The sequence below is a fragment of the Beta vulgaris genome, chromosome 7 (assembly GCF_026745355.1).
Source record: "Beta vulgaris subsp. vulgaris cultivar EL10 chromosome 7, EL10.2, whole genome shotgun sequence".
NCBI classification, from domain to species: domain Eukaryota; kingdom Viridiplantae; phylum Streptophyta; class Magnoliopsida; order Caryophyllales; family Amaranthaceae; genus Beta; species Beta vulgaris.
Window position 1 is genome coordinate 38279073 of NC_079208.1, and position 144179 is coordinate 38423251.

At 35.9% G+C, this 144179-nt stretch overlaps 7 protein-coding genes, 1 long non-coding RNA gene and 1 pseudogene across 11 annotated transcripts; 4 read left to right on the plus strand and 5 right to left on the minus strand.

The window, feature by feature from the left end:
• The first annotated feature begins 6465 nt into the window (after positions 1 to 6465).
• On the plus strand, positions 6466 to 10886 carry LOC104899319 (ammonium transporter 1 member 4). The gene is made up of 2 exons (XM_010686488.4): positions 6466 to 7782; positions 10238 to 10886. The coding sequence occupies exons 1-2, from the start codon at positions 6857 to 6859 to the stop codon at positions 10800 to 10802; spliced, it is 1491 nt and encodes a 496-aa protein (XP_010684790.2). The 5' UTR covers positions 6466 to 6856; the 3' UTR covers positions 10803 to 10886.
• A 2810-nt stretch (positions 10887 to 13696) lies between these two features.
• LOC130589536 (uncharacterized) lies at positions 13697 to 15043 on the minus strand (annotated as a pseudogene).
• Positions 15044 to 23521: 8478 nt separating this feature from the next.
• Positions 23522 to 27989, minus strand: LOC104899320 (cystinosin homolog). Of its 3 annotated transcripts, none has more exons than XM_010686493.4 (10): positions 27646 to 27989; positions 27408 to 27540; positions 25811 to 25900; positions 25561 to 25685; positions 25431 to 25473; positions 24980 to 25097; positions 24822 to 24871; positions 24535 to 24626; positions 24011 to 24102; positions 23522 to 23848 (listed from the first exon to the last, which is right to left on the minus strand). In XM_010686493.4, exons 1-9 carry the CDS (start codon positions 27762 to 27764, stop codon positions 24054 to 24056), a joined length of 819 nt encoding a protein of 272 aa, XP_010684795.2. In that variant the 5' UTR covers positions 27765 to 27989; the 3' UTR covers positions 23522 to 23848; positions 24011 to 24053. The 3 variants fall into 3 exon arrangements, with proteins under 3 accessions (XP_010684795.2, XP_010684791.2, XP_048504443.1); XM_010686489.4 differs by having other exon boundaries at positions 23522 to 23891; XM_048648486.2 differs by having other exon boundaries at positions 23522 to 23891; positions 24007 to 24102.
• Positions 27990 to 28997: 1008 nt separating this feature from the next.
• LOC125499568 (uncharacterized) lies at positions 28998 to 29831 on the plus strand. Its single transcript, XR_007276502.2, has 2 exons — positions 28998 to 29197; positions 29626 to 29831. It is a non-coding gene; the product is annotated as an uncharacterized LOC125499568 (long non-coding RNA).
• A 4475-nt stretch (positions 29832 to 34306) lies between these two features.
• On the minus strand, positions 34307 to 46002 carry LOC104899321 (alcohol dehydrogenase class-3). Its single transcript, XM_010686494.3, has 9 exons — positions 45841 to 46002; positions 45581 to 45717; positions 40578 to 40624; positions 40165 to 40490; positions 36099 to 36181; positions 35936 to 36011; positions 34962 to 35119; positions 34701 to 34862; positions 34307 to 34584 (listed from the first exon to the last, which is right to left on the minus strand). Exons 1-9 carry the CDS (start codon positions 45995 to 45997, stop codon positions 34471 to 34473), a joined length of 1260 nt encoding a protein of 419 aa, XP_010684796.2. The 5' UTR covers positions 45998 to 46002; the 3' UTR covers positions 34307 to 34470.
• A 1749-nt stretch (positions 46003 to 47751) lies between these two features.
• Positions 47752 to 55157, minus strand: LOC104899322 (uncharacterized). Of its 2 annotated transcripts, XR_008970231.1 has the most exons (7): positions 54939 to 55157; positions 54722 to 54817; positions 51273 to 51522; positions 51070 to 51166; positions 48528 to 48593; positions 48067 to 48406; positions 47752 to 48033 (listed from the first exon to the last, which is right to left on the minus strand). XR_008970231.1 is itself a non-coding variant. In XM_010686495.4 (6 exons), the coding sequence occupies exons 1-6, from the start codon at positions 55081 to 55083 to the stop codon at positions 48209 to 48211; spliced, it is 852 nt and encodes a 283-aa protein (XP_010684797.2). In that variant the 5' UTR covers positions 55084 to 55157; the 3' UTR covers positions 47752 to 48208. The 2 variants fall into 2 exon arrangements, 1 of the variants encoding a protein (XP_010684797.2); XM_010686495.4 differs by having other exon boundaries at positions 47752 to 48406.
• Positions 55158 to 72825: 17668 nt separating this feature from the next.
• Positions 72826 to 73520, plus strand: LOC104899323 (DNA-directed RNA polymerase II subunit 4). Its single transcript, XM_010686496.4, has one exon. It carries the CDS (start codon positions 72918 to 72920, stop codon positions 73332 to 73334), a length of 417 nt encoding a protein of 138 aa, XP_010684798.1. The 5' UTR covers positions 72826 to 72917; the 3' UTR covers positions 73335 to 73520.
• A 1738-nt stretch (positions 73521 to 75258) lies between these two features.
• On the minus strand, positions 75259 to 85928 carry LOC104899324 (histone acetyltransferase type B catalytic subunit). Its single transcript, XM_010686497.4, has 10 exons — positions 85763 to 85928; positions 85635 to 85676; positions 78775 to 78884; positions 77694 to 77762; positions 77542 to 77580; positions 77389 to 77465; positions 77176 to 77260; positions 76642 to 76723; positions 76381 to 76541; positions 75259 to 76288 (listed from the first exon to the last, which is right to left on the minus strand). The coding sequence occupies exons 1-10, from the start codon at positions 85839 to 85841 to the stop codon at positions 75647 to 75649; spliced, it is 1386 nt and encodes a 461-aa protein (XP_010684799.2). The 5' UTR covers positions 85842 to 85928; the 3' UTR covers positions 75259 to 75646.
• Positions 85929 to 138955: 53027 nt separating this feature from the next.
• Positions 138956 to 142104, plus strand: LOC104899325 (hypothetical protein). The gene is made up of 2 exons (XM_010686498.4): positions 138956 to 139253; positions 141742 to 142104. Exons 1-2 carry the CDS (start codon positions 139141 to 139143, stop codon positions 141971 to 141973), a joined length of 345 nt encoding a protein of 114 aa, XP_010684800.1. The 5' UTR covers positions 138956 to 139140; the 3' UTR covers positions 141974 to 142104.
• Positions 142105 to 144179: the final 2075 nt, after the last annotated feature.

The following is a 144179-nucleotide window of genomic DNA, read 5'->3' on the forward strand; positions in this document are numbered from 1 at the left end:
GTGCGTCGTATCTAACTAACGTGTGACGCAAAATAACTATGTGCGTCGCATGAAGCCCATGGTGCGACGCACATAACAGAAGCTATGCGCGTCGCATGAAGCCCATGGTGCGACGCACATAACAGAAGCTATGCTCGTCGCATGAAGCCCATTGTGTGACGCACATTAAAAGCCCAATCCAACTTTTAATGTACGCGTGTTATACTTGCTCTATCTCAACCCTAATTTTCTTACTGTCTCATTCTCTCATCAGCAGCCTCTCTCTCCAACTCCTCTCTCTCTCTTTACTCGCCGTCACTACTCCTCTCTCTCTCTCTCTCTCAGATCTCCTCCTCTGTCTTTCAGAATATACGAAATCTCTCTCAGATCCAACTCTTCTTAGATTTCCTCTCTCTCTTACAATTTCAGTTTTACAAACGCTAAAAAATTCATATCTCTTTCGAATAATCTTATCAACGAAGTGCGTGGTCGTGTTTGGTGGTTTCCGGCGAAGAGAGGAGAAAGAAAGAAGGTAAAACGGCGGTGGTCTGTGTCGGTTTCCGGCGATTTTGAGTTCTCCTCCCTCCTATCTCTCCCTCCCTCGCTCTAAACCTAAGAAACAAATGAGTTTTTCGACGACAACATACAGCCGTTTTCCAACGATTGCCTTTTCGCAGGTAAAATTATCGTTTTTTCGTTTTTTCATATTTTTCATGTTTTCAGATCTACAATTTTTTCCTTCGTTTTTTCATTTTTACATTGTTTAGATCTAATTTTTTCATTTTTTCATTGTCTTTCGAGTTTTATCTCTCTGAAATTATTTTCTTCTGTTTTTTTACTTTTTAGATCTGATTTTTTATTGACTTTTTTTTTCTTACTTTCATTTGCAGATCTGTTTTTTGGTTTCTCTGGAAGTTTTCTTCGTCAGAAATGGAAGGAAATTGATAGAATTTTGCGTCTCTCTACTCTAGATCTCTGATTTTTTATATTATTTTGTGTTCAAGTTCTAAATTATAGAATTTTGGTGGTTTAATGTTTTGTGTTGGAGTTGTAAATTATAAAATTATTGAATTTTGTTGGTATATAATTTGTTGTGTTCAATCCTACTTTGATTTCAGTTGGTAATTTGTCTCTCAATCTTCTACTCTTCTACTGTTCGAGAATCATCTTTGCAGTATATTCTAGATCTAAAAAAAAATTTTTTTTTATTAAAATAGTAATTTGCGTCGCATATAGCCCGAGGTGCGACGCAAATCACTAATGTGCGTCGCACCCTAGGCAATGTGCGACGCACATTACCCTCTGCATTACTCTGAATTGGGCTGGGATAGCCATCTGCGTCGCACCGTATACGAGTGCGACGCAAATAGCTGAACCATCTGCGTCGTTTCCGCATACGACGCATATCGTTTCTGAGTCATTTGCGTTGAGGGCTTTGGCGTCGCACCAGAGTCCGACGCAAATAGGCGCCTCACATCCGACGCAAATTGCCTTTTCTGTACTAGTGTGCACATGTAACTGCAAAATAAATTAGTTCTCCGCATGAAAAATGTGTTCATGAGTAACACAACTGGTTTTAAAGTTGGTAAAAGTGTGCACATATGGGACATAAGTATTTCTCAAATGGAAGTTAAGTCAAAAACTTTTGAAATGGTGTGAGTAGTTTTCGTGCCAAATTTCGGGACGAAACTTCTTTTAAGAGGGATATATTGTAATTCCCCGTAATTTTATGAATTTTATAAATATGTTTTAATGTGTTTTCGTGCCAAATTTCGGGACGAAACTTCTTTTAAGAGGGATATATTGTAATTCCCCGTAATTTTATGAATTTTATAAATATGTTTTAATGTATATTTATATATATACTAGCATATTTTAGTATTTAAATGGTTTATTTCCTGAAGGGTTGATTATTTGAAAATCAAATGAATTATTAAATGATTTAAAGAAGTCAAACATTTTATTTAGTCATACTTAGGGATGGCAGTGGGGCGGGTCAAGTAGGAGACCCGCCCCATCCCCGCCCAAATGGGGCAGAGATGGCTCTAGGTTTGGCGGGGATGGGATTAAAATCCTACCCGTAATGGGTGGTGGAGCGGGTATGGATTTTATTCTATCCCCGCCCGCCCCGCCCGCCCTACGTATATATGATCAAAATTCTCTTTATATACTTATATTATTAATAATTTTATCTTACAAATTATAAATATGTGGGTATGACGCATGTACGAAGCGGGTGCAAATACCTATGCGGGTGGTGGGGGTTGGGATGAAGTGGGTATGATGCGGGTATGAAGCGGGTGCGGGTACCCATGCGGGTGGTAGGGCGGGGATGGGTATAAATACGTACTTGGTGGGGTGGGGATGGGTCTGGAATTTTTCTCCGCAATGGGTGGTGGGGCAGAGATGGGGATTGGAATTTTATGCGGGTGCGGGTGTGGAGGTACCATCCTCTGCACCCGCCCCGCCCAATTAGTCATGCTTTGAAAATGATTTAAATAGCTTAAAATACATTTAGGTTTAGCAAAAAGGATTTTTGATCGGGTTAGAGGAGCCCAACTACTCAAATCACAAACCATTAAGTATTATTTTAGCCCAAATACCTTTTCCTAAGCCCAAAAGGGGGAAACTATATAAACCCCCAAAATCTTAAAATTTTCCCCATACACTTATTTTCTCCCTTTTCCTCTTCCCCTATTTTTTTCCTTTTCTCCTTTCTTTTTCCTCTCTTTTCTTTTTCTCTCTTTCTTCTCCTCCCCTCTTCTCCTCCTCCTCTTCGATTTTCTTCATGCACCGTCGACAGCAGCAACTGCTGCGAGCACCCGTGTCGCCCTTTGTGCCCCGAGCCTCCTCCTCTCCTTTGCTTTGATTATTTCTTCCTCCTCAATTACATTTAATATAAAGTTTATGTTTTTGAGAATTGTTTTAATATGTTTATGTATAAAGTTATAATTTGATGATTTAAATATAAATCTAAGATTATGTATTTTATATAATGTAGTAATTAAATTTCAGATTTATTTATTATGTTTGAATTGAGATTGTATCAAAGCATGAATTTTTAGGGTTTTATGAGTTGAAAAATTATAGTAGTATATTATAGTTTATGAAATTTAGTATTTTTATGATTTTAATTATGTTTAAGTATATTTAAAAAGGATTTTATTATATTATAAGTTCCTGAAAATTTTGTAAGGATGCTTATGATTGAGTTTTTATGATCAAATTATTAGTTTTTAAGGGTTTTTAACAACTAGTGTAGTAGAACTATGTTAGGAGGCCTTAATAATTAAGTTTTAATGTTGGAAAAGGTTTTCAAACACTTTTAAGGAGGGTTTAAAGTATTTTAATATTGCTGGAAATTTATAGAGTATTAATTTATGGTTATATTGGTTATTTTTGGCGGAGAATTCTCTTTAGGCGGCTTTTAAGCTTGTGAAAGTGGTCTCTCGATTTGTCTACACAAGGTACGTACATACCTATGTGTTGGTTGGATTAGTATCATGTCCTAAGGAAAAGATTATATAGTATCATGTATATGAAACTATTTTTAGTTCATATGTGACTTATATTCAATTTGATTTGCATGTTTTATGCCATTGTGTGAAGTATATGTTGATTATGATGATTATATTATGTTGGGAAATTCTATATGGTAGCCCCCAAATTTTAGGTTTTGTACATGGTAGCAATTCTTAATTTTTTTTTAATAATTGGTAGCCCCGAACTTTTATGTTTTTCTACATGGTAGCACTTATATATTAAGTGAATTTCGTTAATTTGTCGTTAGTTTTTACACTTATTAGTTTGCCACACAAATCAAGACTTTTTCGACACCCAAAACGAGTATTTCTAATTATCATCTAACAATTCCGACCTTTAATAGAGTCTTTTAGGACAAAACTTCCCCTTTTATTGTCAAAAAATGATCAAAAATATTCGTTTTGAGTGTCGAAAAAGTTCTGATTTGCATGCCAGATTAATAAATGTCAAATCTAATGACAACTTAGCGGCATTCACTTAACAAGTGCTACCATGTAGAAAACCTAAAAGTTTGGGGCTATCAAGTATATAAAAAAATTCAAAAAGTGCTACCATTTAGAAAACCTAAAAGTTGGGGCTATCATGTAGAATTTTTCTATTATGTTTGTATGGAATATTGATGCAAGCATATGGGATTTGGAAACCTTATTATATTGATTCACATGAGGGGTTAATATTTATGTTGGTATTAGATCATGATTGAATCATATTGTTCCCTTTGAATTATTTTTAATAATGAAATTAATCTTTACTTGTTAAGTTGTTGATCACTTTATCTAATGCTAAAATAAAAATGGAAGTTTATGATTCTTTGATAATTATATTATTTGTCCTACTTGTGAGTCATAACAAGTGAATAATCATGTAAAGTAAAACGTGAATAGCAATAGCTTTAGACTTATGCACATCTGAAATGTTGGACAAGTATGAGTTCCACATGATGGTATCCCATGGCTTTTCTTGGGACCAGATTGATCATTGTATCCTATTTTTATTTTAAAGGTTCTTCGATATGGTAGGTCAAGGGAGTACTGAGTTGCGCACGTACTTCGTCTTTTAGATAGAAGACTGGTTTTGGTTTACACATCTCGTTCCATATTCCGTCTAAATTAATTAACTTATAAGTTGTGGAGTTTAGTTCGGTAAAAGTAGTCTGCGATATTATTATTTATCCCTGCTTAATATTTATTAGTATCATGCTAGGTTTATGTATTTATTTACTATGTAGTACTCAACTTTGCTAATTACGCGTTTTGTGTGTATGTGTTATGCCTTATTGATCCTTGATGACCCATTTGGCGAACAATCTCTCCGGATCAATAGAGCATCGTCGTTTACATGTTTGAAAATGATGCATCATCGGTCCGGTAATTAGAGAGCTTGTGTTGATTTTACATATTACAATTGACTTTATATTTTTTATAGTTGACTTTGACTAATGTGGTTGACTTTTATCTTTAAGGTTAACTTTTGACTTTATGTTGGTTTTGCTTTTAGAATTGACTTAATTTTATTTGGGAAATTCTACATGGTGGCCTCCTACTTTGGGTTTTTCTACTTGGTGGCAGGCAAAAAAAAAATTTTATACCAAGTGACCTCCTACTTTGGTTAATTATACTTAGTGGCCTTAATTCACTTAAAACCTAATTAATCCATCACTTAAAGTAAATTTACTAACCTAACCCCTTAGTTAATTACCCTAATTAATTCAAGACTCCCCATTGCTCTTCTCTTAAAAAAAAAAATGAATCAAATCAAATCATCACTAATAACAAAGAGAACTTGGACCGATTATCTTAGTGTTGCAAAACAAAATGAATCACCATCCTCGTAAAGTTATGGATGAATTCCAATCAAATTGAAATATTCCAGATCATGTCTATATAATGTTGTGTACATATGCATGTAGGAATCACTCTCAAACTCTTAAAGCGATTTGCGTTCTAGCTCTCGAACCCATTTACGCTCTTATGTACGTAATTTCTACGATAACTATCTTATGGCACTGCACAGTGTTGTTCTTCCATGTCGGATCTCTAAGCTTTCTTTGTCTTGGAAGCACCAGTTGGAGGCCATATGAGACAATTCTCCTCTTTGTATTCTCCTGTTATTAATGTTTGGTGTGGCGTTCTTAATTATGTGTTTGAGTAGATCCGTGGAAGTTGGATTACTTTTTCTTCTAAGGAGAATTTACTACTGAAACTTTTTGATGTGAATCAAAATTTATCTGCATTATTTTGGTATATATGGAGTAGAGGTACATGTCATTGATTAGTGTAATGTTTGTGCGATTTTTGCAAAATCTAACATATATAATTACAATATTATTGAGCTTGAGCTATTAAAGTTGCCAATATTTTCATTGATAGAAACTAAGTTGCAGAACTTTTCTTCATCTGTTATCCAAAATAGAGGTTTAAATGACTTTGAATGCCCAAGAATATATGCTGAACTCAAATCTGTAGGAAACTTTACATTTCACTTTTAGAGATGTGTTTTTTACTAAGATTGTTCAATTGAACTGCCAAAATTCTTAAACTGTCTGGATTGTGGTCAATGCCGATATGTTCGTCGGAGAGCCGAAAACTTGATTACAGTGCTTGTGTCAAGATGCTACTCTCTTCTTTGGCGGGTTGTTCCTGCGTTTTACTTGTGTTAACATGGAACCCTAGGAGTGAGAGGGAGAAGAGGAGAAGAACAGAGAAGGAAAAGGGAAGCAGGTGTTTAATCGAGAATGGGAGGGTATTTATTAAAATTATAATTAACTAGAGGGATAGATTAGTAAATTCACTTAAATGATGGTTTAGTTAGGTTTTAAGTGAATTAAAGCCATGAAGTATAATTAGCCAAAGTAGGAGGTCATTTGATATAAAACATTTTTTGGCCTGTCACCAAGTAGAAAAACCGAAAGTACGAGGCCACCATGTAGAATTTCCCATTTTATTTTCATAGTTTATTTGTTATTATTTCTGCTGCGAAATTCTGAATAAACCGATGTGTTATAAATTTTTTATTAAAAAAGCATTTTTGAAAAATAGAGAATTATCATGATGTTACATAAGTCGGGTTGGACCCATATTAATCACCTCTTATAATCGTGATAGAATTTCTAATGCTCTTTTTAGAAAAATTGCATAACCCCGGGTAAAAAAAAAAAAAAAAGTTATCAGATCCAGTAGGAAAAGTAAAGTCTAAAGATAGTCTAAAGATAGTCAAAAGATGAATCCGATAGTAGAATAAGAATCACACCACCCCTCTATAAAAGCTCAACCTACACAAATCCCCCAAACCCTCCAAACAAAAAACACAACCATCTCAATTGTTCTCCACAATAATGGCGTCATCTCTAGGCTGCTCATCCACCCACTTAACCCCACTCCTGAACTCCTCATCCGCCGCAGAATACATCTGCCAACAAATCACAACCAACTCCGCTTTAACAACCGATGCAACCACTGCAATCAACGCCGTCTACCTTCTCTTCTCCGCCTACCTCGTATTCTCCATGCAACTCGGCTTCGCCATGCTTTGCGCTGGCTCCGTACGCGCTAAAAACACCATGAATATCCTCCTCACCAACGTCCTCGACGCCGCAACAGGTGCTATTTTCTTCTATCTATTCGGTTTCGATTTCGCATTCGGCAGTCCTTCAAACCCCTTCATTGGTCGTCGTTTCTTTGCTCTCTCATCAATGCCTAACTTTTCACTCTCCTATGATTACAATTACTTTCTTTTCCAATACTGCTTTGCTATCGCTGCAGCCGGGATCACATCCGGCTCGATAGCAGAGCGTACGCAGTTCGGATCATATTTAGCGTACTCAAGCTTTTTAACTGGGTTTGTATACCCCGTTGTTGCTCATTGGTTTTGGTCTAATGATGGTTGGGGGAGTCCGTTTGCGACTACGAAGCTATTATTTGCTTCGGGTGTTATTGACTTTGCCGGGTCTGGAGTTGTACACTTGGTTGGAGCCGTGGCTGGGTTTTGGGGGGCGTCTATTGAAGGTCCTAGAATTGGTAGGTTTGACCATGAGGGTAGAGGGGTTGGTCTTAAAGGACATAGTGCTACATTGGTTGTTTTAGGGACTTTCTTGTTGTGGTTCGGATGGTATGGGTTTAACCCGGGTTCGTTTCTGATCATTGCTAAGGCGTACGGTGAAAGCGGGTCCATGTATGGGCAGTGGAGTGCTGTAGGTAGGACTGCTGTTACCACTACCCTTGCGGGTGCAACGGCGGCGCTTACTACTCTCTTTGGTAAAAGGTAATGTATATCTTTTTCTCCCATTAATATCTTTATTTGAGTATTTATTTCAAATCTTTGATAATTTTTAGTATACACGAGTTTTATGATAGAACTAGTATTTGGGATCGGACATTAACTCGGGTTGGTATTATTCTCCAAACTTATCATGATTAAAAGTTGAGATAGTAATTGTGTCATCTATAATAGCAAGAGTTCATAGCATAGGACACTCGTTTTAATATATTAGTATAAACTTTGTTGTTGAATATATATGGGTTGTAATGATATTGTTCGAGTAAACTAAGGGAATATAAGGATTTTGTTACTTTTGTGTATAATTGATGATATTTTTGTAACCGTAAAAAATAATTGTGGGAGGGAGTATTGTTAGTAAGTAGATAGAATTATGATCAAGCACGATTTTTATATATAGAAAAAATATTTATTTCGGGATGGATGAGTTTTCTTTGGACTGAAATTCCGTGGAGGAAAAGTTTTACATGTCAAGTCATAGTGCATATAACAAAAGGGTATGAACTATGGAGTGTTCAACTACTTTTGAGGCAAAAGATAATGCGTATCATACAGTCCAATATCTATAACCTAAACTTTGAGGTGTGAAAAATGCCTTAGCTGTAAATTTTACTTATAGCAACCACACAACATGATATGGTTGGGATGTTCAATGAATCAATATTCAAGAACATAGTATTTTGTAACTGTGCTGTAGTTGCATTTTTGGAACTATATCACACTTGATCTTTTCCAAATTGAGGTCTTTCTTTCACATGGTAATTTTAATACTCTTTGGTATCTTGTGGTCAAACTCTGAATCTAGCTAAACTAACTAAAGGGTTATTATGATGTGAAATATTGTTACACTGCTTTTGGTAATATATATAATTTTATTTGTCAAAAAATTATTGTTACATCTGAATTGCTTATTACTTGGTAAATATAAAATTTTCTGATTTTCTCTAATGTGTAATGATTTAAAGTATTGATTGTCAAAACTGTGCATTAAGAGAGTAGGATTCATGTAGCACTAAAACTAAAAATTATACCATATTCGGTATCGTTTGGTTCACCTCAAATTTCACTGTAATTTGGATTCCCTAGAAAGTACAAAATAGCGTAGTTGTTTGATATGTGGAATATCGAAAATTCATGGGAAATAGAATTTCCTAGGAAACATAAATTCTTATGCTAGGTAGGACACCAACTCTTACCTTGGTGATTAGAAATTCTCATGTCAATTACAAATTCCTTTGTTCAACCAAACAACCAAAACCATTTTCTATGAAATGGACAAGGAAATTTACTTCCCCTAAAATAGACTTTTGTTGAATTCCATTAACTACATGTGAGTATCCCACGTTGAAGAATGAAGAGAGAGTAAACCACTTTATAAGCTTTGGAGTTACTCTTCTTATCACCAATTGGTTTTAGGATGGAACCCCTTAGTCTTGTAAGTGGGCTAAACTCTCCTCCTCCTTATTGGGTTACCCAGGTCCATTTTCATATAATTTGAAAATTAACATGGTATCATAGTACAAGTTGTGGGTCTTTTCTAAACTTGGCCTTTAATCAAGCAATTGGATAAGGGGTTACCTCGACAGGATGTCCAACCCCTAAGAGGATTATTTTCGATTGCCTTTCCAGTTAGCCTAAATTCTAAAGACACACACATGTGAAGGAGTGTTGAATTCCATTGATGATCAAATCTGAGTATTCCACAGTGGAGAAAAAAAGAGACCAACCCACTTTATAAAAGTTGGAGTTACTGTTCCTATTACCAATTGATTTTAGGATGAAACCTGCTTAAACTTAAGTGGGTTAAACTCTCCTTCTCTTTATTGAATTACCCAGCCCCTTTCCATATAATCTAAAATTAACAACTTCACATGAAAATTCAATTCCACCGTAATTTAGTGGTCTAACCTACAACTATTGAAGGAAGGACATAACTCAATTGTGATTTGACCTCACTTTTGTTATTAAGATTAGAGGCTATTCAATTTTGCTTTGGTTGAACGTGATCTTTTAAACAACCTTAAAAGCTGACCTTTTAAGTTACTTTTATTAAATATATTCTACCTTTATCGCCACATAGTTATAGTAGTCACATTACTAGTAACTTCACATGAATTAATTTAAATGCACTTCCTTTATCTTTTATAACTTTATATAATGGTTATATAGAACTTAGAAGTCAAAGATTTCAACTTGAATCATATATATTTTCATAATATATGAGATCTTTTTACCTTTCTATCAATATATATATATTCAACTTTCATAATTTTTATTAATATATGATTGCAAATTTTAATCCTCAAATATTTGAGGATGAACTAATGTGAGTTGTTAGCCTTCCCATCTCAAAATAAAATTGGTTATCCCCCTCTATCTCGTGATCTCTTAAGTGTTCACACAGCCTTGTTAACTTCATCCTCTACTACGCACATTACAGGTTACTATCAGGGCATTGGAACGTGACCGATGTATGCAACGGCCTACTCGGAGGATTCGCCGCCATAACAGGTGGTTGTGCAGTGGTAGACCCATGGGCTGCCTGCATATGCGGGGTTGTAGCAGCCATTGTCCTAATAACATGCAACATCCTAGCAGAAAAATTCAAGTATGACGATCCCTTAGAAGCTTTTCAGCTGCATGGAGGGTGTGGTGCATGGGGAATGATCTTCACAGCCTTGTTCGCCAAGAAAGAATATCTCCAAGAAGTGTATCCAGGGCGTCCGGCCTCCTCGTACGGCCTTCTGATGGGTGGCGGGTGGCGTCTCTTAGCGGCCCACGTTGTACAAATCTTGGCCATATGTGCTTGGGTGAGTGTGACAATGGGGAGCTTGTTTTATGTATTGCATAAGTTGAACTTGTTGAGGATTACAGCAGAGGAGGAAATGGAAGGAATGGATCGTACTTGTCATGGTGGACCTGCTTATATTGGAGATGGGGATGAGAAGCCTAAAACTTGGTCTAGTTTTATGGGTGATAAGCCTCCTGGGGAACTTCAAGCTTGATTTTGCAACTATTTTGTCCATTAGTTGTAGTTTAATTACTTGGATTGGATAGATGCATATATGTATTGGTTTTGTAGTTTTGTACTCTATAAGCAAAGAGAAGCAAACCCTTCTTCTTGGCTGTAATTCTCGTTCCTCCTCTTCATCTCCAAAAAAATGGTTTTTTTACTGTTCATCGAAACCGTCCAATTATTTTGTGAGAATTTGTGGTTCCCTAAGAATGTTCTTCCTCAAATGTTGATGCTTGGCTTCCATAGTATGACCTCTTTGTCCTGCTATTTTGTAATAACTGGAAGTAGTCTAGTGAAAGGCTGTCGTACAGTAGATCAGTAAGTATGGTCAAATCCACAGAGAGATGGTCGTTTTAAATCTAGCTTCTAATGTTGGGAAAAACTAAACAAAACCAGAGATATTTGAGTTAAAGTTCTAAACTAATAAAACTACAATAATCAAACTAATTAAAAAGATCTACGATTATGCATGGTTCACCATTTTTATAATTATAATCTATCAAAATATCATCAATAGATCAATGAATCGAATATCTAGAGCACAGTTAATCCTATGGTCGGGTCTTAACTCTCTCAAATCAACATATACAGTACGGTCACTAACATAATAGATTTGCTAGCTGTAGGTAAGCCTCTGAAAAGTAATATCTCTCGATTTATGACTCTTTATTAACAAGTTTAATTAGACAATTAATTGGGTTGCAAAATTAACAATAAAAACACTAATCAATTAGAAATACCAACGACTAATGAAACAATCAATAAACATCAATCAAGATTCATAGTATATAAACATGGATTCCTAAATCCTAGAAATAAAACAATTCACTCATTAATTAAATAACAAAATCGAAATCTACAAAGAAAAAACATAATAACATAAATCAATGAAAGAAAAGAGATGAAATTAATAATCTTATGAATTCGTGAACTAAAAGGAAAACTAGGGTTTGTAACTAAAAGGTAGAGAGAAAAAAGAAGAAGAGAAAACTAAAACTAATCCTAGAATAAAATAACGTGAGATTCCAAGAGAGAAAAAGAGAAGAGATAAAGTGATTCATCATCTATCTAATACTAAGTAACCTAATAAGACTAGGAAAGTAAAGTGACAAAGATGAGGAAAGTCTCGAATAAATCACTGAATGGGTGGAATTGGTGATCCGAGCGTACGTTAGTAGTTTCCAACGAAAACAAGTTGAACTTCCGAAAGGCATAACTCCTTGAATAGGAGTCTCCTTGGGGCGTGCCAACTATGGTCAGAAAGCTATTCAAGTGTAGTTTCCATATTTACTGGAATTATTTAATTCTCATAAGCATATCAAAAGTTACGGTCAGAAGAGTAGACATGACTCCTTTTCCATATTTCTTTTAATGATTTTCCGCTCAAACTCGTACTATGAAATATCCCAACGATCCAGCATTGCACCTTCCTTCCAAGTGCTCCTAATCCTCAAGCTTTGCTAATCATACTTCAAATACGTTCTCATTACCTGAAATTCATCAAAAATAAAAATAAAACATATCGAATAGGAGTAAAATAGCACAACTTAAGAATATAATCCAATAGCAAACCTAAATCTGAATCTAAATGCTCTAAAATGCAACCTAAACACACCTAAAAACTATATATAAATATGACACATCATCTAAGGGTCTTGGAAACATATATCGACTAAGACATTCGCGAGTGGTGGTTCCACCATTTTTCCGTGCTAATAAGGAGAAGTCCGGTGATGGGTCCTGAATAAAAGACAAAAATTATGGGGAGGGTGGGAAGGAGAGAAGGGATGACGCGTGAGATGAGAAGAAACCGAGGATGAGGGTGTATTGTCGGGTGCGCAACGTCACCGAGAGTTAGCGGTGGCAGTATTGCTAGCGTTGTTGGGCCTCTGGATGAGTGACCTTATGCAAGGGCAACCCAGGGAAAGTCTTCTTACCACGAGGTTTCCAAAAGGGACCCCAAAAAAATACAAATATATATAATAAATTAATTTTAATATATGTATAATTTTGGAAGTTATCATAACTGATATAAACTGCCAAAGATGCATATATAAAAATGAGGAAGATTTATCCACAAGTATATTAATATAAATAAGTTATTGATTATGTGGAGGAATTTGTGGTTGTCATTTCTTTATTATGTTAGTCATCTTTTAAGAAAGCTGCTATTGTAAAATTTTCAACAACTTTTTTACCTTTTTGTGGAGTACTTGTACTTCTTTTGTTTATCAACTAGTTTTAGAACCCGTGCATGATGCACGGGAGTATTAATTGCTTGATAGCATAAATAATGAGCAATAAAAAGAATCAAAACAACGAAACATATTTAAATAATCATATATGAACGCATCAAATCGTTATTTACACAAATGATTTTTTAACGCAATTTATATGTCTGAAAACACTTCCTTGTAAACTACGTTTGTTGTACTTGTACCCACTCCGTGTTCTTTGTCAAAAGAAGTATCTTCAGACTTTTTTGCTCGTAACTCTGGAAACAGCAACATAAAATTGGCGTGGCTAAAAACAGGTCTCGGGAGATACAGGCCTACATGAGACAAAGATTGTCCTTGACTTTTATTTATAGTCATAGCAAAACAAACCATTAAAGGAAATTGACGTCTCTGAAATCTGATAGGAAACTTGGTGGAGTCCGACGGCGTCAATGTCATTCTTGGGATAAAAACTTTTGCACCCACATTACTTCCGGAAATAACAGTAGCTTCAATAACACGATTACCTAAATGATTGACGACTAACCTCGTGCCATTACATAATCCAGATGTTTGATCAATATTACGTAGAAGCATAACGGGCGCACCAACCTTTAATCGTATGCTATGATTTGGGAGACCAGAGCATTTTATTGTATTGAGGAATTCAGTGGAGTATATTTCGTGGACTCCAAAGTTTCCTTCCTCTTTGCTTATAGCATCCGAACTCAAATAGACTCTCTCTTCTCCTGGAATAGTAGATAGAACATTATCATTTACATCTCCACTATCTCATTTGTTGGGGCCAAAATAGCTCTTTCTTGGAAATATTTAGCTTCCCAAATATGCTCCCGTAGGCCTGGATACGTGCTTTCAACAATTGCTGAAATCGGATCGGCCCCGGGATCTATAAGGATATCTTTTGCAATCTCGATGACGGCTTCACCATCATTAGGACCGCCAGCATTTCCATCTCCAACGCTTAGTATCCACTCTGAGAATTCTCGCAATTCATCAACAGAAGATTTTGAGGAACTGATTGTAATCTCATATTGCGAGTAAGTCTTTAGGACCTTACACGAATCCCATAAGTAAGACGAATTAACGGTGGCGAACACGATATCCTGCCTAGTTCCCTTTGGTACAACTGGTAATATCTGCCTGAGATCACCACCGAATACTATCACTTTACCTCCAAATGGTCGATGCAAGTTATCCCTATCAACAGACCTCATTATGTCCCTCAAACTTCTATCAAGTGCTTCAAAACAATACTTATGCATCATGGAGCTTCATCCCAAATGATAAGTTTTGTCTTAATGAGAAGATCAGCTAACTCCGACCCAGGGCGAATTCCGGCGCAAGTAGAATTTTCATTTACATTCAAAGGGATACCAAATCTAGAATGAGTTGTTCTTCCACGTGGAAGGAGGAGAGAAGCAATTCCACTCGAAGCTACTGGCAATACAATTTCGCCCTTCTTTCTTATTGCAGCACATAATGTTTTCCAAACATATGTTTTACCCGTCCCTCCATAGCCGTAAACGAAAAATAACCTCCTTCTTCACTCGAGACGCATCCAATACTTCTCGATAAATCATCGACTGCTCATCAGTTAAACCTTTATACAATTTGTCGTGTTCCAGGTCATTTCCTCAATGTCATATGAAAGCTCATCTGCTATAAGCTTGTTTTGTCCTTCAAACATGATTAGTTCATCGGAAACGGCATTTCACTGAATCTACGCAAGCTGCTACCATTACTTTGGAGCATGGTTTCAATCTCAGCCAATGCAAAAGATTCGATTTGATCATCGGTTAAATGCAGGTCTGTGAAACATATAAACAAAAACAGAACCTATATTAAGAATGCAAATTGCTAAAAAGTATGGTTTTTGACTAAAAAATTTTCGTAGTTATTTACCTTTATTTTTTTGAAGACAACGCTGCTTGTAAAGTATGTCATCAGATAATAACTGCCATGTCTTATGCCAAACTTCCTCCGGCTTCGACATGCTACCAGATAATAGTAACATAGAGAACAAATGTCTTAGATAATACCCTGATTCTCTAAAACTTGCTTCTGTTATTGCATCGACATATTCCTTGTCATCATCAAGTAAACCCCTTCGTAGCAAGCTTCCTTGAATGTAGGATACACTAAACCATCAACCGTTCTAATGTCTTCGTAGCATGTCGCGCCTTTTACAAAATTCAATAAAGTTCTAAGATAGAACTTCTCTCCAGATCCTGGTGAGACATGGTAGATTCGTCCTATTGTGAAACCTTTACCTTTTGGTGTCCACTCTCTCTGTGCCTGTTTCCAAACAAATTTTGCTTATATGTATAATTTTGGAAGTTATCATAACTGATATAAACTGCCAAAGATGCATATATAAAAATGAGGAAGATTTATCCATAAGTATATTAATATAAATAAGTTATTGATTATGTGGAGGAATTTGTGATTGTCATTTCTTTATTATGTTAGTCATCTTTTAAGAAAGCTATTGTAAAATTTTCAACAACTTTTTTACCATTTTGTGGAGTACTTGTACTTCTTTTGTTTATCAATAGATACACTATATTTGTCAATTCACGTTTTTGTGGAGGAATCATTAAGAATGAATTAGTGACTGTCAATTCTTGTATACTTCTATAATTTATATTAGTTACTTCTATAGCTACTAATTGTACGTTATGGCTAGCAATAGTAACAGTACACCTTGATCATAAATTAAAGGATGGACTATTATGTGATTAACAAGTATGGTGTAGCTGATGTCGGGGCTAGAACATGAAGTATGTATCTAGGGGACGGACTCAAAAAATAAAAATAAAAATCTACGGGATATAATTAAGAGGGACGAGGAAACAAGTTTGCAATTTTTTGTTGGAAAGTATATAGCAGGTGTTTTAATTATTTGGTGAGTTATCTACTAATATGATGAGTTAAATACAGGGCTGAATTGATTTTGTGAATTGGTGACTTATATTGAGTAAATGGTTCCTTACATCTTGGCATAATACATCATGCTCCTTATATATTAGTAACTAGTATTTGGGCCCGGGTGTTGCTTCGGGTTGGTACTGTTTTACAAACTTGATATGCATTTTTTCTCATTCCCATTAAAATATATGAAGGAAAACTCAATATTTAAAAGGTACAAATATAATAATCACTAGGGGAAAAAAAAGGAAGGGCTGCGCAGGAAGGGCTGCGCTTTTCCTAAAAGCGCAGCCCTACATAACAAAAGGGCTGCGCTTTTAGGAAAAGCGCAGCCCTTCTCACACTCAGAAGGGTTGCGCTTTTCTACAAGCGCAGCCCTACTAAGTGAAGGGTTGCGCTTTTCTTCAAAGGCGCGACCCTTCTGTTATGTAGCGCTGCGTTTTTGAAGAAAAGCGCAGCCCTTCTTAAAAAAATTTGAAATAAAAAATTCGCGGGCTTCAAATATTAAGCGGGTTTCGTCAAATATATTATCCCTCCTTCTCTCTCTCCTCTCTCACGTCCCTCCTCCCTTTTCCTCCTTCTCTCTCCTCTCTCACGTCCCTCCTCCCTTTCCTCCTTCTCTATCATCCTCTCTTCTCTATCAAAAACTCACGGAAAAGCGACAAAAAGCTTGAAATGATCGATTTGCAATAATCATGCCGTTGGAGTCCGATTGCCTATTGTGATACCTTTTCGGAAGCGGAACGGGCCAACGAGTCAAACTCATCGCTATGCTATGATGTATAGGCTTTTTAAGCCATCCGAGTTCGTTTAAGGCTCGAAATAGGCATTTTAAGTATTTCCGAATTTTATTATTTCCTTAATTATGTATTAGGGTTTTGTTTTACGTATTTAAATATTATTAGGTCAATGTTTGGAGGCAGTTTTTGATTAATGTTCTTGTATTTTCAGATCTATAATTTCTTAATCTTTGTTTTGATTAATGTTCTTGTATTTTCAGATCTATAATTTCTTCTCTTCTGTATATTAGTTTTTGTTCCTTTTCGTTTCGTTCTTTTTTTTTTTGTTTTGGGTTTAGTTGCATTGTAGATCTATAATTTTTTCTCTTCTGTATATTTGGGTTTAGTTGCATTGTAGATCTATAATTTCTTCTCTTCTGGATTTGGATGGTTTACTTTAAAGTTTAATGCAAATGTTAAAATTCAAAAAATGTGAGATTAATATATGAGTAAAAAAATGTCAAAAAAAAAAATTTTTAGGTAAAAGCGCAGCCTTTCTAAGCTTGAAGGGCTGCGCTTTTACCTAAAAAGCACAGCCCTTCCTTGTGAAGGGTTGCGCTTGTGTAGCGCAGCCCTACTTAAAAAGTGAAGGGCTGTTATTGAAAGGGCTGTTGTCAAAAAGCGCAGCCCTACAGGCCTTTTTCAGCGCAGCCCTTCTTCATTTTTCCACTAGTGAATGTGGACACTTAAAACATGACTTGTCACTTGTGTACACATTGAATAATTCTAGTGGAGTAACAGATGTGCCACGTGGCGTGTATACATTGCATGGAGGTACCATGTGACGTGTATACATTGTCACGCACGCCTTTTAATATATTTATATAGATATGTTGGTTGATTTTTCTAGATTTTTTTAGATTACATGATATTTTTACAAATTTAAAACTCAAGATTTTTCTATATTAACTATTTCTAATATTTTCTCCCTTCGATGGAGATTAGAACTTTACTAAATCATGAAAGAGTCGAAAGTTTTCTACTAACATCACTCTCCTCGGAAATTGCAACTACCAATGCACATTTATATCAACTAAACAATCATTAGTATATGTAGAATGGTACATGGCTCTCCAACTAGCTCTCCACTCTCTCTCATCTATTATCTCTTTTCAAGATACTCTCAAGAATTATATTTAAAAACACCCAATAATAATTATGCAATAAAACTCTGTATGGAGCGAGGGAGAGGTTGTAGCTCAGTGGTGTACCACCCTGTATTTTAGGACATTGCCTAGGGTTCAAATCCTCATCCCAACATATAATTCTAGGTTGTTTAGCCTTGTACCCATCCTCTGAGCTGGTGTACCCTGCAGGTTAGTAGCCTAGCAGGGGTTGGTCTTCGGACCAATTATCTTTCCTAATAGACATAAAAACTCTTTATAGAGCTCCCCATTCTACTTTTCGTTGTTTTGTGATCCCCATATCAATAAATGAACTTCATTTCATGTTATGATCAAAGTTATATAAATAACGGTATTCATGTAAATTAAAGATAATTATAAAAAAAATAGATTTTTCATAATTTATTATTGTTGATTTTTCTTAAGAAAAATATTAATTTTTAATGCTAATATTGAATTTCATAAATTAAAAAAAGATAGTAGATTTTGTGTATGAAATATATCTAATATTAGGCTCATTTTATTGATAAAGAAAAATTATAATTTTTGGGATATTAATTATTACCATCTTTTTTTAATATATAGAAAAAATCAATAAATGATTGCAAGGAGAAAAGAAAATTTAAGTAATTGCAATAGTATGTGGACTCCACATATTGAAGAGTCATCTCTCCTTCAACCCAAATGGTATCTCTCCCAAGAGTCACTTTGCAAAGTGTCTTCATGGAGAGACACCCAAGACACACTTAAGAGCCCCATTGTTGGGTAAGAGGTGGCTCTCCATTTTCTCTCTCTTTGGAGAGCTATTTGGAGAACTAGTTGGAGAGCCCCATTGTCCATGCTGAGATTTAGTTTGAAGCAATATTTTCTTTTTCTTTTTTTTTAAGATGGGAGGTCTTGTTAGATCAAAAACTCTCGCATATTAACCCCGTCTAGGTTTGTGGACAAACACTTTGTGAGTAGAAAGATGGTAAAGGAAACCCTCTCCAAAGTGTCCCTGATGGCGATCGAATCTACAACATTGAGGTTGGAAGGGTTTTTTCTCATCAATAAACTAAACTTATGTGGCTCCTGTGAAGCAATATGACTCGTGGGGTAATTAAGACAATCTTTATTGTACTTTATACACATTAAATAAAACTTAAGAAAAATTGATAAAAACAGTCCCAACTATTGGACATATTCTATAATCAGTCCCAACTATTAATTAATCAATATTAGTCCTAACTTTGACACATGTTTGAAACTAACAGACCCTTGGAAGGGTCAACCTGCTGTAGCAGGTACAAAAAACCACGTGACTCTCACGTGATTTTTAATGAACCCCCCCTCCCTTTCTTCCTTCTTCCTTCTTTTTTCTTTTGCGAAATTTCCCGCCTAACCTTTCAATTCCTCCATAAGTCCTCCTACCTACCCGTCAGACACCATAACTTGGCCTGTGCAATTCATCTTCTCCAGAGGAAAGGAGCGAATTTTTCGGGCGACATTGAAGGTATGAATACTGAATATTTTATTTCTTTAATTTTTTTAATTGTATTGTTGTTTGTGTGTTTGGGAAAATAAGTGGAAATTTCTGGTTTGCAATTTGTTGTTGTGGTTCATAATTTTGTTTGTTGTTTAGTAATGAGTTGGTTCTTGTAATGTAATTCAAAATTTGAAGGTTTATTTCTTCAATTTTTTATCATGCTTGCACTGTGTATAAATGGAAGGGATTAGTTGATTGAAATTTGTTCTTGTTGGATTGTATGTATGAATACAGGTGTGAATTTTGTGATTGGTCTATGGATTATGGATACTACTGTAACCCTTGGGTTTTGGCATGGTGGAAGTTTTAAACACAGTGAGAAGGGAGTGTAGTATGGGGAGGGGGAGGGAGGACCTATCCTGTTGACAGTGATGAACTATGTTGGTGGTTTCTTGAGGAACTTGCCAGAAAATGTGATTCATACACAAATATAGATGAGATTTACTACTTAATCCCTGGTATGAGTTTCAAAGATGGGTTGAGGAGAGTTTATGCTGACAAAGAGGTTTTAGCCATGACCCCTATAGTTTTACAACATAAATTCATCGACCTCTATGTAGCACATGGTGTTGATGAACCTCAGTTAGTACCACTTGAGCTTGGGTACAGTGAGGAGGAACCAAAACAACAACCAAATGCATTTAGTACCCCAACCATAACTGAAACACAACCCCAAAAAGTGGTCCCGCATAAACTACCTTTTAGGAGGGCTCCACCTAAAACTACCCCAAAGTCCTTGGAAGGGTCAATTCTCAGAAAAAGTCCTAGAAAAGCATCTTCCCAGGAGGACCCAAAATCTATCCCCAACTTTTCCCAGCCATTAAAATCAAAAGTTTATCCTGCTCCAAACCCTAACATTAAAAAAAACATCTGACCCTCCCATTTTATCTCCTCAGCAGCCCTCACAAACAAACAACCCTCCCATTACATCTCCTCAACATCCCTCACTCACAAAAGACCCTCCCATTTCATCTCCTCAGCATCCGTCACAAACAAACAACCCTCCCAAATCAGCTACACAACCCTCACACATAGCAGAACAGCCCTCCTGTTCATTTGATCCTCCAAGCCCTTCTCAGATCCCTGATGAAAACTGGGACTGGTATGACAATAGACCTGAAAGTCCAATACCATGGCATGAACTTGTTGGCTACATGGGTGACTCTGAAAATGAAAAGGATCCACAATATGAGCCTGAGTTAGTGGATGGGGATAGTGAAGAGTGTGAAGAAACAGATCTTGAATTAGAGGATGAGTTCAATTTAGATGAACTTTAAAGAGAAGCATCTGAAGACATCCCGTTGTATGATCATGATCTGGATGGTAGTGATGATGAGTTTAGAGATGCAAGAGAAAATGAGAGGGTTTGCGCACAGAAGTTATTGGCAATAGCTAAACAGTTGCAAAGAGAAGCTGTTGCTGCAAAGACTGGAGGTGAAGCAGTTTATGAGGGAGGGAATGTTGAAAGAGAAGTCCATGAGGGGTATTTCAGTGAGTATAAGAATAGTGATGATGAGATTTTGACGCTTAATGAGAGTGATGATGATGTGTTAGGTAGTAAACAAAGAAGAGCCAGGAGAGTCATTGTGAGTGAGACCACTGATTTCACATCATTTGAATGGAAAGTTGGTTACAAATTTGCCAATAGATATTCATTTAAGAAGGCAGTAGCAAAGTTTGCAATCATTCAGGGTAGGAGCTTGAGTTTTGTCACAAGCATTAAGAATAGGCAACAAAGATTGGAGGTTAGGTGCTAAGTTGGGTGCAAGTTCGGATTGTATGCTTCTCGGGACAATAACAAAGAGAGTTTCATAGATTCAGGCCACATTTGCAACAGGAATATGGAGAAGAACAAGCAGCTTAAGTTCACATGGCTTGATGCACAGTTCATTGAAAATTTCACGGCCAGGCCTCATTGGTCTGCAAAAGAAATAATGGACACTGTGAAAAGGGCATATAAGGTCTTAATCAAAAAGGATGTGGCATATAAGGTTAAGTATTATGCCCATAGGATGTTACATGGCAGTATGCAAGAACATTACAATAAAGTTGCAAGATATGTTCAGGTTTTGAGAGAGTGCAACGAGGGGAACCACATTGCACTAGTGGCTGATGACAGTAAGAAACCCCCTGTGTTTAAGAGGTTGTTCGTGTGCTTTGAGGGTTTGAACAAGGGGTGGATAGAGGGTTGTAGAAAAGTCTTATGTATTGATGCTTGTTTTTTAAAGACTTTTCTTGGAGGTCAACTAATGGCTGCAGTGGGAAGGGATGGGAATGATCAGATGTTCCCTGTGGCTTGGGCAGTGGTTGAGGGGGAGAATAATGATTCTTGGGATTGGTTCATGCTTCAACTACAAAACTGCTTGGAGTTGGGCAATGGTACAAGACTTACAATCATCTCACATGAGCACATAGTAAGTAAACTAACACTTGTAGTTTTGTAGTTGTACTTAATTTAATAACACTTGTACTAACACTAACACTCAATACATTTTCTTGTGTACTCTATCTTGAGCTCAGTGAAGAAAGGTGCTACCAAATGTTGAACATCGCCATTGTTCAAGGCACATTCTCACACTGGCATAGATCATTTGGAGGGGATGAGATGAAAGTGTTGTTTTAGAGGGCAGTGAAGGCCTACAACATGGCTGATTACCATGATGCATTGGATGATATGGAGAAGGCAAATCCTGATGCAGTCATTGGATTTAAGAGTTATGATCCTAAAGTTTTTTGTAGACCTTTCATGAAAATACAAACTAAGGTTGATGTCACATTGAATAATTTAGTTGAAATAAACATTCAATTGTTACATTATAAATGTCAGAACAAAACACATAATTTACATGTTAGAAGAAATTAAGACATCCCTTATGCAAAGGCTTGCTGTGAAGAAGCTAGAAATGGAGAAAGTGACTAAGAAGTTGTGTCCTAGGATACAGACCAAGCTAGAAAAAAACAAAGAACTAGCAGGCAAATGCATTGCGGTCCCTTCCACAGTTACTGTTTTTCAAGTTAGCTACTACATGGATGTGTTGGAGGTTGATTTAGGTGCTAGAACTTGCACATGTAGGTATTGGGACTTGACTGGGATCCCCTGTGCCCATGCTATTTCTTGTATTTTTTTTCTTCATAAAGATGCTGAGGACTTTGTGTCTGAATGGTATCACAAGGATACATATTTGAAATCTTATGCTGGTAGCATCCCCCCTTATGTTGGTGAGAGGCATTGGCCTAGGGTCCACCTACTATTAACTCCACCTCCCATAAAGATAGGTCCAGGCAGGCCCAGGAGAAACAGAAGAAAGGACCCCTTTGAGAACCCTAAAAAACCAGGGAGACTAACAAAGCATGGGGTCCAAATGAGCTATAGTATATGCAAGGAAACAACCCATAACAAGAGGAGATGTCCCAATAAGGACAGGGTTGTGGAACCAACTAATAAAAGGCAGAGAGTTAACCCTGAACAGCCCCAAACTTCCTCTCATTTGATGCTACTGCTGAACCAACAAAGACTGAAAGAAATGGAAGGGTCATATTAGAGGAGGAAGGGGAAGCAGGGGTGGTGGAGAAAGGAGAAGCAGGGGTGGTGGAGGAAGGGGTAGCAGGGTTGGCAGGACTGGAACCAGGGGAGGTAGAGGAAGAGGAAGGAGTGCCTCTCAACAAGTATGACTCAATCATCCTCTTCATTTAGTTCACTTTGCTTGGATTTAGGAAATTCACCACTTGCTTGTTTTCTTGTCAACAGATACCATCTGGGGTTGGAGTGTTTATTGCACATGATGACAGTTCCTTCTTGAATGTAAGATCACAATTCATCTTCTTGTTTTTTTTTTTTTTGTTAAGTACCCCCTGTGCTTTACTAATTATTCTGTTTTGTAGGCCCCCACTCAACAAAAAGGTCCAATTGAGATCACACAAAGCTCAACCACAGTGGCGGATGGATGTCCAATTGGAAGTCAAGCATCAACAGCTTCCTAAGACCATGTATTTTGAGATAGCTAAACAATTTATAAGAATCTTTTGTTGAGAGAACTAAACAATACCCTTGTTAGATATGTTTAACAACTTGTATTGTAATTGAGGAACAACTTTTTTTTGGGAACACTTGAATGTATTGACTGATTACTAATGTTTCATTGCAAGCAAGTAAAAGCTAATCAAGGATTACATTTCATTTCTTCATTGCAATGGTTACAACATGTTCCAAATTAGTGCATAACTACAACTTCTAAAATATCAACAAGAAAACAATGATGAAAACTACCCATGACAACACTAATGCAGTAGTTGCAAATTTTTCCCCTCTCCCATTTTTTGACTTCTCAGCGTTCAGTAGTAAAATTACATTCTTCAGTTCTTCATTTGCATCTTCAGCTTCATTTTCTTCAATTTTGTCTTCTCCAACCTCATCTTCACATCTTCTAATTTTGTTTCAAGAACTACACATTCGGTGCATATGTTATCTTCACCATCAACATCATCCTTCCATCGAAAAAAAATGATATTATTCATTGTTCTACAATTATAGAAAATTCCAGTTTCCCCTAAAAACTCTAATAATTGTGCCAAATCAAAATATTACATAAATTAGGTTTACTTACTGGTCACAACGAGCACCGATAAAATTGTTTCCCATGATTCTTCTCACTCCTTGCAGTCCTCAATTTTGCAGCCAAATTGTGGTGGCACTTCACTGTAGAATTTCTTCTTCCATTAGAGAGCTTCCTTGAAGTGGTGAATGAAGCACCCAACATTTTTGCAAAAACAAACCGGAAGGGGGGAAATTTCGCAAAAGAAAGAAGAAGGAAGAAAGGGAGGGGCTTCATTAAAAATCACGTGAGGGTCACGTGGGTTTAAATTACCTGCTACAGCAGGTTAACCCTTCCAAGGGTCTGTTAGTTTCAAATATATGTTAAAGTTAGGACTAATATTAATTAATTAATAGTTGGGACTGATTATAAAAAATGTCCAATAATTGGGACTGTTTTTATCAATTTTTTCCTAAAACTTATATACATCAAAAAACTTCAAATTTTTTTAAACATCTTACAATCAATTAAAGGTAACATTGGGTAGACCCCACCTTTCTTTTGAAATTAGCTGGCAAACTTGGCTTCTCTCTTACCTTGAGGATTGAATGGGGAGGTTCTGCTTCTTTTTGGCTGGATAGAGCACATAATGTTGAATGATGAATATAATGTCGAAGAAGATTGATACCTGTGTAGTCATAGAATGATCTGTTATGAAATTTGAAGCCAAACTACACTACAAAATTACGTAGGATGACGTGAAAGCCAAAATGCTGCAACTAAAAAGAAAATTAACTATAAAGTATTGCAAAATGATGAATCAAACTCTTGGCATGCGAATGAGGAATTAATAATATATGACAATGAATATAAAAGATCATACCAAAGATAGTAACGTTTTCCCTATATTTCCATAAAAATTGACCCATGATTCTGCAAGAAAATGGTCAGGTTGAAAATTAATGCAAATTTTTACGAAGAGCAACCGAGACTAAATTACCGTATACTTTGTAGCAAAACAAAAGCAGTCAATGGGCTTACTTTGATCTATTGACTGCATAGCCATTTGCCCATAATTTGTTACACCTCCCAACAAATCAAGCAGAATATTCCCAATGCTGAACCCATCTGTGCTTTTTAGTCGAAAGTTCATATAAACCTGCATTATTTCATAGTAAAACAAAAAAATTGCAAGTTAAAAAGTAAGTTATCATCAAGGGCATCACAACAATCCCTCTATTTCTTTTTATAACGCACCTAATGTTCGAGAGTGAACTTTGATTGTTGATTAGTCTCAGTATATATATATAGATAAAATTTACAAGAAACTGATATTATGAACATAAACTGTCAAAGTGTAACCTCGAATATTGCGACACCTTACAGATAGGAGCGCAGGAACCCAGGAGGTAACTATTGGGTTGTTTAGTTTACATGAAGATATGGTTAATTACTTAACTCTGAAATAAGTTTTTCGAGTTTAAATACTGACCTGAGGCACATATTTGGTAACTGTCATAGTAACCTGAATAGTGCTGCAAGATTAAAGTGAATGTGTTCTTGTCAATAACTGAAAAACAAACAGAATAATTGTTTACACTAAAGGTAGTTTGTGATCTTACTTGAAGACAGAGATCAACCATAACCATGAATGTCTGTGAATGGCTACGAAAACACAAACTGCAGCAGACAACCATACAACACAGACAATCGCAATAGTGACTTTCGAAAATCTTTGAGTTCTCCTCTGTAAAACCAGATCACTGTCAATTATATGCTACTTTACATTTTATCAGAACACAACACATTGATAATAAGAAAAGGGTATTAAATATAGGCATGCAAAATGATGCCTTAATTTTTCAAATTTACCTCATAGATGAATATCTGGAAGAGGGTAAATGCAGTCAAAAGGACAGCATGTGTTGAGAAAGCAACATCATTTGCAGCAACTGGTATCATCTGTCAAATTCATCATTTTTTGCGAAAGGTTAGAAAATTTTTAGATAAAGTGGTTGTATACAATAAAAACATGGCCAAAGTATCCAATTCCAATCTCATGCGTGCAAAATTGTTCACTAATGACTAAACATCATTGTGCCCCATCTTACTTACACATGACGCAGTTAGTTTATACTTTTATTTCTTATTAGTTTTAACAATTGTAATTTAGCAAAATTGGCCTCAACACCACAAACTAGGACGCAGGTGCATCCAACAAAATGAACTTTGACTAGTAGCCAAAACACTACCAATTATGGGCCGGGATGCAATGCGTATCATAAATGACGCCGGAGCTCTATTTTCTTGCAGGATATGGTGAATCCTCATTAATTTATTATTATTATTATTTTCCTAATTTCCCCCTTCTCTTGGTTGAACACCCCAAACTATGCAAGTAACACCACAAACTCTGGTTAGTAACCAAGATGTCACGAACTATTAGACTTGGTGCACTATCACAAATTTTATTTCAAATATCAACTTCCATAATTTATATATATGGTCATAGTTAGTACATTGGAAAATTGTGAGAACAACAAATGCTACAACTAATAAATAATGAATGAAGTATTTAGTATTTACTCCACATTTTGGATGAAAGTCATGAAAACAGAGTAGAAACTTGAAATGCGGAAATTAAACTAGTGAGTAGTCTAAAGTCACTTGAAGTCTTGGACACACAAAAAAACTGTTGGTAAACAAACGTGAAATAGGGAAAGTGCTGAATGTGTCCACGGATTAACACGAGACTATCGTTGTTCAGTGTTCAATTCTGTTTTTTTCTACCTTCCTTCAAGGATGGTTCTTGGCCCATACGATCACGGCGACACAATAGTACCCTTAAAATATAACAACTCCAAAATATATTTATTTTTAATTGTTTGAAGATTAGATAAAAGAAAACATTTGGATCAATAGTAAAAGTATAAGGGAGTGAATAACGAGAACATGAAATTCATCAAAGTTTTGTTATTTTAACTTTTGAAGATAGTCGTCTACAGAGCCCCATTATTTTTGACTATATTTGCCCCGCCCTGCCTTCATTACTCTAAAATGGACAACTCGAGCTGTTAAATGGCATTAGGATCCTATTCAATTTCTCATATTCCCGTAATTCTCCAAATTGAACACCCCCTATAGTTCCCTATTATATTTTTTTAGTTGCAACGATTAGACATAAAGTGTGAGTAGAAAATGTCTAATCGTTGCAACTAAAAAAACGGAGGTAGTATATTCGAGTGTTCCGTAGAACATCTGAACCACTTCAAATGGGCAATGAGCCAAAAATTAGTCTTAGGCATACTGTTCACACAAGTGTACAATGTAGGTTTTGAATTAATTAGAGAACATCTCATATGTGTTCAAACTTCAATCTGAATTTTGTTTTGTGCAAAAGTACATGTTATGTAATATTAGAAAACTATTTAAAGAAAAGAAAAAAGAAGAGGTTAGGAGGAGGAAAAACCTGGTTAGAGCCAAACTTATGGCGATATTGAGCCTGAACAGAGGAGCTAAAGTAAAGAACCACATTGTATATCATATAAGAGGAGTGTTTTGTGAGATTCAAGATCACAAAGTCGAAATTTAGTCCCACCACACTGCCAAATTAAACATTCATACAAAAATGCAATTAATATCAATATCAATTATATCATATAGCATATAGTACAACCTTAAAACTCAAATATATCAGTAAATAAAACCTTTTACGTCGAAAATTCATGATAACTTGAGGGTAGAAGCTGATAGACCATGCTACAAAAGCAACCCATCCTAAGACTTCATACAACACTTTGAGTTGTATAGAATGCCACTCTGCCATTTTTTTTTGTTATTTTTGAAAGATTGATGAAGAAATAATGATAATAATGAAGGGTTGAACGAAATTTAATTTATACTATGGAAAAAAGATAGGATGACATTAAATGTAACCTCCGAGTGGCGAGAGTGTCACATAAATCAAGAGAGATAGGAGGGGAGGAAGGTTGGAAAAAGTTTCAACGATTATAATGATTTGTTGTTTTGTTTTATGATGATGATGATCCGTGACAATGGGCGTATGGTATTTCGTAATGAGTTGAACCAAAAAGAAAAATGAGATGCATTCAGACGCTAATGTGGGAATATGCAATCGTCAACTTGTATTGAAACTCTCCCTTTTTGCTGTTTTGCTTTATGGACTAAAGAGATAATAAGGGTAATTATATAGTTGTGTGTTAGAGGATATTGGACCGTAGGTCTATATCTACGGCCAATGCTCATTAGGTTAAATGTATTAGGTTAAGTTTATATTATGTTCTATATATAAGTAATGTAATTGTAATTATAGTAATACAACATATCTTCTCTCTATATTTAATATTGTGCATTTTTCTATAAGCGACTGAAATAGACTCTAAACATACCTGAATCAAATGAAATAATTCACTTCCAAAATATGACCAAACCGGCTACACATCAAACGTATAATTTACATCCCTAATAGGACCAATTCAAATTGATGTGAATTAAAATTGAGATGAGCTCGTTGGTGTGGTGAAACAAAATTGATTACTAGTTAACTTTGCGTGGAGTATATCTCTAGTGGTCAACAAACTTTAAAATAAATTTAATAAAAGAAAATTGGAGTTAAGTTTTAATGTTTAATTTCTGTCATTTTAGTATGAATTTCAAAGTTTTATAGTAATAATACACTCGGGAACGATTCATTTGAATTACACACTCATTTTCATAGTTGTTAACGCAAGAATAGAAGGTTTGCTAACAGAATATAAGATGCTTGACACTTGTGATATTGATATACGCTTTGCAGTAAAACTATTCCACATTGACATAACATCATATGATTCTCATTTCAAGTATCTATTAATTTGTTACACTTATCAAGCCATTTAGATATTTATCACGTTTCGACATCATTGATTTATGCATACTATTCTTCCCTATACGTCATGTGGTAGGAGGTATGATAAATCTATATCAGATATAGGTTTCATAACCTATATCATGGGCAATTTTGTCATTTCAAATAACTTAGTAAAACGAAATGCAAAAGCAAGGGAATGGGGTATTCCCCCTCATTCCATAAGTTAGTTCAATCTCTCTCCTCAACCTAACTCCTCAACCTCACTCCTCAACCTCAGTCATCATCCCACCCACCGGAGACCCACCCACCAGAACCAGAAGGTTTGAAGCCGGAATTCGCCGGAAAATTCGCCGGAAAGAGGCGTAACTGTGTTTTTTCGTGAATTGAAGGTATGTTTAATTACTTGAAAATTGTGTGGTGTACATCAAGAAATTTCTTGGGTTTTTTAAATTTCGTGGGTTTAATTCATGAAAATTGCATGTTAAAGTTCTAAACATGTCTTAATTTCGTGTATTATAAGTAGCAAATTTCATGTTTTTTCCATTCGTGGGTTTGTTTATGGTGGTGTTAGAGCAAATTGAGTGGGTTTTATGCTGTGGAATTTGATACGAGTTATTTGATGGTGATTTTTGTTCTGAAATTTGACTTTTTACTTCTTGAAATTGCTTATTTTCTGGTAATTTATATTACTTTGTATTATAGAACTTTTAGCAGTTCACCTAAAAACATTACAAAACGTTATAGAACATTATTGGGTCTTTACTTTTAAGTTTATGAGTTACATTTTAATTCTAACAATTTTTGTTCTTAATTGTAGCCGATAGTTTAATGCAAGTCAGGGGTGGTGGAGGAAGATTTCACAGCGAAATGGATAGATAACAATGACATGTTCGTTGTATTTTGCGCGTCGGATTGCTTTCTTTTGTAACGATCTAATGCAAGTGTAATTTTAAGTACCTCACTTAGCATTCTAATGGTTGTATGGATGATGTTAAGTACTTTGTATGATTATTGTTTTATGAATATGTGAACTTATCATTTTGTATTTTAAATGAAGCATCATATTGTGTTTATCATTTCTGCTATATTGTCAACAACATATCTAATGGTGTCAAAATTACAACATATTTTGTTTCTCCATTGTTATGTATTGTCGAAATTGATTTAATAATAGAGAGAAATAGTGTTATAATTGCAATGTATTGTGTTTCTGCGTTGCCATATATTGTCAAATATGATAGATATGGTGTTAAAATTGCAACATATTTTGTTTCTCCATTGTTATGTATTGTCGAAATTGATATAATAATAGAGAGAAATAGTGTTATAATTGCAATGTATTGTGTTTCCGCGTTGCCATATATTGTCAAATATGCAGATATGGTGTTAAAATTGCAACATATTTTGTTTCTCCATTGTTAAGTACTGTCGAAATTGATATAATAATATAGAGAAATGGTGTTATAATTGCAACGTATTGTGTTTCTGCGCTGCCATATATTGTCAAATATGATAGATATGGTGTTCATGTGAACATTTTCCACGCATGCCTTTTTTTTTCTTAATAAACCACATCGTAAATTACTTACATATGTGACATTAAAATAGTGTTATTAGTAGTCAATCCCTCAGATTGAAAAATGAAATGCGTAAACTTTTTTGTCATTAACGTTCAATATAATATTGGTTTTGGGTAATTTATTGTTAAAAGGTTTATTAGTATATATATGATAAGTCACAAAAATTAAGATTATACACTAATAGATAGAAATGGTGTTATAATTGCAACGTATTGTGTTTCTGCGTTGCCATATATTGTCAAATATGATAGATATGGTGTTCTTGTTGTGAACATTTTTCCACGCATGTCTTTTTTTTCTTAATAAACCACATCGTAAATTACTTATGTTTGTGACATTAAACTAGTGTTATTAGTAGTCAATCCCTCATATTGAAAAATGAAATGCGTAAACTTTTTTTCCATTAACGTTCAATATAATATTGGTTTTGGGTAATTTATTGTTAAAAGGTTTATTAGTATATATATATGATAAGTCACAAAAATTAAGATTATACACTAATGATAGAAATGGTGTTATAATTGCAACGTATTGTGTTTCTGCGTTGCCATATATTGTCAAATATGATAGATATGGTGTTCTTTTGAACATTTTTCCACGCATGTCTTTTTTTTTCTAATAAACCACATCGTAAATTACTTATGATTTGTGACATTAAACTAGTGTTTAGTAGTCAATCCCTCATATTGAAAAATGAAATGCGTAAACTTTTTTTCCATTAACGTTCAATATAATATTGGTTTTGGGTAATTTATTGTTAAAAGGTTTATTAGTATATATATATGATAAGTCACAAAAATTAAGATTATCACTAATAGATAGAAATGGTGTTATAATTGCAACGTATTGTGTTTTTGCGTTGCCATATATTGTCAAATATGATAGATATGGTGTTCTTGTGAACATTTTTCCACGCATGTCTTTTTTTTCTTAATAAACCACATCGTAAATTACTTATGTTTGTGACATTAAACTAGTGTTATTAGTAGTCAATCCCTCATATTGAAAAATGAAATGCGTAAACTTTTTTTCCATTAACGTTCAATATAATATTGGTTTTGGGTAATTTATTGTTAAAAGGTTTATTAGTATATATATATATGATAAGTCACAAAAATTAAGATTATACACTAATGATAGAAATGGTGTTATAATTGCAACGTATTGTGTTTCTGCGCTGCCATATATTGTCAAATATGATAGATATGGTGTTCTTGTGAACATTTTTCCACGCATGCTTTTTTTTCTAATAAACCACATCGTAAATTACTTATGATTGTGACATTAAACTAGTGTTATTAGTAGTCAATCCCTCATATTGAAAAATGAAATGCGTAAACTTTTTTTCCATTAACGTTCAATATAATATTGGTTTTGGGTAATTTATTGTTAAAAGGTTTATTAGTATATATATATGATAAGTCACAAAAATTAAGATTATACACTAATAGATAGAAATGGTGTTATAATTGCAACGTATTGTGTTTCTGCGTTGCCATATATTGTCAAATATGATAGATATGGTGTTCTTGTGAACATTTTTCCACGCATGCCTTTTTTTCTTAATAAACCACATCGTAAATTACTTATGTTTGTGACATTAAACTAGTGTTATTAGTAGTCAATCCCTCATATTGAAAAATGAAATGCGTAAACTTTTTTTCATTAACGTTCAATATAATATTGGTTTTGGGTAATTTATTGTTAAAAGGTTTATTAGTATATTATATATGATAAGTCAAAAAAATTAAGATTATACACTAATACATAGAAATGGTGTTATAATTGCAACGTATTGTGTTTCTGCGTTGCCATATATTGTCAAATATGATAGATATGGTGTTCGTGTGAACATTTTCCACGCATGCCTTTTTTCTTAATAAATCCCATCGTAAATTATTAACGTCACATTAAAATTGTGTTATTAGTAGTCAATCATTCAGATGTGAAAAACGAACTAATATGCAACAACTTTTTTTCCATTAACATTCAATGTAATATTCGTTTTGGTTAATTTATACATGTTATAAGGTTTATTTGTATATAAATGATTTTATTGGATGATAACTCACACAAATTAAGATTATACACTAGTATTGTTTTCTTGAAAATATGATGGTTTTGTTGTATAAAAAAATAAAAACAATTTTTTTATAATATAAATTTTTGTAGCTTAATGTTATTATTATCAATTTATTAACTAATGAAAATAAAGACATGGTATTGTGTTTATCAGTTAGGCTATATTCTGAACAACATATGTGATGGTCATGTCTTTTTTGTACAATGCAGATACATATTGTGTTTCTACGCATGCTTTGTTCATCTTTGAATTATCTAATTTTTGTATTGAATTGTTCATCTCTGAATTATCTGATTTTTGATTCTTCTCCCAGCTCTCGACCTCCATGAAAGCCCAATTTTATTCTCCAAATTTCCACAATATCTTCAAAACAAAGCAATTGACGAGGCCTTTTTTCCACAATTCAACAACATTTAATTTCCCACTTAATTTAGTTTTTATTTCTCTCCATAATAAAAATAAAGTTAGCTGTAAGAATTTTGGAGTTTTGGAGAATGGCTTTCTGTTTGGTCAGATCAATTGTAGGAGAGGAGAGAGAGAGGATGTTACTTTTTTCCCATTCCCTTCCATTCCCCCTTCTATTCCCTTTCAAATATGTTTTCTGAATTTAATACATTATTTTTGTACTTCAACCTTTTCACAACATTACTTTTTCAATTTTATATTGGTGATATAGGTTATGCTGCCTATATCTGATATAGATTTATCATACCTCCATGTGGTAGCCCATAATCTTGAAAAGGTTGGTCACTAGGAGGAAATTCAGTGGAGAAAAAGCTCAAATTTCTAACTTAATTTGGCAGATGAAGTTGACCATTGGTACTTGATGTGACAATTTTGTTTGATCATTATTAGATTCAATATGCGACGGAGCTGTTTGATTAGTCAGGTCAACCTCAAGTCAGTTTATCTATTTTCAGATTGGGCTTATTTAATTTTTAAATCATAAAAGTTATGTTCAAAACTCGTTTTTTAAAATAAACTATTGTGAATTTGTTCATATGAAAATAAAAATTTACAAATTTCAAGAAACGAACCCTTTTCCAAATTAGATTAATGAGTTTGTCTTGTAAGAGACCGTCTACTTTTAAATTAAAATTAGGCAATGACAATCATAATATTAAAAAGAGAATGGGCCTAATAGTGACTAGATTAATTTCTTTCGGTTACTAGTTTAATCCATTTAGTGACCAGGTCTACTTTTATATTAAAATTAGACCGTCTCTTTTAATAATTTTTGTAGATTAATATTCACAAATACTTCTAATATTTTAAGATGTTTCAACAAGGTTTTGCAACTCCTAAAGAGGTCAATTATTGGATATCTTGATATTAATAAGGAAAATGATAAATACAACCCTAAGGGCTGCACTTAAGAACCTAAAAGAGGGAATTCTAAGTAATATTCAAACATTAATTACATCGATTGACGCATGATTGTAACATAAATTCACAACTTAATACCATTTTAGGAAATGTATTTAATACTTATATACAACCCTTATATCATTACCCTATTAATAATATGTAACATTACTATTATGAACGATCTTATCATCAAGTCGTACCATATCACTAACTGCAGGAGTTTTTCATGCATGAAACAAGAGCGAAAAATGATTAATTGTAAACAGAAGCTCAGACGTTCAACTGCACAAAAAGACATACTGTCCTGAACCACGCAAACTTGCTCACATTCATCTAGATTGGAGTAGGCCAATGCCTATAGACAAGGTTTACCCCAGTGCTAAAGAAAGAGAAAAATGAGTCATTCATGCCCTCTTTGAATGGCTTGTTCAAGGTCTTTTTTTAGAAACTTGGTGAATCCGGAATGATAGAGCGCTGAAATCTTTCAGTTTTATAAGATCCAAAGGGTTCGACATGAATCAGTTTTCCCAGTTTTGTCTGTTTACCACACCTGGAATGACATGATAGCTAGAAAAGAAATACATCGACAACTATAGCCACACTGTGTACTGGTGATACATCGATTAATCTATTAATGCAGTGCCAACACACAGCGGAGGCAACCACCTTCATGCATCAGATCAAATGCTTCGTTGATCTCTGGAAGGGTCATATTATGGGTAATATACTCATCAACCTTGATCTCCTGCGTATATATATATATATGGGTGGACATAAGTTAACAAGTAGACCATTAGAAATGAATTTATTATCTAAAAAGGGATTTATTAAAATCTTAGGCATTTGAAATAAGTTACTTGCCTTCTTCATATACTTCTCAACGAGCCAGGGAACTTGAGATCGACTCTTGAAACCACCAAAAGCTGTTCCCTTCCAAACACGACCAGTCACCAATTGGAAAGGACGAGTAGATATCTCCTGACCAGAGGCAGCAACACCCACGATAACAGATGTTCCCCACCCCTGCACAAATTTTAACCCAAGCACATGTGTGAAATTTTAAATTGAGAATAGATGATGATGTCATGGAAATTAATGATACCAATGAAGCTGCAAACTCACTTTATGGCAACACTCCAAGGCAGCCCTCATCACTGAAACATTTCCAATGCACTCAAAACTATAGTCAACTCCACCGTCAGTGAGATCCACAAGCACTTGCTGTATGGGTTTGTTGTGATCTTTTGGATTCACAAATTCTGTCACTCCAAAATTCTTAGCTGCAACATAAAATTTGAGCGGGGGAGGGAGGAAAAATAGAGTTAGTAGATAATAAATGGCCTCAACAAACTCATGACCCTCGTAAAAAGGTTGTAATATATAATCCCCAAAAGAGAATGACGAATGCCACACAAAAATCAAGTTGTCCAAAAGGTAGCTATAGCATGGAGCATATAGCTCAGTTGGTATATTGGCAATATATGGAAATATCAGTCACATGAGAATACGAAGTTTATGCACTTCGTCAGATGCTTCTAAAAGTCTTCCAAGACTATGATTAAGCACAAAATTGACACTGAAAATTTTTTTTGGAGATGGCAAAGTACTGGGTCCAAATTCTAATGCAAATAAAAATGTAAAAGAAATAAGATGCATCTTTTCGCTGAACAAATATCAATTGCCATCCTCTATGGTTGAACCTCATATAAATACTTCTGTGGCAGACTCTATAAAATCATTGGAATATCGAAGCTATAGGAATGGCACATCTTCAATTATTTACTACTACTATTTCTCAAAGTTTGCTTAAGATGTGATGAGCACTATAAAGCAATTATGATACAAGTGGCATGTCTATCAAAGTTGTGCAGCAGAAAAATTATGAATATAGACAGCACAATGGTAACAATCAGATGGTCTTTAAGTCACTTTCAGTCTGGCATCCAATTGGTTGCTCCTGTGCCAGAAAAAGAAAACCAGTCCCCGAAGATTACACCAAACAGCATTACAGGTGTGACGTGTAAGTTATAGCAAGTGATGCCACAAAAATAAATGAATAAAAGTCAACAATCTGGATTTTCGAATGAAGACAATACCTACGTCAAACTTCTTGGGGTCAATATCTACACCAATGATCCGTGAAGCACCTGCAGTTTTAGCACCCTCTGCAACCTGTTAATGCAGTATCCAGTCAATCATTACCTTGAAGAGAGCAAAATTCACTCGAAAGTAGCATAGGCAGGTTCACTAGAAACATACAGCAAGGCCTACGGTTCCAAGGCCAAAAATAGCAACATTAGACCCAGGTTCTACTTTTGCAGTGTTCCAGACAGCTCCAAGACCTGCAGGGAAATCAACATTTAGATAAGCAGATGCTTTTTTACGAGAGAGAGAGGGAAGAATCAATGCACCGAATAGAAAAATAGCAATCAAGACCAAATGCTAGGAGGTTGGGGTTGGGGTTGGGGTTGGGGTTAGTAGGAGGGGGAAGAAGACCCAAACATACTGTCACACGGTCGGACTAACAAATATCCTCAGTATCCAATTCACACAGATAATCCATGCATGTATAAGCATCAAAAGCTCATTGTTGGCTACCAGTTTCTTGTTGGATAGTAAGCGCACTAACCAGCAAAACATGGCAAACGGCAATGCTTGTCTATCTCACAAGTCACAAGAAAGATCAAAGAGGCTACAAAGAGGATGTACATGACAGTTGATGATTTTCAATCACACAAGTCTAGCATCTGGCATGACATTGACAAAAAGATGCACACCATCCTACCAAATCAGGAATCAAGATCTTCTAGAGGACAACAAGCTTCAACAACTTCTTACAGCTTGACTATAGAAGGAAAAAGAGAAAAATGCAACAGGCAATAAAAAAGCTGCTTGCTTCACCTCTCCCAGTGTTGTCAGTAATCCCTTTCTTGAGACTCAAAAACTCTATACTTCATCCCTTTTCTTTTATAGTGTACATATAAACAAGGAAAAAAATCACATATGCAGTTGCGATCGCGAAAATATTTGCGTTGTCGTGGAAGCGGCTTGTAACGGATGAATGGAACAGAACATGGCCAACGCGTCGTGAATTTTTTTTCAAAAAATCTACATTAATATGTTCTAAACTTATTTGCATTGTTTTAGTTTATGAAGCATTATTCCAACATAATAATCAAATCCATCATAATCATGGATTTAAAACTCTCTCTCGTTCCATTACAGAACGGTTGTTCAATAACGGATTCTGGATTTGTCGTTCTGCGAAATCCCGTTACAGAACACCATAATAAAAATCACATACTTCTCTCAAAGTGTTGTCCGTTCTCTAACTCAAACTTGCCGCGTCATAATGTTTTCAACCCCGTTGCATCCATTATTCCATTCTTTCCAAATATTGGCCAAAAAAATTTTTACGAATTAATTACATAGCTTAGGAAATGATATTATGATGAATTTGATTATATTCTGTTGTAATAATGCTTTATGAACTAAAACAATGCAAGTGGTTGGAATATATTAATGTTCACATTGCGTCGGTGGCGATTCGTTCCATTCATCAGTTGCAAGCCGCTTACGCAACAATGCAAATGTCTCCGCTATATGACCACATCCGCAATTTTTTTTTCTTGATCCGAATATCATGTTTCATCAGCTATATAATTAATTCGTAAAACATTTTTGGCCAATGTCACGAGAACAAAAATGTTCGGACGCAACGAGTTCACGTTAGGGAACGGACAACATGGCGAAAAGTACGTAATTTTTATTAGGAAAATTTGTTAGAAACAACCTTTTATAAGCAACTTTTTATCACAAACAACCTTTTAAAAAAAATTTATCAAGAGAAACCTTAAACCTAAAAAACTTTGTCAAAAGAAACCTGATGACGTTATTCCGACGTTGACCTATATTTTCCGGCATTGACTTAATGATCCGAAAATTTGCGAGAAGCAACCTTTTACACCGTCTTTTTTGTCATAAACAACCTTTCATAAATTTGTTAGCAAATTAGAACCTTAAACTAATGTGTTTTTAAATAAAATTTTCTAACCCTTCCCATCACCAAAATCTTCTGCTCTCTCTTTGCCATTTGTGATATCCCTTTCTAACTCCTTTTATCCAAATCCTCCAAAAATTATTAGTTTTGCAATCTAAGTATCGCCCATCTCAATTCAACACAATTGAAGTATTGCTCATCTCGATGCAAGCATGAGTCCATGTCGAAAATGACTAAGTCAGGAAAATTAGGTAAGGTTCATCTATGCAAAAAAAAATAGTTTACGGTTTTAACTTGCAAAAAAAATTATAAAAGGTTGTTGGTGGCAAATTTATAATTGAATTAATGCTAAAAAATATTGGTCAACACTGGAATGGCGTTATGAGGTTCTTCTGACAAAGTTCTTTATGTTTAAGGTTTCTCTAGACAAAAAAAAAATTAAAAGGTTGTTTCTCACAAAAAGCTACTGATAAAAGGTTGTTTCTGACAACTTTCCGTTCTTATTATGCGAACTGTAACGGAATTTTGCAGAACGGCAAATCTAGAATTAGTTATAGATTGATCTTTCCTCCCTCTCTCACTAATTAATCAATCAAGGAGGACCAATCAATACTACCCAGCATTCTTCACCCCCCAAAAGGAATGACCTTCAAGATCCGAAGCCACTCTAAGCTACATAAACCTCGTTGATCTGCCACCACGTGAAATTTGTATCGAACATCGAGTATGACAAAGAATAAATCTAAACAATATGTTGATAACTATAAACTACATGAGCACAAACAGCCCTTATGCTGAATATCAAAAGTCAAACTTAATGACTAGGTTATTACAAACAAGAAACAAGATTCTGAAACTTATACGATCATCGATCATAATCTGGTAATCACTTTGTTTTATGACCAGAAACAATGAACAAAATGATATTAAGATTAATTCTACTCCCAAAGAAGTAAGAAGAAATAACCGAAAATCTTCATCTTGCTCACTAAGATCCAAGATCAAAAGCCCTTAATTCAATAAGAATTTGCAATAGCTTTATTCTTCACAAATTTTATGAATGGAAGCCTTCATTTGTTATTCCTTGTTTTAATTTAGGGAAAAGCAAAGGCTGTATATAAGAAGCAGAAAATGGAAATAAGTTGCATTAATTAATCATTTATTACATCGGTTGATGCAAATTTTTTCCATAAATTCACAACTTATTTCCATTTTAAGTAGTGTATTAATGTCTTATATGCAACCCTAAGGGCTGCATATAGCATAACCCTTTAATTTATAGTTTATTGGTTGGAAAATAAATTTCTTGAAATTTTGAATTTCGAATTGTATTCTCGTAGAAAGGAGTGTTTAAGTTGAAAAACTGCCTACTGTTGCAGGGTATCAAATGAATGAACACCCAGAAGCAATTTACTTACGATACTTAATTGACATTCGAAAAGTTTATAATTAATTACGAGTTCAGAAAGACAGGTATTCCTTCCTCATTATCATTATCAGATAATCACTTATTCACAATCCTCGAGTGGGGTAAATAGTTTTCATCTCCAATCTCATGCAAAACCTTCTTCTCTCCGTTTAGCCCTATCCCCCTCTGGATGTATTTTGGTGATAGGTTCTATACAAACTAGACGATCCTATTTGGTCAAATACCTAGCAACAAGCTCCTATGTTCCTTTTATTACAGTATTTCCGAACAAGTTCCTGGATGGATGTTAAACATGGATCCAGCCTCATAGAGAACGGCACAAAGATATTCACAGAGACTGATTTTTGCATTAAAAACATCAAAAAAACAAATTATAGACAAAGCTTTATTCGGATAGTTCAATATACCAATTACCTTTCCTAATTGGACTAGTGTTCACATCAATCTAACATAAAAACTTGTCCTGAAAAAGCCTTAACAAGCGAACATAAAATGCTCACATGTAAAATACCCTACGGCCAGCAGGGGATTTAAAACAACCAGCAACTAAATAAATTAACAAATATTCTAACTCCTCACAATGCAAGCACCTATTAACTGAATTTTAGACCACCAGCAGAGGTAATTATACCAGCCTCAGAACGTGTTTAACAAGCTCAATAATCTCCATCAGACCACCACAATCACGACTAGTGAGCAATGTCTGCAGTTCTAACCGCAAACCAAAAGGCACATAATATTATAAAATAACAGATATATGTGTAATAGAAGTCCATCATATGAAAAAGATTAGTGGTCATTGCCCAACAGACCAAGTTAAGAGCACACCAGCAATAGAAGGGAGCATGCAGTAAAGGTGAATTTACTAGTAACCAGCAAATAATAAGAGCCCTTACCAGTGGGCACACCACAACCAAGAAGGCATACTTTTTCCAAGGGAGCTTGTGGATCAACTTTTGCAACACTAACATCATGTACAACAGTGTATTGACTAAATGTTGAAGTTCCCATGAAGTGATAAATAGGTTTCCCCTTCACAGAAAAACGGCTCTTGCGGTCATTCATCATAACTCCAACTCCAGTAGCTGCTCTAACCTTTCCACAGAGGTTTGTCTTCCCTGACTTGCAAAATTTACACTCTCTGCACTCTGCTTGATAGCATGGAATAACATGGTCTCCAGGCTGCACTTCAGTTACTCCTTCACCGACACTCTCCACAATTCTGCATCATTAAAAATTCAGATGAAATTTGATTACCACCACTTAAGAAAGCATAACAGAACATCCACAAATCGAAAAAAGTACATACCCTGCAGCTTCATGACCAAGAATACATGGGAAGAGACCTTCAGGATCCTGTGACAGCAAAAGCTGATTTAAATAATACTTAACAGACTTTCTTTTGCACAGTAAGTATACTGTACAGTTCAAAAAAAGAAAAAAAGAAGGTGATAAACAGGACTTTTCACTGGTCAGGAAGATAATGTCCGCCGAACCCCAGTACACAAAAGCAATAATGTTGCTATTGTATAATTTCCTAAACCAGCATGGTTGAAATGGTCGGAATTGAAACATTTGGGATCTTCAAGGGCGACTATTAACCAGGTTTATACACATTTTACAACCTAAATCGAACACAACAAAATTTTGACAATCCAACTGAGATGACAAGCCTGCATTCAATTTCAAATAGTGGTGTTCATTTGGTCCAAACCGTCCTTTCAACTTTACTCTCCTCTTTTCATTTTGACTTTCTTGTATAATTGATTATATCAAACACTGAATCCAACCCAAATAACAAGAATTTGACCCTCAATAATCAATTAATATAATGAGTACAAGACATTTCATACCTAATGAAATAGTAATCTGATCTTTTCCTTTCGAGAATGTCCTATGAAGTTATAACTGATTCCCGTAATTCTTTAAATTCCCAAAGCCACCCATAATTAGTTGCGCTTAACAGTCAATTCAATGAATTTAATCCACATTTAGCTAGGATAGTTTTGGAGATACAGTGATATTGATATGAAAGCGATGGTGGAAGTTCTTTTTAGAAGAGTCCTAGTTGAAATAAGTCTTTTAGTAGAGTCATATTTGTTGTTAAACTCTAGTTGTCATACTATTAGTAGAGTTCTTTTGTTATTTAGCCAGCGCGGTTATAATTCCTAATTGGGAAATGTTTTACTTGTCTTAAACATGTTACAAGTCTAGATTATTTAGGATTTAAACTCTGATTTTAATAGTTCTAATTCTACTTGGTTTAAGAGAGTCTTTAGGCATCTAATTAGATTAGATTAGTTTCTAGTATACTTAGGATTATTTTTAGAGTTTGTTTAGCTTTACATTTCTATTTGGGCTTGTAATGCCTATTTGAATGACAGGCTTTTCATGAATAACACATGAACAGAGTTTTTTTCACTAATTTTAAGAGTTAAGCCTTGCTTGTTTTTGAGTTTCTGATTCTTTAGAATTCAGAATTGAGAAGCGGATCTCTTGAGATTCATAGTAGAGTTTCGGATCTTTAATTAGATTCAGCGTGACACTTATTCATCAATTAACCACAAAAAACCATTGCATTCCACATGCTAGTTTAAAGGATCTTCCTGAATTCGAAAACATAACCCATATCCTTGGTTCGTATGACTTAACATGGGATCATCTAGGCCTTTCCTAAGTGAATCCACATCTGATATCTAACTCCAAGCAATCACATTAGGAGAAGGTAGTGGGAAGATACAAGAAAAAACTCCACGATAGCGGCCATGGGTTAGTTTTTTATCGGTTTTTCACAACGTATCCCCTGAGTTTTACAAAATTGCACATGATAACCTCGCAATTTCAGAAATGTACATGACTTGACCCTGTCGTCAAGTCTCCATTAACTATCATATTAAAAAGAAAATTGAAATCAACCTAAATAATCCCTAATTAACCTAATAAATGCTAATTAAATCCTAATTAATATGGTTAAATCCTAATTAATCCTAGTTAATTAAATCCCACCACTACCCCACCGCTTCAAAACCCCCACCCACCTACAGTAGAGGTGATCATGGGCCGGGCCGGGCCGCGACCAAAAAAATTTGCCCATTGGTCGGGCCGGGCCCAAAATTCGGGCCGAATTTTTGTGTCCAAAGCCCGCTATTTCGGGCCTAAATCAACGGGCTTTGCGGGCCAAAACGGGCCTGGCCAAAAAATAGACTAAAAAGTCATTTTTGGCCTGCTCAAAGCCCGCCCAAAGCCAAAAAAAAACACGGTCGGGGCGGGCCCGGCCCGCGGGCCTAAAAATTCTGCCCAAAACCCGGCCCAAAAACGGGCCGGGCCAAAATGATCACCTCTAACCTACAGCCCACCCTCGCCCTACCAACCTCACCCTTGCCCTCGCCAGCCAGGCAGCCACCCCCGCCTACCCACCCACCACCCCAGCCTCGAAAACTACCCTATCCCCTTCCCCAACCCTGAAAATCACCGCTCAACCCCGAAACCCACCTTGTTGCAGCTTTGTGCTCTGTCATGGCGTAACAATAGCACTAGTCGTCTTCGCGGCTTAATCGTCTTTTAACTCTTCTCCACACCGAGTCGACTCAGCATAATCGGTTCACAGTTGCACGCCAAATCGGTGACATTGGGAAATGGCACTGGCAGGAGCTAAATCCTCTTTTGCAAAAGGTTTCACAAGACATGAGGAGTCGTAATTGGGACATACGTGTCGCTTCTGCAAAGGTGATTAGGTGCATTGCGGATCATTCGAAGCGTGAAATGAATGAGCATTTGGTTGGTATCGCAGTTAAGAAGTTTTTCGAGGCCGGTTTGTGGTGGTTGTAGCCTTGCGAGTGGGTAGGTGTAGCACTATAGTTGGCTTGGTGGTGAAGTGAATAGGTGGTGGTTGCAGTGATGATGCAGCAATAGGAGCTGGGGGTGATGGTCGCGCTATTGTGGGTGGTGGTGGCCGAGATAGAAATGATATAAGAGTAGAAGTTAATTTCCATTGTCTTTTTAAATATGATAGTAAATGAAAACTTGACGGTGGAGTCATGTATTTTTCAAAACCTCATGGGCACCTTGTGCAATTTTTACAATGGGAGGGCACACTTGGCATTTTGTAAAACTCAAGATCCCGGGTGAAAAATCCGATTTCTCATCCAACCACCTAATGTGAATGATATAGGTCTTCCTAGGAATTAAATCATCTCTCCACTCAACAAAGCTAATTTGACAACCATAAGAACTAATTAGGGTATGAATATTGGTAGTCTTAAGGGGAGTCTTGGAGCAAAGGCTGCGGGAGTCTTGAGCAAAGGCTGCGGGAGTCTGGAGCAAAGGCTGCGGGAGTCTGGAGCAAAGGCTGCGGGAGTCTGGAGCAAAGGCTGCGGGAGTCTGGAGCAAAGGCTGCGGGAGTCTGGAGCAAAGGCTGCGGGAGTCTGGAGCAAAGGCTGCGGGAGTCTTGAGCAAAGGCTGCGGGAGTCTGGAGCAAAGGCTGCGGGAGTCTTGAGCAAAGGCTGCGGGAGTCTTGAGCAAAGGCTGCGGGAGTCTTGAGCAAAGGCTGCGGGAGTCTTGAGCAAAGGCTGCGGGAGTCTTTGAGCAAAGGCTGCGGGAGTCTTTGAGCAAAGGCTGCGGGAGTCTTGAGCAAAGGCTGCGGGAGTCTTGAGCAAAGGCTGCGGGAGTCTTGAGCAAAGGCTGCGGGAGTCTTGAGCACAGGCTGCGGGAGTCTTGAGCAAAGGCTGCGGGAGTCTTGAGCAAAGGCTGCGGGAGTCTTGAGCACAGGCTGCGGGAGTCTTGAGCAAAGGCTGCGGGAGTCTTGAGCAAAGGCTGCGGGAGTCTTGAGCAAAGGCTGCGGGAGTCTTGAGCACAGGCTGCGGGAGTCTTGAGCACAGGCTGCGGGAGTCTTGAGCACAGGCTGCGGGAGTCTTGAGCACAGGCTGCGGGAGCTTGAGCACAGGCTGCGGGAGTCTTGAGCACAGGCTGCGGGAGTCTTGAGCACAGGCTGCGGGAGTCTTGAGCACAGGCTGCGGGAGTCTTGAGCACAGGCTGCGGGAGTCTTGAGCACAGGCTGCGGGAGTCTTGAGCACAGGCTGCGGGAGTCTTGAGCACAGGCTGCGGGAGTCTTGAGCACAGGCTGCGGGAGTCTTGAGCACAGGCTGCGGGAGTCTTGAGCACAGGCTGCGGGAGTCTTGAGCACAGGCTGCGGAGCTTGAGCACAGGCTGCGGGAGTCTTGAGACACTGCGGGAGTCTTGAGCACAGGCTGCGCGAGTCTTGAGCACAGGCTGCGCGAGTCTTGAGCACAGGCTGCGCGAGTCTTGAGCACAGGCTGCGCGAGTCTTGAGCACAGGCTACGCGAGTCTTGAGCACAGGCTACGCGAGTCTTGAGCACAGGCTACGCGAGTCTTGAGCACAGGCTACGCGAGTCTTGAGCACAGGCTACGCGAGTCTTGAGCACAGGCTACGCGTCGGGCACAGGCTACGCGAGTCTTGGGCACAGGCTACGCGAGTCTTGGGCACAGGCTACGCGAGTCTAGGCTACGCGAGTCTTGGGCACAGACTACGCGAGTCTTGGGCACAGACTACGCGAGTCTTGGGCACAGACTACGCGAGTCTTGGGCACAGACTACGCGAGGCTTGGGCACAGACTACGCGAGGCTTGGGCACAGACTACGCGAGGCTTGGGCACAGACTACGCGAGTCTTGAGCAAAGACTACGCGAGTCTTGAGCAAAGACTATGCAATAATGTTGAAATAAAAAGATGAGAGTCTTGGAGTGAGTTTGATAATCAAAGACTCCCTCCAAGACTATGACATGTAAGGAGTGAAATTTTTAGCCACTTAAAAGTTGACATTTGTCTTTTTTTTTTGTAAAATCAATTTAGAACATAGTATGTGAAGAGTATGAGGAATAAAGTAAAGAATTAGAATGAATCTGGAATGAGTCTGTAAGATTAAAAAGTAGTGGAAAACTGATGTGGCACATTCTGAAGTTTGGAGTTGAGTATGAGGGATAAACGCAGACGAAGGTTAGTACAAAAGGGGAAGCAAATTTGACAAAGGAATCAAATATTCCATTGCATAAACAATCCAAAATGTAAGACTTTTCAAATCACAGTCGCAAATCTTAACAATTAATAAATTAAACAAAACTCTCTTAAGTCATACCCACCCTTCCAAAAGCCCTAAAAACAAAAATTTCAACCAACCATCTAATATTTAACTCGAGGAATCTACAGATTTCAGGAACCTTAAGTAACGAAGATCAGATAAAGCTGAAGAAAAAATAAGAAGAAGAATTGATGGAAGTAAGGAGAGAGAAAGTAGACCTTGCCACTCCAAGTGTAGGCATCGGTGTGACAAAGAGCTGTGTATAGAATTTTGATACGAACTTCGCCGGCTTGCGGCGGTGCAACATCGACATCCTCGATGGTAAGAGGTTTGTTGGGTTCCCAGGCCACCGCCGCTGAAAATCGATTTTTATACACAAATTAATATCATTTCATTGATTCGCCATTGATATGGATTTTACAGATTAAAGATAGCAAAAAATGTAGAATTGAGATGAGAGAGAAAGATAATGGAATACCTTTGCAGGTGATTACTTTGCCTTGAGTATCCGCCATTGATGAGTTGAGTGCTTGAGTTTTGTTTCTCTGTGGTGCAAAATTGAAAATGCGAGTGATTTGGGAGGATGGAGTAGATGTAGTGGCAGCTTGATGTAGACAATCGAATAGACTAAGCATTCGGCATATGCCTATTTTATTATTTATATGTACACCCATGTGTGAACACTATTTTTTACCAAAAAAAAAAAAATATCTAATACATGGGACGAGCGATGTCACGGCTACTTTGTTTAAGATATGTTTTTTCCTTTTATTTGATAAGACAAAAATATATTAGTAGTTGGATTTTGACTTTATTTACAAATATGTGATATAATTTGAGGGTAGAATGATGACATTTTAAATCGATAGTTAATAGATTGAAATTTGAAACTTATTGCATAACTTTTTTTAAGTCAAAGTACAATGAGATAATATATGGCGACAAAGAAATGCAATGGTGCTTAAGAGAATAGGGGCGAGGAATAACATAAGGCGAGGTGTAATTCTTTCTCACTTGTTTTAATATTATATGATACCAATACCTTTTGCAAGCCAACCAATGAAGATTAGTATGTTTTGGAACATTTTCATCCCTAAAACTCGTATGTATCGACTTACAAATGGGTGATTCTATTGTGTTAAAAAAAATGAATGGATGGTTCTATCATGGTCGGCTCTATAGACTACCAACTACAACAACGATTTAATATACCTCGTTTATTCATAAGATATGAAAATCAAATTTGATAGTTACTAAACTGTGGGATGAAGAACGAGTAAGCAAGACAACAAGGAGATGAATTCATAAAGAGAGATAGAACGGAGAGATGCAATAGAGCTCGAAATAAAATTTTCATCTAACACATATGTGAGAACAATTTAAAGCAAAATGAAAGTCAAAGTCCTATATTTGACTTTTCCACCAAAGAAAAGGAAAAGGAAATAAAATTGAAATAAAAGTAGGTTTTAGGGTTATTAAACAAAAACAAAATTAATGTAGTAGGATTATAAAAAAGGCTTAAGGTGGTTTTTCAGGAAAAAAAAGGACGAAAGTTATTACACTAGCTCACGAAAATGCTCATAATTAACGTAATTCAATATAAAATGTCATTTTATATTAAAATCTATTAAATTGATGTTGATTTGTAAATGATTTTTAATAAATATGTTTAAATATACATTAATCATATAATCTACTCAATAGTAACCATAAATGAACACCAGTCAGATAATGCATGCATTGTGCTCCCACAATACAAAATAGAACATTTACGAATACGAAAACGAACATTTTATTGTTGAAGTTAAACATTACAAAAATACACATACAAAAACGAACATTTTACTATTGGAGTGGAACAAAACTAGAATTCATTCACGAAAATAACATTTTACTGTTGAAGTGGAACATTACTAAAATTCAATTACTTAAATAGAACATATGCTTATCAAATATAGAACATATTTTAAGGAAAAATAATTTTTTTTTGGTGGAAAATAAGTTTTAAAAAAACAATATATAAAATAGAACATTTGCTTATTGAAAATTGAACAATTTTTACGAAATAGAACATAATTTTCTACTGAAAAATAAGTTAAAACAAACATTTGTTGAAATAGAACATTTGCTTATTAAAAATAGAACAATTTTTACGAAAATAAAACATATCTTTCTGTTGAAAAATAGGCTTAAAATGAACTTTGTTGAAATAAAATATTTACTTATCGAAAATGGAACAAATTTACTGAATGCATTGTATGCACCGTGCTCCTAGGGACACAATAGAATTTTCACCTGTAAGAGGATTAGAGGTTGCACTATAGCATGCCATCAGCATTCAGCACACCCCTCATATCTCGGCAAGAATCCTGCGTCATGAATCCTATCGTGCGATATCAAATCTATTTGTTATCTGTCATTTCGTACCTTATAAAATAATTCTTCAAAAATTAAAACAACAAAATTGTGCAATAATAAATTAAAGTCCCAGAAGTTGGCATTTGCTCTGCATTTCTGTATTTCAATATTATAAAACTCAGTTCTACAGCTAACCAAATGCCAAAACAATGTAATTAAATGCCTCAAGCTGATCTCAAGCATATGATAATAGTAATGGACACATATTTGCTATGCGGCTTGGAATCGGCATATATTTGTACATCTCAATGATCTTATTATTCATCCCCCTTAAACTTCCAACAACACAGACCACGTCCTTGTAACAACTCCAACATGCCAAACTTCAACTTCATATTACAACAGGCCCTACATCATGTGCTTCCGTATAAACCAGCCGTCCATGCTCAACCCCATGATTTCATCAACCAGATATCAATCGATGCTTCTCATTCACTCGGCATCTTACAGATTTTATAATTTTTATTGCCAATTTTACACTCTATACCGCTGAATTTAACAGTGAATACCCTTTTCGGTAATGAACTTCTAGCATCAGGATGTTTCTTCGTCTCTTCTACTACTTTTCGTAGCAAATCACTGGCATCACCCAACGCCCATGTTAATGATATATGAGGGCGAGGATCCTGCAACAAGTATTCAACATCATTAAAGCATCCAACGTAATAGAGAGCTAAAGGACTTGAAATCTAGATGGTAGTTCAAATGCCCTTTTAAGCTTCAACATAAAAATTCTCTCGGCAAAACCTGGTAAAATTCAGGAAGATTGTGGAGCCTGTAGACTTCGTTAACAGCTTGAATTTGCTTCGTTATCTGTAACAATGCAGAAAAGGTCAATGTTGCCTTTACTGTGGAACATGCAAAAAGGCAACTAGCTAATGGAACATACAGACCAATCCTCGACTGAGTTTCATCAATATCTCTTGAGTTTGCAAGACAATGTTACTCCAACAATGTTGTGTCATGTGGAATATAGTAGTACAAAACCTGTAAGTTAATCAAGATAATTACCACATAGCTCCAGCCATTAAGTCTGTTTCTTATGACTCCAACAATGCACAGAAGAACTCGACTATAAGTCATTAAGTAAATGAATAATTATAGACCAGGCACTATCTTATTATTCATGACAAACTGAGGGTCTCTTTCCAATAAAATGAGGTGCATAGACACATAACTAGACTGACAATAAAAACATGGACTTCTTACTGGTTAACGCAAAACTCAACTGGAATTCCGACCACAATTCACACATGTCCTGGCATCCTATTTCTTCGTATAAAGCGTGTAGGGAGACAAGCAGATAGCATCTTAGGACCCAGGCACCAGGGCAGCTGGAGCTCAAGCGAACTGGGATGGCCCTGTGGGTTTGGTTGCAAACTTGCAACCCAGAGGTACTGGAGGATTCGCTTCTTTACAGAAAGAAAGATGAGGCTTAACATTGATCTCCTACTAATGATCGCCTATGCTATCACAAGAAGCCTATGGTATATTCGTTGGATAAACATAATTCACATCACTATGACACAAGCAGAAGACTGAAGAGCATAAATCAATAATGGAATGACAAATGAGAATGAAATGTGGAAATAGAACTTGTCCCTAAATCTAAGGTGAAGGCTGAAGAGCATAAATGAAACATTAACATGTTGCAAAGAAATGCAGAGACGGAATTGCGGACCAAAGTAAGTCATGTTGCATAGTTCTGTAAGATGATGTACAAAGGACAAACATACTTTTCTAGATATCAAGCATCCAAGCTAAGAGCTATATGCAATGCAGTGATGCACATTGCAGAGTTCCGAACAGGCACTTGCCCGAGTTCTCAAATCCATCATGTGAACTTGAACATAATGTTCCCACTCATATCATCAGCGAAAGGATTTGATTTTCCCCGATTCTACTAAAAGGCATGACCTATTTTTAGATAAGAAATTTTGATAGATATAGAGGGGGGAGAGGGTTTAAAGAGGGGGTCAAGAATTCCATCAAAATGATGCAGAAAGAACAAAAAGACCACTGATTACGTGTTTACATTAAATAGGGACGAGTGTACGAGTCACTGAATTCTACATCAAAATGGAACCTAAGAGAAGCTTTAAGAAAATCAAAAAAAATCACAAAGAAGCCAAACTCAACACACAATCTTAGAAATCCCTCCCATTTCTTTCAAAACCAAAATTACCCATTTAACGGCAAAGAAACTAGACTGCCATTTTTTTATCCCAATTAACCTTCCAACAGTTCAAACTCATGGCCCTTTCATAACAAATAGATGGACAAACACCTTATCTCAAGAAATACAGAGAAATCTCTACCACAGTTAAGTCATCAGATCACCCTACAAAACAAAGTGATATTTTATCGGAGTCTCACTACTTAGAAAACATAAGATACACACATAAGAAGAGAACACCTAACAAGACCTCCGAACCCAAATGTTCTCACAAGCATTGGACTTCTCTAAATAGATACCAGAACTCACATAATGAAACTGCAAATGATTGAGAACAATATATGGACATGCCAGTCAAACAAACACTCAAAGTCTTCATAAAAGGTAAGTCCTCATATTACTACCCAGAAACAATTGATTCACCATTTAGCAACAAACAAGATACATCCATAAGAAACAATACCTTGTAAGGCCTCTGAAGTCTGACCTGACAGGTTTTCACAAAGTATGAAAATACTCCAAAGTACAGAGTGACATAGTCACAACTCAGACACATTATATAACACATTAGAACCTTGGCCTTCCAAACTAAAGTATAAATAGAAAAGACTGTTAGTTAGGTTTTCTATTATATGCGGCAATGGAAAGAGTGACAAGTGAAATAAACCAAAGATATCAACCGACTTTGTACTCCAGTGTAGGACTTCTAACAAAGTAGTGAGCTCCCTCGGCTTCCACTCAAGAGGATTCCTACTAAACTCATAGCTCCAAGCAGAGACAATTCACTACTCCGCAGGAAGGCAAAAAAAAAAGGAACAACGGGGCATGACCAAAAGAAGACAATCTACAGAGGCTAGCAATAGGATACTAAACGGAACACTCAACTGCCCAACAATAAAATTTGATAGCAGTATAGGGCACATAAGTTCTTACATCAAGTTCCACTCAACACAAGTCTTCCTTTTCTTCCCTATCTTCAATAACTCCCAATTCTTTCTTATTCTTTTTTCTAATTCTTTTTTTGCTGTGACTTTCTCCTTTCTTGTGTACCCTTTTGGGTCACAAGCTGCCCACATCCTTTTAATAGATACTGAAATAACAGTTGAATATTACCTCTGACAAGCCTCCTGTAGTGACTTCTATGGAAAGAAAGGCACGTGTATGATCATCGTTGACAAAAACCTCCCATTTATTGAAATCAATCCAATACCTAACAGATAACAAAACATAGATATACATGCTCAAAAAGAAAGCTTGAATAACTGAGTGCTTGGAGTGCTTGAAAAAACAATTAAAAACAAAAAAAAAAAACTAACCGCTTTTGAAATTGTAACTTTTGCCGAAGCATGTTGACTATTGAATCCATTTGATGCACCCTGATCGGGACAGTTCTTCCCAAACTTATATGAAATTCCCTCCCTAATGCAATGTGTTCAAGTTTCTGATCATCATTTAAAAGTTTGTCAAGTGGGATATCGGCATCGACAACGTGAAGACCGGGTACATTCAACGAGACTTTTTTCAAGAACTGAACAGCCTCTTTCCTTGCTTGTTGCGGTACATGAACTGATAAAAATTAATCAATAGTGAGTGACAATAGTAACTATGAATTTTTTCTAAAAGAAGCATTGGATAAAGGATCATGAAACCAATTAGATGATATGCATTTATAACCTTAGAGGATCAGAATTTAAAGGTTGTCATTCTACACTTAATTATCAATTTACAAAAGGTACAACTCACTAGGAAGACAATAAAATCATTTCTTCTTCCTTCCATAAACTCGACGATGAAACTCTCATAAATATCTATGGTGCAAGCAGAGGAAGCAATGTGAAGACCATTCGGTTTGAATGGGCACGTTGGCTCATCAAAATCATATAATAGTGCTAAGCATGGTAGACTCACTGGGCTCACTTCATCTCTTAGGTCTGATCTGAATTGTGTCATTTTGAAATACATTCTGTTTATCACTTCATGCCTAAAACTTTTCCCTCAATTTTTTTGAGCTTCCACAGCCCTATACTTGCATTATTGAAATTTTCTGCATAGATTATATTCACGTTCTTGGCGTCTACCAAAACATGATTAAGCCTTATATGCTTCACATTTACGCAAAGCAACCTATGCAAGATACTCCCTCCGTGCAGAATTAGAAGTCACGATCTCAACCTCTCTAGCATGGGTACTTCTTCTAGGTCATGTACCCATACCTGATACCCGTAGTCCCGTACCCGATACAATATGTTACCTGTACGGATACACGTGCGGTGTACCCATGTCCTAAAATGTCGAGATGTTACCGTTTTTCATCCCCGTACCCGTTTATGTGCAGCTTAGATATCCACCTCAAACAATTAAGGATAAAGCATACATTTATAAATAGGCTTAACAATAGTTACGTTGACACATTTCTACCTCTTTCCATCACTTGCGACATTTTGCAATACCCCCAATCTTGTCAAAAGACACAAATCACAACTGAATAACATCAAATTTAAAATAACCATGTGGATTTAATTTATGACATGAACCAACTTGGGTAGCCATCAAGCCAGACCATCTAACCAACTCTTGCCCACCTGCAGACATATAATGAAGGAAGAGAGAATTCAACACCTTGTAAAGAATCTCCTGAACTTTCTTGCCCTCCAAGTATATATATGAATTAATCCATTGTCTTTGAGTCATATTAGAAAAGCAATCTTTAGTTTCGATGTTATGTAACATCACAGCTAATCCCATTGAGTTAAACACCAGGTCTGTAGAAATTATCATCATCTGTTTCTCAGGTCTGATGCCTTAGCCCAGCCACAATGTGCAACCGGCAGAACTATCAACGAGAGCATTTGACAATATAGCGCATAAAAAAGATGTATCTTTTCACCAAAGAGAAATCATAGGCATTGTGTATAAAGGCATGCTACGCGCAAGGCGATAGTCAAGAGCCTTTTTCGTGCTAGGCGTGGCGATGTCAAAGAGGCGCAAAAATGCACATCGAAGTGCACCAAGGCGCACATACTTGCATCCTGAAACACCCAAGGCACACAGATTTTTTTATATCAACATTTTTTATTTTCTTTAGTTGCACTATTACGCCTTGCAAGAATTGTAACCCGCCACATAGCATCCCCCCTCCCTTTTAACATGGTGCCATATCACGGGATGACATGGAATGGCATTTGTTTACTGGGTTGCTAAATGATGCCCTATAATTTCGCAATTACACCCTAGATACGTATAAAATATTGTATTTGTATATGTTACTTTTCTTTTCTCACTTTCTCCCCCTTCCCTCACTTCTTCTTCCACACCACCACCACCACCACCACCACCACCACCACCACCACCACCGCCGCCACCTTCACGCCCCATCACAAATCCATCACCACCATCGCCTTCCACCTGTAATATGGTGTTTTTTAAAGAAAAAAAAGAGGGAGGCGAATTACATAGATGCCCCACCACCGGCATAGGCGCTCCACCACAGGAAGAGGCGTCCATGGCAGGTGCTTCTTCCTGCAGTGGAGCGCCTGCCATGGACGCCTACATCGGTGGTGGGGCGTCCTGGCAAACGCCTCGCTGTCTTTTTTTAAAACAAAATCGGGAAATATAAAGAAATGGAAATCTGAGGTGGGTTTTTGAGATTAAAGACAGAATTCCATTGCAGGTGAGAAATGAAACTAAAGTTTGAGCAAAGTAATAGGAACTAGGAAGATATTGGGTTGTTGAATTTTTAGTAATTCGTTGAGTGAGAGTAGAGGAAATTCTGAGTTGTCTTCACCACTACTATTGCCTTGACTAGAGGAAATCCTAAATGACGGCCTCCGAATTCTAGGTTTTGATGTAGATAAAATAGCCATATATTACAAACACAGGGTAGTTGAGGTTTTTTAATGAGATTCTTGAAAAAGTGTCAAAGATTATGTCTTTTGGTAGGTTGTTGAATTCTACTGATTTTAGTGGTTCTTCTTCTTCCATTTGAAAAATGTCAAAGATTATGTCTTTTGGTGGTGGTGGTGGTGGTGGCGCCAGCAGCTCTAGTGGTGGTAGGGAAAGAGGAAATGAAAGGGAGAAAGAGAAGAAATAGAAGTAAACAAGTACGATATAAAAATACTATATTTAGAGCGTAAATAGGAAATGATAGGGCGTCATTTAGCATTGTTTAAGTAGTCCCCCATTACTCATCAAACATTCATCCTTTTGCCTCATCAATTAACCTAGAGCATCACTCAGGGTCTAACAACAAGTATCCTCAAACTGCATCCCCAACCCACATGACGCAAGTTTCAAGAAAAAGGAGGAACTGTATGCTATTAAGCAGCAGTATCGACAGGCTATGAACCAAGGGCGGCTAAGGCCAGGTGCACGCAAAGAGCCCAACTTTCCGCTCCAATTAAAAAAGTTAAAAATATATATATATATCTAATTACAAGTATTAATTTCCAATTTACCGAGTGTAATGTTGGATGCAAATTCAAATAGGTTAATTTCTATTTGGTGTTTTCTTAGTTCTCCCTGTTCTCCAAACAAAAAAAATCATTAATGACTCTTTTTTCTCTTTCTATTCACAAAATTTATCAATCCCTATCATTTAATTTAGCACAGAGACCCTAAAATGTATAAGACGCCCTGCTATGAACCATTGCGACCAAATTACATTAGCACTTGAATATCCCATTTCACAATCAATCAATAATAATGATAAATAAACAAAAAGCAACCTCATATGGCCAAAAGGTAATGAGGGAGAAGAGAAATGAACCTGGAATATAAACATGTAAAGCATAATTCCCTTCTACATGGGGGAAGCTTCGAACCCGGGTGGGCTGAATTGTCTGCAAGTTATCGAGTGTACCACCTTAAAAAGAAAAACATCAAACAGTTGGTGAGCATTATTTAAAATTGACCCAAAATCACTTGGAAAAGTGAATTGATAGAATAGATGGGATGCAAAATTGAGATGGGTTTTGGAAGCTTACCGAGTAGAGAATTGGGTGGGTTGAGGAGAGAGAGAGGAGGTGGTGGAAGTGGAGCCAGCGCTGGATTATGAGGCGGAGTAGAGAGTGGTGGAGATGATTCTGAGTCGGAATCTGAATCGCCGTATGATGCTATCAGAGCATCCATGCTTGTTACCAGCTTCTCCTCACAAGAGTGGAGCACTGAATTTGCCGTTCAACACTTGAACTCCACTATTATTATGTACTACTCCCTCCAAAATATTATGCCTATTTCCTTTTTATCAATTTGTTTGGACTAAATTATCCTTGTATAGGTTTTGATCTCGTGACCTCAAGTTCATATACTAAAGTTTTAACCACTAGACCAAGTTATATTTAGTGATATCATATCAAAGTACAATATTAATAAATGAAAATTTTCTTACCCTAGGCATAGTCCGGGCCTAATAACTAGTTTCTACATAAAACTTTCCAAACTACCCTACTTTCTTTTAAAACTAGAATTTTTTGCACGCGATGCGTACTTGAATTTTTTTCGAAACAGAAACTATATTTTCTTCGGTATAAGAGTCAAAATTTGAACATTAGACATATGAAGTATAATCTTTTTTAGTTGCAAAATTTGATTGGTTTAGTTTCTGTCACTTAAGTCTCTCACCATTATTTTTGTCTTTTTTTTTTTTTACTTTTCAAAGTTAAATTTTATGAACAAAATAGAAATTTTATTGAATTTATTTATGATTTCTAATATTATAATTTTTTAGTTGATTTTTGAATTAAGTACAGTACTAACTTCTAAATTCTAAACACTATGAAAAAGTAAATAATTTTTTTCCTTGTCTAACTTCTAAATTCTGATTGCACTACAAATAAACCTCTATTTCTATCATGACCCATCATTAATTGTGAATGGTTCTTGAGAATAGTAATTTGTAAGTAAATTTTTGTAAATGTTTTTGTATGTATTGACGTTCTAAGTTATTAGTTTTAGTTTGTATGTTAATTTTAAGTTTTAATAAAGTTTATAGATTATTTGAGTGATTTACGTGATTTTTGTAATGTGATTTTCTCAATTGTATGAGTGATTTGTAAAGTTTCTTCTTTTAAGTGATTTAAGAGTGAGTGTTGTAAATTAATTTTCGGTAGTTTTCTTTGAGTGTCGATTTTGATTTGACATTCCTTTTGTAATTTAGAAATGAAAGGGGGGGCAAAATAAGCATTTCAAAAGAGGACACCATTGCTCCCCCCTTCCCTTACTTTTTTTTTTATTAGGAAATTAAGTCAGCCCAAGAGCCAACGCCTACAAGGCTACTAGCCTGTAGGAAACACCAACACATTGGCTGGTAAGGCATGCATAGCATGCGAAGGAAATACCCCAGCATAATGCTGGGTGTAAGGATTGAACCCCTGACCTCAGGGGCCAAGGGGGAGTGCTCTATCCACTTGAGCTAACTCCTATCCTTAAAAATTGCATAGTATAGGGGTTTGATCCCGAGACCTCAAGTACATGTACTAAAGTCTTAACCACTAGACTAAGTTGTAATTAGTCCCCCCCCTCCTTCCCTTATATAATAGATATATGTGTCTCTATTTATTGTTTTACACCATTTCAAGGTATATTTATTGCTCTTTTATTTTATTTTAAAGGAAAAAGAAGAAAAAAAAACTAGTTCCAAGACAAAAACACCCAATAAACATTTACTTAAATATATATTTTTGTGAAATCCTAAAACTCTCTCCATTTTCCTTTATTCTTGTGAAAAATGAGAAGTGAGCACTATATTATGCGATGGAGGGAGTACTATTTCTTTTTCCTTTGAAACAACTATTCTTACGTACTTACTTCCCCACAAATAAGTACCATTTATGGTGTGTACCATTCAACATAATAAACAAAACAATCTATATAATAATAAGGATTTGTTGATGTGTCAAGAGCAAATTGAATTGTTGATGTGTCGATCCTTTGTAAAATCTTTTACAATTTTTTGCCACGTGTATTTGTAACACCCCAAATTTCCCTCTTTTGAAAAACTTATTTTAATATAAAAAACTCCTTGAGAAACTTGAGAGTATTACCGCCACGTGATAACGTTAAAGCCTTTTATACTAACTACTAACTGAACTTAAACTAATGCAACGGAAATAACTTAAATAACTTCTCTTTATTAATATAAACTTTAGCGTACAACTATATAACAATGGAAATAAATAAAGTAAAACAACAACTCATTGACTAATTATGATTACTCACTAGCTCCCCCACATAAAGTATTCATCATATCAACCTGTAAAATCTGCTCGACAAAATATGTTCATCACAGGGATAAAACCATAAAACAAAATAAATAAAAGCGTGTCAGTAAAAAATACTGAGTACATGTACATGCAGAATATTAAACATTTTATTTAGGGTTTTTTGTCAGAAAGGACCTAATAAAATACAAGTTTCGTGGGGAAGGACCTAATAATTTTTTTTTTTTTGTCAAAAAGGACCTAATAAAATACTTTCGATTGTGAACAGGAACCACTTTATGAATTTTCGGCCAAATTTACCATTTACTGACGTTGACCCTTTTTTTTACCCCTAGTTGACTCTTTAATGTTCTGTTCATTTCGCAGACATTTTCCTTCAAAATCTGAAAAAAAATAAGTGGAGAAGAGAAATTACAGTCCTAATTTGCGTTTTGGGAAAAACGTATAATAGGAGCCCTAAATTTCAAAAACCCTTAAACATTGATAGAGAAAAATTTGAAGAGCAAAACATACCTTGGATTTGATGGAGGTTGCAGGATAAGATCGAATAAGTTGATGCTTCCCTTCAATGGAGATTGTGTTGTTGGGAGAAAAGTGTGAGAATTCAATATGTTTGGATCAGTTAAAATAGGAACAGAATATTGAAGAGTCAACTAGGGGTAAAAAAAGGGTTAATGCTGGTAAATGGTAAATTTGGCCGGAAATTTATAAAGTGGTTCCTGTTCACAATAGGAAGTATTTTATTAGGTCCCTTTTGACAAAACAAAATTTATTAGGTCCTTCCCCACAAAACTTGTATTTTATTAGGTCCTTTCTGACAAAAAAAAACCCTTTTATTTAATTAAACTTTTGAAATATTTAATTTCAAAAAATCCTTTTTTGGATATTTGATAATACTTATATAATATAAAATATATAACCTTGATATATAAAAATCTTTTTTCCTTGCCTAGGTACCTTTCCTAAAGTGTGCACACCCCCCAAGTTTAGTATTTCTTAATGAGTCTATTACGAGGGGTTACTACCTTGTCCACATGACTTATACAAAAAGTACATGGGTAAATAATAGAATTGCTACCATTATTGCTAATAAATAACAAGTCGTTGCCCGGGTAAATAATATTAGTAGCTATCGTTCTTGCTAATAAATAACAAGTCGTTGCCTCTTTATAATTGCGATCATAAAAGATATTATATCTAATAAAAATCCTTCTGAAATAATCCTCCCTTAAAAAGAATAGTACTACTTATAAATTTAGTCATATATTAAGGCATAAATAAAATAACTTGCTTAAGAGGTAACTTTTGAAAAATAATAATAATTCAAAAATACTCGTTTTTTAAACATGCATTTAAATATCAAACTCCTTGTAAATTATATGAATATAGATTCAAAGATCAAACTTTATAATAATATTGAACTAAAGGCATGATCTAAGTGCATAATAAAATTAATAAACATTCAAAAATGTTCATACAAAACACATGAAGTTCATAATAAAACTTATAAAAACATGGACTTAATTCAATCCAAAATATTTTCATAAAAACATGATGCTAAGGTAGCAAAATAATTACTAAAGATCTACATATTCACACACCTTGAAAATTAATAATTACTAGGGAGAAAGAGAAAAGGTAGGCTAAGAGAGAGAAAGTCTAAACTTGAGAAAAGAGATTTATTTTTCAAATTTGGTGTGAAAAATATGATGGGTGGAGACCCCTATTTATACTAGTTGGATAGGTAGAATCGGAATAGGACTAGGAAACTAAAAGATTAATTTAGGAAAAAAAGATAAACTAATCTAGCTAAGATATAGTTTTTTTTTTTACAGGAAGGGGCTTTTAGGGCCTAAACATATGATGAAGTTGGATTAGGGGCTGCTGGACAGCAACTCAAAGAGGGGAGGATATCTCATTTAAAATTAAGAGGAAAATAGAATTTGGGAATGGAAATAAATAGTAGACAATCCTAGGTTGACAAACAACTCTCAAAGTCCTTAAATTCTACTGATTTGGCATTACCCACTCCATCTTCCTTTTCTTTTCTTCTCTTCTTCTTTTATTTTTTTTATTTTTTGATAAGGAAAGAAAAACTTAGGCAAGTCCCTTTAGTCCAAGGGCCAGCCTAAAATATCCTTGTGGATGATAAGAGAGAAATCAATATGAGAGGGAGGGACATAGCACATCAAAGAGCAGTGCTGAAGACTCCAGGAAGCCATAAAATTCGCCGCCCTATTAGCCTCCCTGAAGATATGGAGAATCCTGAAACAAGCGAAGGCCCGAAGATCTACCTCGATATCAGACATAATATTAGCAATCTCCCAAGGAATTGACCAGTTTTTTCTAGCAGCATTAATAACCGCAAGATTGTCCCCCTCAATAATAATGTTCTGGACACGCAACTCAACAGCAGCTCGAACACCTTCTCGCAGCCCCCAAGCTTCAGCTTGAAGAATCGAAGAAGAGGACCCAAGAGACTGGCCTCCCGCTGCAAGAACCACACCAACTTCATCCCGAATAACAAAGCCAAAGGAAGACTGCCCATTTGGAAGCTTAGAACCATCAAAATTTAATTTGACAAAGCCCAAAGGGGGGCGAGCCCAGATGACGGCATCCCCCTGCCGAGGCACTTTACCAGCCTTAGGACGTGAAGAAGCAGAATCCTCCCACACATTCAGATCTTGCCCCGAAGAGCGAAGCCAACCAGAGAAGAAGTTATTAATAACTAATGCAGCTGCAGAGAAAGAAGCTGTGGTATTCTGAAAAATCACTTAATTCCTAAAATACCAAACAAACCACCAACCAATAGCAGTTTGACAGAATACATTAACTGGCACCATCGACTTATAATAATTAATAATCTGATTAAACGATTGATGCACCAGATGGGCTAAAGGGGGGGAACAGGCCACGCATAGTCAGCGTGGAGTTTAGCAAAAGTATCAATCACAAAGGGGCAGGAAAAGCAGAGATGATTAATAGATTCTGAGTGAAAGTTGCAAAAAGGACATTCTTGAGGAAGAAAAATGTGACTCCGTTCAAGCCGCTCTTTTGAAGGCAAACCATCTTTACATGCTTTTCAAAGAAAAAATTTTACCTTAGGAGGGACACAGAGCTTCCAAATCCACGAGTAATCCACCGGAACCACCCGCTCATTAAAAATACCTTGGGCTAGACTCGCTCCAGACTTGACCGAATACTCTCCATCCGCTGTAAGACCCCACACCAGAGAGTCCTGTTGAGGATGGACAGGAATAAACAGCGAGCAGACCCTATCCACTAACTGAGGGGGGAGACAGGAAGACAACTTGGCCCGATCCCAGCACTTACTGGGGAAAATGAATTCATTAACCCTTATAGAGTCAGCATCTGGGGGGGAGGGGCAACAGAAGCTAATGGATATTGGAATAGCCAATTATCGACCCAGAAACGAATGGTCTCACCACTCCCAATTTGCCACCGCGATCCTTGACTAAATAAATTTCTTAGACTCATAAGATTTTTCCATTGCCACGAAGCTAAGTTTGGCACTTTGTGGGTGAGAACAGTGCTATTTTTAACATATTTCTTAGAAACAAGTTTCACCCATAAACTATTTTTGTCCTTCATGATTTTCCATAGAAGCTTTAATTGAAGTGCAACATTATTTACTTCTGCCTTGCGTAAACCCAAACCCCCACATTCTTTTGGTTTACAGATCCTGTCCCACCCTATTAAGTTTGCAGACCCATTCAGCGGCCCTTTATTCCAAAAGAAATTGCGATAAGTTTAATCTAATGAAGCTAGAATTGGCTTTGGTAACAGGAAACTTTGCATTTGGAAATTAGCTTTAGTTGCCAAGTTTGATTGAACTAGAATCGTTCGCCACGCTTGAGAAAGCGAATTAGCTTTCCACTTAGGAAGTTGCAACACGACCTTAGAAGTAAGCTTAGCAAAAGTTTCTTTAGTGACCCGAGAGGATATAATCGGACACCCAAGATAGTCACCCAAATCCTGGGTTTCAACCATGCCTAAAATAGAGGCAAAATTTTGTTTCGCAGGTTCGGAGATATTGGAAGTAACTTGAAAAGACGACTTGTGAAAATTTACAAGCTGCCCGGATTGAGAACAGTACTTATCTAAAATGTCCTTTATTAAAAAACAGCTCGCATCCGAAGCTTGAGCAAAAATCATCGTATCATCTGCAAAGGTTAAAAAGGGAATGCGAATCCCTGAATGACCAATGGTAACTCCAACAAGCTTTTCTGGCTGCGCACTAGCATCAACAAGCTGACGAGCCAGTAATTCAGCACAAAGAATGAATAAATATGGCGATAACGGGTCACCTTGACGGATTCCCCGAGAGGCACCAAAAGAATCTCCAGGAATACCATTGACCAGAACAGAAAAGGACGTGGAAGAGATGCATTCTCTAATCCACCCAATCCATTTTGGGTAAAAGCCTAGCTTGGCCAACATTTCTAAAATAAAGGGCCACTCCAATCTATCATAAGCCTTTTCCCTATCTAGTTTGATTGCAATCCATCCCGATTTCCCCCCCTTACGCCTAAAGGAGTGAAACACCTCGTGAGCTAAAAGAATATTATCCTGAATCAGACGATCAGAGACAAAGGCACCTTGTAATGGGTGAATGATTTTACCCATAACAACTTTCAAATGATTCGTGATAACTTTAGAAATGATTTTATAAATTGTAGAACAAAGACTAATCGGAAGAAAATGATTAGCCGAAGATGGATTATCAATTTTAGGGATAAGGGCTAGGAAGGTATGGTTAATTTCTTTGAGAATTTTGCCAGAGTGGAAAAAAGCTTTTACCGCTCTAATAACAGCATTACCAACTAGCGACCAATACTTTTGAAAGAAAAAAGGTGGGTAACCATCAGGCCCCGGTGATTTATCCAGAGCTAGATCAAAAGTTGCACTTCTAATTTCCAGCCCAGTGACCTCCGTCACCAGGAAGTTATTGTCCTCCACAGAAATAATAGGGGAGATACTTAGAAAGTCATTTTGACTATCAAATTGACAATTTGGATTAGACACAAAGCGCATTTGAAATTCTTCAGTAATGGTTCTAGCGATCTCACACGGTGACGAAATTACCACATTATCTTTCGAGAGAAACTCCTTAATTTGATTGCGGTTTCGACAAATAGTAGCATGGGCATGAAAAAAACTCGTGTTTGCATCTCCTTGAGAAAGATATAGGGTTTTGCCTTTTTGCTTCCAATATTCACGTTCAAAGGATAATAAATTTTCCTGCTTATGAAGAAGACGGTTTGGTTTGTCAATCAGACCGGTATCCATTTGATTATGGATAAGATCACTTTGAACATTAGAAAGCTTTTTATCAACAAGGCGAAGTTCGCGAAAAATATTACCAAATTGCGTTTTATTCCATGCTTTAGATTTTTCTTTAAGGAGCTTACATTTTTTCACTAAACAATACATGAACGAACCAGAAAAACGGGTACACCAGGTTTTTTTAACTAGAGTATCATAATTTTTACGAGTACACCACATTTTTTCAAATCGGAAAGGAGGAGCTTTGCTGGCTATAATGGATAAATACTCTAATGAAATAATACAATGGTCTGACGAAGTAAAGGGATGATGTTTAATTAAAGCTTGAGGGAACTCCGAAACCCATGAAATACTAAACACCACCCTATCTAATCTTTCTAAAATATTATTCAGGCTTGCCTTTTTTCCGCCAGGTAAATCTTGACCCAGCAAACGGGATATCCACACAACTGATCTGAGAAAATAATTGCGACATATATATAGTGTAGTCTGGAATGGTTAAAAACAGCCCCCCTCCTTATCTAATGGGGAGCCTATTTCATTAAAATCTCCCATAATGATGAAAGGTTGAGAGAGATTATTAACATATTCGATAAGTTCTACCCAAAACTCAGGTTTAAATTCACTTCGAGCAGGAGCATAGACAAAAATGGCTACAAATTTGAAGTTAGAATCTAAAAGGGATATTTCTACAGACATAAAACGACATGCTTTTAATAACACAGTTAAACTAAAAGGATTAACATTACAGGCTTTTCACAATAGCCAAATCCCACCGGAATAACCAACAGTGGGGATGTACTCAAAAAATTGAAAACCAGCTTGGTGAACAATACTGAGAGAAGGGGGATTGGGATTTTACTTCACACAACAGCATTATTTTTATATTACAATACTTGCAAAAGTCCTTCACCTCAGCTATAACATTTTTCCTACCAACACCACGAATGTTCCAAGCAGCTAACGACATTTTTAAAATATTTGAAACATGATCACTAATTGGGCAAAAAAGAAGGGGCTACCCAGCTAGTTTCTCTTCCCTTTCAGAGCAGAGGATGCATCATCGCTCTCCATGTCATCAGCCCTCCTCCTTACAGAGCCAAATTGGGAGGAGAGAATGACTGGGAGAGCAGGGTCCATCCCCAGGTGCTCAATGTGCTTCACCAGAGAGCTATAAGAATGCAGAGAATGAAAAGGGTTCCCAGCTAGAGAATTAAGCTCACCAAAACTTCCAGAGTTATCAGGATCAACCAGAAATGTAGCATCATCATTCTTACCAGAAGCAGCATCATCAAATCCAGGGTCTGAAAAAATTTGGTGAGCTTGCATATGAGACTCACTTACCAAGTGGGATGGGCAGAACACTCTGATGGGAGGAGGAGAGCATAGGGGGGACAAGCTCTCACCAGCACATTCCAACACTACCCCAGCTGGTCTAGGAAGGTGAAGAGGGACTAGAGGCTCCAAAATAGTTGCTTCATCATCAGAGGATTCATCGGATAACACTAGGTTAGCCACAATCAACTTACCTTTTCCCTTCCCATAGACAGGAGGAGGAGGGAGGTTCTTACCATCATGTATCTTGTTAGCATGACCAGCATCTTTTATAACAATACCAGAAGATCTAGGGGTGGGGAGGATACCAGGCAATTGCTTATCAGAAACAGGAGCAACAGAAGAGGGCAATGTGCTAGCAACATTTCTCTTAAAGTGTTTGGATTGCACATGGAACACTTTTGCTTGCTCAGCAGTGGTCTCATGTATTGCTTGACCAGAGGCTTTAGCCATAGATAGAAAAAGATCTTTTTGTTTAGGATTTTTAAGAAGTTGAACCAGAATTTCTTTTTTAGGAGCAGTTAGTAAAGGACACAAATCAATTTCATGAGAACATTCACCACAAAACGAACAACCAGAAGAAAAGTCCTCATACCAGATGACATATCCATGAACCAAGTCACCAACCATGCATACCTCGGCAAATTCCAGTAAAGGGCCCTGGATGTTCACCCTCACACATGCACGAGCAAATCTTATCTTATTCCTCAACAGAGAGCTTTGATCAAGCTTGATCAAGGCCCCAATATCATTAGCTGCTAAAAGATTAGCAATAGAGTCAAAATTAAGGAGTTCAGTGGGTAGACGTGGAATCCTCACCCACAAATCCACCCACTTGATCTCCTCCAAATAAGGATCAAAAAATGGCTTTTGGGGCTGTAGAATGAGATGGTCACCCTGAACATGCTAGGGCCTCTCACTCCACACCAGGGACACATCAGCAGGATTAGAGAATTTCAGGAGCAACCAATTGTTACCCATCTCCAGATACTCAACTTCCCCCTTAATGAACTTCCAGTCAGCTTTGTACGAGCTCTAATAGTTCGTACATCTAAGGGAGCTAACAACATCTTAGCAAATAAACATGATTTAGAAAGCTCTTCAATATCCATTTTTACCTGAGGGAGGTCGTCTAAAACAAGGGCTATAGGGAAAGAAGGAGGGGGAGGGGGGGTCCTGGCTATTGGCTTCATGAGTAGCAGACTTAGGAGTGGGGTTAACTTCAGGGGTAGCAGCATTTAAACTAGCAGAAGAAGTAGAAATAGGGTTACCAAGTACTACCTCTTTAAAAGAAGGAGGAGGTGCCATAATAAATGAAAACAAACTGGAAGAGAATTGAATACTAGACAGAGAGTGAATTAAAGAAGACAAATGCTGAAAGGAGAAGATAATGAGGAACATACCTACCAAGACTTGCCTTTTATAGGCCAAATTAGTTACCTGGCAAGAAAAAAGGAGCGAGAGATTGATACCAGCTTGCAAGATGATAAATTCCATCACATTAAATGCTATGGAACTCTTCAAGAAAATTTTAGAATTCCTCTGCAACACTAGGACAGTAGAGAGATGTCCTTTAAACTCCAAAAAAGAACCAATAAAGAAGGAATGAACGCCACTGCAGCACACTTTATCAGAACCGAGAAAAGACCTTACACAAGCATTAAATGCACTGAACCATAGAACCCTAGAAACCCATAAGATTTTATACTTAAATTCGGGGAGAAAAAACCCCCTAATCCAATTAAAAGTCTTCTGGGGAGGACTTGAATGAGATTAATAAGCTTAGCACTCCACCCAAAGTCATAATTGCACTGCAAACCACGAGATAATGATTTACACAGGCGGAAGCTACGAAATTGATTTGGGGGAAATTGATTATAGCCAAACTAGGGTGGATTTGAGTTACAACTAAATGCAACCAACCCAGAAGACGCTTAATCTTCCACTGCAACAAGGCAACATAGATAATGATTGAAGAGATGAGGATACGAAGAGACTCAAGAAGGAGGATTAGAGGGGAATTGAATTGGGGCTTTTTTCTAGGGTTCGCAGGCTGGGGAGCATTTTCTCTCTCTAACATCTTTTTGGTTTTCCGACAAGATTTTATTTGTTAACTGATTCTCTCTTCTTCTTTTATGTTCATTCTTTTAAATCACTTTGAGGAAACCTAATCTAGTGTTTAAATGCAACTTTTACAGAAAAATAAGACTTGAAGTAAAGATCTTTTGAAGGAATACAAGAAGATTTAGCGGAAACCATCCCCATAGAAAGGTAAGAAAGTCAAAAGTAGTAAAAGAGTATGTTTCAAGTTGGGATTTAGGTTTAGATCATGGTATTGATGACATGCATTGATGAAATTATGTAGGTACTTGGGTATTGAAGCCTTTGAAGGTTAAATAACATAGGAGAAAGGTTCAAGTAATAATCTAAGAAGAATTAAGGTACATAAGAATACCCTCTTTCTATTACTCTCTCTTATTCTTGGTGAAAATATGATGGATTGTATCACAAATATGATTTTATGAACCAAATTGATGAAATTAGTACATGCATGTAAGATTTTGAACCATGGTTATATTTGCATGTGATTGATTTTGAGTTATAAGTAATATTTATTATTCATCCATTCAAGAGAGGAAGAAAATCACACTAGTATAGTGAAAATAAGAGATTTGGTTAATATATGATTTTGAAATATGTTATGAATATATAAGTAAATGCATGCATGTTTATCAAACGATGGAAATTGTTGTCATGTTAGGAAAATTGTTACTTCTATTCGATTTTTATGAAGGAACCTTCTTAGAAAGGAAATCTATTTGAATTGGGGCGAATTGATAAATTTTGTTTTCAGTTTTGAAATGACCAATTACTGTAATTGCATTTTTAACCCCCGAAACATGATTTTTATCCCTTCCCTATTTCATGAGAAAATGTTCATAACAAAAAGTTCTTGATGATAGGTTTTGAAATTTCCCGATTTGGAGTTTTGAGTAGAAAGTTATGTACATTTTAAACTCACTGTTTGTGCTGTAATAATTTTTCTGACGAGAGTTTCATATGTTCAAATTAAATTAATGTTTTTAATAAAGTTTAAAAGATCTTATTAAGAACTTATAGGGTTATCACTAACAATAAAGATTTGATTATTTTCTTATATTTTTACACCTATCTAGTACGTGACATTATTAGTGTTAAACCAAATGTTTCAAGAGAATATGCAAATCTTGCACTCAATAGTAAAATTATGGTAGTCGTGATTCTTCTTCCCCTTCATGGATGAATATGTTTTCTTTGAACATGAGTGGTATTAATAAAATGTGCATGAAAACTATTTGTGTAAGTAAATTATGGAATCATTTGGGTAAAGGCCGAGATCAATTAGGGTACGGTATGAGCAACAAGAAAAATCCTTGGAGGATGGATGATCTCCTTCCGAACCCTCATTGGGTGGGTGAAGCACTAGTAGAATAATTGCTTATTGCTGCGGCTATATTGCTGCGGTTTTACCTATATGTAGCAATAAACCACGTCAAAAGAAAATAATAAATCGAAAATAAACGTATTGCTGCGGTCCCAGCCAAAACCGCAGCAATAGATAATAACGGGATAATTTTTCAAATTTAATTGACTACTTTGACCAGCTATATTGTTGCGGTTTTTTAAAGAAACCATAGCAATACATTAAAATATTAATATTTTAATATATTGCTGCGGTTTCTATAAAAAATCGCAGCAATATAAAAACCCAATATTATATAATGATGTCTAAAATCGCACCCTCTCATTAAACCCTAAAAAAACGATGCTCCTCTCACGCCTCTCACTCTCCTCTCACGCCTCTCACTCTCCTCTCACGCATCACTCTCTCTCCTCTCCTCTCCTCTCACGCCTCTCTCTCTCCTCTCACTCTCAATTCTTCGCCTCTCCCTCCTGTATTCAACCATGGCGACAGAGAAATATGCGCAGGCGAAAACGCATCCATCATTGCTGCGCCTCCCTCACTCATAAAATTCAAACCCTAAACCAAACCTTACTATCTTCACCTCCCTCAGATCCTCACGCGATCTCTCTCCTCTCTCTCATGCGCCTCCCTCACGCGATCTTTCTCCTCTTCGTCGGCCATTCGGTCATCTCGAAGATTTCATGAAGACTCGAAATGGACGTGGCTTGTCGTTTGTCGTGGCTCTTCGTTATCATAAGCTCGAAAATTTCAGATCGAATACTCCTTTCATTTTCTTTTTTTATCTTTTCTCGTTCTTTTTTTCATTTCGATTTTTTCAGATTTATGTATTTTTTTCATTTTTATTATTATTTCAGATCGGTTATTTTCTTTTTTTATTAATTCTGATCGATTTTTTCAGATTGGCTCGTCGTGTTCCGTGGCTCGTCGTTTGCCGTAGCTCGTCATGGCTGTGCCTCGTTCCAGTTTTCACTCGTCGTGGCTGTGGCTCGTTCTAGTTTTCGTTGTAATTGTTCCAGTTTTCGGTGTAACAATTCGTTCCAGTTTTCAGGATATTGTTATTTTTTTAATTTTTGTAATGGTTGTTATTTTTGTAGTTGTTGTTCTTAGAATATTTTTGTAATTATTTATGTATGATTTTACTAGTTATAATATTTTTGTAATTGTTGCCTTAAATATTTTTGTTGTTGAAGGTGGGTTTGTGTGTACATTTATCTTTAACCTCACTGCCTCCTTTGCCATAAGAGTAATAATATATTTAAATTTGTATTTTTTATGTTTTTGAATTTTGTATAATAGTTTTTTGTTATTAGTTTCAATAAGTAATCTTTTTTTTTTTTTAGACTTTTTGGCTTTCAAATTTGATGGTAAAATGTTAAAAAAAAAAAAAAAAAATTTACCTGTACCAGTACATATTGCTGCGGTTTATTCAAAAAACCGCAGCAATATGTCTTTTTATTATTAAATACAGCATATTGCTGCGATTTTCCCCAGAAACCGCAGCAATATGCTTTATAAATCTGATAAAAAATAAGTATGTTGCTGCGGTTTTATTCAGAAATCGCAGCAATATGTTCAAATATTGCTGCGGTTTAAAACCGCAGCAATATAATTATTACCTATTGCTGCCCCTTAATTGTTGCGCGCCCAAAACCACAGCAATAGGCCACCTTTTGACCGCAACAATAAGTATTTATTCTACTAGTGAAGTCCAGCAAATAATAAAAGTGGGACATGTCCTAGTTAAGGCTTGCAAGCATAAGAATTTAAAACGATGGGGTGACGACCTCCACTAGTTTAGAAATAGTCGGCTTCTTATGTAAAGAGTCCCTCTCTATTCGTGTTCTCTTTACCCAAGTATTTAAATGATATTGACCTAAAGGAGTTTGAATAACTTAAGTGGTGATCTTCATGATGCACATTTTGTTTTATTATTCTAAAGCTTTTGTACAAGAATAGTAGTCCTAATATTATAGTTAACACTCTAATTGTGAAGTATATTGATTTTAACATAACTTATCCACATAAGGTGCAAGCCACCAAAAATGAATTTAGGGGTGGACTTTTGTACTCAACTGTTGTTGATATTTGTTCTTGAACATGACCTGGTGGGGGCAGGATTATAATTGATTGCAGGAAGGTCAAAGGAGGTGGAATGACTACTTCCTTGTTTTGCCATGGTCATTTTGGACAACGTCACTTTGTGGAGTCTTTTGTTATGATTGGTCCTTAGTTGATCTTCATCTCTTTGGAGAGTAACTTAATATATGTTGTAATTGTATATGTATTTTGAATGATCTTTTCAAAGATAATGGATGGTGGTGTTGTAATAACATTAATTATAATTATTAAATCTTAAGTAAGTATGTTGTTACTAAAACGGCACCTGTACCATGTGATAGCTCCAAGTGGTTTAAGTACGCTTCCGCGACGCTCTTAAAGGCTATTATGACGTTTTATAAATTGTGGGGATGCTACACAATCAAATTCATTTTTTCTCCATTTTCGAAAATATCAAGTGTGTTCGATGAATCCTTGGTCAAAATTTTTGGATAACTTTTTTCGAATAAATCTGGTATTGAACGGGAACTTTTTTATTTAATAACAGAAGATTCAATTAATTGAATGTAGCAATTTTTTGAATAAATCTCCATTTTATTTAAATATTATATTGCCCAAATTCAGGAAAAGATTCAATTAAATATAATAATTATTAGCTACGTTTAAATCTCCATTTTTGGTATGCAATTTGCACGGGTTCACTTAGCCATATCAAGAGTTACCAATATTAGGGTTTGAAATTTTTATTTGTGATAAAGATCACGGGATCTCAAAACAACAAAAGAGTGGGGGTGAGCGAGACTGTGGAAATTGGGGACTACAGAAAGTGGGAGATCATGAAGTGGTTGCATGATTGAGTTCCAATAGTGGAGCGAATTGTGATTTTATTTGATCCCCAAAGTGAAACAATTGGTAGAGCAAATAATTTTTCAGTCAATGTCGCATTATAATATTAACTACATCAGTCATTGAACGCACGAGTTATAAACCAGTTTTAAAATATTCCTAATAAACGATATGATTATAAAAAGTTTAAATCACGATATAATATTCACACCATGATTTCGGGAGAAACATCATAAAATCATAAAATTTATAAATAAAAAAATTCCGTGCATTTTGCACAGGCCGAAAACCTAGTATTCACAATAAAAAATTAAGTAAAAGAACAAAAAAATATGACACGAGACTTAATGAACATCTAAGCCCTGTTTGGCATTAGCGTTTGAGGTAGCGGTTAGAAGTTTGACAAGATTAAACCGCTACTTAAGAAAATAATGAGTGTTTGGTAAGGTAATGGTTGTAGTAGCGGATAGCGGTTGGAGTAGATTATGACTAGCAATTGTGGAAAGTTATTACAAGTAACGTTTGAGATTTAGAGGTAGCGATCTAGCAAATAAAAAATATAATAGCATAGGTAGAATTATTCACACATGTTTTTTTATTTCTTTTTCCTTTTATTGTTTATTAATTGTTTTATTTTATGGCAATTTACTGTTTATTTTACAATAGCAGAGATGTAATTTAAATATTTATTTTAAAGATAATATATTTTACAAGTATTTTAGTAAAATTAGTAATATAAATTTTTCGAGGGTTGAATATTTCTTAGATTTATACATTTCTTTGAGCAGATAAAAAGTCGTATACTCCTTTTTGTGTAACTTCTTTGAAAAAATAAATATTGAATTTAACTATTGAACGAACATATGAAATTGTTGTAGTTCATTTCATATTAGAATAAATGTCATTTATTGTCTTTTACAATTTCAACAACTACTTTTGCCAAACACTTCTAATTAAACAACTAATTTAATCGTTGATCGCTAACAACTACTAATAGACAGCTAACAGCTACCCCCAACAGCTACAACTACCCCCAACAGCTACACCTACTAAAACCACTAGTTTTGCCAAACATGCCCTAAATCAGCAATGAACAACAAGAAAAAAAATAGATGAACATAAGAGAAAATATCTGATGAACAACCACTCAACCTAATGAATAGACAAAATGAACAAAGAAATATCTGCAATAAACAAACTAAGAAACATAAAGATGAAGGTTAAGAAAAGAGAATCGTCGATATCGATGTTCATTGGTGAACAGTTGATGTACATTAGTTTCACATCTTCATTGAAAAGCAGATAATGTACATTAGTTTCACGCGTTTTATGTTTTTTGGGCTGCGTTTTGGCCCACACAAGTTCACCATATACCAATTGTCCCGTTTGATTAGTGGTCATGATATTTAGTGTAATTTTAAATTTATGGAACAAATTTTTTTGTGCAATTGCACGGGTCTAATAACAAATTAAAATTTACATTTATCTAAATTCCTAATTTTTTATTCCTAACTTTTATATCATCTATTTGATAGATGAACGGGTTAAATATCTTCACCCTAATTTGAGGAGAAATAACATAAAATCTTAAGTATATAAAAGAAAAAATTCCCCATATGCAACTACATAAGTATAAAATTAAAATCATGACTAAGTGGACAACTACTAGTGGGTGACCAAATATGATCGGTGGTTAAAGAAGGTAGAATAAGACTTCCATAAGTGGTTGCTGAAGCCGACGTATGGCTGAGTGTTATTAGTGGTGCGAATTGTGATTTTATCTGAGAGTCTATGGGAAGCAATAGACAGAGCAAATACTATTTCTATCAACTTTTTTTAAAAAATATAGGTGGGTCATGTGATTCACCATGGCATTAACTACATCAACTATTGAACACACGGGTTATAAGTCGGTTTCTAAAATAATCTCAATACATGATTATGAAATCTTAAATCACAAGTTAATATTAACCACCATGATTTTAGGACAAACTTCTTTAAATCTTCAATTTATAAGACAAAACATTTACCGTGCAATATGCACGATGCACGGGAAGTTACTGTTATTTCCAGAAGGAATGCCGGAGAAAAAATATTTATCCCAAGAACGACACTAATCCCGTCCGACTTCACTAAATTTCCTATAACATTTCAGAGACGGCAATTTCCTTTAATTAATGATTTGTTTTGCTATGACTATAAATAAAAGTTAAGGACAAATTCTGTCTCACGTAGGCATGTATCTTTCGATATCTGTTTTTAGCCATGGACAATTTAATATTGTCGTTTCTAGCGTTACGAGCTAAATAAGTCTCGAGATCCTTATATTTGATAAAGAACATTGTTTGCGTGCAAATACACCAAATGTAATTTACAAGGAAGTGTTCACAAACATATAAATTGATTCGCAAATCTCATTGGTAAGTTTTGTTCATCACCGCTCATACTTCATGTTTTATGATTTTGTGTAATATGATAAATTAAGTCAATATTATTGTGTGACTTCTTTTTAAATATGTAATAAAGTAATAAATATTTCTGTACATTATGTACATATAAAAAAAACAAAAAAAAAACCTAGAGGGAGTATGAACGTATGATATTAAATTTAGCCCAAACTACCTATAAATATGTTTTCCCGATAAAAGGAGCAAGGAGGGTTCCCAATCCTATATAGGACAATTCATCTTTTCTCCATCCGAGTTGCTGAACCAAAGGAGCCCCAAAAAAAAATGTCAGGAGAAGAAGAAGAGAACGCAGCAGAGCTAAAACTGGGAGAAGATTTCGTGAAAGCAAAGTGTTTGATGAACGGAGAAGTAGCGATGATTCTGGAGCACAGATTAGAGCAACTTCAACAAGTATCAGAAGACCCATTAAATCAGATGCCTCAAGTATTCGAGAAATCTCTGCAATACGTCAAACGATTCAGCCGCTACAAAAATCAAGATGCTGTTCGACAGGTTAGGGAAATCCTTAGCCGCCATCAATTAGCCGAATTCGAGCTCGGTGTTCTTGGTAATCTTTGCCCTGAAACTGTTGAGGAAGCCATTGCTATGGTCCCTTCTCTTAAAGATAAAGGTAGAGATCTTGATGATGAAGCTATTGACAAGATGCTTAATGATCTTGCTCTTGTTAAGAAGTTTGAGTGATTTTTGATTTCTAGGGTTAGGGTTTCTGGGTATCCTTAAGTTAGCGTTATATGTTGTGATTTGGTAAATTGAGAATGTTAATGCAATGTTTTCTGTCTTAATTATGATGATAATACAGTGGTGATTCAGTGTTTGTGATGTGCAGAACAAGTGTTTAATGAAAGTCCTTATTGATTGTTATTTGTAGATGAATCCAAATTGGGAAAACTGATTACTTTGGTGAAACTGTAAAATTACTTGTTAGATGTGTGTAATGATAGTGAGTAAAATGGATGGTTCTTCCACGCATGTATAGGATACGATTTCCTACAAGTAATTACCTACCCACTATGAACGAGTTACATGGTACTACTTTTGAGATATGAGGCACGAAATTATGGGTTTCATTAGATTCATGAATTATGGTAATTTTCTCACTTGTTTTCCTGATGTTATAAAGCATGTCATTTACTAGTTTCGCCATTTTTTGTGACATTGGAGGGATAGTTTATCAGAGTTGAGAAACCGGTTGGAGGTATACTTCCTATATTATGGCAACATCAAAAATCAATCCTATATCATGAAATAGTAAGTACCTTAGCTACAAAGCAGTAGACTAGTAGTTGCAGGAGTAATGCCTAATGTTAGTCACTGCTGGTAGGATTTGTAGTCCTTTACTTTTGCTGGAATGTCCGAAGATTCCTTGGTTTGTTGTTTGCCTGTTATTGTTATTGTTATTGTCATTGTTGAAGCAGTCTTACTGTCCTTGTGAGCAAGAATCTTGGGTGAGCAGGTTCTTTGGAACCCATGAACTAGATGAAAGTGAGCTTGCATTGGGATAAATGAAGAGCAGTTTTGGTTGTAGGTTCAATCTGAACATATGTTACTTGGACTTGGTACTTGCTATTTGTGAGTTGTCTCGGATTGTGAGCATGTGTCTTAAGTGTCCGGCTCGGTTCTATGAAAGCTTCCACAACTTTGGCCCAAAATGAAGTTTGGAAGTGTTGATATATATGTTGCTGTTTGAGGTAAAATGAAGTTTGTGAGTAACACAGAAGCGATGTACCTTGTTGAACAAACATGTCCACTCTTCTACTTGCTCTTAAGTTGCCCATCTTTTACTAGCTAAATTGAGAACTGTAGACAGGAAGTTCTAAAGCGATACCGGAGGATGCGAAAAATGCTTTATGATCACATAAAACATGAATATTAAGGTTAGTTCTTCTCATCATCTGTTATGATGATTGGAAACTGTACCTTCAGTTCAGACTTCAGATATTAGGCACTGGACACACCTTATAACTAATCTCCTCTTGTTATTATAAGTGATTGCATGACTGTCTAGTAAAGAGATTTAGCTTTAATTAGTGAATTTTTGAATAGTGGAATAATTCTCTTCCCCTTTTCTTCCACTCTTGTTGATTGAATTGGTTCTTTTTTCTGTCTTTGCCTGAAATCTCTAGGAAAATGGACGCTGAATTTGCAGCATCTAATTTACACACTCCTAAAATTTGTCATTCGAAATTCCCTCTCTGCATATTGAAATGGAAATTGTGCTCTAAAGTCTCACATAGAGGAGTGCGGCTAATACTTATCAAAGTGCCAAAATCACAACTCAAACTTAAACATATCTTGGTTTTGTATATCTACATTGCAAGGCCTCCAGTTTTGAAGAAAAATCGAAGACATAATTCCATGAAACCGTACCTCAGAAAATTCAGAATAATGAGCGACATTAATCTTCTTAAAAACCATTTCTCAAAAATTGAAGGTAAAGAGCAATATTTCTATTTGGTAGCTTTCGGGATTTAATATCATTCTAATGCAAAAGGGGGGTAGCAAAACGGATGAGACAAATTAGGAGTAACACATTCCCAGAGATAACATACGAACTCAACAGAATGTACTCACAATTTTCGCAACAGTTGTAAAAACTAGAAAAAGATGATAGAGCACATTCCCAAGATAGAGCAGATTTTCAGAATAGATGAGGGCTAAAAGAAAAAAAAAACACAAGGCGTGAGCGCGAATTGTACTTTGATTTTCTAAAACACTGAACTTCAGAAGCAATTTTCAAGTTTACAACTCAGAATTTCGCTAAATGGATCCGGCAGGAAGAACTAAGAAGAATGCCCCTCTCATGTTAGTATGGAACACTTAGGTCGTCTCAAATAACCCAACATTTCTATGAAGTACAACCATACAACTGAATAAAAGGAGGAAAAAGGGTGAGCTGATAAATAGGAAACGAAATGCCTATGCCCAAACAGGTTCACCAAATCAGGGGAACCCGATTATCATGATTTTATGCCATGCCTAGAAGTACAAGATCTTCATGCATGAGTAGTAGATACCTTTTGAGCAACCAATTGAATTTCTGCTATCCTTTCATCAACTATTTGCAGCAGCTGTTGTTCTTGCTCTTTCTGTTGATCCTCGTCTACATCAACATGGCCATCTTCACAATCTTGAGACTTGAACATAACAAATGCATCTTCTCCAAAGTCATTAGGGGTGTCAATGACCCGCTTTCCTTTGGTCCCTGAATCTTTCCCAATGACATTAGTCTTCACTTGATCTGTGATGAAGATCCTGTAGTTCTCCATGTTCTTGTTAACAGGATCAAGAGCAAGATAAATAAGAATTTCCCAGCATTTAACAAATTGTTTCTTGTTGATTTTCAAGCTCTTCCTCACTTCATCAACAGCTGTCAATGGTGGAAGGAGCTGACAAGCCTGCGATCTTTTTGACAAATTAGCTTCTTTAAGATGTGTTGCCGCTGAATTAACTGCACACTGCACAGCGCTGCAAGCAAGCAGGCGTGGTACGTCAACATAATATCGAAGACGTTGCAAGGATTCCACTGGTTCTTCAACTGTCAAGTCATAGGCACCCTCTGATACAGCAACATGGTTAAGCAGCTCCAGAAGATGACGTCCATAACCTTTCTGTTGGTAAGGAGGCAATACAAGTATCTGGAGTAATAAAGCAAAATGCAGTCTCAGTATTGACTGCTGTGAGGTGTGAGCCGGTCTATATCCAAGATATATGAGAATAAAAGAGAAACCTGGCTAAGTCGCAGCCGCAAACTGTCTGGATAATGGTAAAAACGATAAGCAGCTGCAAAACCAAGCAATCTACTTTGATGGTCTCCCTCTGGTTCAGCTATCTTCTGAACCAGAACATACATCTCCCAACTTGAATCCGTCACATCAATAGGATTGCTACCTGTTGGCCATGCAAACACAATTATATAACAGATTGTTATCCAACATATGAAAGTAAACTACTCAAGTCAAACGTAGAGCAAGACAATTGATATAATTACCATCAACTAGAAGAAGAACAAGAGGCACTAATCGGCTGTAAAGAAGCCCGGCAGACATGTCGCCCATGACAAAGCGAATCACCTGAGAGATAATACAAAAAAGATTACTAATGGGAAAAGAAGAATGTTGGGACAAGACAAAAGAAGTAGCACATCAACGGCAATAAGACACATGATTTTTCAATGGAGAGGTGAGGGAATCCAAAAGGTGAAAAGATACGGGAAGATAGCATACCCCACAAGAAACCAAAACAATAGAGAAGGAAGTATAGTCATGAATTTCCCTAGTTACATATGATAAAGCAAGTCCTTCAGAAAGGCCTATTGAGATCTCATAAAGCAAATTCCATAGCCCCTTGTGCTTTTACCGCTTTAGTGTTCAACAAGCTCGTCAACAGCTTAAAGAACATACTAGCCAATAGCCATTAATGAGATTATTTGTTCAAAAGATTTTAATACACCTACTTTATTCAACATATGTACGAAACTCATCACTCTTATGCAAAAATGGTGAAAATTGAACAAGAAATGAACCTGCACATCAGTAATATCAGCATGTGAATGACCATTGCCATTAGAGGCATTCTGCAGCAGTACCTCTCCCTTGGAGATAGTTGATCTGTAAAATAATAAAAAGATAAATAAGCAGGATAAGCTAAGAATCGTGGTTTCAGATAAAGGAACATAGTCATGCAAAAGAGCCCCATATTTATGCACATAAGAACAGCGGCATTTGATTAGACATACCTAATGTAATGCTTCTCTGTTGAGAAAGTTTGAAGGAACTCATCCTTCTTCTCAACAAGATTTTCAGCAAACATATCCTGTAAAAAAAGATCAGCATATTCAACCAAGGAGCTACAGAAAATACCAATTCTTAGTGAAAGCAGTCAAGGGTACCTGAAGAGCAGCCTTGAGGTCTGTAACGCCTTTCCCTCTCTGAATGAAGCAACAGGAAACCAAGATGCATAAGAGAAAAGAAAAAACCACATAGTTCCAAAAGGAAAGAAGCTCAAAGCCTTCTTCGACATATTAATCTTAACAGGACTTACATCAGATGTGCTCTCATAACTGATATCTGTATATGCATGAAATGACACACTACTAACCCAAACAATAATCTGCAAAGAAAGATGAACAAAGTGGATCAGCAAATGCAGGATTCAATTACAAATATGGGTTGGAACCACAGACATCGCAGTATGTGATACAACTACATCCGGTTTGTAGCTCTTTTCCTCAGACTCAAGACACAAAACAAGCCAAAGAAGTTATCTCACTCATGTGAGCTGTTCATCCTTATTACACAAGAACCAGATACAAACAGATATGCTGCTTAATTCAAAAGGCAGGATTAAACCCCATTGCATACTTTACAACAAAGACTACCAATAAATAGGCAATTATAGTTTGAACACATTGAACTTTCAGAGGACATTTATCAGATAAAGAAAGAGCACATGATGCGTCTCTCATCCCTTGCTTTTTCTACGATATCAGTCTTGATATCGAGCTCTTATTTTTTTTCTTTCCTTTTTTTAGCAGATGTTGGAAGTGATGAGGCTAGGCAAAAGCTAAGACTGGCAAGTGCTATTGGCATATACACTAGGTGGCCAGTCACAAAATTCAGCAACACGAAAAACAATATTGGACTCGAACAGACAAATATACAGGAGACACAATAAGAAATCTGAAATCACACATTAAGAAATTGTTGTGAAGGGCATAGCAACACAACTTCTATGAAACACACCTGTGTAATAGACTAGCCTAGGGAGACTGGTTATTTTGGTATTTGATAATTAATTAGTTTTAGTTGTAGCTTGAAGAATAAGTTAGGGAGTTAGTGAAGAAGTTTCTCTATAAACAGAATAGATTAAGGAGGGGAAAATCATGTTGAATATTGAGTAATAGTGTGGGTGAACTTTTAAGAGTTCTTTTCAAGAGAGCAAGCCTCTCGAAAGCTTGTAAACACTATCTCTATCTTACTGTTTTCCAGAAAATTATCATTCAAGTCCATGTTACTTCTTAATCTTCTTCTCTAATCTGCCCTAATGATGTCAGTTCATCACCACCTGCTGCCAATAAAGAGATTAAATTCTCAAAAGAAAAGGCAGGATAAAGAATTGTTACCTTCAAACCTTGGTACCCATAAATTTTTCCATCTTCACCAAAAAAGTGATTCAGATCAATAGGATCAATCTGATATCCAGCCCTTGATTCTGCCTCGTCTTTGCTGGCAACTAGAATTTTCACAAAAAAAAAAGAAACAACCATTTAGACCAAACCATGTCAGAGAACCTGACCAAGATTGGAGGTTATGCATAACACACAATTTCGAATGCTCAATGATTTGCATGCATTACCAATTTGTACATTAACAATCCTACACTATTTCATCACATTTTCATAATGTATAGCTTATAAACAGCTATTAAACTTGTCATGGAAAAAGTTCAAATCTTCACTATTTCATAGTAACTCCAGCTTCTCATTGGTTTGTCAAACTCAATCTAAATGGAATATATATGCAGGCAAAAACAATTCCAAATTTACAAATGTCTCCTAAAAGACTGCAGACAATGACAGTTAGATGTTGAGAATGATGTTCCTAATTGACATTTGCAGTAGATACTGACAATTCAACAGTGTATGTTATCCACATCACTAGCTAGATATGCTGACAGATATCTAGCCTGAACATGTTTGAGAGTAAGATGTGAAATGTTGAAATTTTTCCATATTTAACATGAAAAAAGCTGTTACAACATTATAGGCCATTCTTCATTTTTAACAAGATAGTAAAAACTTCAACATAGCTGAAGTCACTTGCGAGCTTCTTGCTTGGATTTGTGAATACAAAATCACATAAGTTTGGAAGCAATTCAAAACTTTACTTTTTATGAGTTTCTTGGTTAAGAGCTTCAGATGCATCAAGTCACCAATGTTAAAACCATGTTTGGCAAGTAGCCTATTTAATTATATTTAACACTTCAAAACCTTTTTCACTTACTCTTTTATCCCCAAGGGCACATCCCTCTTGAGCCTGGAGGAGAGGAAGGGATCTCAACCTACAGAGAAACTCATAGTGGACCTTTACCTAGGAAATCACACAATAGCACTTCTCCTGAGGTTGCAAGAGGGATAACTCAACTCCGAATCCCCAACATGTAAGTTGGTTGGAAAGTGGGAAACTTTACCATTAAGGCGCTACTTGATTCTCACCTTTTTAAAACTTATTGATGAAATCAAAATGTGATACCTTGATCCAAAAATATTAAATCACATTTTATGTGGGTTGTCCTAAAATTGTTCAGACTTCTCTAATAAGTAGTAGCTTCTGATTGGATGTTTCAGATATCCCCAACCAACTAGAGCGATAGAGAAAGGATAGAAAGACACTAGTGTTACCAAAGGTATTTGATGTAGGGTACAATTTGAGAGTTTGTTATTAGACCCATTTTTAGGCGGTAAAGTTAGTTGTAACTAACTTTCAGCTCCTTAACTAACTTTAGCCTATAAATACCAATATGTTGGCTGTAATTGGGGATCATGAATAATAATAACAACAATATCACACTCTCATCATTTCTCTCTCTCTCTCTCTCTCTCTCTCTCTCTAAACATATTTGGTTGAATGTTGAATTCTCGAAGCTCCTAATCTTCTCCATTAAAGGACAGCTTCCTGTATTCTACATCATTGGTATCAGAGCAATTTCGCTCCTGAACTCAACCATTTTATCTTGTTAGTTTGAATTTTATCTGAACAAGTCTGATAAAGATAATTTGGCGAAACGTAAAACATTAACAGTAGCTCAATTGAAGTCATCAATGGAGCCAAGATTGCTAGAATTAGAGCAGAAAATGTTGGCGCAATCTACTCAAATGGAGGAGATGCTGGAGCTACTGAGAAATAGTAGTGCAGAGCGAAATGGTGGCAATGGTGAACGAGAAGAATCTGTAGGATTTTCAGCAAATCCAGGAGGTAAAACTTTAGGTTTTGTACCTAAAATTGAATTTCCGGTGTTTGATGGATCCTTTTAAGTACTTTACATTATGCAAGATTCTTGATAATCAGAAGGTAGATCTTGCTAGTCTGTACTTAATTGGTAAGGCGGAATCCTGGTTCACTAGTTATATAACTGTAAGGAAACAGGTAGATTGGGAGGAGTTTGTGGTGGATTTATGTTCGAGGTTTAAAGAAGAAATAGGGAGTAATGTAGTGGAGGAATTCAATAAACTGACACAAATTGGTACAATTGATGAATACTTAGATGCATTTGAGAACTTAAAAGGATTGATGTTGCAAAGGAATCCATTGTTACCTGAGCAATATTTCATGGACAGTTTCATTGGAGGTTTGAAATCTAACCTCAAGCATTTTGTAAGAGCTTTCAAACCTGATACTCTCATTGCTGCAGTAGAGTATGCTAGACTCTAGAATGCTACTATTCAAGCTACCTCTTCTTCCACCTCCAAATACCAACCCAAGCCTTTTCCTAGCCAGAAAATTATGATGTTGCCAAATCCTAACACTAAGCCTTTGCTACCTACTCCTTTACCCTCACAACAACACCAACCTACTGCTTCAAGACCTTATAGACCAACCAAATATCTGACTCCAGTTGAAAGAGCAGATAAACAGGCTAAAGGCTTATGCTATTTCTGTGATGCACCTTATGAGAGAGGTCATAAGTGTAACTTACAGCAAACTCAACTGTTCACCATTGAGATTCCAGGCCTTGATGAGGAGGAGTATTGGTTAGAAGGCCTTGAGAATACAATTGAGATGTTCCAAAATGAGCCTCACATTTCCATAAATGCTTTATTTGGCAATATTGGTTATAATACCATGATAGTGACTGGTTATGTTGGTAAAAAACCACTTCACATTTTGATAGATTCAGGGAGTACTCATAATTTCCTGGATCTATCTCTTGCAAGGAAGTTAGGATGTTGTATCACTTCCATGCCAGTTCAATCTGTCTCTGTAGCAGATGGTAACACACTTTCTTGCCAATCTATGTGTAAGGAATTTAAATGGAAGCTCCAGAACACCTACTTTGTGACAGATGCTATGTTAATCTCTCTGGGGGGATGTGACATGGTCCTTGGAGTTCAGTGGCTGCAATCATTGGAAACAGTTCAATGGAATTTTCATAATCTTAGAATGGAGTTTCACTATAATGGTGTACATCATGTTCTCAGGGGCTGTCCTCCAACAAAGTGGTGACAGTTAAGGGATCTATAGTGCAAAATGGTCAATTCTCCTGCTACCACTGTGCAGCTATGCTTCTTACAGGTAGCCAAACCACCTTCCATACCTTCTCATGATATTGCTTGTGTGCCTGTCAATTTCTCTTCTATTATCACCCAGCTTGATGCTAACCCTGAATTGCTTAACCTTCTAGATAAATATAAACCTCTTTTTGAAGCTCCTACTACCCTTCCTCCCAGCAGACCCCTAGACCCTATAGATATCCCCTTAAACAGAAGGATGTGATTGAAACTGTAGTCCAGGTAATGCTTACTCATGGCATTATACAGGATAGTTCTAGTCCTTTTGCAAATCCTGTGGTGTTAGTGGGAAAGAAGGATGGTTCTTGGAGATTGTGTGTAGACTACAGGGAGCTTAATAGGAGAACTGTGAAGGATAAATTTCCTATCCCTATAGTAGAACTTATTGATGAGCTAGGAGGTGCTGTGGTGTTCACTACGTTGGACTTGAGAGCAGGTTATCACCAACTGAGAATGCATTTGGCTGATGTTCATAAGACAGCATTCAAAACTCATAGTGGCCACTATGAGTTTCTAGTCATGCCATTTGGTTTGACTAATGCTCCCGCCTCATTTCAATCATGGATGAATTATGTATTCAGGCCATTGTTAAGGAAGTGTGTATTGGTCTTTTTTGATGACATTCTAGTTTACAGCCCTAGTTTGTCATTGCATTGGCAACATTTGGAAGCAGTGTTCCAATTAATGGAACAACATCACTTGTTTGCTAAACCTAGCAAATGTGCTTTTGCCACCTCCAAAGTGGAGTATCTGGGGCATTACATCTCAGCTGAAGGAGTATCCACTGACCCTTCTATGACCCTTCTAAGATAGCATCAGTTCAAGCTTGGCCAGTACCTGCTTCAGTCAAAGAGCTTAGAAGTTTCCTTGGTTTGTCTGGCTACTACAAGAAGTTTGTGAGAAACTATGCTATAATTAGCAGGCCTATGACTCAGCTACTTAAAAAATGGGCATTTGTCTGGAATAATGCAGCTCAAACAGCTTTTGAAGCTTTCAAGTTAGCTCTTGTAACTTCACCTGTTCTGGGAGTCCCTGATTTCTCCAAGACTTTTATAGTAGAACCTGATGCTTCCAGTGAGGGCATTGGTGCTGTGCTCATGCAAGATAATCATCCTTTGGCTTTTATTAGCAGGACTTTAGGTCCCAAATGGCAGAAACTCTCTGTTTATGAGAAAGAGTTACTTGCTATAGTGTTTGCTGTTCAGAGGTGGGAACAATATCTTACTAGTCAGAAATTCATTATCCATACTGACCAAAAGAGTCTTAAATGGCTTCTACAGCACAAGATTAGTACTCCATTTCAACAATTCTGGCTTTCCAAATTGATGGGCTATGATTATGAAATTCACTACAAATCTGACAAAGAGAATGTAGTAGCTGATGCCTTATCCTGAAATTCTTTGCTTAGCCTTGACTACCATGCAATCTAATCTGCCTTCCTTAATCCTTGACAGCTACCAACTGGATCCTGCCTTATTGAATCTGCTTCATGCTTTACAACAACAGCAATCAGTGGCTCCTCAGTATACATTCATGATGGCCTAATTAGAAAGCATGGAAAAATTTTGATTGGACCTAGTGAGACTCTCAAACAAGCTATATTGTCTTGGACACATTAAGGAGGCCACTCTGGTAGGGATGCTACCACACGCAGGCTTAAAACTCTCTTTACTTGGAAAGGTCTCCACAAAGATGTTAGTTCCTTTGTGAGACACTGTGTAACTTGCCAAGCTAGCAAATATGATCCTTCAGCCTATCCAAGACTTCTACAGCCTATCCCTATTCTTCAGGAGGTTTGGACTGAAGTCTCCATGGATTTCATCACTGGTCTCCCAAAGTCTCAGAGTAAGGAGGTCATCTTTGTGGTTGTGGACAGGTTGAGCAAATATGCTCACTTTTTTGCTCTTCATCATCCCTATACTGCTGTTGATGTTGCTCACGTGTATTTGGATGGAGTGTTTAAGCTACATGGCTGGCCTAAATCCATTGTTAGTGATAGGGATGCTTTGTTCCTCAACAATTTCTGGCAGGCTTTGTTTACCTTACAAGGTACTCAGCTTTTACTCTCTTCAGCTTATCACCCTCAAACTGATGGCCAAACTGAGGTGTTAAGCAGGTGCTTGGAAGCCTATTTGAGATGTATGTGTGGTGAACATCCTAAGGATTGGTCTCTTTGGCTTGCTTTAGCTGAATGGTGGTATAACACTACCTATCATACTGCTACTCAGTTGACCCCTTATGAGATAGTCTATAACCAACCTCCTCCTGTTTACCTCCCTTATCTCCCTGGTTAATCTTCTAATGAGGTTGTGGATAGGACTATGCAAAGGAGGCATGCTATGCTTCTTTCCTTAAAAACTCATTTGGCTAAAGCTCAACACAGGATGAAGGTTTTGGCTGACAAACACAGATCTGAGAGGTCCTTTACTGTGGGGGACTGGGTTTGGCTGAAACTTCAACCCTATAGGCAATCTACTGTGCAAGCTCGTGTGAATCAAAAGCTATCTCCCAAGTATTTTGGTCCCTTTCAGGTGGCAGATACTGTGGGTGCTGTTGCCTACAAGCTTACATTCCCTTCTTCTGTCAAGATTCACAATGTCTTCCATGTTTCTCAATTAAAGCCTTTCCGGGGGTCTTTGCGTGCTGCTCCTCATATTCCTTCATGGCTTCATGGTGTGGCTACTGATCATGTTTTTAAGCCTTTGGCTATACTTGACAAACGGGTGATTAAACGTCACAATCTTGCTGAAGTGCAGTATTTGGTTCATTGGGAAGATCAGCCTCCTAGTGATGCTACTTGGCTGTTGGCTTCTGTTTTTGAAGCTCAGTTTCCAACCTTTCCAGTTTAGACTTGAGGTCAAGTCTCTTTTAAAAAGGGGGAAAGTATGATGTAGGGTACAATAGAGTTTGTTATTAGACCCATTTTTAGGCGGGAGCTCCTTAACTAACTTTAGCCTATAAATACCAATATGTTGGTTGTAATTGGGGATCATGAATAATAATAACAACAATATCACACTCTCATCATTTCTCTCTCTCTCTCTCTCTCTCTCTCTCTAAACATATTTGGTTGAATGTTGAATTCTCGAAGCTCCTAATCTTCTCCATTAAAGGACAGCTTCCTGTATTCTACATCAGTATTTCGGTAAAATATTATTCCAAATCCTTGGGTATTATGAGAGTTGGAAACTCTGAATAGCATAACAATTAATCAAGGACACATAGAATATTTCATATGCTTGGAGAATTGCATTTTGCACCACCATATAGTCCTAATAAAAACAAATGCTATCTCATATGTTGGGTAAAGCTAACTGATAGTTTACCAATCAGTCAATCATCTACACGAGATGCCAATATTAAAGAGAAATAATGCGAACAGAGCACGGTACTGGAATCAAGAAAGGCGGTGATTATACGAAGAAATTCCGAAACTTAAAATACTATTATCTAAAAACCCTAAAATTATCTCTCCCAAAACTACTGATATGCAAAACCAAACATATTTCAGTTACATGCCACTAATCTACCAATAAACGTGGCCTTCAAACTCAATTCTACGCCACTAAAGATGCTATATTTCAGTTTCACTTGCTTCTTTATACAATTTATAAAAAGCAACGAAAATGTAAATTCAGAAGATTTAATTAAACCATGAACTACATAATTTTTCAAACGGAAAAAAAAAAACATACCGAAGAAGATTTGAATGCAGTCATTTGCTTCAACACCGGCATCTGAAGAAAATTAGAGAGAAAATTAGAAAAAATGGTATGAGGACGTATGAGGAAAAATAAAGAGAGACAGGTGCGATTAAGCTCACCAATGGGAGAAATTGCAACTCGGCGTTTCTTCTTGGGGTCGGAGGTTGAATCGATTGATTGTTGCTGTTTCTGACCCATTTTTAGGGTTTCAGAGATTTTTGGGCGAAAGCGGGAAAAATGGAAATGATTCTGGGGAGATAGGCGGGAAATTATATTATACCATATGTATAGAAGAAAGTTCGTAAGAGCATGTACAATGGTTGGTGTCTCTCCAACTAGCTTTCCACACTCTCTCTCCTATTCTCTCTCTTCAAGCTACTCTCAAGAGCCATGTTTAAAACACCCAACAACAATAAAACCCTTTAAAGAGCTCTCCATTCAACTTTTCATTATTTTGTGGTCCCCATGTCAATAAATGAACCTCATTTCATATTATGATCAAAGTTATATAAATTAAGTTATTTATATAAATTAAATATAATTATAAATTAATCTTTTTCATAATTTAAGCAAAGTAGAATTTTTAAAAAACAATATAATTATGAGTGCTAATATTTAATTTTCATAAATTTGGCATGGAATGAAGAATTAACCTACAACATGAAAAACTAATTTTTTAAATATCTAATATTAGGCTCATTTTATAGATAAAGGAAAATTATACTTGTTGACATAATAATTATTACCATCTTTTTTTTAATTTTTATAGAAAAGATTATTAAATAGTTGCATGAAGAAAAAGAAAAATGAATTAGTAATTACAATAAAAAGTGGGTCCCACACATTGGAGAGCCATCTCTCCACCCCAAGAGCCCTTTGGCAAAGTGTCTCCATGGAGAGACACCCAAGACACACCTAAGAGCCCCATTGTTGGGTAAGAGGTGGCTCTCCATTTTCTCTCTCCTTGGAGAGCTAGTTGGAGAGCTAGTTGGAGAGCCCCATTGTACATAATCTAATAGACGAAGTGCCGCTGCTCAATGTTCATGGCTGGTGGCACTTATACGAGTTGATTTCGCTGGAAATTTTATTGTGCTGCCAGAGTAGGGTGCACCTATTAAATTTGTTTCACTTTCAACTATTTTTTTTTTTTACAGCGGATAAAACAAGATAATTAGTTCATTCTTCTTCCATTAGCTAGTACATGAACTGCTCTAACTTATTCTCTTGTAGCTTGCCTTTGGTACATTTGAATAGCTGGAACGTATTAGCAATCTCTTTTAGTTCTTTGATGATTGACACTATGTCCTTGTTGCATGAAGATTGATCCTTGAGTGAGTTGGTTATTTCCTGGCAGCCTGTCTTGATTTGGATATTTGTGCATCTCCACTGGAAGTCATTTGTTGCTTGTAGGATTGCTTTAGCTTCTGCTTGTAGTGGAGAGATGGCGAATATTATTTGACTATGGTTTGTTATTGTGCTGCCGCTTTGCAATGTCCAAGCAATTGCAGCTTGCCACTCATTCTTCTTCGGCTTTGCTTTCCTTTGCTTTCCATGAACCATCTGTGCATATGACCTGTATAATGTGTTGGTTTGGCTGTCATGTGCTCCACTCTTGTGCTTGTTTATTCGTTATGTAGACTCGCCTTTTGTCTCTTTTCTAATTTCTTGTTGCTTTAACATGTTCCTTCTTGCTTTCTCTGTATATTTCCATGATGGTCATGGGATTCAGAGCTCCTCCTTTGAACACTAGCTCATTCCTATGTAGCCAGATACTCCAAAGCGTTGCAATGAAATTCTTGTGTAGCTCGACAAATTCCTCCCCTTTTTTTTTCTAAATAAATTCAGGAAGTTCCGAATTCAATCTTTGATTGGGGTATCCATAGCATTGGTGATTTTGATACCCATAGTTGACGCCCAAATTCTTTGTGTGAATTCACAATTCTCGAAGATTTCATCTTCCAGCTCCTTTTTGCAGAATTTGCAACTTTGATCAACATAAATTTGTCTCTTAGCTAGATTGGACGATGTGGGTATTGCTTCAATAGCTATTATCCATCGAAAGTGTTTCCACTTTGGGAAAAAGTCTGAATTCCAGATTGATTTCCAGAATTGTTTTTCTAGTTGGTCGATTTGTGGGTCCTTATTGAAGAACCAGTAACATGACTTTGTTGAGTAGTTTCTTGAAGAAGTAAACTTCCAATCTATGATGTCTTTGGTTCCTTCTTTCAGGATATGAGTTGCCAAGATTTTTGAGCATCCATAATTGAGAAGGAGTTCCAAATTGGGTTTGTTCTCCAGTTACCGCTCTCGTTTATCAAGTCTGCAACCTTATTGCTGTTTGAGGCTATTATGGTAGGAATTGTTTTGTTGTTGTCATTCCTAGCTTCTGAATAGAGGTTGATATTCCTACCATTTCCCAATCTTTTCCTTAATCCTTGTTTGAACGTTTCAGAAGCTTTGAGAAGACTTCTAAATGCGAAGGAACAATTCCTACGGTTAGAATCTTCTATAGAAAGGCTACTAGGATCATTTTTCTATTTTGCCACATAGAGTCTATGAACGAGAGAGCCCTTGCTTTTGTGGATTCTACATGCTTGGTTAAACATAAGGGCTTGGTTTATGTGGTTGATATTTCGAAGTCCTAAGCCACCATTTAGCTTATGTCTCTCTAGAACTTCTTTGGATCTCCAATATATTATTTTTTGTCAAATTTGGTCGACCACCAGTACTTTAGAAAAATTGAGGAGAGTTTTTTTTTGTGATTGTTATAGGGAGGAGGTAGATTGAGAGAATGTGGGAGGGTAGGTTGGTCATAATGGTATTCAGGAGAATAAGCTTTTCTGCTTGTGAGCAATTGACAAATTTCCATGAAAGGATTTTGTTTGTAGTCTTTGAGATTATGTTATTGAAAAAAGAGGATGTTCTCCCATCAACTTCCATAGGACAACTCAGATAGGTCCCTATATGCAATTTATTGGCCACTCATAAGGATTTCTCATCATTCTGACAAAGGTTGAGGAAGTATTAGGACTGAAGATTACATGAGACTTGTTAAAGTTGACCATTTCTCCTAATTCTTGGCAGAATTCTTGTACTATTTTTATAATTGCCCAACAGTTTACTGGCTTGGCTTTAAAAAAGATTAGGGCGTCATCTGCGAAGAAAAGATGGGAGATTTCTAGAGCGGACCTAGCAATGTTCAGGCCTTGCAGTTCTTTATTATTTTGAAGTTTGGAAAGGTTTCGAGAGAGTACTTCCATGCATAAGATAAACACATAGGAGGATAGGGGATCACCTTGTCGTAGGCCTGATTTTGGATAGAACTTTTCAGAAGCTTCTCCGTTGACTAGAATTGCGTATGAGACCATTGTGATATATTGCATTATCCATTTGATCCAAAACTCTAGGAAGTTTATTTTTCTTAGGATAGCATGGACAAAGTCCCATCTAATTCTATTATAGGCTTTGCTTAAGTCTATTTTAAGGATGCCTGCATAGTTTTTCCATGTCTTCCTCTTTCTCACCCAGGTTATAATCTTATGGGAGACAAAGCAGTTATCCATCATTTGTCTCCCCGGTACAAAGGCATTCTAGAAATCATCGACGAGATCTCCTAGTATGGATTTTCGTCTGTTAACCAGGGTTTTGGAGATGATTTTGTAGGAAGTGTTGCAGAGGCTTATTGGTCTGAATTCGTTGATTGTTTACGGACATTCATTCTTTGGGACTAGAGTGATGAACATATGGTTTTGCTTCCTGAGGATATGACCTCCTGAAAGGAACGATCTTACATATTCACCACATCATGTTTGACTTCCTCCTAGTTTTTCTGATAAAAAATTGGTGGCATACCATCTAGTCCTGGAGATTTAAGAGGATGTGGACTGAAAGCTGCTTCTTGGATTTCATTGTTTGAAAATGGTTGAGATAAGAATTGGATATGCTCTTCCGTGAGTATTGGCGTTGGCTCCAGTATTGGATCATTAGGAGAGGAGACGTTGACTTCTGGGAGGTTGCTTTTGAATAGATCTTTGAAATTAGCAAGAAATAGGTCCTTTATTTCACTCTTGTTGGTACACCGGTTTCCTTCTGGAGTTTTGATTGCTCTAATGTTGTTTCTACAGTTTCTTGTCTTTACAGTTTTGTAAAAGAAGCTTGTAGTTTATTTGGTCTTCTAGAGTGTCCCATCTTGATTTTGTTCTTTGTTTCCAGTAAGTAGCTTTGTCGTCTATGCTTGCTTTAAGCATTAGCCTATTATTCTCATCTGCTTGGTCTGTAGATTCAATTCTCTTTTGAGCTTTGTTGAGCTTGTTGTTGATGAAGTCCTAGTCGATGTTGTTATTCTTTTTACAATCAAGACACCAAGTCCTTATTTTCCTTAGAGTATTTTGCAGCTTTCTCTGCAGTTTGAAAGTGCTAGATCCTTCAAAATTATTTATCCATTCTTGTTGGATTATAAGCTTCACTTCGTCATAGTCAAGAGACCAGGCTTCTAATCTGTAGGGTCCTAACTTCTTTTGATTGGCTTATTTTTGGAGTTGAAGTATCAATGGACTATGATATGATAAGAGTATTGGGAGATTCCAAATCGAAGCTTCTGGATACTGGTTTTCCAGTCTATATTGCATAAGGATTTATCTATTCTTTCAAATATTGCATCCTTATTTGACCTATTGTTAGTCCATGTGTAGTTGACTCCATGATAGGCAATATCAAGAATGTTGTTCTGCAATTCCCAGTCTAGGAATTTCCCCGCCCCTTTGCTATTGTTTGATCCTCCAAGTTTTTGTTCTTTGTTTTCCATTTGGTTGAGATCTCCTATTAGTAACCAATTCCCTTTATGCTCAACTAACAGTGAGGTAAGGGAGTTCCATACTTGTTGTCTTCCTGGGAGGTTGGGGGCGCCATAGACAAAAGCAATATAGTAAGAAACATTAGCCATATTCGTAGTATTACAGGCTATTACATTCCTGGAAGCATCTAAAATGGAAACTACCACCCGCTTACTCCAACATAGGAAAGACCTCCACTATTGTTATCAGCGTCTACCCCCATACACCCCGAAAACCCAAGCCTTATAAAAATTGGTTCCAAACTTGAAACCTGACTTTTGGTTTCAGACAGAAATATAAAATCTACATTACTTAATCTAGCCATACTAGATATGAAGCTAATCACCTTGGAGTCCAAGGTTTTTAGCCCTTTACAATTCCAGCTTAGAATCCTCATATAATCCTAGTAGACTGTGGGTCATCCGCACCTTCAGTTGCAGATTTTGTTGGGGTAATGCTCTGCTTTGGACTTAGATGTTCTTCATCACTTGATCCAAATTTCAAAACTGATTTTCCTTTGGTTTTCTTTTGAATTTTAATGCGTTTTGCCTTTGAAGGGTTTCCTTCCAAATCTTCGTTAGGAGCTGTGTTGAGGTCGAGAAAAGTGATATCTTATTAGTTAGATGAACCTGGAGTTGCTTTCCTTATGTTCTGGGCTATGAAGCACATTGACTTCCATCTTCTTTGCCTCCTTTGTCTTCCCTTAAAAGTCATTTTAGAGGTAGTAGGGCTTTCACTGCTAGCCTTGTCCTCTAGTTTTGTTGGCCATGAGGGAGGATTCTCTTGTTGCATGGGAGGGAGGTTTAGATTGAAGTTGAAAGCCATATCTTGGTTGACAAAGTCTCACCCTTCTAGAGGAAAATCTGATGGTGCAGAGGTAAAAGAGTTTTTATATTGGGGAGAGTTTGGTGGAGAATGAGGGTAGTTATGGTAAAAATCAGTGTTTGAAAGAGAGAATAAGTCTAGATCTGAGGTTTCCTTGAGTAGGGATATGTTTTTAGTTGCACTTGTTTGGGTTGGGCCTTGACTATGGAAATTCACTATCTTACCCAATTCATCCCAGTCTGCGAAGCTTAGGCTTATGTTATGCCGAATTCTTGTTTTCTTAGAAGATTGGGCTTTACCTTTTTTTAACATGCTATTTGGTTTCGTGGACAAGTTGTTGGGCTTGGGCCTCGAATCATTTTGTTTTAGGCTCGAAGAAAGAATTGGCTCTGCCTTTGGAATCCCAATTGGGTCATTTTCACCAAGGAGTTCACTCTTGTCGAAGAGGGTGTGGAAAGGTTCGAACCTATTGTAGCAGTTGACCAGCCCATCTTTCGGGGTATTGGGTGGGTTTTTGTAGAAAGGTTCTTCCCGACAAGGAAGGTGAGTGGGGGAATGGAATATGTTGTTGATTTCAAGATAGCTAAGAGACCCAAATGGGATGAATGGGTCGTTGAAGGGGTCTCGTGGAATGTAGATTCTGTCGATTTCTTTGAGGGAGACATGGTTGAAAAGCTCAGCTAGATTAGTATTCTCATAAGGTGGAAAAAAGACAACTTGGTGGTCCATGAGGGAGGAATGAGAGGAGTTGTGTATGCTTAAAGTGGAATGGTGTTGAGCCACTATGGTTTTGATGATGACAAACTAAAGTAATAACTAACAAGGTTTATAAGTTTTATGTGTGCAAGGTTCAGTGATTAATAATATAAGTGAAGTTCTTGAGTTGGAACTCCAAGAGAAGAACGAAGTTCCTAAGTGATGATTCATGATTATAGTTCTTGTTCAAACAGTTCCTCAAGGAACAATTCCTCAAGGAACAGTTCCTCAAGGAACAGTTCCTCAAGGGACAATTCTTCAAGGGACAGTTCCTAAAGTGACAGTTCCTCAAGGGAGAGTTCCTCAAGGGACAGTTCCTCAAGGGACAGTTCCTAAAGGAACAGTTCCTAAAGGGACATTTCCTCAAGGGACAGTTCCTCAAGGAACCCTCGACTATTCCTCAAGGAACTGTCTAATGTTCCTCAAGGAACTCTCGACTGTTCCTCAAGGAACTGTCTACTGTTCCTCAAGGATCTGTCTACCAGTCTATTGTACTGCTCCTCAAGGAACTGTCTACCAGTCTATTGTACTGTTCCTCAAGGAACTATTCACAGTTCGTAAGGAACTATCTGCTCTTTTTTTCCAGATGCATTTGGTTTCACAGTTCCTAAGGAACTACCTGTTGCTGCATTCATTGTTTAAAAGTTCCTTCAAGGAATGGGATGTATTAATCTTCAGATTTGAAGATTCAAAGGGATGACATGAAGTCTAAGTTCAAGAGTATGTACTTAGGATTTATGTAAGTAATTTACGTTGCTTTATACTAAGGAACTACATGGAATTTAATTAATGCAACAGTGGTTTTAAAAAGTATTTAACGGAGAGATTTAGGAAATATTGTTAATAAATAAAATAGTTTTTATTTTTAATAAAGATCCTTTCTTTGTTACTGGATAAATAAAAAATGGATTTCCTAAATAAATTCCTTATTTCTCTCAACTGTTTAAAACCACGTACTGTTAGTGGATTGTCCATTACTTTGCTTGTTCCTTAAGAAGTGTGAACGTGGGAAAATGATTCTACGTGGGTTACTGCTTTGCACTTAGTGGAGGAACAAGTGGAACTGGCATGAGAAGACTTCACTATAAAAGAGAAGTCTGCCTCATTACAATCCACCAACTGAAAACATATTTCTATTGCTAAATCTTAAGTGTTTTCTGAAAAGGTCTGTTGCACTATTAAGTGAGTTCCTAAGTTCCTTAAGTTTTCAAGTTCAACGTAATTACTAGTGTTTTCACACAATTTGAGTTGTATTTTGGGGAACAAGGGTTGAGTGACTCTTGTAACGACTTAGAGTTAAGTCAGTGAGTAGAGGCTTCGGAGTTGAAGCAAGAGAGAGGAGAGTTCCAGTAATCAGAGGGGATTACTGTGGGAACTTGAGTTCGAGAGGAACTCGAGTTGTAGAGTGTTATTGTAATAGTGTGATTGCAATAATAAAGTTTTTGAGGTTTTCACTTCTTGATAGTGTCAAGAAGTTTCCTCAATTTTATATTTCTCTGCCTCTCACATCACTGTTCCTTTATTGTTTTAAAATTCCGCAAGAAACTTTGCTAAAAGTTACAAGTACAATTCACCCCCCTCTTGTACGTGTTCCATTGAAGTATCAAATGGGTTTGAGAGTGGGACAATTTCGCTTTTTTTCTTATTTTGGTGATGGTGTTGTGGTGTAAAGTTCGAAAGTAGTGGAGGGTATATAAATAGAGTTGGAGAATGGGATGAAGTGGATATGCAGTGAGTTTTAAGTCAGATACTTCTATATTATTTGAGATGTCTGTCAGGGGGTCATGACTAGGTATAAAAACTGACTTATTTTTGGAGTTCAAAATAAGAGAGAGGGTAAAGCAAATTACAACACTAGCCTTGATGTGAGTAGTAAGGACTTTTTCTTAAACTTTATTAAGGATTTGTGAGAGAGGGATATGGAGATTGATACCTGGAGTTGCATCTGACTTTAGGAGCTCTTCCTCTTTCCTCTTTTTCGAACTAATTACTCTGTTTTTGAGCCAACCCAAGTCCCAGAGCATTGAATGCTCTTGACCCATTGAGTCTGACAGTAGAGTAGAGTGGTTGATGGAGTCATTATTTTGGTGCGACTCTCGGTGAGTGGAAGCTGGCCGTCTTTTTTTCATAGGATGATTAATGCCTTCTTGACTTCCCTTTCGATTGAGCTTCGTTTTCTTTCATGGTAGCCTGGACTAGTTATAAAAATGGTTATTCTTGGAATGTTGTTGTTTTTGTTTTGTTTTTTGTGTTTTTTTGACATGGAGGTATTTGGTTGTTCGGTATTAGTGGAGTGGAGAGTTGACAGTGAAAGTGTAGTGATGACTAAATGGGTATTTGGTGTTGTTCTTGGTGGGAGAAGAATTATGTCTTTTGTTAGAAGAGTTTTGGTTTGAATTCTACTTTCTTTTCCTCTTAGACTGACGGGGACTGCTTTGACTCCTACTTCTCGAATGTTCTAGAGGATCTTGGCTTTCTCTATTCCCTTCATTTTCTCCGATGTGACCGTCGTTATTGTCAGGGTCACTATTATCACTTGTTGAGGATGAGTGGTCGTCATTGTTGTTGTTATTGTTGTTGTTTATGTTGTCTCTTTCATCCTCAAAGTTCTCGTGATCTTGATCTGGTTCTAATGTTATTTCCGAATGACTATCACCTTCTTCGTCTCTTTCCCGTGAGTAGTTAACTTAGTTAATGAACGTTGATCGGTTTCTGTCCACTCTTATAAGGCCTACTAGTTTGTTTGTGAATAGAGGGTGAAAAGATTGAGATATATAAGGTATTTCAGTTCCTCTTCCCACATTTTCCATCACAATTTTGAAGTGTTTTTGCGCGGTCTCTATAAGCATTCGACATTTTGGTCTTCTATGTCCTATCCTTCCACAGTTGTTGCAGTAAACAAAGACCCCTTCGTATCTAAAATCTACCAAGTCAGGTTCCCCGTTATGGTAGTCTAGGAAAAAGCCAGGGATGAGGGGGTTGTTTATAGAAATCACAACCTTAGCCCTTATGAAGTCTTTGAATCCTGGGGAAGTGGAAGTGTTATCAAAGTAAATAACTTTTTGTATCCTATCAAGTGCTCTTCTAGCCACTTGAGGTTTATTATAGATGAGTGGAAGGCCTTCTACTCTTATCTATATGGGAGATTGAGTAAAAGTAACGGAGTGAAAAAATGCTCTTGGCCTACATTTCGTGAATAGGATTAGGGCTCCACCGTAGCTTGCTGAACCTAAAGCATCTAAGTTATCTCTATCTCTTACGTCGAGACAAAATAAGAAGAAAAGTTTACCTATTTTTTTGATGGAGATTTCATTATGCGTGGTTCAACATAGGTAAACCCAATCTTGGATGTCTCTTACCTTAAAATCTTGGAAATCTTTGGCTTTGCGTATGATCGCATTAAGAAAAGCTATCTTCTAGGAGGATGTCTTCTTCAAGGGGTCTGATGATAGGGCCCATTCTTCTCATTGAGTTTTCAGAAGTATTTGTGAGGTTTATAGTTGGGGAGAAAGGATTCATGATTCAGATGAGGGTGTATGAGTTTTAATGGATGAGCTTTCGTTTTGGGAAGGAAGGGATGAGATGTGTTATTTCTCAGGTTTAGTGAGAGAAGCTCTCTGCTGAGAGAAAAAAGTTTTTCATATTTGTTTTCAACTAGTTTTAAGATCGTGCATAATGTACAGATGTCTTTATTGTTTTGTTAAATATTTAATTGACGTCACATAATAATAATGACACAAATTACACAAAATCATCAAATCATAATGTAAGACTGTAAAAAGGACATTCCACTAGGGGAAAAAAAGGAAGGGATGCGCTGGAAGGGCTGCGCATCGCAACCCTTATTTATTGTAGTGCTGTGTTTTTTAAAAAAGCGCAGCCCTACATAACAGAAGGGCTGCGTTTTTGAAGAAAAGCGCAACCCTTTTGAAAAAGGATTGCGCTTGTAAAAAAAGCGCAACCCTTCTTACAGTCAGAAGGGCTGCGCTTTTTCTACAAGCGCAGCGCTACTAAGTGAAGGGTTGCGCTTGTAAAAAAAGCGCAGCCCTTCTAACTGTAAGAAGGGCTGCGTTATTCAGACAAGCGCAACCCTTTATGGGTTTTTATTTTTTGTTTTATTTGAAAAGAAGCGCGCATTGGGCTTAAAATGTTAAGCGGGCTAGGGTTTATTTCTCCCTCCCTCCCTCATTCTCTCTCCTCTCTCACAATCTCATTCTTTCTCTCCTCTCTCACGCGTTCACCCTGCCTCTCTCTCTCCTCTCTCAGTGTTCGCCCTGCCTCTCTCTCCTCCCTTCACTCATTCTCTCTCTCTCACCAAAGCCCAGCCCCTAAATCTTCGCCGTCGATTCATCTTCTCGCCGTCAATTTCATCATCTTTGCCGTCGAGGATGTGAATATGCAATGGACCAACTTCGCCGTCGAGGACGATGTGAATCTGCAAATGGACCACGCCGAGGATGTGAATCTGCAAATAGACCAGTGGAACAGTGGATGATATAATTTTGTTCTTGGGTTTGAGCTTTTCGCACCAGATGTACGTGACCAAAGTTGTTTTTTATTTTTATTTTTTGTTTGTTGTTCGATGAAAATTTTAGCGCATTGAATATTCAGTTAGAACACAAAATTATAGACTTATAGTATATATATTGGTGTTCGACAGAGGTTTTGATAGTTTTATATAGTGGGTACAATTTTAATTGCTTGATTTCTATGGGAGCTTGCTGGAGCAAATGGATCAAAGCTGAGAGTCCACTTCACATCGGTAATAATGATTTTCTGCCGTTTTTTTTCATGTTTTATTATTATTGGATTTTTCTTATTGATGATAATTACTGATATTGGATAATTTAAGGGTTTCAATTTCATGTAGTTTTTTCAGTATTTTTGTTTATTTTGTTCTCTGCGAATTGCTTACAACTTCAAGTAGGAAAAGCAAAACCCTTAAATTACTTTGTTTTTTCACAGTAATTTGGGGATTAATTTTGTTCTCTGCAAATTGTAATTTGTTTGTTCTAACAATGGCTGATTCTTCTTCTGTGTAGGTCAAGAAGTTGAAGAATTAAAAGCTTTCGATTTCATTTCAAGATTTAATTTATTTTCATTTTTTTAGTTTAGATGAAATTTCGTTTTTTAAGGTTGTAAATTTATTATATGATTTATTGTTGTTGTAATCTAAAGTTCATTATATGATTTGTCAAGATTTAGTTTTTATCATTCTTAATTTTTCATTTTGTAATTTATTTGTTACTTATAATATGTACTGTTTACAATATCATTTTGGAATTGATTTTGTGTCAACTTGACATAAAAAATGCAAAAAAATATTTTTTATTTATTTTTATTTTTTTGGGGTCCAAAAGGGCTGCGTTTTTGGACTAAAAACGCAGCCCTTCTTCAAGTGAAGAGCTGCGTTTTTGATAAAAACGCATCCCTTTACTTGAAGAAGGGCTGCGTTTTTAGTCCAAAAACGCAGCCCTTCTAGCTACGAAGGGCTGCGTTTGTGTGTAAAATCGCAGCCCTTCGTTTTGAAGGGCTGCGCTTTTTCAAGCGCAGCCCTACTTATAAAGTGAAGGGCTGTTATGGAAAGGGTTGCTGTCAAAATACGCAGCCCTAAGGGCCTTTTTTAGCGCAGCCCTTCCTTATATTTCCACTAGTGTTCGATAATCAAGATAAAATACTTTTGTTCTTCACTTTTTTGTGAACACAAACCACCTAACAATTACCAATCAGAATCTATAAGTCTATACTCCATACTGATTAATGATTAGACTATTTATTAGAGTCATAAAACTTAGCCATTTAGTTAGTCAGTGACTTATTTAGTCTCATTGGGTCACTACATAACAACAAAAGAGTGAAACTATTAAAGATAAGTTGAATTAAAGAATTATTAATCAGTATACGAGAATATAATACTAGAGTATAATTGACTGATTGTATGAAGATAGAGACACCGGTTAGACTGCGAGGCATGAAGTGATGAAATATGAACTTATGAAATCATAAATAGAAAAGCATGAAAAGTATGAAGTTTACAATGTATTTGAACTTAATTAACTTAAGATTAGTGAATACTGATTAAGGATTGATATATTAACGGTTAAAGCACAAATAAGGGTGAAATGACTTAGAGTCTCGAATCAACTTGTTCTTGATATAATACTAATTTGTTCAATTAGTTAATACTGATTAATGATTGATACTTTGGTACTAAGGTATAAGTACTAGTAAATACTATCTAGTAGTCTAGTAAGTACAATAATAATAAAATATAAATTGTCAAATACTAATTAACAAATAACTGATAAAGTGATACATCTACGAATGCTTGCAACTTTGTATATTTATAATTTTTAAAGTTTATAATAAAAAAGTTACTGGAAACAAATAATACTAATAACTAATTGAATTTAAAAGTTTCTAATTTATAGACATTTCTAACAATAAGTCAATAATACTAATTTTTAAACTTAACTAAATCAATAATGGACAATAAGTCAATAATACATTAATAGTACTAGAATGATTAATTTAGAATTCTAAAATGAAAAAAACTAAAAAGTATCAAATTAATCAAAATGGCAAAATTAAGGCCATTGATTTATGAGAAGATGAAAATGGACGAAATCCAACCATTGATCAAAATATGAATCCATGTACTTGCTCCAATTCAATGCTCATTGGTTAACTAGAGTAAGTAATGGATCCCCTTGAATAGCAAACCTCAACCCTTCATTAGACAAAGACGAAATCTGAATCCTTCATTTATGTTTTACTCTATAACCGATTGAACCTGATCCCTCTCTTTCCCACCCATTCTTTTCATGCTTCTCTCTTTTCTCTCTATCATGAATTTTGCTTTTGTCTTCTCTCTGTTTCCTAGTATGTTTTAATTTCTTTTCTCTATACTCATTATTTAGCAAATTTCTACAGTTTACGTTCAAAATATTTTCTTTATGAGCAAAATGGCAGACATTTTTTATATGTTAGATCTGGAAAATCTGGTAACCATACATATTGGGAGTTTTTGTTAAGTTCCAAATTTTAAGTGTTCCCAGATCTGGAAGTTTCCGGGAAAAGGAAGATGGAAGCACATGAAGGTTATTTGGGATAACAAGGGAACCACTAAGCCCGCTGTTCGTCGATTGACTCAATGCAGTGCAAAAAGGTAGCGATTTACATTTTGGGGGGGGGGGGCATATAGGGTTCGGTTTTAGGTTTTGGTTGTCTAGATTTAATGTAAATGCAAACTGTTTGGCTTTTGCTAATATGCAGTTATAGTTGTTTTTTTGATTTTTTTTATTTCTTGCTATCTTTGAAATTTAATTTCTGAAATTGAAATAGACGAACGGTAAACCAAATGCTTAAAAGTTTAGTGATTAATTCAGTTTTTAGTCTTGTTATGGGGTTGTGGGAAACAAAATGAATGAGTGTTAAAGATTGAAACTTTTCTACTTTTAAAGCCTAAATCAGTGTTGTGAAATGAATGGTATAAATTTCTTAAGTTGATAAAATCCTTGAAAGTGTGGTTGTGCTAAGGGCCTGTTCTCCCCAACTTATTTTCAGTTCAGTTCAGCTCAGCTCAGTTCAGTTCAGCTTAGCTCCATTCTTTTATAACCATTTTGTTAAATATTATTATTATGTTGGTCTAATTTATTTTACTAATTCTTTTTCTTCTTTGTTGTATAATATGAGCACTATAAGAGGGGGGGGGGTGAATTATAGTGAGAGAATAAGCTATACTTTTTGCGGAATTAAAAGTAAACTTGGGAACACGAGAGATTTAGCGAGGAAAAACTTCCTAGGCCTAGTAGGAAGAAACAACCTCGACCACAAGGGATTTTAAACAACTTTCCACTATAATAGGCCAAAACAACTCTGATTACAACCTATTACTTTTCTCTCGATTCTCAACTTAAGTCACTCAACTCAAGTTCCCAACGACAGTTCCCACAACTGACGTTCCTCTCAAACTTCACTCGAAGTTCCTTTCTCTTTCTCTTTCTCTTGCTTCACTCAAAGCTTCTCACACTTACAAGAGTTCACTCAAACCCTTTTCTCAAAAATACACTTTGTAAAACAATGGAAGAGTAATAAACTCGATTAATGTAAGTATGAATTCTCTTAAGGAAAAGGCACTGACTCTTTTAGATAACTAAGACAAATTAGCTAAGTCAGACACACTTTGTTCAAATGAATTAGGCGCCTATTTATAGACAATTAAGACAAGACATGTTCTCCACTAATTAAACCATTATCACATGATCTCCATGATTTTAATTAATTAATTAAATTAAATTAATTATTCCATGTCATGTAAAACATCCACTAATCCACTACTTCACTCTATAAGAGAAGCAGTAACATATTACGTGGTTTTACAAAACTTGAAGAATAATTAAACTCATTTAATTTAATTAAATACTTGGAGGATAATTAACTAAGCCACTAAATCCACTAACTACAAAAATCGTGTAGCAGTAGCTTTAGGCGTGTAAATTTTTTTAGGAAATAAAATAATTTATTTACTTTAGCTAGTTTTTAGGAAAAATATCTTTTTAAAATATCTTTGATAAAATCGAAAAACAATTTTATATTTTAAAACCGAAACATTTTAAAAACCGGAAAGATATTATTTTTTGAAAACAAAATCTTTTAAATAAAATATAAAAGATAAAAGATAAAAAGATAAGATTTGAAAATCGGTTAAGTTAAAATCAGAAAATCTTTTTAAAATCTTTTCCTAACAAACTTAAACTAAATTCCTAAAATAGTGGATCTTAGTTAAAACAATCCTAAAAACTCTAACTAACATATTGGGCGCATATTTAAGTTAGGCGCACAATCTTTAGAGACTCTTAGGAGTTCCTAAATCAGTTTTAAGTCTTGTTCCCTAACCTTGTTCCTATAGTGTCAGGTCTGTTCCTTTCATATATAGGAACAGAACCAAGTTCCTTTGAGAATTCACAACGAACTTAATTGAGCTTTTACTCAACCTTAACATGAAGATAATAAATACACCCTAATGTATTCTAATCTTCATTCCATGCTTGATTCTTCACCTCGAACATCTTTACTTCGATCTGATTAATTCTCCGTTTTAATCTTCAATCAAGTATTCTCTTAGCTCGAGCATGAATTACCTTGCAACAACATAAATAAAATATACTATGTCTTTTGTGGTTAGGTCATCTTCAAAACTCAAGGGTCAACATTATTATTATTATTATTATTATTATTATTATTATTATTATTATTATTATTATTATTATTATTATTATTATTATTATTATTATTATTATTATTATTATTATTATTATTATTATTATTATTATTATTATTATTATCATTATTATTATTATTATTATTATTATTTCTATATATTATTTATTTATTGTAGCTTTACTCATTATTATTACTATTATTATTAGGAGGAATATGGTTTAGGTCAAAAGAACAAATAAACTCACGTTTTTTAGCCTATAAACCAATCAAATCGCATCAAAACGGGTTATGATGCAATTTTGCGCGGTCCGACCAAATCATTATTTTTATTACTAAATATTATTATATTATTAAATCTAATTATTAAAATAGTAATATGAATTTACTTCTTAGATATTATTGTTATTATATAATTATCATCAAGTATTAATTATCATCATCGAGTATTAATATATTAATACAAATAATATAAAATAATTATTATCAATTATCATTATTATCATTAATTATGATTATTATTACTAATAATTTATGATTATTAATTTTATTTATTCATAACTATCATTTAAAAATATCCAAAATTATTATTATTATTCATTATTCTTACTTATCATTATAATAATTATTTAATATTCATATTATTATTGTTTAAATATTAATTATATATTTATTACATTCAATCCAATCCAGTTCAGTTTAATTCAATTCAGTTCAGTTAAGTCCAGTTCAGCTCAGCTCAGTTCAACTCAGTTCAGTTCAGTTCAGGTGTTTTATGCCGAAGAGAACAGGCCCTAAATCTTCAAATTAGAAATTGAGGTTGAGTTGGAGATAATTTGTAAAAATTAAGTGTTATGGACTAGTTAGTGAGCTTCATGTAGATATACGTTAGTTCTCCTATGGATTATAATGGGAAATTCAGATTGGTACTATTGCTAAAGAATCGAAGTTAGCTTTAGGTATTGAAGTTAGATAGTGACTATAAAGGATGATGATCATTGTTAAAAGGATGTGGAATTGAGATTATATTGATAAGAGGATTTCTAATAATGAAACAAGTTGGTTTCACTAATTGAATTTAGCAAGAATAGCTATTTAATCGATTGTTGTTATTCTTATGAGGTGAATTATTGTAGAATTCGAGTATAATTTGGATAAGGAGGATATTGGACTCTTGAATATTATTATAGAGTCGAGCGCTTATATGGAGATTAGTTTAGGTACACACATGTCCATCCACCCTTAAACTTTATCTTATTTCGTATAACTTTATTAAATCTTATGAGTTAAGCTCGCTATGATTTTCTAAATGTGGATTGCTTAAAAGTGTGATTTGTTTATTTACAAGATCTCTTAAATATTTAGCTTATGAATCTTAAGTCTGGATCAAAAGTTAATTATCTGATAAGTTTTATTGACTAAACTTTTGATTATTAATTTGAAATAAGTCTATGGAGTAATCCCAATTGGTCACACAAATAACCCCCTATTTATTAATATGAGCTAGTAACCTCATTCGTTTATAAAGAGTAACCATATTTATTCATATCAGTAACCTCATTTAATCATGAGTAATCTCGTTTAATCATACTAGTAACCACATTTTATGAGTAACATCATTTAATCATACAAGTAACCACATTTATTTATATGAGTAACCTCATTTAATCATAAGAGTAACTGAACTGCAATTTGGGTACATTTAAAAATAAGTTTAAAACAATTTCAGTTTAAATCGGTTTCAGTTCACTTCAGTTCAGTTTCAGTTTGAATCAGTTCTGTTAATTCGGTTAAATATTCAGTTCAGTTCAGTTGATCGATAACTTTTCAATTTTTTACAGTTATTTTCAGTTACAGTTTGTTTCAGTTCAGTTGCAGTTCAGTTTTGGTTTTTCATTTACAGTTTATTTCAGTTTCAGTTCATCATTTTTCAGTTAATTTCAGTTAGATTTATTCCCAGTTCAGTTTAATTTAGTTCAAATTTCAGCTGTTTCAGTTCAACGAACAGTTCATTCACCAAACCGACAACTCTATGTAAGAGTGGTAAAGCAAAAGTAACTACCAAACTAACCCCCATTAGAGAACCCTACCATTTGGTTTAACTCTGTTGCGGCAGCCGCCTTCCTTCGCCCATGGCTGAGGAGATCGCAGATTGTGTTTCAAAATTGAGAATAGATGAAGAGGAGGACCATGTTCTTGACTTGGAAACTATAAACCCTAAAACCGAAAACGTTGTATTCTTGTTACTAGTTGGAAGATTATTAACTAAAAGTAATTTCAACGTTGATGCTTTCAAACAGACCATCACCACTGTATGTGCAGTTGGGCAACGATTCATGGCCTTGTAATTATTGTTTTGAAACCGAACCTATTTGCTTTTCAATTTTTCCATTGGAGGGACATGATGAAGGTTCTTGATGGGAGACCTTGGTGCTTTGACAACATGTTAGTTGTGCTGAAGGAAGCAGAAGGAGACGAACAACCGGACCAGATATCTTTAATTTACTCTTCGAGTCTGGATTCGCGTAAAAAACCTCCCTTTTAATATGAGATCTGATGACGTAGTTAGGGCTTTGATTGGTAACATGGGAGAAATACTTGAAATTGAAGAAGATGTTTTAGGTTTTGGTCATTATAGACGTGTGAAAGTAATGTTAGACACAACCAAACCTTTGAGAAGATATAGAAAACTGAGAGACAAGAAAGGAAAAAAAATTACAGATTGACTTCGCCTATGGACGCCTCCCATTTTGCTATTTAGCTTGTGGAGTTATCGGTCACTTTGAGAAGGACTGTCAGTTTGTGCATGAAGAAGATAGTTGCGACAAGCTTGGTTGGCACTTGGGGCTCAAAGCCACCCCAAGAAAAGGGAGAATGAAGGAACTTGAAGAAGAAAGCAAGTTAAAAAATTGCAAGAAAGTGTTGTTTGATACTTCGGTGGTTTCAAAGAAAGAAAAACCTGTACTCCCCATCATGCTTTTATGCCACCATGATGTTGTCCCCAAAATGGCGTGTGAGGAGCAGGTTCCCTAGGTGGCATTAAATGCTAATGTTGAGGTGTCTAGTGCTCAACCCCCCGACACAAATGATATTGTGTGTCTTTATTCAAGCATTAGTGGGGACCCCACCCATAATGATGCTAGCCCTGCTACAGGTAAGACAAATGGCAGCTTTGTTTTTTCAGCCTCAAAGGAGAAAAAAGGTGTGAAACCTGTTGCATGGAAGAGGCTGGCCCGTGGGCCTATGGAGGAAAAAGGTGTGCATCATATGGACTTGGATCATTCTGACACTGTGAAAAAACGTAAAATTGATGGTAGTTTAGTGCATGATGATGATGGAGCCAGTAAGGGGTGTAATGATTGTGATGGTGCTATGAAGCATCAAAAGATAAGCTCGTCTCATGATCTTGTCTCTATTTGTTCGGCGGGGGTTGGCAATGACCAACCCCGCCAGTCATTATGAATATTTTATGTTAAAACTGTCGAGGGATGGGCAATCCTCAGTCAGTTCGCCAACTCCCACTAGTGGTTAAAAGCCAATCTGATGCGGACAAAATGGGCCCGCAACAGCCAACGAAAAAACTGATGCGGTTAAAAATCGCATTAGTATAGTAAGAAACTGATGCAGTTTTCCAGAATGACCGCATCAGCTTTTGTGTGTTTTGAAAATTTAAAAAAAGTTATACCGCTGTAACAAACGAACGAACGAAATCAACGAACGAAATTCGAAATAGTAACTAACGAAACAAATGAAAATCATAACTCCAACAAACAAAACCAATGAAGTCCAAAATTACAACAGACTAAATTAAAACATATGAACCGCAAAATACGAAATAAAAAGGACAGAAAAAATTACATCCAAAAAACATATGATAAAAAAAAACCCCGTAATCACAAAAAAATCCGAATAATAAATGCTAAACTAAATCGAACTTGTTATACAAAAGGCCAAATTCAATTGAAACCCTAATTACAAAACTACATTTATCAAGAGAACCTACGATGGTCGATGATGAACGGAACGAAATCGAGCAATTTAACTCGAGCAAACTCTTCTTCGCGTCTTCTCGCTTCGCGTAGCTTCATCCTTAGCCGGATTCATTTTAGATCTTGATGTTTCAAAGTGAGGAGGGCGGATTTAGTGAGATGGGGAAGGCAGATTGAGTGAGATTTTTCGAAGTGAGGAGGGCGAATTCGTTTAAGATCTGGAAACGTTGGTGGTTGGTTCGTCGCTAAGTTGGGAGGAGGACAGAGGGGGCGTGAAGTGAAGAGAATTCAGGTTTAGAGTGAATATGGGATTTAGGTTTAGAGAAGAGAGAGAAATGAGAGAGGGGGTTAGGAGGGTTAGAAATGAGGAGGGTTAGAAACAGATGGTTAGAAATATTTAGGCCGCGCAACACCAAATATTTGGTGGGCTATTACATGGATTGAAATCTGATGCGATCCACAGACCGCATCAGTTTTCAAAATCTGATGCGGTCCCCCAAAGGACCGCATCAAATTATCCTCTCAGCTTTCCCACCCATTTTAATGTTGATTTTTGGATGCGGTTTTACAAAAGTCGAATCAGTTACTAAGTGACAGATAAGGTTTTTTCCACCAGTGTCCGTAGATGGAGCAATTTTTATGCCGCTGCTGTTGTGTTTTTGTCAGAAACTATGATAAACAAGAGTGAGGTTGAAGCTTTGAAAAGTCATTTGGCTTTCACAATGCATTTGGTGCTGCTAGTAGAGGCAGAGCTGGTGGTTAATGTCTTTAATTACTCAAAAAAGGAAGTTATGTTTTCTCTTGTTTCTTATTCTGAGCACTACATTTGTGGAGGTATTGATGATGGTCACAAAAATGGATATTTGTGGGAATACATGGGATCTCATGCGGCAGTTTGTGTAGTGAACAAACAAGACCCCTTCTATTCGGAGGTGATTTTGATGAAATTTTGAGTGATGATGAAAAAGAGGGAGGAGTCGATAAGGTTAGGCGTGAAGTGACCCATTTTTGTGATGTTATGGATGATTTCTCTCTTTGCGACTTGGGTTATAATGGAGTATGGTATACTTAGGAGCGTGGCAATTCTCCTTCTTCATGTATTCGGGAAGACTAGACCGTTTTGTAAGTTCTCCCGCTTGGTTGGATCTTTACCCAAATACTATGGCTGAGCACTCCGTTTTTTACAAATCCGATCATTCAGCAAATAGTCTTAGGAAGGTTCGCCATCTGCATAGAATAATAAGTCAATGTCGAGAGAGTTGACTTTGCAAGAGTAATTCAACATGCTAATGGTAGATATTTAGTTTTCCATCTCGATAGCTTACGGTCAATTTTTCACAAAGGTGGCTAAAAGTATCTCTAGTCACTCGACTAGTAAGAGTGGGAATCCCTAAGTACATTCCTAAATCACCAGTGCTCTCCGAACCTAAGGTTGCATATATTGATTCTTTGCTATCTTGAGAAGTGTTGTTCGAGAAATACACTCTAGATTTTGCAAGGCTCACCTTATGCCTAGACACCTTACAAAATCGAGCCAAACACTCATGGACAATTAAAGCTTGACTATCATCAACTTTCGCAAAAATAATGATGTCATCCACAAAAAATAGATTAGAAAGTAAAGGATCATCCCTGCTTACAGGTATAGGATGCCATTTATTTGCAATATCGCTTCCTCAATCACTTGATATAGCCTTTTTATACACATGATAAATAAGTAGGGGGGAAAAAGATCCCTCTTTCTTATGCCTCAAGTAGGATAAAAAGGCTCAGATGGCTCACCATTCCACAAAACTTTCAATGAAGCTGTAGTCACACATTCCATAATAGTGTTCACAAGTAAAATAGGATTTTCATTTGATTCAAAGTATCTTGAATGAAGACCATCTAAGTCGATCATATGCGTGCCTTCTCAAAATAAATTTTCAAAGCCATTAAACCTTTCTTACCTTGCTTTCTTTTTCATGGTATGGTTTACCTCCTGAATGATGATTTTGTCTGTGATCAGTCTCCCGGGTATAAAGCTTCCTTGAGTATTTGAAATTAACTTCAAAAGTGGCTTTATGCGATTCACAATTATTTTGGTGATGATCTTGTATGTAATGTTGCAAAGTCCAATTGGACAAAACTGAGCTTGAGCTTTGGGATGATAAATTTTTAGAAGCAACACTATGTGTGTTTCATTAAGATGATTAGGAATAGTTTTTCCTTCCAACATATGAAATACATTATCATACACATTAGACTTGCCCAATTCCCAATTTTTTTTGATAAAAAAGGACTTGAAACCCATCGGGTCCCGGAGCCTTAAGTGAGCCCATAGTCTTGACAACAACATCAACCTCCTATTTAGAGAAAGGGAGGCTAATGAAATTCCATTTATGTAATGGAAGTTCGGGAAAGATATATGTAGGTATGCCATATACTTCATCATCACCTTCTTCTGTAAAAAGAGAAGAAAAAAGTAATTTACCACACGATTTTTGACACAGTGTTTGCCATGAATCCATTCACCATCATCTCCTCTATAGCAACAATTTTGTTCTTCCATTGTTTAATCACTGCACTCAAATGAAAAAATGTTGTATATTGGTCCCCATATTTAATCCAATCCAATCTCGCTTTTTGATACCAATACATCTCCTATTTGGTAAGGATGTCATCCAATTCATGGCAGAGACGTGACTCCAATTTAATCAAGCCTCAGTGGTGATTTATAGAGAGGGATTTTTTGAATCCCTGCAATGCGCGCAAGGAGAATTCGCTTTTGTTGAAAGATATTTCTAGAAACATTCTTATTCCAATCCTCCAATTCTTTAGATAGTTTGGCAAGAGACAACATCAAGGGACTGGATTTGCACGTTTTTTCTTGAATAAATTATTGAAAATGTTCATGAAATAACCAAGCAGCCTGAAATCTGATGGGACGGTTAAAGTCTTGCAAGGTTGCAAACCCATTGGGGGAGATTAAAATCGCGCTATGATCTGAGGCTACCGCATGTAAATGCTTCACCTTTGCACTTTCAAAGCGTAGCCCTCATTCACTATTACACAAAGCTTTGTTCAGTCTTGCATTGTGATCGGTTTCATGAGAGAGTCCACGAGCCAAGTATGAGAGGCTCCTACAAATTCTAGTTCAAATAACTGCATATCTTCTATCCAAGTATTAAACTTTTGTGCACGTCTTAAGGTTTTAGCACAAACACTGCTTATTTCCTGAGCAACTCTAGTTTCATTAAAATCTCCAGCAATAAGCTAAGGTTTGTTATGTGTAGTAGCAAAATTTTGAAGTTCAAGCCATAAATCTTTGCGTTTATTAGGATCCGGACTAGCATAGACCATAGTAAAATACCAAGGCTCTGCATCCACCATGGTGATATTCATGGTGATGAATTGATAATGTTTTATATTGGTTCAACGGTGATAAGTTTTGGATGCCAATAAATCCATATGCCCCCGCTAAAACCATCAACATCCACTCTCACGTGCCCTCTATAGCCCAACATATTGGAGATTCTTACTACTTGCGTGCCTCCTATGTGCGTCTTAACAACTGCTAAGACATGGGTTTGTGAAATTTTACAAGTTCTTTCAAGGACTACTACAAAAAAGGCCTAGGAAACCGGTTGAAAATGGCATAGGAAACCGGACTATAACACATCTCCATCTCACAGGTGTCCTAGGTTAAGAGACCGGTTATAATGCCTGGTTTCTTTGTTTATTTAGGAGACCGGTTGATAGGTAAAACCAGTCTCTTAGGTAAGTGTACATATATGTGAAAAGAAGGTTAGGAGATCGGTTAATATTTATAACCAATCTCCTTACCTTACCCTTTGAAACCAGTTATTAACCACAACCGGTTTCTTAAGTGTATTACATGTTTTTTTAAATTAAAATGTTACAATGTACATACATTATCTGCTTATTAGAAGATTGTAGCCAAAAATGTAGCCAAAAATGTCTTACTACCTGCTCCTTTCACATTCTAAACCATACATGATATTAGAAGATTGTATGGGGACAAATTATTAGGAAGTATACTATCCATAGAAACAAGGATGGAAGGTAACATTGACATGTAAGCTTGGCTTATGAGACGTATAATTCGTTGAATTTCATTCGATAGTAATATTATTACTATCAACTCCGGGGGCTCCAGGATTGGTTCTATCTATGTCTCCATCCTCACTTCAATACGTGGTTATGGGGGTCGCAGTTACGAGATTGGGACGGTCCATTGGCTTTCCCACACACAAAATCTTCTCCTGTGGCACAGTTAGGTGAATCACTTTGGGTAATTGTTGGTTGAATAAGAAGATTGACATGTTGATAGGGGGTAGTAGGGGCTTGGGGAATTATGGTGGTATAGAATTGTGGGGGAATAATAGTTTGGCTATGGTGTTAGCTTAATTGATTTTCTTTTCCATAAACAGTCAAATGTCTTGGGTAGGGGGCTTGAAACGGCTAGATATTAGGGTTCTTATCCCCTAATGGCTTATTTTAGGTAGTAGCATAAGATTTCTTTTTCTCCGACGCGATTTTAGGGATTACCTTGAGAAGATAATGTACTATTTTTCGAATTTTTAGAGCCCACTTGGAAATTGGCTTGATGAGTTATATATAGTGAGAGTAGGATGTTGTGATTGCACACCAAGGTCAATTGCAGGGAAAGAACTTGTTATTTCCGTAGGAACACTACAAGAGGGGGGGGGGTGAATTGTAGGTGTAGAAATAAACGTAACTTTTTGCGGAAATTAAAACTTAAAAGAATAAACAAGCTAGAGGAACACAAGGGATTTTTACGAGGAAAAACTTCTTGGGCCCAACAAGAAGAAACAACCTCGACCATTAGGGATTTTAAACTCAACTCTTTCACTAATTAGGCCAAACAACTTTGTTACAACCTAATTCTAACTCGAGCCACACCTTGAGTTCCTAAACTCAAGTTCCTGAGCCACTGTTCCCTTAACAGTAGTTCCTCTCAACTTCACTCGAAGTTTTCTCACTCATACAAGCTTCACTTAAAGCCTCTCTCTTACAGAACTTCACTCAAAGTTCCCTTACCCCAAAAACCAAAATACAATCGATCGAAATAAGCTTAGTGGAATTAGAGTAAGAAAGCAAAGAACAAATGGCTATTATGAGAGAATGAAGGCACTGACACTTAATTAGTTAAACTCACTTAATTACTTAGTCAGACACATTTTGGAACTCATTTAGACTTCAATATTTATAGTGATAATCACAAAGAACGTGGGAGTAAAACTCGATTACATGTTAAGTCCATTAACCCATGATGTTCCTTCCCCTAAGGAACACGTTTCTCATCATGTCCCATGATCCCATGATCTCAATATGAACGTGGATATATTTTAGCCACAACTCTAAGTAATAGGAGTTCCTTGAGCTTTATCCGAAAATCAGTTAGTTATAAAAACAGCTCTTATCATTAAAACTGAATTTTTAATCTTTAAGAAAATAATATCTTTTAAAACAAATTCTTTATAAAACCGGATAATTATTTTCTATATATTTTCCGAAAACAAAATCTTTTCTTTAAACAGATTTTCTTTTTAAAACTGATTTTATCATTTAAACTGATTTGAAATTAGATAAAACTGATTTCCTATAATTTAGGCATGACTTACTCAATTGCATAATTGTACCGTTATACTTTTGCACGCCTAAGTCTAGTTCCTTTTATAAACCAAGTTCCTTTAACAGATTCGTTTAGTGTCACTTAGTTTGTTCCTTAGAAAGGAACAAACTCTCATTCTCAAATAAAACTGCCACTGTTCCTTACCGTCCTTACTTTGTTCCTTTACACTGGAACTAGAAAATAAAACGCCTAGCTTTTATTCTTCTTGATCCAATGCTTGCTCCAGTATCAACTTATAGAAACTTTTTTACTTAGCCTTTGAAATCCTTTCTTGACTTCTTCGTTGACTTCGTATTCTCCCAGTTCCTTGCATTGATACCTTAAACATCATACACTTAAATAACTCATTAGTTCACTACTTAGTTTGCATCTTTGTTTCTTTGTCAGCATCAAAACTAGGGTTCAACAATTTCCCCCTTTTTGATGACAACAAAGGTACAAACTAAGGCAATAACAAATAATATAAGTGAATGAAAATGATAAAATAATAAAGAAGAAAATGAAAAATAAAACACAATTATGTAAGTAACTGAATTTTGATTTTTCATTTACCTTAACCTATTTTTGATCTAGCTTTTATTCTTCTTGATCCAATGCTTGCTCCAGTATCAACTTATAGAAACTTCTTTACTTAGCCTTTGAAATCCTTTCTTGACTTCTTCCTTGACTTCGTATTCTCCCAGTTCCTTCATTGATACCTTAAACATCATACACTTAAATAACTCATTAGTTCACTACTTAGTTTGCATCTTTGTTTCTTTGTCATATCAAAACTAGGGTTCAACAATTTCCCCCTTTTTGATGATGACAACAAAGGTACAAACTAAGGAATAACAAATAATATAAGTGAATGAAAATGATAAATAATAAAGAAGAAAATGAAAAATAAAACACAATTATGTAAGTAACTGAATTTTGATTTTTCATTTACCTTAACCTATTTTTGATTTTTCATTTACCTTATCCTAATTTTTAAAATTTTTAATTTTCAGATTTTTCAATTTATGTATATGGACAGTTTGTTCCTTAAATCATTTTTCCCCCTTTGTCATCCTCAAAAAGAATAGACTCTGCATGTATTGATGAATTGATTTAACACCTTAAGACCAATAGCAAGCACCATTATTGGTTAAGTAGAATTTCAAAGAGTAAACTTGCTCAAACATCAATCACATAATACTAGCCATTCCAAGGAAGAAATTATGCAAAACATTTGGAAACACAGACATAATAGCAAAAGTCATTGTTTATATACAGCACTTGTTCCATAACAAACAACAAAGAAAGAAAAGAAAAATGTTAAACAAAAGTCTGTTCCTTGAAAAGGAAACAGAACAAAAAAAAAAAACTAAGAAAGGGAAGGGGAATGGTGTTCCTCTACAACTCTTCTTCACCACATCCTCTAGCTTCTTCATCACCACCCCATGGTTGAGTCCAACTTGTTCCTTCAACTCCTCCAAAGCAAGGGCCATAGAGTCCATCTTCTTTTGTTGCGCAACACTGTATCACTTAGGATCTTCATAAGACTCATCATTTTATCAGTTTTAGCATCCAAAGTCCAGTGAAGGTGATTATAAAATTGATCATGTGTTGAGCAGGAAGACAAACATCATTTACCCAGCTACATCATCCGAGATTCTGTTCCTTACCCTTGGAACCTGAGGCAGAATGTGGATTTTGTGAAGGAACTGGAGGGGTTGAATGGAAGGCTCATCTGTTCCGGGAATGGAAGCAGAAGAAGAGGGTTATAAATTGGAGGGAGAAATGGTGGTGTTGGTGGAAGAGTTGTGGAGGTGGAAGCAAAAGGGTTAGGTCCTTTTATTTCATCCTTCATCTGCTCAAAGATGGAAGGAACAGAGAAGGATGAGGGAGAAATGGAAGTCAGTTTTGTGAAAGGAACAGAGAGTTTAGGGGATGGTGGTGGAGTGGGTTCCTTGAGAGTGGAGGGTTCCTATTCCTCAGCATCCGAAAGGATTAAAGGAGAATCCTTGTTGGAAGGAACAGAAACATTAGGATCAATCTTTAGACGATTGCTCTTCCTCACCCTCTGAGGAACAGGAACTCTAGGCTTGGTAGCAACGTGTTTGCGCCTCTTTGGTTTGGTTCCTCGGCTTAGGAACAGGTTCCTCCAAGATAAATCATTATCTTCTTCTCTATGTCAACTTAGGCATTTTCTTTTACTTGAGGAACTGGAGCTATTCTCCCTTGAATGAGTACTCCTTCTTGGACAGACAGACCAAGTCCATTTAGAGTCTTCTCATTCAAATGTTCCCTTGTTTTACTCCTAATGTGGTCCAACCAGTAGTCTTACTTCAAAGTGATGAAGTAAAGAATTATCAAAGCACCATACCCAATACACAATTATTTTCAATACAGTGAGTAAGATGTTGAATAAAGAGAGAAGGGAAGTTGATTTGAATGTGGTGGTCTACAAGCAAAACATATAACACATATCTAAGAGACCCACTTCATTCCTCTTTTCAGTCGAGGAATGAGTGCTCTCCATACCAAGTTAATAGTACTTTGTGAAGGGGAGAGAGTAGGTTATGGTTTAGTTTGTTTTGACCAGCAGTTCCTCCAAAATATTCTAAATTTTGTCTGAGGAAAATTCGGAAAAAGAACAGTTCCTTTCCGTTTAAAGTACAAATCAGTTCCTTTGCAAGGAACTTCCCAAACTTTGCCCAATGTGGCTTGATTAAACTTAATTTTCTTTCCTCTAACCTCGGTTGTGCAAAGACCATTAGTTTAGTAAAATTTGCACAAAATTCATCCATAGCTAAAGGAACAAGTGCGTTGTTAAAGGCGAATTCAAACAAGAATTCCATGCCTTGTTCCTTTAGAATGGAGTTAATTCAGAAATTCACTTTATTGCCCATTCTAAATCTACAAAAAACCCAATACATACCTAGATTCATTCGTTCGACCCGTTTCTTGGAAGATGAAGAAACAGTTCCTTTGGAAGGAACAGGCGTGATTTCTTCTTCTTCCCCTGAGTTTGTTCCGGGGTTTCTTCTTCATCACTTCCCCTTAATTTTCTTCTACGCATACTCCTTCTTGGAGATTCTAATTGTTGTTCTCTATGGGGTTTTCTTGAATTGGTCGTTTCAAGGGTTTTGTTGGAGAAAGAAATTTTCCATTTTTGAAGTGTTGGTAGTTTTTGATGTTGGAAAGGAGATTGCGTGAGTTTTTGCCATGATTTGAGAAGATTTGAGGTTTTTATGGAGTATCAAGAGGTGTGATGAATTTTCGGCTATGGTGAAGATGAAGAGTTGGAGGAACACGGTTTCTTAATAATGTGAATTAAGGAGGAGTTTTGCATGTAATAGTGTTTTGACACGCGGGAAAAAATAAACAAAATAAAATAAAAAGAAAAAGAAAACGAAAGATGATAATAAGAATAAGATTTAATTAAATTGATTCCTTTTATTTTGGGATTTTTTCGGATTTTCGGATTTTTATGAGTTTTAATTTTTGAAAGAAAATAAATGCTAAGGAACTTGTGCTATAGGAACAACTAATGCTACATATCAATGTCCTTCATATCATGCATGTTTCTTAACCTTAGGAACAGTAAGGGGAGTATTATGTGACATTTGTGAGTTGTTTAATTTCTTTGAATTCATGTTTATGTTTTGTAACATTCCAATTTGCAATGGTCTTAGGCAATTAAACACAATTATTTTTGAACACAAAGTCACTCAAATTGATTCAAACATGGGGGGAATGACATAGGAACAATCACTTAAATTTTATTAACCCTAACTCAAGCCTTAATTTTTCATATCTATCTTTGCAAAGGCTTAGTTGGATATCAGCAATCTGATTCTCAGTTTGACAAAACTCAAGTTTAATCAAACCTTTTTCAACATTTTCTCTTAAAAAGTGATGTCTGATATGTATATGCTTTACTCTAGAATGATGCACTGGATCTTTAGAAATACTATAGCACTTGTATTTCACAATAAATAGGAACACATCAAAGTTTATTCCATAGTCACTAAGTTGTTGTTTTATCCAAAGCATTTGAGAGCAACATGCAGCAGCTGCTACATATTCTGCTTCAGCAGTGGATAAAGCAACTGTGTTTTGTTTCTTGGTACTCCAAGAAACTAAACTATGACTAAGGAATTGTGCCATACCTGAGGTGCTTTTCCTATTTACAAGATCTCCAGCATAATCTGCATCTGCATATCCTTTTAGTTCGAATGTATCACTTCTTGGATAGTAGAGTCCAAGATCATCTGTTCCTTTAAGATATCTAAGAATTCTCTTCACAGCAGGTAAGGTGAGACTCCTTTGGATTTGCTTGAAATCTAGCACACAAACCAACACTGAAAGCTATGTCTGGACGACTAGCAGTTAGATACAAAAGTGAACCAATCATTCCTCTATATTTTGTTTGATCAACACTTGTTCCTATGGAGTCTTCATCTAATCTAGTTGAAGTTCCCATAGGAGTGTGATTTATCTTTGAATTTTCGAGGCCATATTTCTTTAATAGTTCCTTTATGTATTTTTGTTGGTGAACAATTATTCCCTTTTAGTTTGTTTGATTTGTAGTCCAAGAAAGAAATTTAACTCACCCATCATAATCATTTCATATTCATTCTCATGAGACTTGAGAATTCTTTGCACAATGTTTCATTAGTAGCTCCGAATATGATGTCATCAACATATATTTGAACAAGCAAAATTCAGTTCCTTTAGATTTTAGGAACAAGGTTTTATCAACCTTTCCTCTTTTAAAATTGTTTTCTAAAAGGAACTTTGATAATCTCTCATACCATGATCTAGGTGCTTGTTTTAACCCATAAAGAGCTTTATCAAGCTTGTAGACATGATTTGGGAGATTATTATTTTCAAACCAGGGGGTTGTTCAACATATACATCTTCGTTTAGATAGCCATTTAAAATGCACACTTAACATCCATTTGATATAGTTTAAATCCCATGTAAGCAGCAAATGCAATTAAAATTCTAATGGCTTCTAATCTAGCTACAGGAGCAAAGGTTTCTTCATAATCTATTCCTTCTTGTTGATTATAACCTTTTACTACAAGTCTAGCTTTGTTCTTACAATGGTTCCATATTCATCTAGTTTGTTTCTAAACACCCATTTTAAGCCAATTACTTTTTGTTGTTTAGATGAGGAACTAGATGCCATACCTTGTTTCTTTCAAACTCATTTAATTCAGCTTGCATTGCAGTAATCCAATCAGAGTCAGTTAAGGCTTCTTCATGATTTCTTGGTTCCATCATTGATAGGAACGCATGAAATGCACAAAAGTTCCTTAACTGAGATCTAGTTTGCGTACCTTTGGATATGTCGCTGATTATGAGTTCCATGGATGTGACTTTTGTTGTCTCCAAGGTTTTGGTTGAAACTCTCTTATAGGAACATGTTGTTCCTCATGAGTTCCTTGAGTAGATGAGGAACTCTAATCTGTTGTTCCTCTGTTAGCCTCGGTGGACTCTGTTCCTTCATTTTGAGGAACAGAAACATCTTCTCCTCCTAGAGGAACAGGAACATCATTGATGTTATTATTTTCAAATTCCTCGTTCCTTTCCTCTTTCACTTCTTCTTCTTCTTGTGAATCTGCATTTTTCACTTGGTTGTCACAACCCAATCTCATAGTCATCAACCTGTATGCTTGTATTGTATTTGTCAGATTCATCAAAGATTACATGAATACTTTCTTCAACACACATAGTCTTCTTGTTATATACTCTATAAGCTTTACTATGTGAGGTATCCTAAAAATATTGCTTCATCACTCCTTGCATCAAATTTTCCAAGATTATCTTTTCCATTATTATGCACATAACATTTGCAGCCAAATGTTCTAAAATAGGTGATATTTGGTTTCTTTCCAAAATAAAGTTCATAAGGAGTTTTATTAATGATAGGTCTCATCATGGCACGATTAATTATGTGACAAGCAGTATTAACAGCTTCAGCCCAAAAGTTCCTTGGAAGTTCACTAGCAATTAACATGGTTCTAGACATTTCCTCCAAAGTTCTATTTTTCCTTTCTACAACACCATTTTGTTGTGGTGTTCTAGGGGCAGAAAAATTATGATCTAGGCCATTATCTCTGCTTAAGTCATCAAATTTATAATTTCGAATTCTTTGCCATGATCTGATCTAATGTGCATTATTTTATGACCACTTAAGTTTTGAACTCTTTTAGCAAAGACAAGGAACTCATCATAAGTTTCATCTTTACTAGTGAGAAAAATAACCCAAGTATACCTAGAGTAGTCATCTACAATCACAAGTACATACCTCTTTCCACTTCTGCTTTGAATTCTCATGGGTCCACATAAGTCCATATGAATTAATTCTAATGGTTTGTGGTACTTACAATCGTTTTAGATTTGAAAGAGGATCTTACTTGCTTACCTCGTGCACATGCATCACAAACTTGATCAATATGAAATTTTATGGATGGTAATCCTAAACCAAGATCTCTTGATCTAATGTCCTAGACGCTTGTGCCAAAGAAGTGAATCATCTTCAATAACACTAAGACAAGTTAAATTTTTGAGGAACAAGGTCTAGATCCACAATGTATGTGTTCCCTTTCCTTGTTCCTTCCAAGATAACCTTCTTAGTTTTAATGTTGATGATCAAGCATTTTTCTTTATCAAATTTTACAGTATTTCCTTTGTCACAGAATTGAGAAATGCTTAATAATTATGTTTTAGACCTTCAACTAAAAATCATTTTCAATGGAGTGTAGTGGTGACTTACCAACCTTACCCATGGCAACTATGTTACCTTTCTTATTGTCACCAAATGTTACACTACCACCTTTATAGGTTGTGAGTGAGAGAAACTTAGTTTTGTCTCCTGTCATGTGCTTGGAACAACCACTATCGAGATACCATGTGTTGTTCCCCTCACTCCAACCTGCAAAAATCAACTAGTGTTAGTTGTAGGAACCCCATCTTTCGTGGGTTCCTGTTCTTGACTAGGATTTGTTTTGACAACCCATTTTTTCTTACTTATTGTCACATTTTTCCCAATCATCTCAGATTTTAGTTGACATTGATTTATGTAATGACCTACCTTGCCACAATACATACAGAATTATCACTAGGTAGATCAACATATTTCTTTGTCTTGTTCCTTTTCTTGTAGTTTTCAAAACCAAGACCTTCCTTCCTCTTGGTCTGTGGTTTCTCAATCCACTTAGGAACTTTCATGATTTTGCCTCTGTTCCTTGCGACAACCAGTTCCTTTTTAAGACTACAGATCTGTTCCTTTAAAATTTTCTCTTTATTCAAATTTTCAATCTCAGATCTGTATCCTTTCAAAGGAGTTGATCTTATATCAAAGGAACTCAGAACAGGGACAAACTCCTTCAAGTGTGAAATCTCTAAATTAATTAGATAATTTTCATTTTTCAAACTTTCATAATATTCTTTGATTTTTAAGTTTTTATCAAATAAATCAAAGAATCTTGTTTCAACGTTTGTTCTCATTTTCTTAAGCATTCTATGTGTTCCTTGCAGACCTTTAGGCTTGTTCCGTTTGTTTACGTTTTTCACGTTCATCTCTACATTCAAGAATTGCATCATAAAGAAGATCATATATTTCAGGCCTAGTTTTACAACTAAGTCTGACTCAAGACCATGTTGACTTTCCACAACTTTTTTTCATCTTCTTTTTCGTCAGTGTTTGCATGAGGCAAAGGTTTGCTGTTCTTCAGTTGTTGTTCCTCTTCTTCTTCCGTCTCTGAATCTCCCCAAGCAGCTATCATAGCTTTGCGTACATTTGCCTTAGAGAAAGGAGCCTTTGATTCTTTGTTCCTTTCAGCAAAGTGTTCCTTGTTCCTTTCTTTGAAGTTTCCATTCTTCATGTTCTTGTACATCTTTCGAAATTTTCGAACCATGAGGGCTGCTTCTTCTTCTTCTGAATCCGAATCATTTTCATCATCTGCTTTGAGAGCAATTGATTTTGTTTTGGAGCTTTCACCATACTCAGTATCAAGGTGAAGCTCATGAGTCATAAGTGACCCTGCCAACTGTTCTAAGTTGAACTTAGTGAAGTCTTTTGTTTCTTGAAGAGCGGTGACTTTAGCCATCCATTTGTCCTTAGGAAGACTCCTAAGAATCTTTCGAACCTGTTCATCAGATGAAATAAACTTTCCAAGAGAAGCCAACTCATTAATAATGTTAATAACACTAGTAGAATAAATGCTATTTGCTGCGGTCAAAAAGTGACTTATTGCTGCGGTTTTGGGCGCGCAGCAATTAAGGGCGCAGCAATAGGTAATAATTATATTGCTGCGGTTTAAAACCGCAGCAATATATGTCAGATATTGCTGCGGTTTCTACGCCAAACCGCAGCAATATAATTATGTGTTATCAGTTTATAAGAGAATATTGCTGCGGTTTTGGCCTATAAACCGCAACAATATTCCTTTTTTTATTATATACTTAAGTATATTGCTGCAGTTTTAACCTAAAAACCGCAGCAATATGTCAGAGGACAGGTAAAAAAAATTTTTTTTTTTTTTGGCTATTAAATTTGAAAAATTAGAAGCAGACTATCCACCGAATTCACATAACAAATGAGCATTTTATCTTTCAAGATAAGACCACATTCATTCACAACAAATGAAACTAACAATAAATCAAAAAAATTGAAACTCCTAACATTAGTTATAACAGTAAGATGATGAAACTTATAACAATATCTAAAATCAAAGAACTAAATCTAAAAAATTATAACAATACAAGAAGAAAATCAGAAAATCAAATCTAAAAAAAAAAACTAAAACCGAAGAATTAAATTTAAGAAAAAAAGGAACTAAAACAGCGCCCAGATCTGCATTGCTAGGCTTCTCCGTCGCCGGTTTCGTGTGTGTTTGGTGGGCTTCGCGTGTCGCCAGGTGCGACGGCCGAGATTTATAACCACGAGCGACGACCCAGAGTTGTAGACCACGAGCGACGGTCGGAAATGGCTGGACGACGAGCGACGGCCGAGATGGCTGGGCGACGAGCGACGGTCGAGATGGCTGGATGACGAGCGACGGCCGAGATGGCTGGACGACGAGCGATGGCCAAGATCAGTAGGTCACGAGCGACGAAGAACAATGAAGAGGATGAGAGAGAAAAATCGCAGATGATTGTGCGTGGTTGACGAACAAAATGAGGGAGGAGATCTGGTAAAGTAAGAAGGGGGGAGGAAACCGGATGAGTGAGAGAGGGGAAGGAAACCGGATGAGTGAGGGAGGGAAGGAAACGATAGTGAGGGAGGAGGGAAGAGGGAAGGAGTGAGAGAGAAATAGAAAACCACGCCTTAAAACCTATTCCTTAAAAAAACCCTAATAACCCTATTGCTGCGGTTTTTTCTAGAAACCGCAGCAATAGGTTTAAATAATATTTTTTGATATTATTTTAATATATTGCTGCGGTTTTTTCCCAGAAACCGCAGCAATATATTTGGTCAAATAGACAAAAAATTTCAAAAATTTTCGAAAAATTTCTGTTGAAACAATATTGCTGCGGTTTTCGGTTGAAACCGCAGCAATATGGTTATTTTATATTTTTCTTTTTTTTTTTACGTGATATATTGCTGCGTATGGGTAAAACCGCAACAATATCACCGCAGCAAATAACATTTATTCTACTAGTGTAAAACGAGTAAACATGTCTCGGATGCTTTCTTTAGATTTCATGCAGAACAGTTCGTATTGATTCATAAGTAAATCAATTTTCGATCTTTTAACTTCATTAGTTCCTTCATGGGTTACTTCTAGTAAATCCCATATCTGCTTTGCGGATTTGCATCCCATGATCCTATTATGTTCATGGGGTCCAAGTCCACAATGCAACAGTTTAATAGCCATGCATTTACTTCCATTTTTTCAAAATCAGATTTGTCATAGTCAGAGAGGGGTTATAGAGTTACCTCATTTTTGTCATTTGTAGTTGTGACTTCGAAATCACCAACTTCAATGACTCTCCATACCCGATAGTTTTCAGCTTTGATGAATATCTCCTTGCGGTTCTTCCGTAGTTGTAGTACTTCCCATTGAACATAGGAGGCCTTTGAGTGGAATAACTTCTTCAAGTTTCTCGGTTGTATTCATTGTTCCTTGGATCTTTTTCTCAATAGGGTTTCTATCTTACGTGAGTTCTGGCTCTGATACCAATTGTTATTTTCCTGGAACACTACAAGAGGGGGGTGAATTGTAGGTGTAAAAATAACGTAACTTTTGCGGAAATTAAAACTCAAACGAATAAACAAGCTAGAGGAACACAAGGGATTTTTACGAGGAAAAACTTCTTGGGCCCAACAAGAAGAAACAACCTCGCCACTAGGGATTTTAAACTCAACACTTTCACTAATTAGGCCAAACACTTTGTTACAACCTAATTCTAACTCGAGCCACACCTTGAGTTCCTAAACTCAAGTTCCTGAGCCACTGTTCCCTTAACAGTAGTTCCTCTCAACTTCACTCGAAGTTTTCTCACTCATACAAGCTTCACTCAAAGCCTCTCTCTTACAGAACTTCACTCAAAGTTCCCTTACCCCAAAAACCAAATACAATTGATCGAAATAAGCTTAGTGGAATTAGAGTAAGAAAGCAAAGAACAAATGGCTATTATGGGAGAATGAAGGCACTGACACTTAATTAGTTAAACTCACTTAATTACTTAGTCAAACACATTTTGGAACTCATTTAGACTTCAATATTTATAGTGATAATCACAAAGAACGTGGGATAAAACTCGATTAATGTTAAGTCCATTAACCCATGATGTTCCTTCCCTAAGGAACACGTTTCTCATCATGTCCATGATCCATGATTTCAATATGAACGTGGATATATTTTAGTCACAACTCCAAAGTAATAGGAGTTCCTTGAGCTTTATCCGAAAATCAGTTAGTTATAAAAACAGCTCTTATCATTAAAACTGAATTTTTAATCTTTAAGAAAATAATATCTTTATAAACAAATTCTTTTAAACCGGATAATTATTTTCTATATATTTTCCGAAAACAAAATCTTTTCTTTAAACAGATTTTCTTTTTAAAACTGATTTTATCATTTAAACTGATTTAAAATTAGATAAAACTGATTTCCTATAATTTAGGCATGACTTACTCAATTGCATAATTGTACCGTTATACTTTTGCACGCCTAAGTCTAGTTCCTTTTATAAACAAGTTCTTTAAAGATTCGTTTAGTGTCACTTAGTTTGTTCCTTAGGAAAGGAACAAACTCTCATTCTCAAATAAAACTGCCACTGTTCCTTACCGTCCTTACTTTGTTCCTTTACACTGGAACTAGAAAATAAAACGCCTAGCTTTTATTCTTCTTGATCCAATGCTTGCTCCAGTATCAACTTATAGAAACTTCTTTACTTAGCCTTTGAAATCCTTTCTTGACTTCTTCCTTGACTTCGTATTCTCCCAGTTCCTTGCATTGATACCTTAAACATCATACACTTAAATAACTCATTAGTTCACTACTTAGTTTGCATCTTTGTTTCTTTGTCAGCATCAAAACTAGGGTTCAACAGAACTTTCCACAAATGTAGCGTTTAGTGTATTATCTCTATCCATCTCATTATGATTATAAATTTGATTTTCTAATCTCATCTCTTTAGCCTGATTTTGTTCCTGCTCATGCTCATCTAATACTAAAAACCTAGAACCACATTCCCGAACTTTAGCTCCATTCAAATTCAAATTTTCACCCTGATTTTCGGTCCTAATAAATTTGGATTATACAAACACCACAACTCCACTAGGAGCTGTTTGCAGGCAGGTTTACGGATTTCTCCACCCTGGACACATGCTTCCTCACTGGCTTCTTGACTAACATTCAGGACCCATACTCTTCAATTTCTTCAGGTCTTCGAACTAGATTTAAATTTTTGACAACATTATTATCATTTATATCCATGTTAGTTTGATGAAGCGTAGGGTTATCAAACTGTTCATCAAAGTGTGCACAGTCCTCTTCATGATGAGATAACTTCCCACACTTGTAGCACACCATTGTTAGACCTTCATATTGAATCCCTCATATTTTGCCTTTCAACCAAAACATCGATAGGAGTGGTTTAGAGAGATTAATCTCTACACTTAGTCTTGTACATTGTCCCCTTTCAGCCTTGGTTGTGGTCTTGTTAATTTTTATAGCTTTGCCTATCTTTGAGCCAATTTTGTCTAAGAAATTGACATCACTATTAGAATTATTGCTTATTGTTGCGGTTTTACCAATACGCAGCAATATATCACGTTAAAAGAAAATACAAAATACAAAATAACCATATTGTTGCGGTTCTCGTAAGAAACCGCAGCAATATTGTATCAACGGAAAAAATTTTGAAAAAAAGTTGACATTTGACTAGATATATTGTTGTGGTTTTTGACAAGAACAACAACAATATATTAAAATAATATTAAAAATTAATATTTTAATATATTGATGCGCTTCTTGTCAGAAACCAAACCAATATATCTAACCCAAAAAAAATAAAAAAACCTAAATATAACCTAAGTGGGGCGCCCCCTCACTCCCATTTCTCCCTCTCAAATCTCGCTCCTTGCTTCTCTCTCTCTCTCTCTCTCTCCCCCCTCTCTCTTATTTCTCCTGGAGATCTCCCCGAAAATCTCCCAAAAATATTTAAACTCCGGTCGCCTCCTACACTCTCTCTCGTTCGTTCGTCCTTCATTCGTTCTCCGTCGGTCGTTCTTTCGTGTTCTTCGTCGGTGGTTTTTCGTTGTTCTTCGTCGAAATCGGACCGGCCGTTCACTTGGCGAGATGGAAGAGGCGAAATCGGACTTGGTCGTTCACTTCGTCGGCCGTTTTTCCTTTTCTTTTTCTTTTTTTTCGTTTTTAGATCTGAAAATTTTATGTTTTAGGATTTTTTTTATTTTCAGTTTGTTATTTTTAATATATTTTTTTTACTATAGTTTTTTTGTAATTAATTATTTAGTTATAACTACTGTTTTTATTATTTTTTGTTAGATATGTAATTATATATATATTTTTAATTAATCATGTAGTTATATTATCATTATCATCAAGCTCATTTGTAATATATTTGGGGGTTGAGTATGAATACACTTTACAACATTATTTACCTCTTGGAAATTTGTTGTTGAGTATTTTTGCTTTACAGTATTATTATCAATATCAGGTTCATTTGCTATACATTTGGGGGGTTGAGTATGGATTTACTTTTTCAAATTTAATTTCGAAATGCAAAATAAAAAAATATTTTTTTCCCTATATCAATACCTATTGCTGCGGTTTTGGCAACAACCGCAGCAATAGGCCAGGATGTTGCTGCGGTTTCTAGCCAAAACCGCAACAATATTCTCTTTTAAATTGATAACACATAATTATATTGCTGCAGTTTGGCCTAGAAATCGCAGCAATATCTGCAGATATTGCTGCGGTTTAAAACTGCACCAATATAATTATTACCTATTGCTGCCCCCTTAATTGCTGCGCGTCCAAAACCGCAGCAATAGGCCACTTTTTGACCGCAACAATAAGCATTTATTCTACTAGTGCTTCAAATTGTTCGACTACTAAATTGGGTATTCACAGCCACGCAGTAAGAACCTTCATTGGTGCTTCATCTGGGATGAAATTAGGCTCCCACTTTCTTATAGTCAAGTAATTATCATAAATTAACCGTGGTCCGTGGACCTTGAGATTTGACATAGTTGTGATCTTCTACATTTGTGAACCTAACATAGAATTTGTGACCAATGTCAGTGAGTGCTAATTCCATTTTTTTTTCAGTTTGCGCATTAGAGCCATGTAATTTACATTACCATCAAACATCTTGATGATCAGAGCATGCCTCCATGGTTTCCTCATTCTTTTCTTTTCCTCTTTGGAGAGTAAGATGGTTGGACATCTTTCATCATTGAGGAATTCTTCAGGGCCAGGGGAGTATCATCATTAGACACATCTTCTTCATCATCTTCAATCTTTATATGATCATGTTGCTCATGTTGTTGATGGCTTCTCCTTACCATATCTATGAATATAGGAGGATTTGCAGGCTCATATGTGTTAACATCTAGCATATATAACATCATCTTGAGAATTATCTCGGTTATTGAAAAAGAAATGTGTGATTTTTCGTTTGGATTTCTTATTTGATCTGACCAATTGGTCTTGTTCTTCAGTAGTCCCTAGATGTTTCAGAGAAATTTTCGTGGGTGAGAGCATTGTACTCATTCTTGTGTCCAGAATCGTCTATGTTCTTTTCTATCATTGGTTGCTTGACAAATGACATATTGCTTTGTTTGATTGAACAGTAGAAAAAAATACGGTTTTTTCACTAAATATCTACGACAAGTCACGAAGATCACCATATACCTCAATGTTTCTGATATTCACCATATATCCCTGAGTTTCTGAAAATGTGCACCAAATACTCTTTTTCTGACGAAAGTTAAGTCATCGTTAGCTTTATTTACCATTTTTCCATTACTAACTCCTAACCCTAAAATCTAAACCCTAATCTCTAAAATCTAATCTAAACACTAACCCACCCATACTAACCCTAACCCACCCCTCCCCCTTCCCTCCACCGCCACAACCCCACCCCTCTCCTCTTCCAGCCCAGCCCCCACCCCTCCCTCCGCCGCTACCCCCCACAATTTCCCAGCACCCCCACTGACCCAACCCCGCGCCGCCTCGCAGCGCTCTGCTTCTCTCCTCCTTCACTCTCATCTTTGTTTCTCCTACTCCACGGTTTCTCCCCACTCGTCGCTGTACTCGCGCCGCCTGAACGTGCTTCTACCTTCACTACCGCTGATCTGCTATCCCCAGAAGACGCCTCCTTCCACCCCCACACGCCGCAGCCCATTCCTCTCCCATTGTTGAAATTCTAGGCCTCCAATTTGGGCTTGGAATTCGAGTATTATTATAGATTAGAGTATTATCGTAGATCTTAGCTAGATTAGACGCCTCCCCCTCGATTTTTTTATTTCGTGCGTTAGCCGGCATTTGGTCTGTATTTTTCGATGTGCAATTTCGCACATTTGGTCTGCATTTTCCGCCATCAAAGGGGAGGGGTGGGGGCTGAGGAAATCGTGGGGGAGAGGGTGGGAGGCTGCGGCGGAGGGGAGGGGAAGGGGGCTGGAGCTGGCAGGGGAGAGGGGTGGGGGATGCGGCGGTGGAGGGGAGGGGGTGGGGGTGGTGGAGGGAAAGGGGTGGGGGGTGGGTTAGGGTTAGTGTGGGTGGGTTAGGGTTTAGATTTTAGGATTAGGGCTTAGATTAGATTTAGGAGTTAGGGTTTAGATTTTAGAGTTAGGGGTTAATAATGGTAATATTGTAAATAAAGCTAACGACAACTTAACGTCCGTCAAAAAAAGGATAGATGGTGCACAATTTTGAAAACTGAAGAGTATATGGTGGATAACTGAAATATTGAAGGTATATGGTGAATTTCGTATTTGTCGGGGGTATTTGGTGAAAAAACCGAAACAATATTACATTTAGTTCCGCGCCTGATAAGTTACAGAGAAAAATAAAGAATGTAAATAAATGGAAAAATGGTGAAGAGAATAGAGAAGAAAATGTGTTTGCCTTTCCTTTGAGTAGGAAAAAGTTTTTCATTGTTGGCAAAACTCTTTCCACTATTTGAAAAAATGTTTTCTGTTCTTTTTACAGACCAAATAAAGGAAAACGAGAAAATCATTTTTCTATATAAGTACTTTCCACTCAATCATATATTCTCTATGAAGTATAATATGATAAATATATTATTTAATTTTAGAGTGGTGAAATTAAATACCTTATTGTCATAAGTACAAGTGTACAACTTATGCGTAACCTCACCCCATGCCTTTGACAAGAGCCGAATATTTGATGGCTAAGAGAAAATGAAGCAACAACTACTTTATCAAAATTTGTCTATGACATAAGATAAGAGTATCTTCATTATACATTTGCGTGTACTTATGTGCATGGTTTTAAGATTAATTTTTTTCTCATTTAGAGCTCTTCCTTTTTTAGTGTATTTTACTCTTCCAATGAACAAATAGTCTTATGCATATTATATACTCATGGTACACTCAAGTATATGATAAGATGTGTATTAAGTTAATATTAATAGCCCAAAACAAAAAGTTAATGTTAGTAATTTCATATATTGTCACATCTTAAGCTTATTATATGCTCTATCAAAATTTAAAGAAATGCATTAATTAGACTCGTAGAGATTCCTCATTATGTATGGAATATAAAATATACGGTAACTTTTTGTGAAAATCTTACGAAATAACTCCGTAGTAATAAGGTTCCATTTTTTTTAATTGAGAGAAACTGAACTAAATTAAAATGAAGTAAAATTAACTGAATTGAACTAAATTAAACTAAAAAAAATATGATATAACTAAGCAAAATTTGTAATAGTACTCCCGCAGTCACTCTAAATCATTACTCGGATGATATGTAGCTTCATTCTTTGAGAAACACAAAATAATGGCCTTTTGTTAAAATTTTGAGCCAAATTATTTAGTAATAGTACTCTTTCTAATTTATATAACTATTGTGCTTTAATTATCTTGATTAAAATCTGATTGATATCTATATTTTTATTTTTATCTACAAATTTCTTCATTCATATGTGGTCTTTTCATATTCATAAGTGAGATCAAGACTAAGTGTCCATCAGGCTTACAAGTGGTGACATAACTATTCAATCCTCAATACTAATATAACAGGTGCCCCTTCATAATATATACTTCCTCTGTTTCTAAATAAGTGCAACACTTCTTATTTTCATATTTGCCAATGCATTAATTTAACCATTAATATCTTCAATTATCAATAAGTAAAAATTATAAAAAGTTGATATTAAAAAAATTCACATTCAGACGAATCTAACAAGATCCCACATGACCATGTTTTTCCTAAAATATAAATCACCAAATCTAATTAAAGTTTAAACTGTGAATAGTAAACACTATGCAAATGTTGCACTTATTTAGAAACGGAGGAAGTAATTGCAATCATCTAATATAATGTTTACTCCTTTAACAATAATATAACAAGTTATCATCACAACATGTCTGGGCTCTGGTAGCCAACAATTGATCACAATAATTGTGAAGAAAGTTCTACGGTAATACTTATGACAATTTTGGGAACGAAAAAGCATTATCATAAACATAACACTCACGAACATTTTTTTTTAAATGGTCTTTATTAGTTTACCCGTATTTTTTTTTGGAATGTCCCTTAATATTTTACCCCTTTTTTGTTTCTATTTTTGGAATGAGACCACTAACTTTTTTTATCATATACATTCAACTTTAATATAAAATAATAGTTTTTCTTTCTTTCTATGACCCATAACATAATTCTCCTAAAACTCTGTGCAAAAGAAAGGGATAAACTAATAAAGACCGGAGGGAGTGTAATACATTGAGCAGCAGGTGATGTGATAACCTCATGGTGTTAGCTTTACCTCCGATCCCAAAGAACCTGACTCCTAGAATCGAGTCTCGCCCTTTGCAAGGAGAAATCCCCAATTTCCCTCCTTCCTTACAAGGGACTTCATCTTATCCCTAAAAAAATATATAATATATTGTAAGACAAGTCTCATAAAATTTGCATGATTCTTGTCAATATAAAACCTTAGCGGTTATCATTTGACCAAATATACTTATCTGGAAATTGGAGTAATGGCAAGGCCAAACACTTCCCTTACGTGTCCAAGTTGTTCATGAATCTTCAATAATGATTTAAGTGTAAAATAAGACAATAATTTTTTTTTTTTTGGTGTGAAGAGAGGGCCACAAACCCAACCAATACAAGAGAAAAGAAAAGAAACAAAAAAGGAAAAGAACTCAAAGCAAACAACAAGCAAAAAAAAAAAACAAACACTACGAAAGACCAAACAGAACTTGGTCTCGCCTTATTTTAAAACCTACAGCAAACTATAACTCCATAGTAGCACTCCTCTGACCAGGCACCATCCTTGGCCACGCAACTCCGCCGAGGTCCTCCAATAAAATGTTTCGAAGGTCCGACGGGACCGCCTCCAGCAACACGAACTTCTCCACCAACTCCACTCCAAAATTCGCAAGCCAATCTGCAGCTCTATTGGCTTCCTGATAACAATGCTCCACCTTAACCACCCAATCACGGTTCTGAATAAGAGCATTACACTTGCGTATGATGTGAATATAAGGAGAGTTAGAAGGGGGATCACCCTCTAACAATTTGACTACCACTTCTGAATCTACAGAGACTACTACCCTTCTATGCCCACCATTCCACGCCACTAATAACCCTCGCATCACAGCAAGTAATTCCGCTCGTGTACACGAGCACTCCCCACAATTGGCCGCGGAAATCTCAAAAACCTCCCCCCTATGACCTCGAATTAAACCCCCTGCACCCGCTCTCCCCAGGTTCCCCTTCGCAGCACCGTCCGTATTGAGCCGCACCCACCCCATCACTAGGTACCTCCATCTTATAAATACTTCTTGTCTCGGAGCTCTATGTCCCTCAGCACAGAACTGATCTCGCTCAAATGCTTCACGGATTTGCTTAATTCGAGCTAGAATAAAGCTAACTTGATCAATCGGAATCTTCGGATCAGCATTAAAGCACCTCTCATTTCACCAACGCCATAACCACCAACAAGTCACGCTAAATACATGCTGCCATCCTTCTTCATTTTTCAGATTTCTTTGTTCAATATTTCCCAGCAACCAGTCACGAACTGGAATCCTCCAAGCCAAATCATCAGTGGCCACCCCTAACAGCTTCCATACTCTACTCGCTGCTGGACAGTCTCGTAGAATATGGAGGGTATGTTCCTCAGTCTCTCCACACACAAAACACCGAGGGTCATCCGTCATTTTGCGAATAAATTGATTGTTATTGGTCATGAGTCTATCCTGGCTCGCCAACCATAGAAAAAATCGCACTCATTGAGGAACTGCGACTTTCCACATACACTTCCACCCTCTAACTTCATCTACATCTGCCTCCGAATCATTACGAATTATTTTAAGTGCAGATGCCAACGTAAAGCCCCCTGATGGGGCGCCATTCCAGAAAATTTCATCCGACACCTCCTCGTCTTCAATCAACTCATGAGCCGCTATTTTCCCCAACTCCTCTTTTCGAATAAAATTGGAAAAAAGCTCCCATTTCCAACCTGAATTTCTGTCCCACATTTCCCTAACCGTTGCATCTTGAAGGTGGAGCGGGGGCTCGGTAATGGCGACCTCTAGTAGCGGTTTATCAATAACCCACCTATGGTGCCAAAAGAAGGTCTTGTACCCATTCCCTACAACCATATTTACGCCCTTTCGAACAATGTCTATACTACTCATGATCCCACGCCACACATTCGAAGCGTTTTGTTTTTCCTTAAACATATCAAGGTCACACCGATTCTCACAGTACTTCGCTCTAAGAATCCGTGACCATAGAGCATTCGGTTCCGCCAGCAATCTCCATCCAAGTTTGGCTAGAAAAGCGGTATTTGCTTGACGCATTTCCCTCATAACCAGCCCACCCTCTTTTTTGGATTTGGTTATTTGGTTCCATGACACCATGTGCACTTTTCGTTCCCCCTCTTTGGATCCCCACAAAAAATTTCGCGCCCTTCGATCAAGATCATCACAAGTGGATCTAGGAAGTTTGGTTGTTTGCATCGTGTAATAAGGAATCGAGCTCAACGTGGATTGAACGAGCATGGCTCGCCCAGCAAGTGAGAGCGACTTCATTCTCCAACTTGCTAATTTTCCATTCACTTTGTCAACGAGATATTGATAGTCGCGCTTAGAACTTCGCCCATTAATTAGAGGCACCCCCAGGTACTAGACTAAATCCTCCGTCTCCTCCATGCCGAGAGTTGCACTGACTTCTTCTCTTATCATACCATTCGTATTCTTTGAGAAGAAAACTCGAGATTTTGCCAGACTAACCTTGCTTCCCGACGCCTTACAAAAACTATTAAGGCAATGCATCATTACCTCAGCTTGTTCCACGGTGGCTTCACCAAATAAGATTAAATCATCTGCGAAAGCAAGGTTAGAAATAGGAGGGCCATTCCTACTTGCTCGAATGGTTTCCATGACCCTATTTGCACCTCTCGCTCAATCAAATGCGATAGCCTTTCCATACATATCACATACAAGTATGGGGAAAGCGGATCACCTTGGCGAATCCCTCTAGTAGGTTGAAATGCATCTAACGGTTCTCCATTCCACAATATCCGTAGCTTGGCCGAAGTAACACATGACATGACCACATCGACCATTAATTGTGGTAACGATAACTCCATTAGGGAATCTCGCAGGAAAGACCACCTCAGCCTATCATAGGCTTTTTCGAAATCAATTTTCACTGCCATATACCCTATCCTTCCTTGTTTGAATCTCATTGAGTGAATCATCTCTTGGACAATAATGATATTATCCGTAATCTGGCGTTTAGGAACAAAGCTACATTGAGTCGGAGAAATTAACGAGGGTAGAATAGGCTTTAACATGTTCACTATCACCTTCGTGACCAACTTATACACAATATTGCACAACCCGATTGGCCGAAACTGGTGAGCTTTTTGGGGGACATCCACTTTCGGAATCAGCACTGGGAAAGCATCATTTAGACAATAATGTAAGGACATATTATTGATTGTATTGAAAATGTCATACTATACTTCTCACACATTATCAATATAAACTAGTTATTAGGCCCGGGCTATACTTTGGGTAATAAAAAATTTCATTTATTAATATAATAATTTATAATAATAACACTAAATACAACTTAGCATAGTGGTTAAGACTTTAGTATATGTACTTGAGGTCTTGGGATCAAACCCTATACTACGCAATATCTAACTTTTTTTATTGTACATGGATTACATGAACTAAAACTCCCTAGGGAGAGCGCCACGTGGCACATTTTCTTGTTTATACACGCCTTTTAATATATTTGTATAGACTAGTTTTTGGCCTTGTACTACGTTCTTGATAATTATATTATTTATTAATATTTATTTTAAAGTGATAACATCAAGTATCACTTGATCTAATAGATCAGACATTAGTATATATAATATATGTTTGTGATCATAGGATCAAATCTTACCTAATTCATTTTTGTAATGTATGTGGACATGGCATAAATATTCTACTTCCTCCGTTTTTTTTTTATTTGCAACACTTTTTTCCCATCAACTCCAATGCAAAATTTGAATAGGAGAGAGATAGAGAGGAAAAAAAGAGAGGGTTCCATGTGATTGAAGAGAGATAGAAAGAAAGGAAAGACAAAAGTAGAAAGTGTTGCAAGTAATTAAAAATTTCCCTTTTAGGAAAGTGTTGCAAGTAATTAAAAATTTTCCTTTTAGGAAAGTGTTGCAAGTAAAAAAAACGAAGGAAGTAAAAGAAAGCGCACGTGGCATTGTTTCTTGTCTTGGAACGCTTTTTAATATATTAATAATATAAATATGTATTTTTTGGGACTGGAAATGAAAGAATAAGGAAAATTTCTACTACCAATATGCTTCTAATAAATTTTTTTATTTCATCCATTTTAAAGATTAAAATAAGTGAATTTCAAAAAAAACTTTTATATAAAAGAGGAAAGTGTTTAAATGAAAGAAGTACAAATTTTCCTCATTACACCAACCAATACTCAGGTGTTGTTTGGTTGGAAGCTATTTTCCTTGGAAATATAAATTCCTAGGAAATACATTATGAGTGTTGTGTTTGGTTGGAGGGAAATGGGAGAAGCATAGGAAATACAAATTCCAAGGAAAATAGAATTTCCCATGAAACATGGGAAATCACTCACCAAGCCCCCCCTTGGTGAGTAATTTCCTAGGAAATGCAATTTCCTATGGTGTCAACCAAACAATTTTGTCTAATTCCTAAGAAATTAACAAGGGAAAGAATTTCCCATGAAATATAAATTCCCATGGAAAATTACTTCCCATGTGAACCAAACCAGCCTTAGATTAATAGTTTAACACATACATCATACATGAAGCATGTTGATATACTCCATATAGTATTTGTATTTAAAAAAAAGAATGAGAGAGAAAGTTAAAGAGAGAGACTCCAGCCTCAAGTCTTCAAAAATCTGTCAATATAGAAACCCTAGCCAAAGTTATCCAAAAGTTCCCCAATTCAATTTCGTGAGTTTTGTTGCCATCCAAAAGTCTAAAACCTTTCTGGTTGTTTCTATCATTTGCTTCCTATCATTAGTTCTTGTGAGTAATGAAACCCAGTTCCCAAATTTGCTTGCAATACAACACAAAAGTTTCCCTCAATTGATTTCTCAAATCTCTAAAAGAAAAAATTCAGAGGCTCAAAAGAAATTCTCAGTTGCTGAAATTTTTTTATCTCATCACCGGTATCTTCTTCAAATAATTTCATTCAGATATGGGTCTTATGTAGGAATTTCATTCCATTCTTTGGATTGGATAAAAGGGTTCTTGTTTCTTCCATTCAAGTTCAAATTAGGCTTCTTAGCTAGGGTTTGTAGGGTGTGTTCTTTCGTTTTTGGCTGTTGGAGTTGTGGCGTTGTTCATCTGTGGGCCTTGAGTCCTCCTGATCCTTTGTTTTCCTTTAAACATCTTCTTATTGGTGGTGTTGCTGTTCTGTTTTTCTCAAAGCTTTTCGCAATACTGTTGGTCTTCTTCCAATGGTGGGATTTCAAATATTTTCTATGGGGTGTGATTATGTCATCAACTAATCACTCCTCCCCGTTGGAGTTCCTTCTAAGCAAATTTGCAAGTCTAAGAAGTGGATGTTGTGGCTTGAAATCCACTCATAAGTCTGCATTTAATGCAAGCAGCAATTTTGTAAGTTTGCTTCAATATCCCTTCATTTTAGTCATTCTTTCAAGAGTAGAATTGATGGTAGACACTGATGAGATAAGTATATATCACATTTATGTTCTTTGGCCTTATGGTAGTCCCTTAATCATAAAACCCCCTAAATTTTGTGATATATTTTTTAGAACTGATTAATTTGAAGGAATTTGGATTCCCCTTGAAGGGTATCCTCATAGACTATTGCCCGTTTTTTCAGAATGTTGTCATTCTCATACTTTCAATTTGGGTAGAAATATGGTTTTTATCTATGGTTGTAGTACCCAATTGTTTTTCGTTATTTCCAAATATTATGCTCTGAATTTGAAATGGTTGGCTATGTAATGATAAACTCAATGAAATCCAATCTAGACTACAGAAGTTATTGGAGTGGATTTTGTTGGGTATTCTGCAAAGATTTGCTTTTCTATAAAAACTCCAATTTAGGCCATAGAAGCTATTGGACTGGAGATTTTTCAAGTTTTTTCTTCAAAAGATATTGCCATAAATTAGTCATTTTCTGCCTTAAGCAGGCTTCCATGAAAAATGTCGTCATTCTCAATAGATCTATGAATTTCATTAGTCATAAGTTATCAAGCAAGCATCTACTGAATATTCCTTATAAGTGTTTTTATATTATTATTGAGGATGTCATTCAAGGTAGTATTCTATCTTGTTGATCTTTCATTCTCTTGGAAAATAATGTGGAAGCTTTCCCTTTCAAGATATCTGATAATGTTGTATAATATTGTCATGTTTGACTATAGATGTTTGGGAACTAATCTGCTCCCTCTTATGATGCATGGTAGCCAACTTGTCAACCTTTTGTGATTCAATAATGTCTATTGCATGTTGGAATATTAGATGCGGTGCTAGAAAGAACGCTTTGATAGAAACTCGTGATTTTTGTCTCCATAACAATGTTAGAATTTTGATGCTTTGCGAAGTGAAATCACAATCCCCACCCTCTCAAGCTATGATTAGTCAATGTGGATTCCACGCTTTTGACTTTATCCCAACTATAGGCTATTCTGGTGGATTATGGTTAATGTGGAAAACTTGTAATATCCAACCATTTAGTCTCTCTATCATATATAAAGCTGTTAGATTCATGTCTTGTTTAATTCATATTGCAAGTTCTAATATTAGCTATGTTACCATTTTCATTTATGCACCTGCCAAGAAAGAATTCAAGAAAGAATTCTGGTCTGAACTAATTGCGTATGCCCTGTCTCTTCAACTCCCTTATGTAATATTAGGGGATTTTAATGAAATTTCAAACGAAAATGATAAAAAAAGGGGGAGCTACTGTATGTGCTTCTAGATTCATTACAATGAATAATATTTTGAGTAATCTCCCTTGTATAGAAATTCCCTTTTCAGGCCCTCAGTTCACATGGAGGAAAAAAAAATCGGGTGATAACAACATTCATGAAAGACTTGATAGAGGTCTACCATCAACTTTGTGGGTTTCTTTGTTTCCACAAGCTAGAATAATTCACCATGTCTTCACTTCGTCAGACCATTGTCAGATTGTCCTTAATTATCTCCCTTCTAATAATTCAAAGGCTCCTCCTTTCCAGTTTGAAAAAATATGGTGCCTTAGAAAAGATTATGACACCCTTGTAAAGAAAACTTGGTGCACCCATTTTGATGGTTCACATATGTTTAGACTAGTCAAAAAATGCAAGTTATTAAAAGAGAAGTCCAAGAATCGGAACAAATCTCAATTCGGCAACATTTTTCGCCAAGTAAGGAAAGTTGACGAACGTTTACAGGAGATCCAATCTTCCATCCTCGCTAACCCTTCTAATCTTACCTATCAAACTAAACAAGATCTGTTTCTTAAAAAACGTTCCAGTTTATTAACTTTTAGCAACGAATTTTGGAAACAGAAGAGTAAAATTGATTATCTTCTCTTAGGAGATTCTAATTCATCTTACTATCATACTCATGCGTCAATCAGACGTAATAGGAATCAAATTAAAGAAATAGTTTCTTCAACAGGTGAAGTAATCACGAATCCTTATGCTATTTCTCAAGAATTATCTAATGCTTTCAAAGCTAGATTCTCCTCTAACAGCTCAGTTTATTTTCATCCTGACTATGATTTTTCACTTTTGGATAATATCATCTCTGAAGAAAATAATGCCTTCTTAACTTCCAAGTCTCTGGAGACGAAATTAAATCTGCTACTTTTGATCAAGCCCCTGATAAATCCCCTGGACCAGATGGTTTTCCCCCGTTCTTCTTTCAAAAATACTGGACCCTAGTAGGTAATAGTGTAATAAGAGTTGTTCAAGCCTTTTTCCATTCTGGGAAAATCCTTAAAGAAATAAATCATACTTTTTTGGCTCTCATTCCTAAAATCGATAATCCTTCCTCTGCCAACCATTTTCGACCCATTAGCCTATGTTCAACCATCTATAAAATAATCTCAAAAATCATCACTAACAGACTAAAGGAAGTCATGAGTCAGATTATCCATCCCCTTCAAGGTGCTTTTATTCCTGATAGGCTAATTCAGGATAATATTCTTATTGCCCATGAAATCTTTCAATCTTTTAAAACTAAATTGGGTTCTAATGGTTGGATAGCCATTAAACTGGATATGGAGAAAGCTTACGATAGATTAGAGTGGAATTATATCTTTTCTACTCTTGACAAATTGGGTTTTTGTCCGCAATGGATAGGTTGGATCAAGGAACGTGTATCTTCTGCATCTTTTTCTGTCTTAGTAAATGTGCTTCCAGGTGATAAATTCTCCTCTTCTCGAGGGATTAGACAAGGTGACCCTCTTTCTCCTTATTTATTTATTTTGTGCGTTAAGCTTCTTGCTAGATTACTTTCTTCAGCTGCTTATGGCCCTACCAAACCAATTGGAGTTCCCATTGGTAAATCGGGTATGCGAATTCCTTTTCTTACCTTTGCAGATGACACAATGATTTTTGCTAAAGCCACTAATTATATTGTCTGATCATCCGTCAAATTTTGGATAAGTACTGTTCTATGTCTGGTCAACTAGTCAATTACCATAAATCTTCTTTCCAATGTACTGCTAATGTCCCAGAGGCAGAAAAATGTAATTTTGCTTCTATCCCACAAATGCAGGAAACTAATGATCTAGGAGATTATTTGGGCTGCCCTATTATTCATTCTAAGGTGACTAAAGAAACCTTTAGTTCTGTCGTTAGTAAACCAACTAGCCAACTCCCTAAATGGAAAGCTAATGCTCTTTCCCAAGCAGGTAGGTCAGTTCTTCTTCAATCAAATCTTGCTGCTAAGGCTAGTTATCAAATGCAAAGTTTTCTGTTGCCTAAATCTATTCTGGTGAATCTGGATAGAACATATAGAAATTTCTTTTGGAATAAGGACACCACTAATAAATCCCCTAATCTTATTGGTTGGGATCGAATTTGCAACCAAAATCGGCGGTGGATTAGGTTTCCGTAAGGCTGAAGCTAAAAACCAAGCTCTCCAAATGAAGCTATTGTGGAGGATTGTTAAAAATGATAACAATTTGTGGGTCAAATTAGTTCGAAAAAGGTACATAAAAATAATAGTATTTTTTTCTACTAAAGCTTCTAAATCGGCTTCTTGGCAATGACGTAACCTCCTAAGTTTACGTGATTTTTCAAAAAAAGGTTTACGTTGGCAGATTGGTGATGGCCAAAGTATTAACTTCTGGATGGATAATTGGGTTTTCCAATACTCTCTTCAGTCTACCATTACTCCTATCCCTGGTACTGAAAATCTCACTGTCAACAGATGTATCCTGCCTTCTGGACAATGGGACTCTCCGATGCTTCTTTCCCTTGTCCCTCCTCACATTGTTTCGCAGATTTGTTCTATTTATATCCCCTCTGAGTCCCAACCAGATAATCTCATTTGGGGCCTTACGGCTGATGGTGAGTACTCGGTTATGAGTGGGGCTCTCTTACTCAAGGGATTCTTCCCTCCTCTTTAGAAAAAGTTGAGTTTAATTGGATTTGGAAGCTTGATATTCCTCCTAAAATTAAAAACTTTCTCTGGAAAGCTTGTAATGATGGTATCCCAACTAAATTGCGTCTTGAGAAAAGTCATACTTTTATGCCACAGCAATGCGTGTTCAGTAATAATGCAGGTGAAATTAAAGTATAGGCCATCTTTGTTTTGCCTGCCCTTTTACTTTAGATATTTTTTCCCATCTTAAGGCCTCGTCTGATTGGCCAATCCCCCCTTCTTGTTTAGCAAATATTGATCTTACTTCTTTCCGTTCTGTTTTGGAAGCTTGTCTCTCGTTGTCGTCTAAATCAGAAATATCTCTTTTTCCTTTGTTTGGTGGTTTGGTGGTTTTTCAGGAATAAACTTGTTTTTAATAATGAGGTGGTTTCCTCAAGGAAGGCTAGTTTTATTATTAGTAATTTTGCTACATCGTGGTCTAAAGCTCTTAATTCGGAAGAAATGGTTTCTAAGCCTAATCTAGCTGCAAACACCAAGAGAGATAAACCTCGCACAGGTTCTGGTTCAGCCTGGTCCCCTCCTTCGACTGGCTTCTGCAAACTTAAATTTTGATGGCTCCAAATTAAATAATGGTAATGCTGCTCTGGGTTTTGTGATCCGGGACTCTTCAGGTGATGATCTTACGGCTGGAGCCCGATCGCTTGGTCCTAACATTTCTATCCTGCAGGCTGAAGCTTGGGGTCTCAAGGAAGGCCTTAATTCGGCCTTGTCGCTTAATATTTCTAATCTAGAGATTGAAGGTGATAATCTCGTTGTTATTAATGCTGTTAGGAAAATCTGGAAAGTCCCCTGGAAAATTAATAATATCATTTTAGATGTCAATGCTAATTTGCTTAAATTTGATACTTTTCAGGTTCAACATTGTTTTCGGGAAGCAAACAAGACAACGGACCTTATGGCGCATCGTGGACACTCACTCGGATCTCGTTTATAATTATCCTCCTTATGATATTGATTTTTCTCTTTTCGTTCGCAAGGATGTTTTAGGTTGGCCCCCCGATTGAAGGGGTTTCCTAAGTTTTCTCTCCTTATAAAAAAAAAAAAAATACATGAAGCATGTTGAATGTAGACGAATAGTAGTCAACTAGTCCGTGTGAAAGAGGTCAAAAGTAGAACGTAACAACTATCAAGTCAAGCGAATATTAATGAGGTGACTACACCACTCTCTTTAATCTTTAGTCTTTAGTCTTTACACCCACTCACACCTCCATTTTAAACCCGACACCTTTTTTTTCTTCCATCTTCTACTCTCGTCTATCATATTCATATATCCATATTCCATCATAATAATATTGATATCCCATGTGAAGCTCACTTTGTTCTCTCCCACGCACTAGCTAGCTAGTTAACCTTCTTTGATCTAATCAATGGCCGCAAATCAGTCCAAACCAGATGACTCCTTAGAGAACCTCAGAATTGTCGTGGAAAACAACCCTTCAAGTTCAAGACTATCAGAACTAGGCATCAAATCTTGGCCCAAGTAAGTTCTTTACCTCAGTCTTCTTTCTACAACTCTAAGGAAAAAGAAAAAATACTCTCCTTAACCCTTGTCGTTTATGAACTAAATCAAGTACTCAACTAAGTATCACGGTGATAATGAAATCCTTGATATGTTGTAGTTTAGTTGCAACTGTTTTTTTTTTTTTTAATAAGTACCTAAAATATTGTTAGTATGTAACTTATGAAAAGGAGATGTTTATAAAAATAAATGTTGAAATAAATCTAACAAGATGATAATATTAATGAAAAAAAAGAGAAGTATCATATACGCCTCTAAAATATGTCTAAAAATGATATCTCATATATCTTAAATTAAATATGTTAAAAAAAATCTTAAATTATATATTCATCCGCTACAATAATATATATTTATTGGCTACAAAAGCTAGGTTATCCTTCTCTCGAAAGAGTAACCTAATGAATCAAGAAAAATCAAATGATTTATAGTCAGATAGAAATGTGTTACAAATATATATATATATATATATATATATATATATATATATATATATATATATATATATATATATATATATATATATATATAATATATATATATATATATATATATATATATATATATAAAAGAGAAGGAGAAGCTATGATGTCCTCTAATAAATTTACTTAATTACCCCTTAGTAAATCAACTACTCTACTAAAAAAAATGAAAGAAAATCAAACTTAACTATAGCATAAAAAAATTAACAAAGAAAATTATATCAATCAAATAATTGATCAAGCAATACACAATCAAGTAGTAAATCAAAAAGGAAAATACAATCAATTAACAAAGTGAAATGATTTAATTGAAACAAAATACTTTGTTGATAAAAATATAAGAAATACTTAATAAATCTGCGTAACATTCTTTTATCGCTCATCAATTTTAATTTTAAAAATCTTAAAGAAAGTATGAATAAAATAAATAATAAAAGACGGGTTTGGATAAGTGATATAGGCTTAATCAACAAAATTAGCTATCTTAAAAAACATGTCTAATGTTCAAATTTAACTTTTGTTTATGTCCAAAAAAGTTAAAAATTATTTCTAAAAAAGTGAGGCACACATCACGTGCATAAATTGCTAGTATATATAGGAACATGAATGATCACGTGAAAACCACTCCTTATGCTAAAAAACTGAAAACTGCAATACAAAATGAGCAAAAAATTTCTTAAAATGAGCAAAAAGATAATATGAATAAAAAGTTCTTAATTAAAATTACCAAAATTATAAAATAAGCAAAAAAATATAAAAAGAGCAAACATTTGTAGAATGAGCAAAAACATAAAATGAGCAAAAAAATATAAAATAAAAAAAATTTGTAAAATGAGCAAAAATTTCGTAAAATGAGCGAAAGTTTGCTAAAATGAACAAATGTTTCTTAAAATGAGCAAACATGAAATTAGCAAAATACATAAAATGAGCAAAAACTTGCAAAATGAGAAAAAAAATTGATTTTCGGTTTTCAGTCAATCCTACCCCGCCCCCCATTCTCTCTCTTTCTCTCTCTCTATATACTCCCTCCGTTTCCTAAAGATCTTCCCTCTTTCCGTTTAAGGGTGTTTCCAAAAGATCTTCCCTCTTTTGCTTTATTCCTTATTTGGCAAAATAAATTTCCCTATTTACCCTCTCATGTCACTATCTTATGGTCCACCATTACATTATTAATTCAATTTTACTCCATTTCTATCTCCTACTTTAAACTCTTTTATTTGTTTATTTATCTTAACCCCTTTCTCTCTCCTACTTTACTCACACCATGCCCCACACAACTTGATTTACCTTGGTATCTATAGGAACAGTAAGTGGGAAGATCTTTAGGAAACGGAGGGAGTAGTATATAATTATATATATATTACCTCCATTCTGCATCAAAAAAATATATATATACTACCTCCATTTCCTAAAGATCTTCCTTGTTACTGTTCCTACAGATATCAAGGAGGATCCATTTGTGTGAGGAATGGGATGGGTAAAGTATGAGAGAGAAAGGGGTTAAGATAAATAAACAAATAAAAAGGGGTTAAAGTAGGAGAGAGAAAGGAAGTAAAATTGAATTAATAATGTAATAGTGGACCATATAATAGGGACATGAGAGGGTAAAAAGGGAAAAAGAATTTTCTATTAAGGAGTAAAGTAAAAGATGGAAGGTCTTTTGGAAACGGAGGGAGTATATATATATATATATATATTATATATATATATATTATATATATATATATATATATATTTAAAAACCAAATTATTAATTTTTAAGAAAGGAAATCACGACTATAAATGTTATATTAATCTTTTTTATAAAAATTGCCACTTAATTAACAGAAAACTTACCAAAAACCAATTGTTGCAACTAATTACACAAAGTGTGACTACTAAATAATAAAATAATTGATCTGTTTATCTTAGTTGCTGATCATTTTCTTATATCTTCTACTCGGTAATTTTATCATTCATTATAATACTAGATGGGCATGTTCACCCGGGAAGTATCAGCTGAAGTTTGATGCAGAAGAGACATGTTATATGGTGAAAGGCAAAGTTAGGGCTTATCCAAAGAAAGGGTCAACAATAATAGAGGATGATTATGTTGAATTTGGAGCAGGAGATCTTGTTACTATCCCTAAAGGACTTAGTTGCACATGGGATGTATTGCTTGCTGTTGATAAATATTACAAATTTGATTCTTCTTCTTCTTAGTGATTTGTTCTTAAGATCTAACACATGTCTTTTGTCCTAATTATTACGCCATTTTTTTAATTCTAATGTGGAGGTTATCTATCTCAGTTGATAAAGTTCGAGCAATGTTATATAAGACTATCTTATGTGTATCTTTCTACATAAAATATATATTTATAGTCATGTATATATTTGTATAGTTCAATAGCAAAATTAGTTGTTGACACGGATAATGTTTCAGGTTATTTACCAATGCGAATTCAAAATCTTAAGTCAAACACTTGAGAGAATAGGGAAAAAGAGTTGTACGCACTAGATTGTGTGCTTAGGAATTAGGATATGATCTTCCAGTTTCTTTTAAATTTTCTACATAGTAAATTACAATATGAATTATTCATCGATATGACCCTCAACATCAGGAGAGTACATATATATAAATATAACATTATTTACAAATAATATGATACAAACTTGTTTATGAAATCTAGTTTGATGTGCAAGAATATAACTGATGTTATTACATAGAGTAGCAGTAGTAACTACGGAGATTATAAAAAATTGAAGGTCTTTTTCTAATATATGTATACTAAAAGGTAAGACATGGTATTATTAGTAGAAATGACCAACAGTGCGGGCCAATCCAGCTCAGCCCACCTCGTGGATTGTGTGGGTCGGGCCAGCAAAAAGCCCGATCCAGCCTAGCTCAAACTGTGAAATTGGTGGGTGGGTCGTGGGCCAGATTTCTTAAGCCCAGCCCGGACCACGAAACCGGTCCAGCCTGGCCCATGAATCGGACCAGTTCAGTCCAAGTAAATATTGAACCAAATTATGTATATTTTAATCAAATTGCATATATTATAATTCCATCAAATTTCAAAATAATAAAATTATTCATTAATATTAATAATTGTATATATTTTAATTCATTTAAAAGATTTTATGTAACAATAATGAATAATTTCAATGATTAAATAATTTTGAAAAAAAAATTCTCAAGCCGGCCCGCCATCCCGGCGCAGCCCACCAGACCCACAAACCACCATAATCGCTTCCCGAACCTTGAAAGCCGGTAACAGACCGGTGTGGGCTAAGATTTTTCAGCCCGCAAACCAGCCCGCCCAACCCATGAATTTCACGGTCCGGTCCTAGGCCTTGAAATCTAAGCCCAGCCCGCTACGGCCCATGGTCCGGCCCGCCCAGCCCGCACCAGTGGCCATCACTAATTATTAGTATTAGCTTCATGAGTATTAATATATACAATTGTATTTAATTGTTTCTAAAAAAGAAATAATATTTTGACTTTAAGTAATTTCTTTCTCTACAAAGATCAATATGAGATTGTAGAGGAGTTGGTTAGTAGATTTATGAGAGAGTTTTGCAAATAGAGTTTTAGAACAAATGAGAGTTTTAGACCACTTTTAAAGTTTTGACTAGTCAAATACTCTAAAAGATGTGTTTGCATTGGTAAAAGAGAGTTTTAGAGAGAGTTTTGGAATAAAAACTCTCAAAATGAAAAGCTCTTAATATGAGCTTTTTCTTTAGAGGATTAGGTAAAAATATGTTCAATGACTTTTTTGCCTCTTATAATAATAATATACATATATAATAATATGTCTATAAATGTCATTTCTCACAAACAAATGGAAATCAACATTTAACAATCATTTAATTGTTACCAAACACAATTAAAACAAGTTGTCAAATTAGTAATCAAATCTGTTGAACAAAAAGTTAAAACTTTAACAACAAACTCTAAACTGTAACAACTAAACTCTGAATTCTATTTGCGCAACGGGGGTATCTCATATGAGAGATTATGAGTTATTAGAATCTTAAACCACACATTTTTATTGTTTGATATGTCTCATTTGATGTATGGGAAAAGGGGATACTATATATATATATATATATATATATATATATATATATATATATATATTATATATATATATATATATATATAATATATATTATATATATATATATATATATATACTTCCTACGTTTCATAATACCCGCTACACTTTTCATTGTGGGAAGTTTCACATTACTTGCTACACTTTCTTTTTGGGTAATAAACTCTCTTAATCTCTCTACTCTCACATGGGTCCCTTTTCTTTTTACTCTCTACCTCTCTCTTCTCCAAAAATTGTCTAGGAGTCCATAAATTGAGAAGTGTAACGAGTAATATGAAACGGAGGAAGTATATATATATATATATAGAAGT

Excerpts from the sequence above, each read along its gene's own strand:
- LOC104899319 (XM_010686488.4), top strand. The coding sequence starts at position 6,857 with ATGGCGTCATCTCTAGGCTGCTCATCCACCCACTTAACCCCACTCCTG. Across the intron at positions 7,783-10,237 it reads ACTACTCTCTTTGGTAAAAG|GTTACTATCAGGGCATTGGA; the intron begins GTAATGTATATC and ends CGCACATTACAG.
- LOC104899320 (XM_010686493.4), bottom strand. The coding sequence starts at position 27,764 with ATGGCAGAGTGGCATTCTATACAACTCAAAGTGTTGTATGAAGTCTTA. Across the intron at positions 25,474-25,560 it reads TGGTTGATCTCTGTCTTCAA|CACTATTCAGGTTACTATGA; the intron begins GTAAGATCACAA and ends TTAATCTTGCAG. Across the intron at positions 24,103-24,534 it reads CTCCCCATTCAATCCTCAAG|TGAAGTGCCACCACAATTTG; the intron begins GTAAGAGAGAAG and ends GAAATTCTACAG.
- LOC104899321 (XM_010686494.3), bottom strand. The coding sequence starts at position 45,997 with ATGCTTAGTCTATTCGATTGTCTACATCAAGCTGCCACTACATCTACT. Across the intron at positions 45,718-45,840 it reads CAAAGTAATCACCTGCAAAG|CGGCGGTGGCCTGGGAACCC; the intron begins GTATTCCATTAT and ends ATCGATTTTCAG. Across the intron at positions 34,585-34,700 it reads TTGAGAAGTATATGAAGAAG|GAGATCAAGGTTGATGAGTA; the intron begins GCAAGTAACTTA and ends ATATATACGCAG.
- LOC104899322 (XM_010686495.4), bottom strand. The coding sequence starts at position 55,083 with ATGGATGCTCTGATAGCATCATACGGCGATTCAGATTCCGACTCAGAA. Across the intron at positions 54,818-54,938 it reads CCCACCCAATTCTCTACTCG|GTGGTACACTCGATAACTTG; the intron begins GTAAGCTTCCAA and ends TTTCTTTTTAAG. Across the intron at positions 48,407-48,527 it reads ATCTTCCTGAATTTTACCAG|GATCCTCGCCCTCATATATC; the intron begins GTTTTGCCGAGA and ends TACTTGTTGCAG.
- LOC104899323 (XM_010686496.4), top strand. The coding sequence starts at position 72,918 with ATGTCAGGAGAAGAAGAAGAGAACGCAGCAGAGCTAAAACTGGGAGAA.
- LOC104899324 (XM_010686497.4), bottom strand. The coding sequence starts at position 85,841 with ATGGGTCAGAAACAGCAACAATCAATCGATTCAACCTCCGACCCCAAG. Across the intron at positions 85,677-85,762 it reads AGTTGCAATTTCTCCCATTG|ATGCCGGTGTTGAAGCAAAT; the intron begins GTGAGCTTAATC and ends AATTTTCTTCAG. Across the intron at positions 76,289-76,380 it reads TGCGGCTGCGACTTAGCCAG|ATACTTGTATTGCCTCCTTA; the intron begins GTTTCTCTTTTA and ends TTATTACTCCAG.
- LOC104899325 (XM_010686498.4), top strand. The coding sequence starts at position 139,141 with ATGGCCGCAAATCAGTCCAAACCAGATGACTCCTTAGAGAACCTCAGA. Across the intron at positions 139,254-141,741 it reads GGCATCAAATCTTGGCCCAA|ATGGGCATGTTCACCCGGGA; the intron begins GTAAGTTCTTTA and ends TTATAATACTAG.